We start from the raw sequence: 144,179 nt of genomic DNA on the forward strand, positions 1-144,179 counted from the left end.
TTCAGAGATGCTCTTTTGCAAACCTTGGTTATAATGAGTGGTTTGAAGCAGTCTGTCCATTCTTTTCTGATCACAAGGCTTTTTTGCCCAGAGAACTGACGATCACTTCTTTTCACCATTCTGCTTGGTTTGAGCTTCAGGAGGTCGTCTTGACCATGTCTACATGCCTAAATGCACTGAGTTGCTACTATGTGATTGGCAAAGTAAAAAGTAGAGTGTAGAGTAAATGGCATAGTAGTGCATTTCAAAGTCAAAGAGCTAACACTGAACTTCTCGATTAGTTTTTAGACTGCTTTGGATGAACTGTCCCACTTTGCCTAGCTGATTATGAATTTTGTTCATTCTGCAAAATGTGAAACAATCATTTAGTACATGAAGACACTACAAATGCATAATTGTTTGTTTTTTTCCCTTGGTGGCTGGTGACTTGGCATAGATTTGGAAATGGATACTCCATTTGAACAACCTCAAAGGATGTTTCATTGGATTAGCCACACTGCATCGAAGATGAAGTGTCTACACCTACGGAAGGAAACCCCGAGATGTCTGGCTCAGTGAATGGCTCAAATATAAGGGGGACCGTGGTGGTAAGCTTTAGGATGATGCAAAAGAGTGAAAAAAGCGCAGAGGAGTGGCAGTCAGAGACCAAAGCTGTCTCCCTCTTTCAGAGCAGATTAATGTCAGACTCCCCAAAGCTTCACATTCACCTCCCACTTTTTACTGAATGAATGTCACTTTTTATAGTCTGTGCTTTTCTCCCTGCTGTCTGTCACTATAAAGCACAAAGTGATGTGTATTAAATCAACACACTGACAGTTACTTGACTAAGGACAGTACATTATGAAAATTGTATTTTTCCACGAGGACAAATGACATGAAACAATCTTGCTTAAGGGAGGAAAACACAGACTACAGTCACACTGGTTCTCAGTTTATTATTGCTTTGACTGGTTATTTTCTTCTGTGTTTATTTAAAGTGATGGCATTATATCTACTGCAGTACTTGTAGAACATTTTAATCATGAGAATATGACTGTCTGCACTCATATAGCCCCTGACTTGTTATTTCTTCATGCCTCTTAAGATGCATGCCTACTGAAGCAGGGAACTGGGAGCCTGTTTGCTCTTCTCCCTGCAGTTTCCTCCACCTCAGCCAGCAACACTCTGCAGTTTGCTTTACTTTGACTGTGATACATGGTTTGATTGGTGGGTTGGCGGAATCCCAAACTTTGACAAGATAATTTGTGACTTCTGCTCTGACCAGCTTGTACAGGATGAGACAGACTTTGCATTAATCTGGATCGCTCTTTTTTCATCACTTCCCAGTCTTATAAGTTCACCGGAGGTTTCCTTAAAGTTAACCCCAACCTCAAAAATGTATACAGAGCCATGCTTTTCCTCCAGCAGTACTTGCAATGGTTAGTTGTCATGTGGTTTTAATTAAGATTGCAACAGAAAAAAACAAAACTATAATATTAAAATATTATGCCACTATTTTGTTTTTGTGGCGTCAGTCCATGAAAGGTCATCTGGTGAGCATGACTGAAACATCTCAACAGTTATTAGATTATTTTTTTGAGAATCCTTCTACTGTGCTGTTGTGGATGAATCACAGATGCACTTCTGGCCTGAACTTACTTAATAGAGCAGCACTTGTAAACACAAAGGTGCAATTTAGAAGCATTGGACACGAAATGGCCTTTAACCTGCCAGTTTCCTGGTCCATAATCTAACTAATGTCCGATCAGGCCAGTGTGAGAATATTGCAGTTAGTAGCCCCTTTGTTTTTCATCTGTCCTGCTTCCAACATGGTCTGCACAGAATATTTCCACCGGTCATCATGCATATCAATGAAACTACCTCTTGAAAATATTCAGAAGTGATCCTCTCCACTGTTTGGAAATCGTGTGTGGAAGCAGCTCTACTCTGCTCATTCCTTTTGTTGCACCATGAGGTAGACATTTAGGGTTTTGAATGGACATATCAGTAACAGATCAACTATTGCGATCTCTCAACTTTGTTATTCTGTACCGTCAGTATGTTTCTAACATGCTGTGTGGGCTACGTGTTGAGTTGTGATCAACTTTTGTGTCTTCCACCCAACCACCAAGCAGTGGGACAGATTTTTTTTTGTATTTTACTGATCCGTTTCCAGTCTACGTTGTATACCAGAAGGACAGATTATAAGGTGTGAAGAGGAAGGCAGCCATTTGAAAAGTTCCCTTTGTAGATCACAGAGAGGATTTGGCTTTACTCCCCAATTATTTGGAGGAAGTGATAAGAAGAGGCAAGAAATCAATATGAGCCTAAGCAACAGGGAAAAAAACATGAAATGAGATTCATGAGAGGGAACCTTATCTGCAATCCTTTCCCATGCCTTGATTAACAACCATTCCCTAGAAATGAGGCACGCTATAACCAATTTTGCTTCATTCATTTATTCACAGATTGGAAAACAAGCCTAAAATAACACTTTTTGAAAATTATTTGGTCCCTCAAGGCTCAATAGATTCAGATCATCAAAAGCAAAGTTGTTAAGAAAATTTATCTTTTCTTTTTTCCTTTGAGAAAATAAGCAGTTTACTAACAAGCAAGAAATACAGAAATACTTCTACTTTCAAAGAGATAAATTCCACAAAATCTCGTTGTTTACAGCATCCTAGAATGACTCTTAAATCCCATAAAATACAAAATCTCTAGTCACACCAGTGTTTTGACTTCTGCATTAAACAACTGAGCATTAAATATGGACTGGATCGGTACCATTAGTCTGAGAAAACATGAAGATTTGCACTAAAATTTGAACTCATGCAGACCAACACATTGCTATGCATCAACGCATTTGTCAGGCTACTGGTTAGTATACAAACACCATTTACCACAGTGTCCCCAGTTATATAATATCTGCCTAAACCTAATAAAGGATATTGATACAGTCTAGATATTGTGATATTGTGCTTGTATACACAGCAAACTGTAATATTTGTACAGATGCACTGATTTCAGTTCAATCCTTATGGCCGTTTTCTTTTGTGGCTGCTGTTGTCTCAAACTGACTCACGTTTGAGACATTTTGGCTTTTTGGGGGGCGTTTTGTGGAAAACATAGCGGTTTTCCTCTTTAAGATTAACTGTCAGGATGGGATGAATAATTATCAGCATGGAGGTGTCATTTCCATCCTAACTGAAAGGGGGATTTGTTGATATTTTCTTCCCTTCCTACTAACTAGCACCAACATAGGAAGAACAATAATTGATGGCACAAAATTGCTCCAGGGGATTGTGGTTTTAATTGTGACATAATTGTTCAGTGTGTGTGTGTGTGTGTGTGTGTGTGTGTGTGTGTGTGTAGGGTGGGTGGTTGGGTGGGGGGAAGACAAGAGCAATTAAAAAAGCACTAGGCTCCCTATTCTTTATTTGAGTTCATCTCCTTTATTCTCAGTCACTGTTCTTGTAATAGGAAACTAAGCCTGTGCCTCAGAGTCCACTTAGGAGACTCCTGTCACACAGAGGAGAAAGATCTAATTTGGGCAGACTGTAAAGGAGCATCATCATCATCATCCACCCAAACAAACAGAGGAGGATAATGTTGTCTGCTCGGATATTTCACTTCAGTCCTTTCAACTGCCTGCATGGCACCAACCTCAAAGAAGGGAGTAAAGGGAGACGGGGCACGCGAGGAGGACTCCCCGTTTCCTTGTACAATTAATATTCAACACCATCATCTACAGTGTTCCCTTTTATGCATATTCTGCATTGAATTCTCTGCCTAAAAAGCTTAATCTGATGATGTTTTTTTTTTGTTTAATTTAGACACAACTACAGCTTGTTTTTTATTGCAAAAAAAGCTAAATAAGAGAGAGAAAAAGTCGACTTAAACACAGACACTTTGTTCTGATAGTTTTATGACCTTTCAGGAAGCCATAAAGCCCCCGAGGGAGGAATCTGCTGCACTGTCAACTTTCTCAAGAAAATTAGAGGAGGGGGGGCAGAAATTAGAATGTCATATGTTGACAAATAAAGCTTGTTTTGTAAGCATGAGAGAACATGCCTGCCTGATTAATTCAGTTGTAGCTTGATATCTAATAGCTTTTATGTAATTTCTCTTATCATGGCTTTAAACACAACTCTGGCTCTGTTCTCATTCTTAGTGCAGTGATGCCCAAAGTAATAAAAGTCATAGCTGATGGATCTTTGACTGATGAAGAATCATTGCACCAGAGTGCTGGATCTTGTCTAGTCTGATAGTTCTTCCTGTTGGCAGGCAGGACGTCTCATTTTTAAACCTGCCGCACTGTCAGTTTTCGCTGTCATCTAAGCAAGCTAGACATACAAAAATATATTACTGCTCATTAAACAAAAAGTTACAAGTAAACAAGAAATGTGTCACAAAGCCGAGAAGCATTTTCAATCACACAGTTGGTGATAGAGGATGTCCTCAATTTGACCTTTTCTGTCATCCGGTCAACCAACAGGCTGGACACCACTGATCTAAACAACCACTCTGAATAACTCCATGTAGCGTAGCGTCTTCCTTATTTGGGTCAATCTTTTTAAAGGAACTAAGCCTACTAAACTAATTTAACTTTTTTAAAGGGTCTGTGTTGCCCTGCAATAGGCCACATCAAGATAATTTATGATTCATATAGTTCTAAGCAATCTTTGAATTCACAACTATGTTTTTACTACAGTATTTACTCTCACAGCACTGGTAGGTAACTGTTTTGTCCACTTCACTAGCCTTCTACTTGTCTAATAGCACCTGGTTTCACAGTGGATCAAGGAGTACAGAGGCCATAGCAGCTCTCAGCTTGATTTACTTTTACTGGAGAGCAGAGACAGAAAGACAGCAAAAGAGGCATAAAGAGAATACACACACAAAGAAACACTTAATGAGGAAGCAGTTATTTCTAAAATTGTATGATTTTTGATATGTTGATGTTAGTGAGCTGTAAAATGGGAAGACTCAACAGCTTTGTAATGCTGACACTTGCAGGGAGAGAGTGGATACATTTCTGGTGGATCAGCTGTATCTACGGTTATCTGGGAATTGGTGTTTAATTGAAACTGAAGCAAGACAAACCAAACAGAAAGAAATGAGTGTATTAGCAGACAGGAGGTTGATGAGGAGGACGATTGGAGCCCTGCTACACTGGGCTGTGGTCCGGAGAAGCGTGTGTGGCTGTCACGGTCACACACTCTGTAGCCGTGTCCTTGGTCCTGCGAAGGCCCGTGTACAACCTCTCATCCAGGTTAGCACTCAGTTTGTCTGTTAGCTCTGCTGTGATGGTTTGTGGACCGTATCCCGACGAGTCGAGCAGCTGACGTGAACGCTCATCTGGGGGTTCAGAGGGGTGGCTAGACTGTCTGCTGTCATCCTGAGGGTCAGGCAGCTCAGTCAGTCCTCCGTCTTTCTCTGAAATGGAGGGATGAAGAGGTGAAGGGGAAGAGGTTGTGTGGTCCTCAGTGTCTCTGACAGGGGCGCCCTGCACCTTTTCTCCATCCTCAGATGTTGTGAGCTCTACCTTTGGAGTTTCAGGTGTGCTGCTGGTCCCATCGCTCGTCTCCTCGTCAGGAGCACTGACGATGCGGGGCAGCGTACTGTGGTAGCTTGTGTCCAGGGGATAGTTTACACTGTCACCCCTCCGTAGAGGCGTCCGCTGTCTCTCAAAGGAGGACTGGAAGTGTCTGACACCAGGATCGCTCCACTGCTTGTGGCGCTGCCACTGCTTGCGTAGGTGGATTCGGGACCGGTGCTTTCTTAGTGGGGACTCCTGCTGATCAAACTGAGGGTCATGGCGGAGAAACTCATGGAAGAGCGCATCTGTCTTCTCATCTATGCTGTAGTCTCGGCGGTGCAGGGTTAAATGCTGAGGTGGAAGCTGCGCAGCTTCTCGAGGAGAGAGCACATGACCATATGGAAACCACCCCAGTGAACCAGCACCTGTTTCGGTGGAAACTCCTCCACTGGCACCCAACAACAACTCATCTTCAGGCTCCTCCTCGAAGAGATGAGATTCAAAACTCTCACCTATCGTGCCAGTTCGCCCTGCATTGGTGAAATGATGCCTTTTCTCGTGGGCTGTTCTGTCTTTGGGGCTGCTGGTGATGCTGCTGCTCCCAAACAGTCGCAGATCTTCCGGACCTCGAGACGGAGCCTCTATCGACGCGTAGCCGCTGTCCATCTGCAGTAATTTACGAGTCCCCGTTTCTCCATCATTGCTCCCTCGCTCTGAGTCTGTGCTTTTCTGTTTCTTCTTTTTTGACTCCTTCACCTCCATCTTCTCATCCATATAGACAAAGAAGTCCTTGTCATCCTCCCCACACTCTCCCTCATCCCCTAAATCCTGGGATGGGTAGCTGGGGAGACCTCTTTCTGTGTCTGTTCGTCCACCAAGTGAACACACACTGTCAGCATCACTGCAGACTGAGTTCCTGTCATTGTTGCTGCTCTGGTCAGAGGCTGCGTACTGTTCGAGAGTTGCACGTAATGTCCAGATGTCTCTGTAAAGTGACTGGGAATCCTGGGGATCAATGGGGTCGGATTGGTTTGCACTTTCCCTTCTAGCCAAGGACAGCGCTTCCTCTTGGGGATCAGGGGACAGGCCAATCACCCCTGGTCCTCCATGGCTGCAGCTGGGCTCCACCATCACCTCTACCTCTACCCTGCAGTATCCACACAGGGATGGAGAGATGAGATAAAATGAAAAGAAATAAAGAGACGAGGAAGAAGAGAAACAAAGAGACATGCAACACAAGTGTCAGTGAGCATTTACCTAAATAGGATGTTAATCTGAGACATGGTCGTGTTCACAGAGCACAGAATGATTATCATGACTTGCAATGGTTGCAGCTGCATGTCTCTAAAGTGATCTTAGCTGAACAGCTGAAACTGCTTAAACTCTGGAAAGGTGCTTTCATCTTAGGGCAGGGAATTTTAATAAACGTAATGCACGGAGCATAACATGACCTGAGGAAATGAGCATAAGAATCATTGCATTTCTTTGTTCACAGAAATGGATTTTATTTTCAGCAATAAAACAAATGTACACCAAAAACATTGATTTGTTTCATATTCAGTGTAAGAAAATAAATAGTTATGTAAGAAAATATGTATGAGCATTAGCAGTTTTTGTTGCGTAACATAAAACCCTAAAAAAAACCTGCACTGCTATAATTGCAAACTTATATTATAATCGTACTTTTGAAAACATCATTACATTATCAAGTCAGCAATGAAATGGTTTCGTGTGCCTGTTATAAACCCCACGTCCCAATTCTCCGCAAGGAATCCTCTCCATGTGGCTCAAACTGATGGCATTGTTTGAAAAGACAGATCAGACTTTGGTTACAGAGTGTTCACACTTAACTCTGCATTGTCTGATATCATCTAATTAAGGATCATAGAAAAACAATTAGTCTAAAAAAAGACAAGATGATAAGTTACAGTTTTATTTCGTTTAGGAACTTTTGTGTTAACGCACTGTGGTGGAGAATTAGGACTTTGAGTTGTAAATTACTACAAGTAGTTAGCACAGGTTTTCTTGCTGAAATAAAGAAATGAGTGCAAGGCAGCAAAGCAGTGGACGGGATGAATGGCAAGGGAATTAAAGATACCTGCCGAGGGAGGGGGGTGGTGTCGAAGGAGGCGAGAGGAGGCATGTGGTGGGCTGGCTAGGGCGATAGGTGACGTCATGGGTGCGGGCAATGTATTGGATGAGGTCTATATGATGTGCATCGTTGTCATCCTGGTCCATGCTCTCACTGGCGGCCCGCTGGCGCTGGAACTGTCTCCTCTTTGGAGAGCCTGGCTCGCATCACACATGAAGAAAGAGCTGTGAGTTATAGGTGTATGACAGCAGGAGTGAAGTAACATTTAATTCAGCAGAAAGCTTCTATTAACTGCGGAGAAGATTTTGTGATGTTTTGGGGGTTTTTGGGTACCTTGGTATGACAGAAGAGGCGCGTGCAGACAAGTGTGTATATAGAATAAGGAGGATCGGTGTGGAGGATTTACTCAGGGGCTCAAATTGATTTGGAACAACCAATCTTTGCGTCACTGAGCCATCTGTCTATTATGCTTGTGTGTACATCTCCACCTCAGTCAAAAGGCAGCTCACAGTTGGTTGCTAAAGCCTGCTGCTTAACCATTGTATGTTTACCAAGAGAGAAAGCTGGCACAAATACTTCACACACAAATAAACCAAAAAAATAAAAGTCCAGAACCAGGAAGAACTATTTGTACTTCCTTGCTGCACTGGTACTGATTTTTCTCAAAAAGAATATCACAGAGATACCATCCATTACCTCTGGTGTCCAGACTCGATGCTCTCTGGCTGCTGTCCAGCTTCCATTTCTTGATCTTGAAGTAGGGACTGGCCCCCTCTAGACTAGCATGGCGCCGCAGTTTAGTAAGGAACTGCAACACGGGCCTCTGGCCTGCACCGCCACCAGCAGGAGAGGCACCGCTCCCCAGCACTGCTGATTCTCCCACACTGACACTGCTGCCTCTGCCCCGAGGCCCCACTCCCATCATTTCAATCTGAGCAGAGAAAAACATAGTCAAAGAGAAAACCTGCCAAGAGTAGTAGTCTGTGTAAAATCCTATCCGACAGTGATGTTCCTTGTTTACCCATCAGCCATCATTCTTGCTGGTCCTCCCTCAGGCTACGTGACCCTCTAACGTCTGTGTGGATGACTCACTTGTTGACTGGCTTGTGGGTGTAAAGACTGACTGACTTAAGAAAATGTATCACTCTACAAATGACTAAATATTCATTCCACAAACTCCATGTTGACCTAGATTCTAAACTAATGCCTTGTTTACTTTTTTCATCGCACGACCTCTTACAAATCATTTATATGCATGCTCAGCATCTAGAAGGCCTTTGGATTTATGTATCTTTACTGTGTGGCTCCTCAGCAATAAAAATGTTGTGTGACACCATCCTTTGTACAAAAACATATTAACAAGGTGATGTAGAATAATATATTGATATATTTCACTCACAGAAGTGGAGCTTGGCTCTTTGGTGCTGTCCACCACAGAGTTGAGAGCATCTCCAGGGAGGGCACAGCTTGGACTGACACTTAGGCTGGTCAACGCTGTTTGTGGCAAGGGACACAGCATTGGCTGCAGGAAAGCACAAATAAAACTAGACTTTGTTATCTTATGCATAACTGCTGTGCATTTACATTCTTTTAGAAAAGTTTATTTTTTGTGTTAAAGTAACAAATATCAATTAATTTCAAGGACAGATTTCCTTCTAGGCTGTCATCCCAGCTTTACCTAAATGGAAAATTAATGCTGGGTCTGTTGAAATGATCCCTGAACCCTATGTTTGGACTCATTAGGTTGCCGGATTTTCTTGACCTGACCCAAATAAAAGATGTTTTAATTGGCCCTGGTGAATACTAATGACTATTGTTACATCAGTACGAATGGCAGGTCAAGGCTGTCACCTGGAAGATGGAAAGGGCTGACTTAGCAACAGGGCGCGTTGTCATCGTGATGGTGTTCTCTGCAGAGTCGCACTCGTGGATGGTGACTATCTTGAGGGCCGGAGGAGGTATGTGGAGGTTTGTGAGCCGGGCATTCTTCAGATGATGAAAGTCACCCTCCGTCAGAGTGTACCTGAGGTGGAGAACGCTGAGTTACTAAAAAACTATAAATTGCTGACATGAGTTGCATGAATTCTTCATGAGTGTTGAATCATGAAGCTTATCTTTGTATAAGAGGGAAACGACCAAGGGGAGATATTTGACTTCAAACCCATTAGAACTACCGTGATTTCTAGATTTAGGCTTAAAGAAAAATTAGTATTTTAGAGTCGGAGCTTTAAGGGAAAAGTAGGGCAGTGAAGTAATAACAAAGGGTGAGAGCTTTTTGTGTCCGAAGCATACATAATGCAGACTGATTTTATTCTGAACTCTAAAGTAACAAACGCATGTGGGACACAGTAAAAGGTTTAGATACTTTGAGCTCACAAAGAATTAAGCACTGGCGTGAACCTACATCAGTGAGTGGTGAATGCCGATTCAACAACACAGAGATTTGCAAATGTGGGCTGCTTTGTTTGTGTTGGCTTTCTAACCTGCGGCCTTTCTCCTGGGTTTTCTTGCCGTGGTCGAAGAGCGCAGCCTCATTGAAGGAGACGCGACGGCCTGTGGGGCCCGTGGAGAGGAAACGCTCTGTTTCTTGGTCATGAGAACTGGCCATGGACAGGCAGTCTGACTCATCCACCCTGATGGTGATTTCTGCCCAGAATGAAGGAAGAGGAGAACGATAATTACATAAATAGCAAGAGCACAAGGACAAAACAATAGAAGAATAGAAGTAAGTGTGTGAGCTCAGCTGTAATGCTGGTCTGTCAGTCAGTGAATAAACTGCACTAGTACAAAGTGAAATATGGAAATACCATTTATGGATCCCACTGACTTTGGTGTGTTTTACTCCAATCTGACTAACAGGATACAGCTTTAATTCATTCAATGAAAATTGCTCTCTACCTAAGATGGGCCGATGCCAAACTTTGTAAGAATCATGCTCCCCAGAGGAAGTTCCCACTTTCATCTCCTGTTTTTTAGACCTCTGTGAAATGTGTCAGTGTGGTTTTGTGTCTCAGCAGTTATTTTAATGGACTGCCTTCAAATTTTGCAAAAGCATTCATGTCCTCCCTGGGATGAATTACATAGACTCGTGTGCTGGGTTCATGTAACGAGCGGTGTTTAATATTACATCAGGATGAATACACAGCATATTACAGCGCTGAAGAAAACGTGTCTGATTCAAGTCCCCATGGGTACCTCTCTTCCTACTCGTTTCCTCTATTGCACTGTGTAATAAAACTATAAAATGCCCCCCAAATACTGGAAAACTAAATGCACTGCAAAAGTAGTGTGGTACAAAACACATGCTACCTCTAATATATCTTGTTCACTTGACACAGATAGCATTCACTGGTAACACAATGTCAAAATGTTTTCCTGGAATTGCACAGCCATTTCAGCTAATTGGGATGAGATCACAATATTTTAATGGAATAGACATTACACATTTGTGCTGACATGATAAAAATATCCATGCCATCATCCCATCTCTCCAGTTCACAGCTTCCCCATCTCCATTACTTCTCCCTCACTCACTTACTCGCCTCTTTCTCTCCTGTCTCCTTCTCTAGCCCTCCCTCACATTTCTCCTTCCTTTTTTTTTAGTTCTTTTTTCTCTTACCATGGGTGGGCTGAGACTCCTCCAAGTAGGTGTTGTTGGTTTTCTCAGGGTCATTGCTGGCCCTGGGGCACACAAAAACATTCAGATCAATGCAGTGACATGATTACCCCTGAAGTCTGTCTTTCATCTGATGTACCCCGCTGATGCAGGCAGGCACTCTGGACACCACAGAACAAGGCCTTATGATCAGTGTTACTATCTGACCTTCAGCTTAGTCAAAATAATGCACCTGGGGCCACATGCGTGGCAGTCTGTGGTGATACACTTAAAACTGTGTCTTTGCACGAAAGCAGAAATGTTGCATTTTTTTTGTCAGACTTATGAAACTGCACTTATGCGTGGCCTTCCTTTATACAAGTCCATCACCATAAATGGTCACGTGTGCACAAGCCTCGCTCCGTCCTTATCCATGGAAGGTTGTAAACACTCATGATGTAAAAGTGCTGTTTCCACTGCAGATTATTAGACGAAGGCTAATAAGACAACTGCAAAGAAGAAGCATATTTTCACCAAATGTAAAATTCAGAGAAAAGTCCCTGTGTTATATTAGGTGGTCCCAGTTCTGCTATCACAAATAGAACAAAATTCTGAAAGGAGAAAAGTAATGCAAGTTGTCAACTCAGTAAGTTCAAAAAAAAGGAAAAAAAAAGGAATTTTTCTGAGACTACAGAGATCCTTCATCCTTATGCTCAACAATTTTCTACAGAAGCAGCTATTTAAAATATGTACAGTTTATCCCTCCAATAAATAAATAAATAAGAACCTCACAGAATTTATTACATACTGCATTCTTCACATTAACATTTGTTAATGGTACATTTTAATTGTTGAAATAGAGGTATGTGTCTGAACAGGTGTAAATTAAAAATGCATGCTCTGTGTATGTTAAATGTAACATATTATGGCTTACCTCATTTTGTCACAATTATGCTGTTACAATGGCTGCTCATATTAAGCAATAAGCATCTGTTCATGTGCAAGTAAACCCTGTGCACCAAATTCTCAGGCTGCTCCATCCCCTCTGTTTCTGACAGTTTTCTCTTTCTTGGCTCTGTGTGATGTTGGTCAGAGTAGATATACTTAATATGGTCAACCAAAGCACATAGCTCTGGCCGTGACTACAGAAGTGAAACACTCTGTTTGTAAGGGTCATCCAATCAGAAACAAGGTAGCTCAAAGGGATGAGGAAGCTAAAGCAGCTGATTTCAGACAGATGATCAAGTAAGAAGCTGCTCCAAGACACATTATAAGACAAATGAGGACTATTGAGAACTACTCTAGAAGAGTCCAAGAATTTAAATGTTGAGTGGGAATTTAGCATAATAGGTTTTTTCTGCTTCCCTTATGGTAAATGGTAAATGGCCTGCATTTGTATAGCGCTTTACTCAGTCCCTAAGGATCCCAAAGCGCTTTACACTACATTCAGTCATTCACCCATTCACACACACATTCACACACTGGCAATGGCAAGCTACATTGTAGCCACAGCTGCCCTGGGGCGCACTGACAGAGTGCCCCTTTCATGGAAATATTACACATTTCCATGAAAGGATTGATACTGTTTCAAAAACATACATATGTACTTCTTTTATAAATAACAGTGCTGGAGTGGGAAGATGCGTACGCATGGTTTTGTGTGGAGGACAGAAAAACTGCGATTCCAGTCAAATCTGATGCAAGCTGCTTAAAATGGTGTTTTTTGGTCCCAAAATATGTTTTTTAACAATGTTTTTCTCCTTGGAAGTTATACTCCATCATCATTGCTGTTGCAAAGTTCTTTCAGTGTCACGCCTCTCACTTGAGTCACTGTTACATTTATACATTGAGTTCTTGTGCTTTATTAATACACTTGCATGTGAACAGCTTACAAATTCAGCGATCAAAGAACTATCAGAATAAGTTATTAGGACTGAAAGTCCACTGTGCTTTTTTTATAAATGGCCTGCTCGAGTGTGTAATCAATGAAGGCCTAAATCATTGCCAGTAACTTGATAACCTTCAGAGCCAGGGGACTTCTTGAACTGATAAAGCATGATGCTTTATTGGATTGTACACTTACACTCATCTTTAAGGACACAGAGGAGATGCACAATAAAGGTCATTTTGTTTAGCAGATAGAGTATCTATTACTCTATAAGCATATCTTTATGCAGCCCTTTTTTGTTTTAACAGCTTATAATTTTTGTTTTTAGTAGCTTATAATCCTCCACAGTGCTGCTTAAATCCCATACACAGGGTCTAGTTGATGAGGCAGAAAAAAGAAACTGAAAGCTGTTCCAGAGTGGTGCAGAGATACAAGTTGTATGTGTGCGTGTGTGTGTGTATGTTGGTGGGTGTATGTTGGTGTGCATTGTGTGGGTGTGAAGTGACTTAAGGGAATTTTCTTTCCACTCAGATCTGTGCTTCTCCTTGTCTTTCATTTCCTCTGTGGCTCCTCCTTTCCCGTTCAGGGTATGCCCGTGAGTTTGTGTGTACATATTCTCAGCGGTGCACACACAGCACTCGTTTGAAACGTAAGATTAATCACTGCCGATGGCGGCTATGAAATCTTATTACACTCATCATTTGTACTGGTCTGTCCGATTCTCCTTTTGCTCTCTCCCAGGCTTTTCACGCCTCAGCCTCTGAGCTCTTTGTTTATCTGCATCTAGGTGCTGTGCACTCATGTATTCAAGTATACGTGATAATGTGTGCTGCTGTAGAGATGGACAAAAAGTCTCGAGGGTCAGCCATCTTGCTGTACAATAAACACGCAAATAAATAAGCATGAATATTGAATGTCTTTCCACTAAGGTGTTCTCATAGCAGCCTCATGGGAGTCTCAACACTCAAATGGAAGACATCGTATAATGAGTTGTTCTGCTTTAACATGCTGAGATGTCACAGTAGGGCAACATTTATTTTCTTACCACCTACTGCAATATAGCTTTTTTGTGTTACAAAGATGCTTTCATTTGTTTGATGGCTCACTTTTTGCCTGTTAATGACGTCACAGTGAAGAACTGGATAATATTACAGGATGCTGTTAGCGTCATTTGCAATAAGCTTTATCTATTATGCATGTATACAGATTTGATAGAAGAACTGGTTTGTCTCGAAATAGCAGTTGCATGAAAGCATGAGAGCAGTCTCTGTGAACAAAATACTTTTATGCTGCTCGGTAAAACAACACCTGTGCACCTGAATCTTTTTTCTTTTCTTTTTTCTGTTGATTTCAAGTTTTTGGAAATTTTCAAGGATGTAGAGTTTGGTATTGTTGCTTGGTGCTAACAGTGACAACAGCAACAGCCTAAAATATTATAATAAAATTTAAACTCAAAATAACCACAGGTGAATCAAACGCACTGAGATACAGTGTGGGCATCACAAGCCTTATAAGGTTATTAGTTCTTAGATAGATAGATAGATAGATAGATAGATAGATAGATAGATAGATAGATAGATAGATAGATAGATAGATAGATAGATAGATAGATAGATAGATAGATAGATAGATAGATAGATAGATAGATAGATAGATAGATAGATAGATAGATAGATAGATTTTTTTATTTTATTTTACGAGAAAAGACATACATAATTTTTGTGTCCCACCTGGCACAGCATTTCCCTCCACGGCGGCAAGCGAAGAGGAAGACAGAGATGAATGTCAGTGTTCCTACCAAGAAGATGGAGAGGATCACCAGAAGGAGCACATAACCATCCTGCTGCTCCTCAACCTCGAGTGGGATCTCCTGAGTCTAAAAAGAGGGAGCAACATGTTGCAAATTAGAGAAGGGAAGTTTCCTGTGTTGCCAAAGTAGGCACTGAAACACTCACTGATGATTAATGCTGTGTCGTTCTGGGCTGATAGACAGAGGTACAAAGGGAAAAAAAAGTCACACCTCCACTCTTCTCACTATGATTTTTCACCTTTTATTTTTACTCTTTCTAAAATAAAGTCATACAGATCATGCCTGATGGCAGAAATTGCACCAAATATGCAACGCCATGCAGAAGTGTGCACCGTGCAGGTTTACTTTGAATGCTTTACAGTCTTTTGGTTTGAAACATTGAAACATGAAAAGCCTGACACCTCAGTAGTAGACTAGATTTGCAGGCGTTTTACGTTCGCAGTCGCACCGTGGAGTCCACGGGATTGATTTAGTCCTGCTGTTTGGTTGGTCTGCATAAAGTAAATCTATAAATACGACAGTGCAATGAATCAATACATGCCAGGGCTATTAACCTGTCTACAGTGTACCTTTAGCTATGGGAGAGCTCTCACAGCAAGGACTGCAGCTGAGTGAATTAAGCGTACATTAGGAGACACTTCACTGAAGTTAAATTTTACTTTTTTCCTTCTGTTTTAAAAGCAAAAATGTGTTCCCGTCGTAAGTTTGATTTGGCTCATGTCAGCTGCATAACGGTACTTTAAAGTATTTTAATAAAGTGATAGATGACAAAATGATACAAGGATAATAGACTTGATTTCAGAAACATGATGAATAGGTGGAGTATTGTTCTGAGCTCTGCGATGGAGAACACTCTGCAAGTGTTAATGAGCATTAGACTCTGACGTCACACTGTAATTTCTCTGCAAGGGGAAATCAAAGCTGAGATTAGATCAGAGATTTAATTATTTCAGGTCCAGGTCAGGATGTTCTCCATTAGCCGGTCATCCAGCCAGAAGAGAATATGGGGGGAAAGTATGGTTCTGGTGCTGGGCGTCTCACAGACACACACACACACACACACACACACACACACACATGCAGGACATACAGGAAGTTTGAGAATAAGCCATTGGTGAAAGGCAGACTTACTGTGGAGTTTTCTGGTAGGCTGTTCCAGACGGTAGACTCATTGCTCATGGTCCAGGCCAACTAGAGAGTCCCCCTGAGAGATAACACATGCACAAACACACACAAATACACAAAGGAAATGACTGTAACTGGAGATGTGCATCAAATCACAAAGTCAGCCTCCAAATGTGCTGCCTTCTATCTGTGTCAATAAATCCAGAAATACTGAGCATATAAGCCTAAAACAGCCATGTAGGCTGATGTGTAATAACATGGAAATTATTGTAATGTGTAATCTGTGTGACAGCCAGTGACAGCAAATAACAATCTTTTCAAAACAGTCATGAAAGACTGGAAGAAGAGGAAGAAACCAAATGGGTATGTTGTTCTTGTACGCATGCGTCGAGTCCGACAGAACATGTAAGCTTTAGCATCTTGGCTGTTAATCATCACCCATAATTCCATATCAGTCCAAAGACTCTATCTACCTCCCCCACACACAGACACACACGCACACACAGGGAACAGAGAGAAACAGCAACTCTTACTAAATACTGGCTCCCGCAGCTGAGTTCCACTACCGCTGCTGGCTCTTGCTCTTACAGATCACAGCCATTAATTCTGCTACTGCTGCACCAGACGCCCACGCATACGCACACACACTAACCCTGGATGGATCTACTCACCCAGCAAGGGAGAAGCAACATGCCAGCAGCAATCAGCACGCCTTGCTCGCCTGCCAGTCACTGCGGTGCTCAACTTCAGCACCACAACCTGTAAGCTATAGCCGAGCTCTTTTCTGCCAGCCCATCTAAAGCCCTGCGTCCACTGTCCAAGCATGAATAGTTTTACAGAAAGCACATCAGTCTGTGGTCAGAATGCTTTCCTTTGCAGTACTGTACCACATCCTGCTTCCTATCAGACAGTAATCTTACCCTGGTGGAGGGCAGTACGCAGCAGCAGCAGTAGCAGCTCTGAATGTGTGTGCCAGGCTGTAGCTCAGGAGTCTCCTCCTCAGCTCCCTTGCTGCATCCTCAGCCACCACAGCGCACCCAGCCAACTGAGCCTGAGCAGCGGTGTTCCCCCTCAGGGCCGACCCACTGGCCTCAGAGCAACAGGACGGTAGTGCTGCATGGCTGATAACAAACACACAGAATGATGCACATTGTTCAAGACACAAATAGTAGGGATTTCGTATTAATGAAACATCTTCTTGGGATGTTCCTAAAACATTAAGCATCATCAAAAATTAGTTACAATTTAAAATAAATGCAATGAAAACCTCTCCCAGCACGTCTTTGGTAACAGGAAGTAAACAACAGATATACTACTTTTATTGACCTGCACTCAAAAATTAAGAAATCCATGAAAGTAAGCTGAAAATCAGTGCATCCTCACACTTTACTGAGGACTGCTTACTTTTGCGTTGTTGCAAATCCCGATGATAGCAGTATTCCCATAGCAGATGGCAAGACACAGGTGTCCCAGCAATACCAGTCAGTATCCAGTCATGCTTAACAAAATTCAAGCATTACCAAGTGCAATACTGCTATCATACAGTGCATCGTTTTCACTTTAATATTTTTAATCTTTAAAAAATATTAACTCGTTTCCGTCCTCCATAGAACAAAGCATGGATATCGTTTTATTTAAATCATGTAATAAGTAGTTTATTAAAATAGATTGCCGCAGTAGAAAAAGCATAAAGAATGCTGTCTCTTGTAGCTACAAAGGGCAATATTTTTCCCTGGAACAAATTAATGGGGATTTTCTCTGGCAGATGTTTCCTACTGAAGGTTTGAGCGATAACAATCTCGCTCTCTTTTTTTTCTAAGTGTAATCACATTATCGAAGGAAATGAAGCCCACCCTTAAAAACTGGTTAGAAAACAACAAAGCCGTTTACATAGATCTTGGTGTACAGAGAGGAGAAAGGCAGCTCACGATTTTGAATTGGGTGCACGAGCACACACAAAAGTAGGCACGCGGCGACGGTAAGCACTCACCTACCCAACTATCCTGGTCCATGCGGGAGTGGAGGGGCGAAGTCAATAACGCGGAACTCTTCCGTGATCACTTTAATGTGGACTTTAAGGCTAAAAGTATTTATGAATGAAACCCCACCGCTTAACACACGCCCACCACCCAGTCAGAGGCGCATCACGTGACTAAAGGAGTGAGGTAAAGCCCAAGTGACGGATGTCAGAAATATCCTGAAGCACAGTTTAGTCTCCACAGCTGCGTTAGAGGAGTCAGGGAAGCCCGAGTGTCTCTGCTCTGTGCTAATATAAACCATGTCACACAGTCAAGGAAACGTGTCTCTTATGCTTACTTATTCTTTTTTTTTCTTTTTTGGCAAATGCACTCACTGAACCTCTAGAGTGAGAAAAATTATTGAAGCATAAGTAGGCTCATATGATCTCATTTACTCGCGCCCGCGTGTGTGTGTGTGTGTGCTTGCGTTTGTGGAACCCTGCGAGTGGAATACTACAACTAAACTTTATCCCTCGGCCAAGCTACCGGTGGGTTTCGGTGATTTACAGTATTTGCCAAATAATGACTCGTTGGCCTTTAATCGTCAAACATGTGGCTGAGACAGTCATATCTTTCATTTTGAGTCAGTAAGAACTGTCCTCTCACAAGGCAGAAGTTGCAATCAGTTTATAGCAAAGGGACTTTCATATATCCAGATAAAAGTCTCACTGACACTGCAAATATGTTTTTTCTAGAACTACCTGGTCAAGAGGGCAGCACAAATTCCAAAAAATATAACATAACAGTTCTATGAAGATATCATAGTGGCCAAAAAGGACTGGATATATTATAATCAAGGACACAGAGGTAAACTAATGCAGGATCATTAAGATACTTACAAAACGACCGACCCATTTTTATTTAATTTTATGTATAACCCTTCATAAATCATACTGACTACATTCTGTATATCAATATATGTAAATATGTTTGACATTAAAAACACACAGAGACACTGGCAGGCGTTTACTGGCGACACACCGGTTTGCAGGCTTTTTACAGGGGTTTGGCGCCATCTCCTGACGCAATGGGGATTACATTTATTTGTCAATAAATACTGATAGATGCATATATTTAACAATATTGAACGATAAATATATTTATTAATGAGTAAATATGGAAAACACTATTTTTCTCACATTAACCACTCTTCCCCAATCAATCTCGAAATGTTTCCCCGAGTAACTCCAGCAAGAATACCAGCTGAAAGGCTGAAATACACATTTAGCACATTCAAAACAACCTCAGTTTATCCCAGTTCTATACATGTTATGCTAAATATACACCATATTGACTGTGCTAAATCAACAGTAAACAAATATACTACAAAAAAATCAAATAAAACAAACCGAATAAATCTGTTTTACTGTGTGTTACTGCATAGTAAAAGACAGGGTACCTTACCCAACTAGAACTGAAAGCATACGGGACTAAGGAGGTGATTCAAAGTATTTTTAAACGATGGATAAACTGGGAGACCTTTATTTGTTAACGCAATTGGGTTTTTTTTTTGTTGTTGTTGTTTTTTTCCCCCCAAGACTACACTACCCTGCATCCTCTACGTCGCAGCAAAGCCTGATGGGTAGCCTCCCGACGTCCTTGTCCTACCAAGCGCACACTGACTGCCTTCACGCAAGGGCTTGGGGATCCCTGTCATTCACTCGTGCTTCACAAAAATAACATTTTCAAGGATGATGGCAGCAAGATTTCTCCGCCGTGCTCTGCCTGTGCTGAGGCAGACTCGCTGCTACGCCGAGGCCGCCTCCGGTGCCCCGCAGATGTCCTTCACGTTCGCCTCACCAACACAGGTACTAGGCTAACGATAACGGCTAGGCTTCTCAGGCCCAGCTAGCTTAATCGGCTCACTGAATGAATTTTTTTTTTTTTTAATTAAATGGCACCTTTGGGGTCGTGTAACAGATTGGTGCCGGTCCTTGGCCTCGCTGTGTCCCCGAGCAGTACATGCACGGTTGCATTTAAATTAGCGTTTGTGTTTGGAGGTTAAGCTGGTGTAGCCTAGCCTAGCCGTCATTCACCGTATTTGACAAGCAGTGTGTGGTCCTTTACAAAGCATTGCTCTCTTCACGGTTACTTAAGACTCCGGATCCATTTTTTAAAAACACATTTACATTTTTTAGGAGTGCAATAAGTTTCAGTGACACTATTAAGGAGCCCTTGTGTTTTAAATACTAAACTGTAACCTTGAAGTGCATGTCGGTGGGACGAGCTTGTCAGTGCAGTTCACTTCACATTCTGAATGTGAATAAACAATGTTTTTGATCCAACAGGTAAAGTCAAGCGCAAAGACAAATTTGTTATATCATGATGCGTTAATATGGATTAAAAAGACTTGTGGTTATTGTGATGCTCTGTTCGTTTCAAAAGTCTGGTTCTTAGTTTTGCATCTGGATATTTACTTAATTGTTGTCAGTTAATGTGGGTTGAAGCTCTCTGTTAAAGTGGTGGTGTAATGTTTCATTTTATTTATTTTTTTAATTTAAAAGTGTTATTATTGTGTGTTGCAGGTTTATTTCAAAGAGGCCAGTGTGAAACAGGTGGATGTCCCCACGCTTACCGGTGCATTCGGTATCCTCCCTGCCCACGTACCCACCCTGCAGGTGCTCCGGCCTGGTGTTGTCACAGTCTTTAATGATGATGGCTCTTCTGCCAAATACTTCGGTAAGATTTTCCTTTGGAAAAATGAGTGAATGACTGCAGACAGACCCACAAAGAAGGATCAAGATCCTACTTATCCAATCAAAGAGAGAGAGATTATAGTCATAGTAATAAATTATTTTGGTTTTAGTCTCATTTTTTGAAGCAGAAAAGAAAATTATCTCAAAAGTACAAAATTAAGAGAATTAACAGATGCCCAGATATAATGACCGTTGTTTAATCTTTAGTGGTTTTAAATAAACCGTTGCGGCAATAAAACAGTTTTATCTCCACTATTGCACCCAGTAACACTGAATCTCTCGGTGGAAGAACTACCATCTTATTGAATTAATATGATGTTATTAATGACTGCTACAGTGAAGGCTTTATTGTGATTACCCACTGGTCACAGATCACTTGTTTTGTACAGTGTGAGCATTTAACAAAACACTATCAGGCTGTCTACTATGAAGCGGTTTGTAGCCTGCGTCCAGCATAAAGGGAAAGCAACTTGTGCCGCACTACAGTCAACCATGTTCACTTTCTTTTTTTTGGGGGGGGGGGTAAAGATCTGCTTTCCTTTTTTCCTTTTTGGCCGTTGTTGATGCCAAAAACAACAACAAAGTGTTTTATCACATCTAAACAAAATACTATTAATGTGGGAGTGCACTTGGCTGACATTACACCTGAGGAGAACGTTACAATTATAGATAAACCAGCTAATTGTATGATGGGATTAAAAATTTGAGAATCTGGTGAGGTGATTAAAACTGGTTGAGAGAAAATTGTAAGAATCAGGGATGCTATGGGGCTCTTCTACACTGCATTGAGTATAATGGTACATATGTAGTTGAGGTGACTACAAATTCCATGTGGATACTTACACTGTGTGTGTGTGTGCGTGTATATATTCACAGTGAGCAGTGGGTCCGTAACGGTCAATGCGGATTCTTCTGTGCAACTGCTTGCCGAGGAAGCTTTTCCCCTCGATCAGCTGGACATTGCAGTAAGTATAATGTGAACTTTGAAATTAATGTGTGTGGAGCTGCTACACTGACCCCTCATTATTATCAAATGAGAGAAAACAGGAGGAGATTCCTGACTGGTGGTTTGAATTTGAGCATAATAGTCGTTAGTAGGGATGGGTATCGTTTAGGTTTTATCCGATACCGGTGCCAAACCGGTACTTTTGAAACGGTGCCGGTGCTTAAACGGTGCTCAAACCGGTGCTTAAAGAATGGAGAACACAAAATTGGTCCAAAAACCTCTCATGTTCAGCAGTTTTTTTTGTAAAAAGATAACAATGTTAGCCTTTTCTGCAGCTAGAGGGCATATATGGTATCACTCTTGGCTGGAAGCAGTGCTTAAACAATGGAAAAAACACAAACTTTGTCCAAAAACCTCTCATGTTTTCCACTTTTTCTTTGGTCATTTTAGCCTTTTTGGCCAGGGTGAAGGGAGTATCTGCCATCAAACAAGAAGACCGCAGCATGTAGCTATGATGATGTTTGCTAGTTCACCTTACATGCATTAATTTAATAACGTGGTTAGCCTACTCAACGTAAATTATACACGAACAACATTAAGCTACTCACGCAGAGAAGAACGGCTGCTGCTGCCATCATCATCCGTCATCATTTCTGCTACACTGGCAGGGCTAGGGGCCAGGACTGTACTCGTCCGGTTTTTGGGGGATGTTGCTAACTCCGGGTCCGATAACAGTTACCACACCCGCAGTAGATGTGCACGGTGTGAGGTCTCGCAGCAAGCTATCAAATACAGCGCATTTTTCGGCTTTTAAAAAAACCGCTATGCGTCGCCGGGTGTTTCATCGGATTCAAGGTGTTACCTCCTTTGACAGTATCACAGTATCAGCTTAAAGCACTTGTTGCAGGTTGCTGAGTTTGCATCTTTTGCTGTGAAGTACAGCCAGACTTTTGACCGCTTCGCCTTGGGCATTTTTAATCTGTAGCTCTGCTCTAAAAGAACGTACGTACCTGGACCCGCCTACTATCCTCGGAAACGTAAAATGATTGGCTAGAATCTAAAGTGTATCACAGCTCAGGAAAAAGAAGCACTGAAATAAAGCACCGAAATGTGCGCTGCTTTTCGGTCTGGTTACTACCGTTTATGTCAGAACCGATACCGGTACCCATCCCTAGTTGTTAGTCTCATCATCTTCAATTTTCCCCCTCTGGAAAAATTCTTTTGTGTGTCGGGAGGGGACGATGCAGCGTGAAGAGGTGCAGGTGAGGTGATTTTTATACATGGAAAAGAACTGGATGATGTAGAACTACAGGTCTAAGGTGAAAAAACGGCAAAGAACCAGTAAATGTTAAGATGTGATACTGTTGCAGCTGCTCAGCTTCAATAGTATTAAGTCCATGTATGTTATCTGTTTACTGTAATACTAAATAATTCATCACTCTATGTAAACTTGTTCTATATGTACGTGTGTTTATGCCACATGTGCATTATGGGTACGTTAACCTCCTCTGGCACCCTGGGTGATACCAAGACAATTGGAACATGGAGCAGATGGCCAAACGCTACTATGAACTGTCACTTTCGGGGTTCTTCACATATCTTTTATGAGGTTCAAGTATGAGCTTTGGTTGGGCTTCTCAGTCACTTGTCCTAAATCCACTCTTCTCTCAACTTTTTTGAGTAAGTTGCATCCTGATAGGTGAACCAGTTTCTGTTAGCTCTCTGTAAGGGCCTCTCTATATTTGACTACTTTAATATCGATCTGACTTGGTCTCACTTAGTGTTAGATTTTTATGCTGGACTAAAGCTGTGGGAGCCTTACATACACACAGTTTTGTCCAATCAACAGAAGGCTCATCCTGATTTTTTTTTAATTATATATAAATTTGAAAGGGGGAAAAAACCCTAGAATATTTTGGTATTCTACATTACTGAGTGCAGATTAATGAAGCCAGATTCAATTCTCCTTATATATAATATGCTATAATGCACTAGTTTTCCAAAACTGAACAAGTCTGAATACCGTTACCATTTTTATCCCCATCTCTCAAGCTCTAGCTGCACATCAATGAATGACTATTTTAGCACACAGTGTACACAAATGTACCCAAGAGTAATTTCTCTTGGGTACACAAATGTACCCAAGAGAAATTACACTTATGCAAGAATGCGTATGATAGAAAGCGTCATGTTAAATGTGACCTTCACTGTGACATTTCATTCACAGTGCAAAGAAAAAGCCTTGAAGGGTATGGTTTGTGCTATTCCACTGAGCTGAGTATCTGCCCTCCATTACTCTGTTTCAGCAGAGTGTTGTGGGAGTTTCCTGCTGTAGCACTGTAAGCTCTTCACTATGCTGTGTAAAGTGCCTCGAGGTGACTCGCATTGTGATTTGGTACTTGAAGAAGATAATGCAATAATTGACTTGAAATTCGATTGGGAAGCTGAGTGAGGATACTTCTGTGTGCACCAAGAAGTCTGCAGAATGAAACAGATAAAGGTAATGTGTTGTATCACGTAGGTGGTCTTTATAATGGGAAAACGTCAGTCAGTGGCTTAATGGGTAAATGTTGTGCTTTGAAATAATAAATGCCACAAAAGCAAGGGTCATTATGAAACTGTCACCACTGCAAACCAGCTCATATTGAGCTTCACAAGATTTCCCAAAGGTCAGTATTTAAAGAAGCTTCATTGATTGATTGTGTGACATTGCACAGGTGATCCTATAATTGCAATCCGCAGCTCTGTATTTACTTTAATGACCAATTATCCAATAGGTGCATTGCTTCCCTCATATCTCAGACTTTTAACAAGTTATAAATAAAAATGATCAATGTTTGTGGCATGTAATGAGTATAAAGTCAGCCTTTGTGTATAAGGACTGAGATTCAGTCCGACACAAATAATTGGTATTCATTAAATTGCCTTCCCATCAAGCTTTTTCACAATTAGGGCTGCCACAAACGATTATTTTGATAGTCGACTAGTCACCGATTATTTTTGCGATTAGTCGACTAATCAGATCATCATCCACTGGACGTAAAACTACAGTTTATATAACTATCATTAGCTTACAGCTTTAAGCTTTTAAGGTGCTAACTAAAAATAAAGACAAGATGATAGTTTATTCAATTTTAATGAAATTTGCAGATTGTTTCGGTAAAGTTTAATAAACTCCTTGCTATCTAAAATATAACAGGACACCGGAGTAAATTCTCCAGCATCTCACACTTCTGATAATCAGCTGTCTGCTTGATGTTTATTCAGCTGTGTAAAAACTATAACTTTAATCTCAGCCAAACCGATTTACTCAGGAACAAATAAAATACTAAAAAAAAAAAAAAAAAAAGCCAAACAACAACATTTTTAATTTATCTAAGTGACTCATATATATTTAACCTGAGTCGCGAAAGACGGCGGTGGGTTTGAAAACAATTTGCCGGGAGTCCGGTGTTCTCACGGCGCTAGTGACCTAGCCCCCGGCTAGTGGGTAACAGACGTCTCCGAAAACGTCGGAGCGCTTTTGAAAATATGTGGTGTCCTGATAAACTGAGCCGATATTTGAGGTTTACACAGCTACTTTCTCGCCTGAAAATATGTTAAACGTTTATTTTGTGACCCAGAAAGAATAATAAGAGTAATATTAAAACTAACTAGAAAGTGCATTTTCTGAAGAAACTGCAGTGTGAATGCTTGAATCTGAATGTATGCACTGAAATGAATTAATTACTGAATTTTGAGTTAAAAATATTGAATGAGATAAAAAAAACAAAAAAAAAAACGAATTTAACCTGAAAACAAAGGTGCTGAACTGCTAAAAGCTGAAGGTTACACAGAAGAAGGAGTTGGAAAAAAACTGAAAATGTTTTAAATGTAAATTAGAAAACCCTAAGAAATGAGAAAAGAACATTTAGAGTCAGAAAACATCTGAATGAATATTAAAAGGTCATATTCTTTGAATCACTGAATGACTCAAATGTGATCCCTCCACTTTGATCCACACAGTTTAAAAAGTTTAAATGCCTGAGCTTTGAAAGATACGGTGTTGGAAAGAGAACAATAATGGCGACAATTTGAGGGTAAAATGATGGCTGTAACACTGTGGACACAGCAGCAGTTGAAAGAGAAGTGCTTAAGATGAATCTTGGTACAGTGGCAGGCAGAGCTCGTTAAGCAGGCAGGTGTGAGCCTGGTTGCTATAGTGACCGCACCCAATGGCTCCATACACACGTACACAGACATGCGCCTCACTTTTGCTGCTTAAAATGAACAGAAAAGTCAGGCCGAAACAAATCGTTCCCAAATGAAAAGTAAAAGTCGTATTGACAAAATTCTTTCACCGTGAGTGACAGCAATGTCTAGTCTACTGAATTCTCAGTTTTCATGCCTGTGGAGTTTATTATATAGACGTGGTGACAGTGGAAAGACACCATGCTCTTCTGATTTTCAAACGAACCTTCTGAGCCATTTTAACATTAGAGTCTATGGAAGAGTTGGAGGGAGGAGGCTGTGCATTGGTGACATTTACGAAAGAACCATAACACCTAGGACAATAGTAAACACATTGGATGAAAGAGGACAGCGATGGCTACGTTTTGAGGGTAAAATCATACCTGTAGAGCAAACGCTGCGGACACAGCAGCAGTTTTAAAAAAGATTTTAAGATTAATTTTTTTGCTCCTCTCACTCTAGCAGTTGAGCTGTCTCACTCTAGCCCCAACATTCCGTCCCATACACACCCATTATAAACTTTGAAACGGGTGAAAAAACATCATGAAACTTAAACTGGAACTGAAGAAAAAGTATAATAGATATTGAAAAGATAAATACAAGTTGAATAGTTGAATGTCTTGTCTTCGTTTTAAAGTTTGAATGGTGGCTCTATGTGAACGTATGTTGAAGTAGTAAGAGTTTAAAAATGAGTAAGTTGAATGAGAATTTGAAGGGTCTCCCCATTGAAATACATGGGAAATTTTTGTTGAATAAAGTTGAATAAAATTAAAAATATAAATGTTAAAAATGAGAAAAATACAAGCAACCATGTCCAAAATAATAGGAATCTAATGGTGTTTGAATGGTTTTTCTAAGTTGAACGGTTTTGAAGGAGTAGGCTTTCAAAAAACGTACGGAATAGATAATAAAATATAAGAACTAGAAAGTGCATTTTCTGAAGAAACTGCAGTGTGAATGCTTGAATCTGAATGTATGGACTGAAATGAATTAATTGCTGAATTTTGAGTTAAAAATTTTGAATGAGATAAAAAAAAAACAACCTGAATTTAACCTGAAAACAAAAGTGCTGAACTGCTGAAGGTTACACAGAAGAAGAAGTTGGAAAAAAGCTGAAAATGTTTTAATTGTAAATTAGAAAAACCTAAGAAATGAGAAAAGAACATTTAGAGTCAGAAAACATCTGAAAGAATATTAAAAGGTCATATTCTTTGAATCACTGAATGACTAAAATGTGATCCCTCCACTTGGATCCACACAGTTTAAAAAGTTTACATCTCTGAGCTTTGAAAGACAAGATGTTGGAAAGAGAACAACGATGGCGACGTTTTGAGGATAAAATGATGGCTGTAACACTGTGGACACAGCAGCAGTTGAAAGAGAAGTGTTTAAGTTGAATCTTGGCAGAGTGAGAGAGAGAGCTCGTTAAGCAGGCAGGTGTGAGCCTGGTTGCTATAGTGACCGCACCCAATGGCTCCATACACACGTACACAGACATGCGCCTCACTTTTGCTGCTTAAAATGAACAGAAAAGTCAGGCCGAAACAAATCGTTCCCAAATGAAAAGTAAAAGTCGTATTGACAAAATTCTTTCACCGTGAGCGACAGCAGCTTCTAGTCTACTGAATTCTCAGTTTTCATGCCTGTGGAGTTTATTATATGGACGTGGTGACAGTGGAAAGACACCATGCTCTTCTGATTTTCAAACGAACCTTCTGAGCCAATTTAACATTAGAGTCTATGGAAGAGTTGGAGGGAGGAGGCTGTGCATTGGTGACATTTATGAAAGAACCATAACACCTAGGACAATAGTAAACACATTGGATGAAAGAGGACAGCCATGGCTACGTTTTGAGGGTAAAATCATACCTGTAGAGCAAACGCTGCGGACACAGCAGCAGTTTTAAAAAAGATTTTAAGATTAATTTTTTTGCTCCTCTCACTCTAGCAGTTGAGCTGCCTCACTCTAGCCCCAACATTCCGTCCCATACACACCCATTATAAACTCTGAAACGGCTGAAAAAACATCATGAAACTTAAACTGGAACTGAAGAAAAAGTATAATAGATATTGAAAAGATAAATACAAGTTGAATAGTTGAATGTCTTGTCTTCGTTTTAAAGTTTGAATGGTGGCTCTATGTCAATGTATGTGGAAGTAGTAAGAGTTTAAAAATGAGTAAGTTGAATGAGGATTTGAAGGGTCTCCCCATTGAAATACATTATAAATTTTTGTTGAATAAAGTTGAATAAAATTAAAAATATAAATGTTAAAAATATGAAAAATAGAAGCAGTGTTGTCCAAAAGAATAGGAATCTAACGGTGTTTGAATGGTTTTTCTAAGTTGAACGGTTTTGAAGGAGTAGGCTTACAAAAAACGTACGGAATACAGAATAAAATATAATAATAATAAAGATTAGAATAACAATACTGTGAATGCTTTTCAAGCATTCACACTAATAAAGATTAGAAGAACAATACTGTGAATGCTTTTCAAGCATTCACACTAACTAGCTACCGCCATTGTTGGAAACTATGCTGGGCTATGAATTCTGGGACACAGGTACTTCTTCTTCTTCGGGGTTTAACGGCAGCTGGAATCCTTGTACGTGCAGTGCTGCCATCTTCTGTTTCAGTCCGTTATTACACTCTTAAATCCTGCTATTATTCCTGCGTCTTTTGCGATCTTACAAAGCTTCAAACGACACGTCGACTATTAAATCAGTCGTCGACGATTTTGATAGTCGACGTAATCGTGACTAGTCGACAAATCGTGGCAGCCCTATTCACAATATAACCCCCCCCCCCCAATGTTTGAACTGTATGATCACTCTGTGCTCTGGTGTTAATTCACTCAGTATTTTTTGAAATTGGTTTCATTGAAGACAAATATGTGTGCCTGCTCTAACAGTTTATTTAGATGTTAGAACTTAAATAAGTTGTTTAAATGAACAGGTTGCTGTTTTTTCTATTTCTTTACACTCTGAATTGCTTTTGCACTCTTGAGTTTTGCTTCTGATTTTGTGCAGCAGCTATTTTTGTACCTGAATTGTCTTTGAGCATTGTAATCCTCACCAGCTCTTTTCTGTTTGACTTTGGATTTAGAGCAGGGCGATATGGCCAAAAATATTTATCACGATATATATTTGAAAATTTGCGATAACGATATAACCGATGATATAATTGATGCGAGACAAAATACAACTCCACAACATTACTAGCGCAAAAAGACAACCTTCCATTTATTTTCACTTAAACAAGAAGCTGGTTTTTATGTACATTAAAGCTTTATAAAAATGTAACAGTGCAAATGCAAATTCCTTGCTGAAAGTTTAACCAAAAGGCATTTCCAGTAGAAATGGGCTGACATATCCTGAGCATAACCATGTATAATATCCACTGAAGTGCTTTGCAACATTAAACTGCAGTGTGCAGTATGTATTTTTCGGACCATAAGGTGCACGGGATTATAAGGCACATTAAGCGAAACAAAGCAGTCAGATAAATCAAACTTTATTAAACTCATTCTTCTTGCTTCCTCCACTTCTGTACCATTGATTCATTAATGTTGAATTCTCTGGCAGCTGCTCTATTCCCATGTTGTTGCAGTCTATTAATGACTAACCTCATATTGTGGATGGATTATCTCAGTTGTTCTCCTGACTGAAGTTTGGTCCGTTTACAACATCCTGCCATGCGATTGCATTTGTCTCTAACCATGAAGAACCTTCATGTTAACTTTTATAAGTGGAAAAGTGTTAGTGTTTGTCCTCCAGCTTCACTGTTTATGTTATGCTAACATAGCTGTGTCGCTAGCGATCACGTAGCACATCATTATATACCAGCTAGCCCAACTTCAGTAACCCTACAAACGTCACTGCTGTTTAGTTTCCTGTCTTCATTTATGTTGGAAGTGATAGCAGAACTGTACGTTTGATTTTTTTCAGAAATCTCTCAGTCAGAACATGCTATATCATGCTTAGGTAACTAGCGAAACTAGCGAGCTAACTTCCGCTAGCTTCCTGCTAACGTCTAACTCCGTTAAATGTAATAACTTTAGTTTTCATGGATGCCTGGAAGTTAAACTTCATAGTTACACCTGGTAAAGCAGCAATGCTGATCGTTTTATTAAAGATGAAAGAATTTAGACAGTTTTTAACTCTAAGTGATGCTGCAGTGTTGTTTGACCTGACGCACACGGAGTTTAGGACCCAGATTACTCCCAGATTTAAGAGCATCTTAGTCCGAGAAATATGACAATAACAACGGCTGCTTGCATGTTCTGCAAAAAAATGTGCTTTGTCGTGTATCTGACGGACAAACACCAAACCAGTTCCACATGACTGAAGTTGCACCATTTTTACAAACCAATTCTGGTTCATCTGTTTCACTCAACAATCGGCCATGTGCGTATGAAAACAAAGGCACTGCACATGCGCGTTTTACTCCCATTCTATCGCGATATTTCATTTTCCTATCGTTGCCTAACATTATACCGGTATTACCGTGAACGGTATAATATGGCCCAGCCCTATTTGGATTTTTACTTTTTTTTTTTTTTTTTTATGGAGCTGGATAAATAAAAGATTGTTTTGTTTTTCTTCTCCTTTTGTGTATGAATAAAGTTTGCAGCTGCAAGTCAGGAGACCAGGTGTTACACTGTGAGCTCAAATGGTGGGAGCCAGTCGTTTGTTCTTAAAACGCTGTCAAAAGCTGTGCAAGTGAGAAAGCTTTGAAAGCCTTGTTTTAAAATAGGTTTCCTTTTCTTTTCACACTCTTTACTCTTTAACAGTGTCACCAGTATTGACACAGTGGTATTCATAAGTGGGTTGTCAGTTCTTTGTCTTTTTTATGCTTTAATGAGGTTTGTGTGATGGGTATCTATATATTCGATTTGTTCAGGCTTGTATCATTCCTAATTATCCACCCAGATCGTGCTCTTTGACAGCAGAGACCATCCTTTGATCCCACGCTACATTATTTTCTTCTGATTTGATCTGCTGGGTCATTCGGCACCTCCCAGCTGATGATTATCCATCAGATCGGCGTTTCAGTCGGACGTCAGTGTTGAGTCCTCTTTTAAATGTCAGTCTTGTTAATGCTAGGCTGCGTTATCATGCACTCGCCTCGAAGGTGTCGCGTCTTTGACCTTGGGCAGTGCCAGAGTCACTGTCAAGTTGACTTCATAGCAGTAAATGAGTTAATTTTTCCTCATCGCCTCCCACTCTGGAGTAACAATGCACATGGGTCTGGTCTGTTAATAAGGAGGGAAAGGTCAGTCACTGTTGAGTTAAAGCAGATGTGTCAAATCCCTGCTGGGAGACCTTTAACTTCCAGCTATGTTTGGCATTTCTCGTTTCTAATCGCGACTGTGACAAATGGCGCTTTCAGAGCAAAGAGGCAGTGGGGATTTTCCCTGCTTGTCTTTCTCCTCACTTAAGACTAGCTCTTTTTTTTCCCCATCTTGATATCCTGACATCCCAGTCATCCTCAAAGGGGTTTGTTGGATGATTTAGAGTTTTGCATACTCTATTATGTTTTTTTTCTTTTTTTTGAGGGTGATGACCTGTCTTGAAGTATTTTCATAGTCACAGATGATGAGGGTGTATTTGATATTGCACACTACTGTAATAATGTGGTATAAGATGGAAAAATAAATAATCTATAACTGTTTCTAAAAATATGCAGCTGGACTTTTGGTTGTTATCTTGGTGTTGCTTTTTTTTTTTTTTTTTTTTTTTTTTAAATAGTCACACGTTCTATTTTTCTATTTTCAGGCAGCCAGAGCCAACCTAGAGAAGGCCCAGGCTGATTTGGCTGGAACAACTGACGAGGCAGCGAGGGCAGAAGTTCAGATCGGCATAGAGGCCAATGAAGCCATTGTCAAGGCTCTGGAGTAGACTTGTGGTACGACCTTTCAACTCCTCTAACATGAGCTGTTTATTGTCCTGGAATTTGTTTGGTTTAACAGGATAATTATGCAGGACTGCATACAATTAATAATATCAAAAGTGGAAACGTTAACAGGTAATTACTGACCACTAACAGCATTAGGTTTTATTTTCATCAAGCTCTTGTTTATTTTCCCTCCTAGGTAATCTTTTCTGTTGTTTGGATGGAAATCGACAGCCCATCTGTGTTTCCAGCTCAGTCACGTCGGCGTCCAGAAGACTCCATGCTTACTTTGTACAGGGGATGAAATTAAAAATAAATTTATTTGGAATTACTTGCTGGAGGAGTTTGTGGTGGTTTCTCATGCTGCAAAAATGCACATGTGTAGTATTTTTGGTGCACAAAGACAAAGTTAGCAGTGTGTTGCAATTACATGCTATTATTAAATAGTTGTCATGTGTTGTGGAAAGTGCTTCACAAAAGAAGTAGTGTGGGGGTTTTCTAATTCATTTTTATAGTGACTGATGACTGTAATGAATGTATTCTGCCACTTGAGGGCAGCAGACATCATAGGTAGTTCAGTGTTTTGGATAATCAAATTTTTCCTCTACTTCCCAGCAAACCACAGTTTCAGGGAAGGAACTGTCATATTTTTCATATAAGGCTGGAGGAAATTGTTTACCGTAAAGCCTCAAAAGAAAGGGTCTCTTGAAATATTTGTGGTAGCTCCTGGATTTGAAAGTGTAGTCATTTTACTGTTGCATTGCCCATGTGTGGGTTTGAGTTATTTGGAAGCTTCTGTTGCTTCATTTAAATGTGTTGGCAGGGCTTTTTTGTTGTGAGTGATGACTTCAGGCTTACATGACTAAGCCAGGAAAAGTCTGTTTTTTGTTTTTTTTTTTTTGCTGTCCCTTCTTTGGAAAACTGGGCCTTTTTCTTGTTTCATAACCATACTCACTCCAGGAGGCGCTGACCTCACTCACGTGCCCACTTAAGGCTTTCAGAGCATATACCACAACCGGTTTATTTTGAATGTCAAAACTCTTGCAGGCTCTCAAGAAGTGTGAGTATGGTGCAAGTAAAAGTATTTACGCAGAAATGTTCGAATAATTACTAATGTGCATGGTGAAACTGCTGCGTAAGGTTCAAAAGCAGGAACAGGAAGTTTTATAAATCATTTCCAGTACAGAATAAAAATGAGGAAAGACAAATTACACAATTTTATTTCAAAACTGTCATATATTTGTTTTTAGCAGAGTTGACGTAGGCTGTGAAGACTTTACTTGGCTTGATTAATTATGATATTTTTTTTTTTAGAAAAGAAACAGTCAACAAAACCTCACACATCCTGCTCTTTGTTCTCCTTTCTAATCTGCTGTTTTCATCAAAACCTTCTCATCCCAGCTGCACACACACACACACACTCATGAACAATATACAAACTCATCAGTTAGCCTCAGGGCTTGGAGACATCTGAGTAACACTTCAGACAAACAAGATGAATTGGTTATGTCAAAACCACCACTTCTTAATTCCAGATTTATAATAGAGGATGTTGAAACCAAGAGCTGCACCATCATGTCTGTGTTCTGAGATTTTAAGGCTGCTCGTGCTGAAAAGTGAAGCAGAAAAAGACAGTGTGCTTTCCAAGCGAACTCGTTTCTCTTGACGTGTGCTGTCGTGCAGCTAAAACAGCTGGGTGTTCCGTCGTGTCTGGAGAGCTGTGCCCTATAAATGAGGAACCAGTTCTTTTGGTTCATAGTGCTTCCAGTTTTAGTTTTGCTTCAAACTTCTACTGTATGAGTTTGTAGTGAAATATTTTGAGTTTCACAACATTCACTTCTTCCTCAGCTACACACACTACTGAAGTATCTCACAAATGAACTGCCTGACCCAAGTGTTTAAGTGCTGCTTGGTGGTATAGAAACATTAAAGTGCAGCGCACTGACAAAGGACGACGAGTATCCAGTGAGAGCCCTTACTCAAGAGCCATTTGGTGGTGTTTCAGAGCAGATCAGGTTTGTGATAGTAAGTCAGTGCACATCTCCCATGGATCGCCACGTACTGTAGTTAAAAGATTGCACTGTCTGCACCCAGGAGCGAATAACATGATACACACTATGACAGTCCACGGTGTCATGTTTGAGTGGTACTCGAACACAAAGCAGCTGGAAGCTTTGGGAGAACTCACTGGGCTGCGTTTACTGAGTCAACCACAGTGGCAATAAAAGGGACCAGCCCATGTGAATCATTGTGTTTAGCAATGATGTAATTTCTAAAGTGCTTGCTCCAATGCAGTGGTGTTGTTTGGAAATACGGCATTGTCAGCTTGATTCATAAAGAATTACTGTGTAACAATCTGTTTAAATAATCAAGACCATTTATCAGGAAAGAATGGCTGCTGCTCTTCATGTGGCTTTTGAATGGAATTACTTCACTTTTGGTTGTTCAAAAAACTTGCACTGCAACTAACTATTGCCGTTGGGAAAATGTAATATCTACAAACCAAATGCAATTCCCATCACCCGGTAGCTCTGTTTACTTTTAATTTGCAAACGTTAGCAGGCTATCGTGCAGTCTGATTAGTTGGAGAACATTGTAAACTTTACCTGGAGCATGTTAGCTGAGCAAACCGCTCTCAGCAGTTAATGATACATGCAGCTTTGTAGAGCTGCTAACATGCTGTAGCTGCGAGTGATCTGGTGTCACACTTTATGTCAGACTGCACAGCATTTTTATCTCTTGCCCTCGTCTAATGAAGCGAGTGTCCCAGTTTTCTTTTTTTTTTTTGGCTCAGGCTCAAAAAAGTAAACATGTCTCACAAAGAATGTGTCGATGTAGCCCGTGGATGCATCCCTACTGAAATTTAAAGATCAGCTGAAGTAGCAGTTTTATAAATTAAAGTCATAGTCTCAGTATTAGTAACTTGTCCTTCATTGCCTACGATTTATCCAGGATCTGGTTATCATGTTCTCTTAGGTGGTGTCCACAAGTCACTAGCTTTGTTGAACTGAGTTATGGACTAAATTCACTATCAGAATGTTGCTTTGGACCTTTGGCTGTTTGATCACATGGATACTACAATTAAAAGAGCAGCTTTAAAGAAGCCCAGAACAAATATAAGATTGAATAACAATGACATAACATAATTACTTTTGAATGTGCCACCCCATAAAACAAGCATGGAATACTTATGCTTGTGTCCAAGCATGTGTCATTGTAGTAATGCGGCTAATAGGGTGAATCACAAAGCAAATGGAAAGAGTCGAAGCGCAAGATTTTCTTTATGTACTGGCACAGGCTCCAGCATGACACACACTGGCTGTGACACGGTGTGAGATTTTCCTTGATGACTTCTTGCAGGCTTAGTTCCCGGCTTTGTGGATTGGGACATGAGCGACTTTAACCTCATCAGACTTGAAACGGAGTTGAGAGACTCTCAAACCCAAACCCTCTTCATCTCTCTTTATATCGATGCTCTTATTAGCCTCATGAAATCACGGGACACACTTCACATGCGCCACCATTGACATTTCACTCATCGTGTTAATGATAATTCATGCAGCCGACAGCGCTGGGAGAAATATTAATTTATCAGGCTCGATAATGAAAAAATAAAACAATGTATCAGGTGAATAATAAGGGAGTTATGTGCGTAAGAGGGGGAGTGACAACTGAGACACTATGATAAAGTCCCACAAATGTTGCCTTTATACAAGAGGTATCACATCACAGCTTGAATTATTCATTTACAGGAAGTCATCTTCAGCAGAAGAAACAAACTGCAACAGGCTATTTATAAGTTGTTTTCATGTTGCCTGTGCTGTATAGTTACCAGAAGTCTTATATTAATTAGTACTTAAATTGCAATTTTGATAACTTGGAAAGTAGATCCTTCCCAGCAGCAGGTAGCAGAATACAGGATATTAAGAGCGCCTGATGTGTGGAGGCAAATGAGAGACCTGTGAAGGAACCGAGAGGAAATTAAAGGTCTGGAAAATTTAAACGCTTTGAGCAATGAGCCAGCTACGAGGATGTCAATTTTCCACACACCAAAGTGCACTAAAATTACACATATCATCTAGTGTGCATAATCATCGGCCCTGGAGCTAGCTTTAATATACAGTAGCTGTTAAATGGTACAGATACATAAACACATTCTTGTAAGCGAAACCTGAAAATTTCCACCTGTGAGATATGGTCAAGCATGGCTAAGTGTGTATCAAGGGGGCAGATTGAGGCTTCGCAGCACTAAGAGAGAAAGAGAAGCATCCAGAGAGTGGAGCTGATTGAAGTGCTGACCTTTTGGTGGGTCTGTGTAAAGAGGGGGCCTGCAGACTCTCAGTCAGCTGTCAGATACTGCATCCAGCCTGGTAGTGGGAGTAGGGCCCTGACACCAGCCTCCCACCACTTTGCCCTGTTTGTGTCATCCATTCCTCCATTCTTACAGCCTTCCATTCCACATAAACACCCACCCACCCACAAAACACACACGCAGGCAAGCGCTGCCGCAAACACTCACCCAGACGCAAACATCCACACAAACACAAATATATTTCTGCCTGTGCCAGCTAGGTAACATTTCTACAAATAGAAGTGTGGGCATTTGGGAGAAAAATTGCAAAGCTGCAAACACAGCCTGCTGTAGAGGTGAGATAATCAGCTTTGTGGTAACAGCAAATGGCCCCCTGAGTGGCAAGGCAGGTAATCATTGCACTGAGTATTTCTGTGGGAGAGGGAAAAAGTGCTTTTCTGTTCTCATGCATGTATCTATGCATATTCACACAGAAATGAGCAGCCAACTCAAAGACACGCAGGTATAAAAGTATCACATACACGCACCTAGAAGATTAATTAGTGCGTATACAAAAGGACGATACGGTCGCTGGTCTGCCACTTATGGTTTCTTTTTTCTTTTTAAAGAATTCAAAAAATAACTCAAAACAAGGATGTATTTGCGGAGCCGTGAAACATCCTGGGCCATACCAATGCAACAAGACACAAAAAAGTCTGTTGTGCTCAGAACTGCACTCACTTACTAAAAGCAGACCAGGTGGGGCACATTTACATGAGAGGCAAAAACATGCTGTAGATTTGCTTAAATTGAGCTTGGAGTTCTTCCATATCCCCAGTCTGTTTCGAGTTTAGCATCGCTTTGATGATCTTCACTGAATTACTCATTACTGAAAAGAGACATTTACTCTTTCCTTTTTGTCAATTCAAGGCTCTAATTAGCAGATTTGAGTGGTTTCATGCACATTTTACAGCAGTATGCATGAATAAAAACTAAAAGATGCAATAGCTGTCAACAAAAGGCAATGCAAATTTAATCTTCCCTTGAAGAATAAAGAAAAAAGTGAAGGCGGCACATCTGTGCGTGTCTGTACGAGAAAATGTGAAGCTCACTTTCGCTGGGAAAGATGTGTAAAATATCTGCCTTCCTGCTGACAGTGAGGACCGTGGCTGTTTGGCATTCTAACTCGAGGTGTCACATGCTACAAGGGAGTGCATCAGCTGGGTGGGACCCATCTTGTGTGTACAGTATATACAAACAGTACAGCCTGAACGTGTATACCTGTGCAGATGAAAACGAAAGATTTCAGAATCTCATAGTGAACGGTTGGACCAGGTTAAACCACACACGCACAGACATATATATATTGTTTCTATGATGCTAGTAGTCTGGCCTTTTGTGCCTCTGCTGAAAAAAGACAAATCTCAGCGGTTAGTCATGGGGCAAAAAAAAAGAGCTCCATTTTAGGTCCAGTCTGGCTTTACATTTTCTCGTGACTCAATCTAAATCACCGACAAAACCCAGACGTACACATGATGCATGTCTGACTGCTGTTTGAGGAAGTTTGTGGAAGAACCCCAGTAAGTGTACATATATTAGTCACCAAAATTGAAACAAAATTATTAACTTTTCTAGTCAAGCTGCTTCTTTCTCTTTCTGATTTTATGTATGACAAATGGACTCGTGAACGCTGAGTTTATGAGCTGCCAAACCAAAAACTTGAGCCTTTCATGAGGAAACAAATGGTTAGCGGTATCAGCAAGAAGGATGGAAATATTGCAAGGCCAGTGACTGAGCCAAGGAGTGGCCATGGACAGCACTAATGTGTGCCCACCATCTGACCACCCCACACAAATAATGTTGTTACAAAGTTAAAGAGAGTAATTCCTACTTCTCTTGGCTTTATTGTAATTTCTTTAAAACTGCTGTATCCACATGAACACCTCTTAATAGCAAGCCTTCTATTTAAAATTGATTAAACATAATCTTTTTTTTTTTAAATGTAGGACTGCATGAAAAGCTTACTGTTGTATACTCCATGGTGTACATGTCTGTCGTACCTGAATAAAAGATGAAAGTAGAAAAGAGTAAGTTTAAAAAAATGACTACTTGGTCAATCAGAGAGACATCAGTTTCTCTGCCACACCAATATAAATTATATTCTCAGTCTGCTAACCACATCAAAATTGTCTGGTTGTATCACTGATACTGAGACTTTAGCCGTTGACAGGACTCACCTCAGTTTTGGGCCACTGTATTATTTATTAAGCTAAAGCTTTATGTCAGTACATAATTTGTATTAGTCTATAGAGGTCTGCGTTATGGTATGCCTTAACTCATATATCTAATATTAGCATTCATCTAGCTAAACATTATCACTATTATAATTATTGCAAAGATTACCACATTACTACAACAAGAATTGTTGGATAATATTACTTTACATGTTCTGGAAGCCTAGTTATTGCACAGTAATTGCCATAGCAGACACACTGATCACCTTTACATTTCATGTAAGAGTAATGATACACCCTAAAACCCCCACAGGGCAGGAATAGCCATGAACAAGCTACCAGTTACACGCCGCAATCCTAGCCTAGACACTCAGTTCTTCCCAAACATGGGACCAAATACTGATCCCTGAGTGCAAATATCATCAGATCGCTCCACTGTCCTTTTCCATGGTTGGTCACTTCTTTGGTGACTGCAATTTTCCTTTTAGAGAGAATCACACACACTTTCCCTTCTCTTAAGATCACTTACTCCCATGTGGTGCGCCAGGCCCTGTCGTGTGCCTCCTGGGGATTTTTCAAGCACATTTTCCTGCAGACTCTCCTCAGCTGGTTTAAACTGCTCTGTTGCCTTTTTCCAAAACATCTAGTGGATGTGCCTGGGCACGTGAGGATGCATTCACACACTGGTGCACATGAGCACACACACACTCATCATGAAAGTGCAGCTAGTTATTTGTTGTCCTTTCAACTGCACAGTTATACTCTTGCGCATTATGTGTGTGTGTGTGTGTGTGCACGCATGTGTGTGCGTGCGAGGCTGCACAACATGCCAAAAGAGGAAATGAGGCAAAGTGTAAATAACACCAGAGGAGCACCTCCGGGTTGCCTTTCCTTCCTCTTGGGCTGTGTTGAAACCTTCATGTCATTGCATCTGCTCTGCCACCTGTGCTGTTGTGAAAGTTTCCATCTAACACTGTATTTCTTTAAACTACACTCATGATGTGACATTTCCTATATGCAGATTTAATGAAAAAAGCTGTGTCATTTTAGCAAGTGGTAACTTGCACTGGCAAGGAAGCTAGCATGTGCCATGTACATGTAAAGAAGGCTAATCCATTGAGTCATATGCAAGTTAGGCTGAAAAGGAAAAACAAACTTTAATTTTTTTTAAAGTTTAGCTAGTTTGTCTACATGCCCTGTGATCTGATGCCACACAGCGAGGATAGTCAAATGTGTTTGGAGTTAAATTCCCCACCATTTTTTTCCTAAAGAATGAACACTTCAGATATGGTGCTCTCTTATTACTTTGGAATGATAACATACTACTTTCCAATCTGTGTTGTCTTCACACATCATACATGTACTATTTTTACCTATCTGGATAAATCACAAGCTTCATGTCCTTGTAAGCTTTGCACAACAAAAGCAGGAATGCAACTGATAGAAATTCGATAACATCTCAAATGCTTTTTTAGATGACACGATGAGTGCGTCTTCCTCGAACCTGGACCAGATCAGCTAATCCATCAGTGCCGGTTGACACTCGCTTCTGTAGCCAATGTGACGGTCACAAGCATGTACACTGAGTCACTGTAGGAAGATATGCCAGCAGGCTAGTTTCCACCTTGAACAACCAGAGAAGCTAGAAATAATCCCCTAACATGCACAGACCAACTTTGGCCCTCAGCACGACCTGTGAGGTGAATGCAACTATAAAACCTCTTATGGTCAGTGAGTAATGACACCACAGACTACAAACAATGTATCTGAGATAGTACAACAGTGTCATGATTATAAAGTACAGTGCTTAAACAGTTTATATTTGAACAGTTTTTGCACAAGACGTGTCATTTTTGACGTATGACCCAACATATATTATACTGTTACTGTTACAAATCGAATGATGTCCATGTAAATTCCCTGTGACCCTCTGCTACTGTTCTCTTTCTGCTTTACCTTCCTGTACCCTTTCCCCACTTTAACTCTAGTATCGTTCCTTCTAAGTTTGCGTTTCCAGAGGCATTTGGATCAGCACAACAATGACTGAGAATGTAGACTGCAGAAATCCAAAAACACAACATCCTCTTTTCTAAATGTCACCAAAAACCAATTTATTGTAATCCTGCTTTTGATTTCTGTGTTGTACCTTGCAGCCTATGTAACTCTTACTGCATGAGCATGTTCCACAGGCATTCATCCCAGGTCAGGCATGCTCTCAATGTAGCTAGTGACTGATTCCACACGTGGAGGCTTGGGAGGTGTGGTTTTCCATGACTCCAAATAGGCAACGTGCTTTTTGAATCACTATGGAAAGGTCAGAGGGTTTACAGTGCAGAAGCACATACCACGTTTGATGAAAAAGCCTTGAATGATTTAACAAAACATCCCCTAATATTTGTCTGACGAAAAGAGAGAGATTTTTTACCCTGATATCACATATTTACCAGTATGTTAAATGAATAGCTGGACATTTGATAAAATACACTAATCCCCTTTTACAGGTCTTAGACCATGGGTAGCAACTGGTTAGCTTAGAGTGGAAACACTCTAAGCTCTCTGGTTTGGTGCGTGTATTAGTTCATTCATTGCTCATTTACAAACATGTCATATTTAATTTCTTTAATTTTGCAAAAACAGAAGTCATAAAAATGTTAATCTGATGTGTAAACTCCACATTTTTCTGCTTCTTTTCTGTTAATTTCAGTTTTTTGTCTAAGCTAAGCTAATTATCATCTGGTGATACCTTTTGGCAGTAATAAAAAATGCTGGCTGTTTTTTTGTTTCTTTGTTTTTACCACTCCCTTTGGCAGAATTGGCGGAGTTCATTTGAACTGGTTGGTTTCCTGGTATGGCGCTGGCTTTTATGCATAGTCCACAAATTTTCAATACAGTTAAGAGGTATGTTTGGAAAATTAAAGGTGAGGTTTTCAAACCTTACAACACTATACCAAGTGTTAAGCATGGTGGTGGTAGCATCATCCCCTGGGGTTGTTTTGCTGCTAGTGGTATTGGTACATTTCACAAAGTGCCAGGAAGCTAATTATTCTAATATCTGGCAAGCAGAGTGCTCAAATATCCCACTAAAATTACCCCAGAAGCTTACTGATGGCTACCAAAAGCATCTGGCTGAGGTTCAATTTGCTAACCAAGTAATATCGGGTGTGTATGTATACTCTGGATCTTGTGTGGATTAGAGAAAATCCAAAATAAATGTAAACTTGTCCAGCCAACACTTTTTAAAGTCATTAAAGATGTGTGGTGTACAATCATTCCACCTAGGAAAAACAACAGCTCAAGTCATTAAAGTTATTAAAAGGCCCAAATTACTACAACATTTATGCCTATCATAAGCAGATGTAAACTTTTGGTTACAGCTGCATGTACTTGAAATATTTAAGCACTTTCATCAACCTCTAGTTTACTGTTCATTCTGACATCTATGTTTAAATGCAACACCAGCTTGTTAGTTGTGAACACATACACCACTAAAATAAATTATTTTTTATTTTAACATCATATTAAAATATACACTTTACAACAGTCAAAAAACAAACTAGCATTCATTAGAAACTATGAGATAAGCTTATTTACAACAGACTTGTTTTACACTTATTTACTGTGCCTTACTGGAGACTTACAGCTAGAAATGGGAAATTGGTTCCGATATTTATTAATCTATGTGCAAACATGAATTTATAAGGCAAAAACAGAGTTTGTATGACTTCAAAGTAACTATTTGGTATGACCTTTAGTCTTCAATATAACCTGAATTCTTTTAGGCGAGCTTTCTTGTAATTTGTCCAGCAGTCTTCAGGAATAGTTCTTCTGGCTTCTTGAAGAACATTATAAAGCTTGTCTTTGGATAGTGACTGCCTTTTGTTCCACATTACTTCTTGACAGCCACCCTTTCACTTCAGACTTCAGTACACAGTAGATGGATCAACTGAAGGTCCAGATACATCTCTTGGGTCCTGTGTCAGTTGTTTGCTGCATTTTCTTTCCTATTTCTTAAACACACAATCTTCATTATCATCACTTGAGTTATTCTTGAATGATTCATAGTTCATTGTTAAGTGGCTTGAGAAACAACAACAACAAACTAACAATAAACCCCCCAAAACTCTGACTGGAAGAAAAATGTCTAAAAAAGAAAAACATTGAAAGACCTTCTAAATACATACATTACACAAGACAGTCTGGCTATTATTAATAATATATTATAAAGAAATGAGGGATGTGGCAAGACTGTACAATATGGTCAATGATTATGATATTCTTATAATTCAAAGATCAAAATCACTAATAATGTTAGAGTCAGGAAGCTGGAGCAAAGGAAGTTACTAAATGTGTTGTTGCTCTGTCAGTGACAGAGGTTAAACATTTATGAATAGTCATTAAGGTTATTTTCAAAGGGCTACTAATGATACTGATTATCTTTGTCACATCTAGATTTAGACAGTTTCCACTTATTTCTTTCTTTAAATAGCACACAGAGTAACTTGAGTGGAAACAGCTTACAATTTTGTTCATACTACTTGACAAATATTTCACAACCAACAGAACATTCAGAGGCTTGAACTAACTTGCTATCCTGATTATATTAAAAAAAAGAAGAAAAAAAAAATCTTCATAGGCATGTACTATGTACCAGTCAAGTCCTGCCTCCACCCCCATTTGTAGTCTGAAATTGCCCTTTAAAATGCCACTGAACTTGGCATATCACAGCCAACCCACTATGAAATGTGTCTGATTATATAATTTTTTCACAAACGCTCGTGGAAGCTCAATAAACACATCTTTAACAAGCAGTAGTCAACACTAGACACGTCAGCTGGTATAGTATAAATAGATACAACTGACTAATTAACTGTGAACTCATATTTGGCTGACTGGCTGTATCAAGTAGTATCAAAGAGAAAGAATAGACATGACTAAACACAGACAAGGATGAGGACTGGTGGAGCAAGTGAGGTGAGGCTAGTTGTCATTAGGTTTATCAGATATGCTGATGAAATAAGTTCAGGACTCTGGTGAGAGACAAGACTGCAATAGCAAACAGCGGGGCTCGTATATGACCTAATGAATTCTGTCTGCTCTGCTTATTCCTAGTCCTAAATGGCTATTTCTGACTGCTGCTGGTTGCTGTCATGGAACCAGCAGCAGTCAGTTAGTGCAATGGGCTGGACTAATGCTACTGCCAAGCATTGTCTAGCTGTGTCTTGACAGTGATTTATGATCCCTTGTTTTAGGCAACCAACAAGCTGTGGCTACTGAGCAGCAAATGTAAGAACATGTTCCACTCTTAAAACTCCCACAAACCCAATATAACAGCATTGCTGATGCATGTGATTTAAAATGATATCAGACTGAGGCAGATAGATTGGTTAATAGTGATCGCTTTGGGAAAATCGCATCTCCTCCCCTGTCAGAGTGAAGTGGAAATCGGTTAGTGTGGGAGCAATGTTCAAGTGAAGCTGGAAACTTTTTATAAGTAGTCAAGAGTTCAATGTGATATCAGTAATGTGGTACTGTGCAACATCTTGATTCACTCTTTAAAACATCTGCAAATATAAATATAAATACAGTATATGAGGTGAAAGGATGGCTTTTAAAGTCCGACAAGCTTGAAAGTATGATCTTCTTTATTGTTCGGTAGAGCCTGAACTCTCTTAGTCAGCTTTCTTATAATTTATTTAAGTAGTCTTCATGAATAGTTCTCCAGGCTTGTTGAAGGACATTCAAAGCTATTCTTTGGATGTTGGCTGCCTTTTGTACTCTTCTCCTTCGTACCCTGTCAAGATGATTCCACACTGTTTCAGCAATGTTGAGGTCTGGGCTCTGGGGAACCTGATTCATGACTGTTTTTCTATCCAGGTATGCTTTTACTGCATTGGCAAGTGTGTTTGGAATCATTTTTATGCAGAAAAATGAAGTACTTGCCAATCAGACTGTTTTGGAATAAGGTATCAAAATCTGATGGTATTTTTTTGGGTGCATAATTCTAATCTATCTATCTATCTATCTATCTATCTATCTATCTATCTATCTATCTATCTATCTATCTATCTATCTATCTATCTATCTATCTATCTATCTGTCTGTCTGTCTGTCTGTCTGTCTGTCTGTCTGTCTGTCTATATATATATATATATATATATATATATATATATATATATGTCGAATGACTGTTGAATAGAACTGCAGTTTTCACCTGCCTTTCAATTTCCTCTTCCTGTTATTGTACCTTGGATTGAAACTGTCAGTGGCCACAGACTGTCAAAGTTTGAAGAAAAAGAACCTTCCTGGTTCTGTAAATTCAGGATACACTGTATATGATAATGACAGTCTCAGGATAGCCAGTGCGTGGGTTGTGGAGCTGTCATGCCTGAACAAATGCTGCCACGGTCCTGTATAGGGTTAAACTGAAACCTCGCCTTTGATCATTAGTTATATACTGTGGATACAAAGGGTCAGAACAACCTTCCCTGTGTGACTCATTTCAGCTTCCAGCTTTCCACCCATACACAGTAAATATTTAACTACACGTCATTGGTGGCATTCTGCAGTCAGTGTCCAAATGCACCTCTTCTCCGAAATGATGCTGGCATTTCATTGATTTCAACAAAGTATGCTTGAATTTTTTCTGGTGGGAAAGTGGGAGGTCATGGTAGCGTCTATTTGCATGTTCATTTTATGATTTTTCAGTAGAAAGTCTGGATGGAGGTTCCCTTCATTGAGATTGTTTGGAACCTGTTTTAAAATTCTAGCCTTAAGTTTACAGAGACCAATCGGGACAAAGTACAGTGACCTTACTTTTATGGAATTAGTGCTGTTATCGTGAAATACAAAGAGAAAGAGAGCAAGAGAGAGAGCGCGAGACGGCCAAGAGGAGGAAGAAAACGGGGCAAGGTGGGGGGGTGGCAAAGCCTGGAAAACTGGGGCGTAGTTGTGGAAAAAAAGGGGGCGGGGGGGATAAAATTGCAGAAAGGGATGAGAGGGAAGGGGGCGGTAGAGCCAGAGGGAGACGGGAATACATGACGTTGTCAGTGGGGTTGGAGGGCTATTTTGAGAATGTAATAGGGAGAAAGCTGCTGCGCACATCTCTGGGCTGACGTCACAGATGAGATCAACTCTCTGTGCAGCCTGCCAGCCCGATCATGTGGCCCTTAATGACCTTCGCTATCAGTGCTTAAATTACTGCGTATCAACTGCAAAGCAAAACCAGCTTCAGGGGGCACTGTAGCTGCTGCGTAGAAAACAACAGGAGAAAGTAAAGAAAACTAAAGTAGAAAGAAGAAAAGACAAGAAAGAAGACAAAAGTCCTTTTTATGATAAAACAAGTCGGGTTGGGGGGCGTGGGGGTAAAAGCAGAAGAAGAGAGAGAAAAACTAATTAGCAAGAGTGTGAGTGGAAGGACCAAGGGTGGAGAACAGAAAGACAACGGGAGAGATATAAAACAATGCAGCGCCAGCCAAGATTGAATTAGCCTGCAGCTTTGGCTACCCCTAAGTCTAGGATGGAGGAGGATTAGTGGGCTGGGATTCTAGAGAGTGTGTGGGAGTGTGTGGAAGTTTTCAACCACGTGGGAGGAGAGCAGGGCGATTTGGCAAGTTCGGAACTTGCTTGCACCAACAAAGGAAATGCCTGCATCTGGTATTCATCACCAGTGTGTACTGTACACACACGCACACACACGCACGCACGCACACACACAAACACACACAGCTATTATCTCCTATCTGGGGTTTTTTCTGTGTGAAAGTGCTAGGAGTAGTAGTGCACATCATAACAGGTTGCTCTTAAACTGATTTTGTGTCCCCTCTACACACGCTGACCTCAAAGGGTGAAATTTTTACAACTGATACTACTCAGTGAATGGATAGAGCTCTTGCAAAAGTCATATCTTTGTTTTACCAGAAGTAATACGCAAGAAGTCCGTTCTGCATTGCCAAAACCACCTACCCAACCACCCACAATCCCTGCCCCGAGTCTCTCTCTCCTACACTCACTCTCACTCTTGTTTTTTTCCAGTCGCTCTCCCTCCTTTGTTCTGCTCTGTTCTATTTTCTGCACTCCACGCTAACACATAACCTTTGTCGGACCACCAGTCCCTCTAGCGCTACGCCATAGGCTGTCAAACAGACAAATAAACAAACAGATACAACTAACACCCTCCCAGCCTGGCCGAGTTTCACAACTATAAAGGTTCTTATCGTGCCCGGCTTGTGTCCTGTGGGTGGATTTCATTAGCTTATTTAGCACATTCAGCCCAGTTCCAGCCTGTCCTATTGTGGGCCTTTTTAGTGTGAGCAGACCAGCTCTGTAAAAAGCAGCAATTATCAAGTCTACTTTGCGGGGGTGTTGAAGTTACACCATTTGGATGAGGTTGTGCAGTAAGTGGTTGACAGGCCCAGATCTGGGCTTTGGAAGTACAGTACAGCACCACTAGTGTCCTGTGAGTCGTGCAGCATCTCGACACAGGACAGACTGTGAACAAGACTAATGTTTCACTGCACACAGACAGAATATGGAACGCGGTGTGAAGTGTCCTGTTACAAACTTGATAGGCTAAGCCATAACAGTACATCGTATTCTCTCACAGGATCCATGTGGAGGCTCAGATCGCAGCGATATATGATTCACAATAATATGCTACTACAAGGCAATGGTTTGAATTGTTGCATATTGCGTAATAATTGCAGATACAGAACACAGACAGTGCTCCCATATGAGTATTACCTCTTCCTGTTGAGATTTTCTAACTTTGAGGTTAAAAAGAATTTTATTTTTGAACCAAAGCCACCGAATTAACCGTACAAACAGACTCCACAGGAATGAGGAAGACAATTACACTTAACTATCACTTGTTTATTACATGAAATAGTCTGCCAAATCATGCTGATCAACCCACTGTAGTATCAAAGTGTCCCCGTGACAAGATTTAAGGAAGAGTATTCTGGTTACATTACTTTCTACACAAAATATGCCTCATCCGTTTTATGTTTCACTTGGGAATGCACTGACTCGTTATGGGGTGACCAATGTGCTCTTAATGATATACAGAAGCTAAGCACAAAGAGTTCAGAATGTTACTCATCACATATACATGCACTCCATCCTCTCTGTGATTAATGTGCTGTCTTTAGAGAATGAATACGGTGAGTTTGATTGTGAAATGTTTGGATTTTATCCAGTCAGTCTGCCTCTGGGCACTGTTCAGGCTATAGATGTTGCATTTAGTTGTTACTCACTTTCTCACTTACTCACTCACTCAGCAGTGCTATATATTTGATATTACACACCCAAGTTGATATTGTGGTTCTTTTCATCTGGTTTTTTTTCTTTCTGACTAAGATAGGAGAGAGTCTGCAAGTCAAACTATCAGCTTCCTGAAAAGTTTCAACAAAAAGTTTTTTGGACAAAAGTCGGGAATGTCGTGACTCTGGAAATGGATGTCTGGTTGTTTTGTCCTTGGCCTGGCTGTTCAGAAGTTACTGTAAGCTGTGAGTAAATCTGTCTGAAGTGACACTTTCTTTTCTTGTCCCTTGTCATTGCATGTTTTGCACAATTCTTTCTCTCACTCTCATTTTTTCTCCTCACACTCTCTCTGGCATGTTGTCTGCTTATGTGTGGAAAGCAGCAGAGCTCAAGATGTGTCATCAATCATCTGCGCTGTGAGCCGGGAGAGCGAGCGAGCAACACTTCAAACAGGGCTTCTTCTGCAGGTGTGGGATCAGAGACCCCGTCCACACCAAAACCCATCCCACTCAACTTCTAACCCCTCTGTTTTTTTTAACCCCACACTATATCTGAAGTACTTGTGTAACAAGAATCTCAATGCATTTAACCACTACTTTGAGTGATCTAGCTATTTTTGTAGCGTAATCCCAGAGGTACTAAAAAGTATCTGTAGCAAAGTCCAACTAGAAATGTGTATTTCAGTGTGTTTTCTGCAGATAAACTATCATTTTAATTACTGCAAAAAATTCCACCCCACAAATGTATCTTGACCTGAATCCATTTTTTTTCAATATAATGCATTTAGTTAAAAATAATACTGAAACTTGTGAACCCTAACATGTTATAAATTACCTCTCATATCAAAGTACTTGGCTTCTTTTTTTGTTGGTTTTTTTTATAGGTCTAACACGTCTTTTGACCCACAAAGGTCGTTATTTGTGCGTGCAATGCACTCACTGGGCCAGTGACAGAAACCGCTCAAACTTATGAGCTATTGTTACTAAGGTTACTAAGTTCCTATTGTGGCCCAGAGTATACAAATATTGTATTGATTGTAATTTCCAGTTAAAAGGAAACAATGAAGTGATATTACACTTCACGGCTTTCATGTGGATAAGTTCAGACTAACTTCCAGGCTTCCAGATGACGTGCAGCTGTGTTCTTGCTAATTCCCTCTTTGAGTCGAATATCGTCAACTAGAAGAGCTCAAAAATGCTTGTAAGTGATTATAAGCAGCTATTAAAAACAAATCCAGTTATTACAATTTTCTCCCACAAGAAGTCGTGTACATTTACGTCCTTGCACCCCCTACAAGTCCAGGGTCAGACTTATCCAGTTCAGGGTGAATGTATGAACTGTTAGTATTCGTTTGTACTATAAAACCTTGGTCAGATTCAAATGTTCACTTCTGACTGCACTGCACTGTAAAGAACAACTGCAGCCTACAAGTGAATGGATAAAAGAAAAAAGGAAAACACATTTTCTCGTCTTTACTTTCTACATCAGTTCAGTAAGTGACAAACAATTGTGCTTATGCAATTTTGCTCACTTCTATTCGACAAAAGATGCACCTCATCAAGAATAACATGTAAATACTTTAATTTTAATTTTTTCTCCCTGATCATATGTAATATTTGTGGCACTGGGGATCAAATAATTTGTACTAATCTGTTTTGTAATTTTTGTACTTCCGAGTGGATGAGTTAGGCATACATTTTTAAGCCATAAGTCATAGACACTCCTTATCGGTAACATTCTTCCCAGCACTATTTGAATCAGCATGTTTACATGCATCCTCGCTGAATGTGTCAGCTTCCGGTGCCACTGTTGCGAATGTAGCATGGGGGTGGGTGGCGGGGTGTGTCTTTCTAACTCACAGCCACTTAGGGTGAATCAGGAGGAAATGGTGGCAGGAGGAGAAGAGCAGCAGCAGGCCGAGTCCGTTGGGCATGGTTCATTTTTCTCCTAAGGCAGAGGGCGGCCCACGGGTGACTTTGATGGATAGGAATGCTGCTCACCCACACACACAGACACACACACGCCCACACATGTCCCACACGCTGACTCTCTCACACAACAACTTGCGCGTTTTGGCTTGCACATGACCCACACAGACTCATTGACTTCTACACATACAATCGCACACGGTCTGCTCTGTCCCACTAGATCTGATATTGGATGTGAAATATTTACGACCCACCCACACAGCCTTCCACCCTTGTCAATAAACTCTTCCCAGAAGTACGTGTGATGCATTATCACGGAGATGACCACATGTGGGGGTTGCTCCTGTATCCTTCATCACTGGCTTGTCCATGTGCATCGTAATGCAACATGCGGCATATAGTGTAACAGATTTGGCTTTTAGGCTGCACAATGATAAATTCGTGCATTAATGCATTTTTTTCACTTAATCACATTGTGATTTGTCACATTAGCAAAGATAGAATGAGGAAAGATACTACACTAGTTGATGCAGATCAAAATAAATGACATACTCAACGAATGATCTGCTCTAGATACTAAAGAAAAACAAAACATGCCCTTTAATTTTTTTAAGAACAAAAAACACCTCCCATTTTATAAAACAAAGCCAAGATCCAGATTGGAGAGAGAGCTGCACCTTTGTCACCAAACATGTCAGATTGTGAGCTCAACTGCCAGGGCTAATTTGGGCAAAGAGGTCAGAATGTTCTGCATCACCTGAGCTGTGTTGACAGCCAGACCTGCTGACGAGCACAGCCGAGCCATCTCATGCCTGAAAGAAGGACTTAAACTCCCAAGCGGCCACAGTGACAAACATCAGCGCACATTAGCTCCTTCTCACCAAAAGTCATGTACAAACAGATCCATTAATGTGCAGCTGCCATCAAGTCCAGCGTAAAAACAAGCTGAAAAGTGAAGCGTTTGACCCAAACAAAGGGTTGTGTTTCAAGTTAGTGAGGGAGTTTAACCAACTCCTTTCACTTTGCTCTACTGAGTCAGCATCTTCCAAAGAGAAAGAACAAGATGGAGACAGATAAGGAAGAAGAGGGAGCTGTTGGGGCCAAGCAAAGACAGGCCCCTTTGTCTGCTCATGTAGCCTCTCGGAGATAATACCAGTGTTTCTTTTGAACACAACAGCCTTTTCTATCTCTATCACACACACACACACACACACACACACACACACACACACACACACACACACACACACACACACGATGATGATTCAGGTCTCAGACGTTGTGATAATATGCTGGTGGGGCGCAGCCTCCCCTGCACAGTGGGAGTGTGTCTCTGTAATCAGACAGACAATCTGTGCTGGTCCTGAAGCAGAAAAGAAGGACAGTTCTAGATTGGTGCATTTAGGTATTTTCTGATGGCAGAGTCAGGCTTTTTCTTTTCACTTCTTTTCTTTTTTCCGTGTCAGTGAAACATTGCAAAACATGTCTTGTCCTTGAGGTGGACCACATTGTGATCATTATCACAGTTCTAACCATAGGGACGTAATCACTGCGCAGACATATTAAAGCAGACTGTCCTAATCTACCAATATCAACATCCACTAGTGGAAAGTAAATTTACACACGTACTTAAAAACTAATTTGTCTACTTCCTTCTTTTTCACTTCAAACAGACTTCAATTCCTTTATCTTAAAAGCCATAGCCAACCTAGACTTTAAATATGTTTTTTAAGTTACCTATGTAAAATTATATCAATAGATTTAGAGTTAGATCCAATAATTACAAGCAACAATAGCCTATAAAACCTAATAAGATACCATTATGAAAGAGGCAGTTATGAATAATGAGTTTCAATAGTTGTTAAAAAGCAACTAGATAAATGGATAGTTACCAATTTGAATACACTTAGTTTATTATTACACTTTAGCCGATTTTACGTCTTAGTGTCTCTGCTCCAAAGAGCAGCAGCCCGTAGAATAAACTTCCTACATTCTTGTATAAAACAGTCATTTTGTACATTGTGCGCTTCAAGAATCCGCATTAGGTTATCAGCAGGGCATTAATTCCTCAAACGGGACCAGTGGTGTTTGTTTATCGGCGTACGTGTGTCGTATCCAGGGAGCGTGTTTACCTGTTGCCCGGTGACATTTTCTCTATGTCGTCAAAGGTTGGCAACACCTCCAATATCGCCAAAGATTTAATTTCATTGACTCTTTTTTTAAGGTGGTAGGTCAGTGGCTGTCCGGGTTTCGTGTCTCTGTCGGTGTATGCTACCTTTAAAAGTCGTTCCTGCTGCTGGGAGCCGCTGTGCTTGACACAGTTGGATAGCTTTATCGGTTAAGAATTGCGTTATAGACGCATTCTTTCCCACAGACGACAGCAAGTTGGACTTGGTGGCAGCAGGGAAACGAGGCCACCTTAAATGACATGCTGACATAAGAAGAACATTACTCTCCACCCATATCCGAGAAGCGTCAGTTAAGAGGAGTCTCACCTTTCCGACTACGCTCTTATCACCAAGTAAGACACCGGTGATCTGACTATACACGAAAGCATCTCGGGACCTGACTGTTCCCATTATTGGCCAGGACTGACGAGCCCGGGTCTGCAGCGTAACGACGCGCACGGGGCCACCAGAGAATTTACTGAGACGTTATTGTGGATATTCAAGTGTCTGGATTTATCTCAGAGTTTTGTCGCTGTGTGGGTTTACTTTACATGCCAAAACTGGGGCAAGAGACGGGAACGCAGCAGACTTTTCCGCGAAGCTTTACAGTTTTCGCCACAGTTCTTGGTGAGTTCACTTTATTTTTTATTACGACTGATCTGTACGTTATGTTACGGGTGATGTGTTAGTAAAGTTTGACACGCGCTTTATGTGTTGGCGAGAAATTGATTAGAGACGAGTCAATTGCGGATCGATAGAAGCGTGTCAGCTGCTTGTATGAGACAATTGGGCGTAAATTCTGAGGGACAGCCTAATGTCGTGTTTATTGACGATAGCAGAATGTCATTGTTCCTGTAAATTATAATTAGTAGAAGACAGCAAGTCGTTGGTAATTATCTCAGATTAGAAGGAGAACGACAAATCTTATCAAACGTTGCTTTATGGTGACTGTCGTACTCAATACGAGTAAAAGCTGCCATACTTTAATGCATAAGGTTTTAAAAACTGCATGTTCCAAATGTAACCTATTTATACATATATTTATATATATATATATGCCAGGGGTAAACTATGAATCGTTTGCATGCTTTCATTGTGAAAACTGATTCCGTTGCCACTGGGTGGCGACCGAGTATTTTTAATGTTTTTTTTTTTTTATGGTAAAGTGCCTACTTAGGTTTGAAGAAACTGCAGAGGTAAGCTCGCTGTGTAGGCTTTATGGTCATTTAAATATTCTTAGTCAGTCTCTCTTTGTGAGTTGCTCTGGTTACTTCTCTCAGGGATATTGCTCTCAGGGCGCTTATTGGTCACCTCAGACTTGAGAACTCGTGCAGCAGCAGTCCGAAGTCTGTGTTACATGCATATACTGCAGCTTACCTGACGAGAATAACCTACTCGTGTCCAGCGTGGATTAGCGTAAGATTCGCGATCACTTGAAGGGTTCCTGCTTGCTTCTGAGGTCAAGGGGGAAAGAGGGTGGCGTCAGCACTATTAATGTCGTTACAGTACATCTGATAACTTGGAGCAGAGGGATCTGGTCTTTATGCCAAGGGTTTAAAAATAGCCACGTCCAAGTTGGTGTTGTTGGTTAAGTAACCCGGGAAATATAAGGGAAATAAAGCGAGTCCTGATCAAAAATCTACTCTCACGGTGTCAAAAGTTGATGATGAGCTACATATGCTTAAATTAAGCAATCAGTTATATATTCACACTGTGTGCTGCTGTCAAACATCTCTTCAAAAAAGGCGTTTTTGGGATTAATGATGATCGCTATTTTCAGCCTGTTGCACAGTTCCCACACGATGAGACCCTTTAAACAGGCGGTACTTCCAGAGATGATGCACTCATCATCATATTTGTCTCTAAATATTATCTATAATTGGTGTATCTCGTGAAACGAGAATTCAGGAATGATTCAGCCGTGATTAACTTAAAAAACAAGTCATTTTTACGGGGACTGTCTTTAAAGCTTCCAGTAAGCTGTAGAGGCACACGGCCCTCGGTGTAGCCCTTTATTTGAGTATACTGTGATACTGTTGCATATTTTGCACTGTGCTGTAATTTATTATGAATGGCCTAAACTCGCTTGGCCTCCACGTGGGTGTCGAGCTCATCTTCCTATTGGCTGAGGTCATCGGCGTCCTGAAGGAGCTCTCCTGTGATTGGTCGGACGGCCTCGGGGGCTGTGGGCGTACTTTATCGATGGTGGAAGTGGGATACTTTGTGACAATGTTCATTGTCGATATTTCAGTGGGGCTGCCGTGGGTATGAGTGCGCAGCGGAGAGCCTTTTACTACAGCCGCAAGAGGCTTTGCAGCTCCGGATCGCGTGTCCCATCATCCAAAGCCCGAAAAAGCTCATAAAACATCCGAGAGGAATTTGTTGTTATACATTTTTTTTCTTTCTCAGACATTTTTTTTGTTTGTTTGGTTGTTTGTTTTTTTTAAAGGTAACTGCCTGCGTAAATGAGCGTCCGTGCCATTTTTTGCTGACAACATACTTGCGTTTCTGTGTGGCATTTGCCCGTCTATGTAGCATTTCGAAAGACTTGCTTGCACGCTGGAAAGCGCAACAAAGACAAAGATCACACAAAGGGAAACGCGACGCTTGTGTAGTTAAATTTCCTCGGGGGATATTCTCATGATATTGACCGGAGAGACGACGGACTGGGTTTTATTCTGACTCTCGGAGAGCGAGAGAAAAAAAGGGGGCACCAAGAGGAAGGAAAAAAAAGAGAGAGAGAGAGCTCTGAATGCTGCCTTTGATTTGCAAGGAGATCAAGGGACTGTAGTGGAAGCGACGGATCTGCTTCACTATTCTTTTCACCCTTTTCACTCCCCGGCTCTGCTCGTCTTGTCTCCCCCCTTCTCTGAGCACAGGTTATCGGATGGACCAGCATCCCAGCGCCCGAAGCTGCACCAGTCGCGGGGCTTCGTCCTGCGAGGCCGTCCCGACGGAACCCTCCATGAATCTGTACATCCACTCCACCACCGGCACACGCTTCGAGCTCTCCTTGCCACTGGAGGAGACCGTGGAGGGACTGAAGAGGAGACTGTCGCAAAGACTCAAAGTCCCAAAAGAGAGACTCGCTCTGCTACACAAAGAAACGTGAGTAAACACGAAAGAAATGCATTGCAGTTGAACGTGTTTAGTAAACGTGGTGTTTTCGGATAGGGACAATAATTACGCATACTTATTTCTTAAAGAGCCAACCGGTACTTGAGACGCTGACATCATAAGCCGTAATGTCTAGGATAGTCCGCAGTTCAAAATGTGCACAAACCGACTTTAGGTGCGCCCACCCTCCTGGGTTGAGGTAATATTTTCCAAACTGCACTTTAACTGGTTAAGCTCACGGGAGGCAAAGGTATGCCCGCTTTGGTGATCAATACGTTCAAGGAAACTATTGACCATGGGGGTGGACAATATTGGAATTATGGGCTGGGACTCACCAGTCACTGGAACAGTATTGACATGCAATCTGCAGACTTGCATTGATTCGTCCCCCCTTCTTATAAAAACTGAAGCATGACTGAATTGCTAATGCTGTGTGAGTCAAACATGTTACACATTAATGAATAAAGTCACACAGAAGTGCTAACCTTGACTGTATTTATACTGCTACTGCACAGGTGTGCATTATTCATGCGTGACTTGGTACTGAACCGAAGGTGGATATGTCTTGTGGTTGGATGTGAATGTGAGCGTGCAGTTGCATGACAATAGCCAGCAGATTCAGGAGAATAACAGCAGTTTGTTTGTGTGAGGTATCAGACGGCCAGTTTCGCGAGGGCTTGAAAAACGCTGCTGTTTAAGCAGAGCTGCATGTGTGAGAGAATAGATAAACTCTTTATTATTCAAAACGAACCAGAACCTGAAGCATTATGAAGCTATGAAATGAATCAGGCACAGGTTAAACGAGCTCACAATAGTGCAGGTGGTGCTATGCAAAAAAGAAAGGGGGGGCTTTAGTACATGCGAACAGTCAGCATTGTTTTCAGCCCCCATCTCCTCCCACCCGTTGTAATCACCCAATAAATCACATCATCCTTTAAAACCTGAAAACCCCATTTTTAATCCCCTCCTGCGCCTTAAACTGTAGACCTACAGCAAGTCGGGGCTGACTGCCTTTGTTCAGCTGCGTGGCATAAGATTTGGGTCATGCCTCCAGACCAGACTGCCCTAAACATCCTTCACTAACATAAAGCAGGCAAACGGGCAGAAACGGGTGTGAATGCTTGCATAGCATTTGGCTCTGAGATGCAAGCATTCCTCTTCTGTACTGGACATCAAGCAGTAAAGCCCTGGAAATGTGATGTGTTCTGTATCACATGATTTAACTTTCATAATCACTGACAGAGCCGTAACAGTTTGGCTAAGAACGGCGTCCATGCAATTCTAGTACTTGCCATTCTTTTCATTTATAAATTTAATATGCTGTGGTTTTGGTTTCAGCATGAAGTTTTTCTTCCTCATTTGTGCAACTGATATTGTCAAGGAAAAAAAAAATTCTTACCTCCACTTAGGCAAGTGCCAGTGGTGCCAAATATCCACTGCAAGCACTTGTCAAGCTCCACTATACTCGAAATTGAAATATGACAGTGCAATCAATACTTCTCTTTCGTGGAGCTTTACACCCACAGCTCTTTTCCAAAATAGTTTTGATGTCCGTCTGCACCCCCTGGCTGAAGGGTGTTTGTATGTCTGAAGAGAGAATATATTGTCAGCACAGTCTAATTATCTTATTCTCCCCAATCCCTGCAGGCGACTAAGTTCAGGCAAACTCCAGGATCTAGGCATCTCGGATGGGAGCAAGTTAACACTTGTGCCAACAGTTGAAGCAGGATTAATGGTATGGATTCAGCTTGCTGTGAATTTATTTTAGTTTGGAGTTCAAATCTAAAGAATGAACTTAAAAAAAAATTACACATATTACATTTTTTATTTTATTTCTGTCATGCAGTCTCAAGCATCAAGACCAGAACAGTCAGTAATGCAAGCTTTGGAGAGCCTAACAGAAACTCAGGTAAGGATCTATGTGTGTCTGTGCATGTGTGTGTCCGATGAGCCTAAATCAAGGCTGATAAAGCAAAGTTGGAATCCTGCAACTTAAACTGAGCTCCAAATTTTTTGTGTGCATATTTGCATTACGGCTAAAGAAGGTGGAAGCTTCAGTTAAGCACAGAGCAACACCCAGATATGGCAGAGATGAGCCGGCTGCGCAAGCCTCTTTGCTTGTCTAATCTCAGCCTCTTAAACAAGCCAAGCCAAGCTAGACAACCAGTGTGAGCTGCTAGAACATAATAAGCAACAACACCCTCCTGTATCCTAGTAACATCTGTGATACTGTGTGTGTGTGTGTGTGTGTGTGTGTGTGTGCGCGTGCGTGCGTGCGTGCGTGCGTGTGCAAGCATGCACAGCCCTGTAGGAAGCTAGTGCGAACACCACTCAAGAAGAACTTATGTGCTGTTGAGAGGGCCAGCACTTACTTCCATCTTTCTGTTTACGCCTGTATCTATAATCTCTCTCCGCTCCTTCTGTATTTCACGGTCTTGACTGACAGGCACATATACACGAGCGCACACACGCAAAGGCGAGTTTCCAGGAAGTGTGCTGTGGCTGCATGGAGACTGATTGTAGTCTCACTCACTCATAAACAGAGTGCTGGATCATCAGATGACAGTCTTCTCACTCAGTATTAGCACATGGTTCCTGGAAGCCTAGTGTGCATGCACAGGCCAAGCGAGGCCTACACCCTGTGCTTGCAGTGAAACAGTTCTGTGGGCCTGCTTAAGTACAGTATGTATTTGAGTCAGAGCGGCATGACTCACCAAAATGATCAATAGTGAGTGTGAAGTTTAAAAAAGACTCCGTGCCGGCCACAGAGAGAAACCGAGCGAGAAGAGAGGCGATAAGGCTGAGCGCTCGCAGACAACAGTGTGACGTATGACACATTTTGCAGCTGACTGACTGACTCAGATCCACTTCCTTTTGTACAGTTGGGCAACACTGAGATGTACGTAAGTGTATCACTGATGCACTACTGTCTGATGTCAGAACGGTACAAGACGGTGAAACAATAACACTGATGTAAGGAGTTAACTGAACTCTTAACAGCGGTTACATCCTGAAGAATTTGCCCGACGCTGTTTAGTGGAATAATTATCCGATGATGTGGGCTGCTCAGTGATAGCAGAGTGTGGTTCAGTATGGCTTCTTGCCCTGCTGATAATTTTATGGTGGAAATCCTAGCCTTGGTGTGTGTGCGTGTGTGACAGAGAGAACTCAGCATGCATCTCGTAGCACTGACAGCAGATGACTGCATGTGTGTAGGTGTGTGTAAGTGGATGTGTGCGTGTCTGTTACTGGATGTGTGTGTGTATGTCACACTGTAAGTAGGCTGGAAGCAAGCTTTGCCCATCATGTGGTACGCCTTTGCTGGGTAGCCAAGAGTGACTGTCATTTTCACTAGAGGCAGATGATAATTCAACCGCCGACCCAGAGGAACCGATCTCTCACTCTGCCTGTCTTCCTGTGTATCTCCCTGTCCACGTAACCTTATTATACTTAGATTCGTTATGAGTCAAGTGCTTGCGTTTTTCTCATGAAATGCTTACCACACGTTACCACATACACCACTTTTGCATACATGTTTATTTCACTGTAAATGGTAATCTGACGCCGGGGTACGGAACGAATAATGGGTAACAGGAGATTGATGTCACAGTAAAACACAAAAAAGGCGTAAAGCTGCTTTAGTGTGTTTATATCCACAGAAATTGATTCTTCTTTATAATTCATGAAACGAAATGGAATGATATAGATTGCGGAGAGATTACAGATCTTTGTAAGATTAGAAAAATAGGAACACAAAAGCTTTGCCTCATTTCCTATCTCCTCTCTAACTCTGGGGCTATCAAAAATCAATCAATGCACTTAGCCCTTAAAAGTGTCTGACAGGATAACTGATATGCCCATGCAACCAAAAATAGCCTGAGGGAGGTATGGGTTAGTTCTTAGAAAAAGGCATACAAGAGTTGGTTGTTAACCCCTGGACCCCTAATAAGCCATCACCCCTTCAAATATTTTGGTCATGCAAGGTCTTATTTCCAGATTGGATTCCGAGCTGCACTGAGCAGATCACCGTATGTCTTCTCCTTTATCGGGATTATGAAGAAGTCTTCAGCTACCAGGTTGTTAGTCAACAAATCATGCAGCGCATGCCAGCTTCCAAGGGCTGTTTCAGTCTCTTGTGGCATGAGTTTGGGGTGGGGGGCATTTAATGGAAGTTCTTACCCAGCAATGATTAAAATGCTATTTTTTTCCAATCTCCTATGTTTCACCTCCCTCTCTTGTTTCTGCTTAGCAGCTCTCCTGGGGATCTATAATTTAAATGTGCTGTGGTTTGCAAGTCCGGCGAGCTGCCTCACTTTGACCGTGATGGCTGACTTCTTTAGCAAGGACAATCATAGCTGCCTTAATTCCTCCTCTGGCATCCTCCTAGACTTTTTTTTGCATGACATCTAAGCTGATTTAAGCCACTGCTTCCTGACAGCCCATCAAAATACAGTTGCCTGCACTACTCACTACTCTTTTCTTATTCTGTCTGCTAAATAGCGGCTGTGTGTACAGCTTATATTTGCAGTCATACATGGGAACACACACATACACACACCAAATTGAAAGGATATATTTAAGAGGATTTATGGTCATGATGAGAGAATGAGAAACTGTCTGAGCCTAGTTGTAAAATAAATGTATATTTCTATGACAAGTAGTGAAAGCAATATTTACCATTTCTAGTCACATTTAGGCAGTAACATCAGCTCTTGATCTATTTTAGAATTTGATTATGTGGCCATTTAACACACAGGGACTATTTGCTCATTGATGCACATTGACGGTAGAATAAAGCCAACCAGACGTCACCCTTACCATCCCTACCCCCACCCCCAATGCCCTTCCCCCCCCCTATGCAGCCACCTCTTTGTTCCCATCCTAAAGCATGAACACCACACCGGCTCAGCTGACAAACATAAGACAATGATTAGTCGCCTTTCCACTTCAAAAAGTCATGTTAGGCACAAGGTAGGACAATCGTTTACCCAAACCTTCTCCCTAATCAGTCCTTCCAGTGCCGTTTGGGCTCCATCGGACTCTTGGAAGTGACATAATAATTTTGTGTAAGCTTCAGAATGTCAATTCTGAGTGTTCCAAAACAATATAAGTTATGTAACTATGGATCAGTGACACCAAAACGGTGACCGCATTGGAGCAAGCCAAGGTAGTTGTTGCTGTTTGTTCTGTAAGGTGAATTTTTAGATTGCTGATGGTGATGTTTGAGAGATCAGCTTTTAAGTGGCTTGTTTTTGAATTTAGCCAAGTTTGCATTAAGCTCAGAAAATTTTCAGGACTGTGCCCACCTACTTTTCAACCCCTCTCAAAAATTGAAAGCTCTAAAGGAGCAGTTCCTGTGGGACAGACACATCCTAGGATGACTAGTTCCTTTAGTGGTAGTACTGAGGTGGGGGGGTAAAGAAGGGCCTAATAGGCTTCAAACTCCAAAATCCTGTTAAGTGCAGCTACAGTGGTGCATACTGGTTTTTAAAATCGATGCGCAACCCAGCTGGAGCGAGGCTCAGCAGGCTTCAGATTGACAAATTTTGCCTTGAACACTAACACAGACTGCTTCAGGAGGAGGCTGTGTTGCCATTCCACATGTCCCAGGAGAATACGCTGTTACATATCTGCTCTACTTTTCTCGCTCCCAGCGACAAGCACCTCCTGTCCTCATGCACTACCTCCTCCCCCTCACTTATTCCTCCTCTTCCTCTGGCCGGGATACGGCACGGTTTTGTCTTTGTGTCTACAAGCAGACAGACGCAAACTTAACAGGCTCTAACAATCTGTGGGGAGTCACCTCAGGGTCACCCTTTCCTTATTTCCTCTGCTATCCCTCCCTCAGGGGTTGCCACAGTGGGCCTGACAGGTGGAGGAGAAAAGAAAGGGGGAGCTTTGCACAAGTCAGTCAGTAATGTGTATTTGTGTTTGTGTAGTTAAGTGCTATTGGTTGGGGACAGTGGGCAGGAAGGCTAACATGGTTGAGAGATTACAGGGAAGATGAGATGATAGAAGAAAAATGGAGATAAGAGGAGAGGTGCTACTAGAAAAGGAGGATTTAAGAAGTAGTGCTTTTTTTTTTTTTTTTTTTTTTAAAGACAAACTTTGGACCTGTGTGTGTCTATGTACACAATTGTTTGTAAAACAGCTCAATGCAAATGGTCAATATGTTTCTCTTTGCAGTCCTGCGCCCTGCACATCACCTTATATTGATGTCAGTTAATCAGTAGGATTGATAATACTGGAAATCATTGGAGAGTAACTGTATTGAGGATTTGGGAGCGCAAGGAACTGAAGAATGACCAAGTCTGCCTGTTGGTCAATATGAAGGGTTTCCTCCCCTCTTACATCCCCCAGCGCTCTCTGTCCTTCTCACTACTATTGAGATTAAGGCTTTTTATATGCATGCAGCTTAAGAGACAGAATCTTTGCTCTTTAGAATGGAAATTTCCTTTATTGTAACCTAAAATGAAAGCTACAGAAATTAATTTTGTTGCTGAATGTGTAAATCAAATCGTGCATGGAATAAAAAAACAATGCTGATCTAAAGGCCTTTTCAGTCCCTGCTCATGTAAATCCTGGCCTTGAAAATTGCATTAATAGGCTGATCATGCAGTATTTTTGCACCTGTGTAATCCCCTTTGTGATGCTTAAAATGCATAGTGGGAGGGGAAGTGCTGGGATGGGTGGAGGGAATCAAGGTGTGTTGTGGGGCAGTCAAAAGGGAGCTGGATTTGCAGGGAATTTCATTGTCCTATTATGTATATTCATCTCGATGCATGTGTTTCTGTGGGTGTGCGCATGTGCCAACATCCATTTTTAATGTTTCTCTTTGTATGTTTCCTCACTGAGCGACCAGGGGAGACTTACTTCTCCATTTTGGAGTCGTGACCGTCATTGTTTTCCATTCCCTGGCGATACAGTGCTTTTGTGATTCAAGTAGCAGGCATCGTGACTAGTGGGGCTACTGTGTGGGAGGATGGAGGCCATGTATATCACATTCGATAGCCACTACCAAGACTAATGAAGCCAGTGCTACTAGGGATATGGTGCTGCTGGCAGAGGTGCAGGGTTCAAAAGAGCCAGGTCATTTCAGTCTTTCCTATAAAAACGTAATGAGGAAATGAGAAACGTCTTTAAAAAAAAAAAAAGGCATCATTTTTGCACGATCACCGTTGCAATTACTTACCGTCTTTCTGTTAACGTTCCTCCATCTGTCACAGAATTTCTATACCTATCTCTCAATTTCCCCACACCCACTTCATTTATCTCAGAAACATGTGATGCTGTTTCTTCTTTCATTTGCCGCTGCTTCGTATGATGTTGTTTTTCCCAACTATCCACAAATTTGTCTCACCGGGTACAGAAAATGCTGTGAAGTCATTCTCTGCCAGAACAGGATCCTGATTAAATTGTATTAATCAGCTGGTGTAAATGGCTTTCAAGAGAGTGAGAGGAAAGTGAACAGCGGGGGAAACGAGTAAGTGAAGATTGCTTTGGTGTTGCTTGCCTGATTTAAACCGGATCTTGATAGCTGGGGACTAAGAGGTGAATATGCTCAGTTTTTCTGGCTAGTTGTAAGGAGTGGCTTTTGCAGGAACCCGATCGTCTTGACTTTGCCATTTTGATCTCTCCTTTCATGGAGCCGATCATATTCTATGATGGCCAGCTGTTCCTTTTTTACTCCACTTACCCCCCTCTGTTTCTTATCAGGTACTGTTACAGATGCCTATCTTTCTAATGGTGCCTTTGAAGATTCAACCCCCTCTGCCTTTAGGATTTGGGGATGATGCAAGTCATTGATTTTTTTTCTTTCTCCTTCTCTCTTTTGAGAGCCTTTCATTGCATCTTTAGCTGGTGCGTGTCTACCCAAAGACTATCAATAGCGTCCTGGTGCGATCAAAACATTTAGGTCGATAGGAGGGTTAATAAGCAGTTTTTGAACCATACCTTTCCACCTCGCTGTCCGGCAGGTGAGCAGCTGCACTGGAACCAGAATATGGCTGGAGGAGTGACTTCCTCCTCTCGCAGCTTCTCCTTCTCCTCCCCCGCCCGTCCCGCCTTCCAATCCTCTATCCTCTATCCTCTTTTCCCCAGCACAAAGCTGCTCAGTTGTTCATGAATGTCAGCTCAGTGCTGGCAGCACTCTCTATCTTTCCCTCCCTCTCCCTCTTCACCCGTCCTTAGACTCTCAGCCTCTCTCTTCCTCCCTCACTCCTTATCTCCCTTCCTTAGTTCGCTTAGTGTGCAAAGGAAGAACGACTGCAAATGAGTTCCTTGAACCACAGGGACCCCAATAAATAAAACTGTCAGCCAGAGATGTCGAAAGGGAAAAAAAAAAAAAAAAAAAAGAAGGAAGGAGCCAGAGGCGCACTCTCACTGAATATTTCATCACCCACCACCACCACCACTACTACTCTGACACCTTACCCTCATTGCCAGCATCCCCATCCCCCCTTACCATCCTTGTTCCCTCCTTTTTTCATGCCATCCCCCCCTTCTCCTTCTCCTCCATCTTGTCTCCACCCCTCCTCGCCCAGCTGCCCCTTATCATATTCTCTCCCATTACTGCATAGCAACCAAAGTATCATACAAACCCCACCTCCTGGACACCCAACAACTAAAACAAAATGGCTGAGAGCACTGTTTCTGGGGTCACTTGTTAGAGAGGTGGGTCTGACGGCTACTAGATGGAAGAGCCATTTTTCAGTACCTGTATATTGCTAAATAAGCTTATCCGTGCAGTTTTTGGTGAGTATAATCAACTATGTTTGCGGTCAGGAAATGCACACCTTATTTGTTAGGCATGAACTCCTCATACTGCTCCTTCAATATAATGAAAACACTGGAGTGCTGGTTTCTTTCTGTCTGCCTTGACAAAACCCGGGGTCTCCATTCTCCTTGTCCTATGACTCTCCTTCATAAGTTGCTTTCATAAAGGACTGGAATTTGTACAGCGTCCTTCAAAGACCAAGGTGGAAATAGAATTGGAGGTCTGTTGCAGACTTAAAGACAAGCTATGAAGCGCTTTTTTGTTTTCCTGTGATGTTCCACAAAGCACTATCTGGTGTTTGTACTGACGTCAATGGTAGCCAGCCACGTTGGCTGTCTTGACTGTGCTCCTGAGAGCAGACAGGCATGTTTGGACTGGAGCTGAGCTTCTAGCCGAGACCTCTGGGATTGATTTGCTAGCCAGCTTTCTAGCAAATCAGTGCCCCTTTTCCTCTCCACCCCCCATCACACACACACACACACACACACACACACACACACACACACATATATATATATATATATATATATATATATATATATATATATATATATATATATATATATATATATATATATATATGCACTCTCTAACGCTCTCCCCTCCCCTTGTTTCTCTCATAGTCTCTGTCCGTCTGGAAAAGGCTTGTTGTTACATGATCACTCTCGCCAATCTAGCCTCTGGCAGGCAGGGCGCACTGTATCATCCTCCGCCTCCTCCCTTCCCTTAGGAAACGGGCCCTATTTCAGGTGTTCCACTCCACAGCTCCCGGCTCCCAGCTACACAAGCTGTTCGCCCTCCTTTTCGGGAATTGTCAGGGAGACGGCGTGTCAGATGAAAGTGATGTAGCTGTTTGGTTTGGACGAGTGGAATTCCACACCTGAACGTTTAATTTGGGTCTTTCTCAAAGCTAACCGCAAATATATGAGAGTGTCCAATGGAATTATAGTAGTTGAGATGTCCCCTGTCATTTTCCCTGCAAATGAGATGTCTGTGTTTGTGTGGGTTTGTGGCCTTTTAATTTCTTGCCTAAAAGAAGAGGTTCTGGTGGGTGGTGTATGCATGGAGACCCCATATGAGTCACATGGTCACACACATTTTTAGCTCTCATATACATGTGAAGGTTTGTGTGAGCAACTTCTAAATTGACTTTATGAGTCAACGACTGAGACTCTGAGACCTGGAGTGACAAAAATCAACTGGAGGCGGGAAAGAAGGAAAAAAGGTGTGAGGAAGCGAGCTTGCTTCTTTCGCAGGCTAATTTAAAACCTGCTATGTGGTGTTGGGAAGTAGGAGTACATGAATTCTGTCTTGTGGTTTTGAATAATCCACCCCAGTCATTATAAAGGTAATCAAGCCTCCTCTCTGTTTGTCTTGCTGTCATCACAGTTGGTCTTTTTCTCTCACTTTTTCTTGCATGTGCTTGTATACAAAGAAAAACAGTGATAAAGCAAAGATCCTGTTCATACTTGGCTCTTGGCGTCTTGGATGTTCCTTTCTTGGAAAGAAATAGAAGTACAGCTTTGCAGTCTCCTTTGGTTTCATGCAAATTTTGACCCTATGACATTCACTCTGACCAGCTGTGGAGGTACCCAGAAGTCATGGTGGTCGTTCCCTCCCCCTCCATGTCACAGCGTAAATTTGAGCAACATGTATCCGTTTAGCAGCAGTTGCATTTTCTCTGCAGATAAAATCAGATCTGTGCAGGGAGGTAAAAACTGATCTCACATGGTTCCTGGAAACAGGATTCTGACGCGAAGTGTGAAATGTAACCTGTTTGAACTGGACGTCGACTCAGCCCGAATATATTTGGATCTAGGATCAGAGGTCTATAACGGATACCCACAGGGGTGTCCCCCCCCCCCCCCCTCCCCCCCACCTTCTAAACATTGGGTTGACGATCTCCCTTGGGGCTTTCGATTTGTATGCATGCCGCTCTGCGTGTTGTGGGTTGACAAGCTGTCGACACTTACTCTTGACAGCTGTCAGTCACAGACACAGTCATTGTCTCCTCCCCCTCCTCTGGTCTTTTCTTCATCTCTGTCTCTCCCCCCACCCACCTTTTGGAGCAGGCCTCCCCATTAGGTCTCAAACACATGCACACCTCTTCTCCTGACCTTTTATGTACGGAGTTTCCTAGCGATGTCACATGTAGCCCCCTGCGCTGTTCTCCTCCTCACTTCACACCCCACCTTGCGCCTGCTGAGCGTATCGCCTCACCACGTTGGGGTAATCGTGGTGAGTGTGGATTGTCAATAAATCATTAGTGGCTGACTTTACATTCTGAGAAGTTTGAGTTTCTCTTTATCCAGCAGCGTATTTTATTCCGATTTTTGCTCTAGCCATCAGATCATCCCAACCCCTTAGTTCTTTCACCTGCCCCTCCTCTCCCTTCATCCTCTTTTTCCACATCATGTCAATACCAATGTCCAAAGGTCACCCTGGCAACAGAGAGGCAGCGGTCGATAGAGAAATAAATAAGCAGAAGAAAAGAGAGAGATGTGATGGAGGGCAGAGCCTGGTGATTCAGAGGGTTAACTACAGGCGAGCATCTTACAAGGACACTCCAAATATAAGCCCTTTGCTCAGAATTTTTTTTTCTTTTTATATATTATTTTCTGTGCTTTGTTATTTAGATACATCTATCCCTGTGCTCTGTTCTGCTTTTCTGTCCGTCCTCCCTCTCTCTCTGGGGACTAAAATCACACATGCGGTAGTGATTGTTGAAATCTTTTTGGACAGGAGCGCCACTTTGTATTTGCTAGTGCTGGCCATTTCTGCTTGTTTCCATTTAGGGAGAACCTGAGTCATTATTGCTGAGTCTTCAAGACCCACTGAAGCTTTGTGACTCCTGAATCACACTCACTTGGGGGGGGAAAAAAAGTAAATAAATACATGTCAGACTCTCGTTGCTTGGACTTCAGCAGCAAGTCACAATACACAGCATGAGAGCCACAGGCATACAGGAGGATGACAAGAGAGGTTTTGTTATTTAGCACGAATATTCCAGCCGAGTCGTGACAACTCTGTACTTGTTAGTGTGTGTGTGTGTGTGTGTGTGTGTGTGTCCATCCAGGCCTTGGGTGGGTCACTGAAGGCCCCCGACACTTGGCTCCAGTTAGCTGTTGCCAGTGCTCCAAACATGGGCATCCTTTCCTGATCTGCTGCAGATTCACAGACAATTGACTATTCTGTGTTTGAGATGCAGGCGGGGTGGATTTCCTAAACGTGGGACTGATTTTTCAGGCCATGGGCCAAACAGAAGGGTGGCCTTTGTCTTTGAGCTGAATAACCCTGCTGACTAAGAACGGACTGAGTGGCAATGGGAAGCAAGGAATAGTGGGTTCTATTTGTGTGTATGTGTGCGTTTTCCAGTAGGCCTCCCTATCCATTCCCCGCCAACAGAAGTAAATAGATGACTATTACAGACTAGTGTTTGACTGCACGATGAGCTTATGTGGTGTGTCTGTGTCTCTGTGAGAGGGGTAGCTCAAAGAGCTGTTGTGTGCACTGTAACTGGCATCCATGGCCCAGATTGTTCATTTACTAAGAAGGAAGTCTGTATGCATGGGGAGCCTTTCTAGTTCCATAGTTTTTTACAGTGAACAGTTGTAAATGCCAGAGTGTCATTAAATCTGGATATAGAGCATCATATATTAAGTTAGACTTTGTCATCTGGCTAAGCTGTGTTGATACCTTGCATAAAAGCAAAGACATTGAATCACTTAACCCTTTTTCCCCTTTCTTTATCAATAGGTCAGTGACTTCCTGTCTGGTCGCTCTCCCCTCACCTTGGCGCTGCGTGTAGGTGATCACATGATGTTTGTCCAGCTCCAGCTGGCAGCGCAGCAGTCCGGTGGTCCCCAACTCCAGCACAGGCACCTCATCACCCGGGGAAATTCGGAGGGACAGCCCCGGGTTCCCCACACTCACCCGCACTCTCATCAACACCCCCAGCATCCACATAATCACCCCAGCCCCCACTTGTCCCATCCTCACCCTATCCCCTCCTCCCCTTCTTCCCCAGGATCCCCTTCTTTTCCCCTGCCCTCCACACACCTCCAGTCCCTTCCTCCCATGTACCACCAGTCACCCTCCTCTGCTCACTGTAGCCCCCCTACTCCTCCACCACACTCCCCTCGCCCATCCCATGTCCCTGGGGGTCTTTTCCGCTCGCCCGCTCATCATCACCACCACCCCCACCACCACCATCATCACCACTACCACCAGCCTTCCTCAGGCCAACCCAGCCACGAGATCGGCCAGGTCAGCCCTGTAGCCCCAGTCCTCTGCCCTGAGGTAAGCCTCAAGAAAATATTCTTATAATTCTTCCAAGTAGTGTTTTTTTTTTTTTTTTTCTTTAATAATAGCCAATCACAGCATAGGATTGGTAAGATATTGTCTTATATTATTTTCTCAAATAAAAGGGTTCAGTGGTAAAAGTAGGTACATCTTTACAATACATAAGAAAGACACAGGCACTTGGGCTGCCATGAGAACGATAGAGTGGATGGGTTATGACCATTTGACCCAAGTGCCATCCTCACAACTAAATCATTCTCCATTAAATCAATTAGATTAATGGGACATCCTTGTAGCACGAGGGTGAACCCGTGGTTTAGTCAGCTCTGGAGAAGCGTTACACGTGATTTTGCGTGTGTGTGTGTCCAAACCACAGTACATTTGTTCATCACTGGAGTACACTGTGCTCCCCAAATGCATGCAAACAAGCCAGCACATGCGTACACCATGAGAACACAGCATTCATATGACCTCAGTCTTCCCAGGGTAAAGAGCAGTGGGCTAAAATTATAGGAGCAAAAGTGTTCTGGTGTTGTCATTTAACTTTCAGCGTTATGCTCATTTGTTTACCTTAGGATAACTTCATGAACAGCTGCACACACATGCAGAAACACACTTACTTCTGTTCTTCAACCCAATGTGCTGTTTATATTTTCTGTACCTCCTTGAATAGTGAATGGTAACCAAATATCAGCGAACTGTGTGGGAGAGATGGTTCACTACAGGAAAAACAAGGAGACAGGCCAGTTTAGTAGTGAGAAAACGGATATGGCTATTCCTCATCAGGCTTTCACATGCATGACAAAAAGACATGCATACGCACACAACGCGCTTTCTTGGGGTTTCAGTTTCGCTTTCAGATGTCAGTTGAGCAATCCATGTTAAGCCAAAGTGAAGTTGTGAGGTGACCATCTTTAGTTTGATCACAGTAAAGTAACCAAATACCTTAAGTCTTAAGCTATATGGCATGGCAGCAAGCTTAAATTTCATGTTGTCTGAGGTTTCTTATAACCATCAGCCTTAACTGCAGAGGTTAATTACACTGTGCAAATGGTAGTTACACCCAGAGGTAAAGGGTAAAGGTCACTGAGGGAGCTCCTGAAACAGTGATTTTGAGTTTTCACAGCTTTTACTGTAATAGATCATATGCCCTTGTATCCTCAAACATGCTTTGGTCTCACTTTATGCTCTTTTAATAACACTTTTCTTTTCCCCCCTTCAGGCTAACTGCAGTACCAACACCTCCAACAGTGGCACCAGTTCCTCGCCACGCTCCCGTAAACCCGGCGCCATCATTGAAAGCTTTGTCAACCATGCTCCCGGAGTCTTCTCAGGGACTTTTTCAGGTAAGAAAACAGAGCTGCAATTACTGACTTATGACTTATTGCTACTTTAAGCATCAACTGTGCACATAGTGAGATCCAGTTCTAAGATGCCTCTAAGTAGAACTTGACAAAATTTAACATTTTCTTCTCTGTTGGGCCTTTGTTTTAGACTTGTACGCATGCCAGTTTTAAATGTTTTAATTTTTTTAAAAAAATCAAATGATATACAAACATTATACAAAGAAATATAACACGCAAAAATTATAATATTATTTTGGTCTGTTTTGCTTCCTCTCACAGGCACTTTGCACCCAAACTGCCAGGACAGCAATGGGCGTCCCAGACGGGATATTGGGACCATCTTGCAAATCCTCAATGACCTCCTGAGCGCCACACGCCACTACCAGGGCATGCCCCCCTCCCTCACCCAGCTCCGCTACCAGACGCAGTGTGGTTCGCCCACTTCCCCATCCCCCTCGCCGCCTCCTTCCCCTCCAGTTGCTGGCATGACGGGCCTCTCTGCCAAAGCTACCTCTGTGCCCGCCAGCAGCCCTCCTCCAGCTCTGCATCCACTTGTGCAGTGCGAGAGCCAGATTCGCATGTGCAAACCCCCTGGTGAGTGACTCCACTCCACTCCCCTTCTGCACATGCAAACATGTCATGAGCACAAACAAAAACACCCCCTCACACATTAAGTCATTGTGCATCCCTTGAAGCCCTTATGAAGCAGATGTTCCTGCAGTTGCCACAGCTTTGGAGGAATGTGTGTGTGTGCATATGTGTGTAAAATTGCATGCAATTTAGAACCCTGTCAGTGAGTTCTGCATTTGCCTTGCAACCTACTGAAGAGTTCATTGTTATCTTTGTCTCTGTTTCTGTTCTCATATCACATCATGTTTAGCTCAGTTCTGTTGGGATGCTTTTACATCATTGTTTTCAAGTGCTTATTTTCATCTCTAAAATACTGACAAAGCGAGAACAGAAAAGTCAGATTAAAGAACAAAAACAGTCATGCATATGTGTCTCTGGAGGTTTTGAAGCAGATGAGAGAAGAGGAAGAAAGCGGAGGGGGAGGGGGGTCTTCTTAGTAATGCAATACTAGCTTCTCCAGACCTGTTCAGTCAGGCTTCACTTGTCAGGCAATGCAGTTGCCTTTTTGTCTTTGTGAGCTGAGGGGATAGGTTTTACCCCTTCAAGCCTGGGCTGGGCTGTGTTTATATTAGAACAGGTTTGGGGTGATGTAGCCTACCTCCTAAATACGGGCTGCAGCTTGGGCATGTATAGACCTCAACATACCCACGAGAGTTTGGTCGAGGCAGGTGTAGAGTTCAGATGATGCCATTTAAGGACTGGGCTGGGATGTTTTAAAACCTCCTTTCCTTACAGCGACACAGGATGTTGTGTGTCAAACAGATGTCCAGCGCTGATAACATCCAGTCAGCATTGTAAGCTTGGCGTGAGTGCACTGAGGAAAACATCATTGTCCTCTGCCTCCTTATCTCAAGCTAGTCTTCAATGAGCTGCTAAATTTGCACAAAATTTACCAGCGTAAGTAGAATTGTCTTGTGGGAAGGATTGTAGAAATTATTAATTAATGTTTAATGTTTTCTTCTGTTTGGAAAAAGCAAGAGCATACATACCTATTGTTGTAGGCTGGCTTTGTTCCTTGTTTTCTGACCTTTAGTTGTGAGCAGAATGAAGGATTTCAGTTGTCGCTTCTAAACACTGACTCGCTGGGAATGTCCAGTATTTCACTGCATCACCCTTAGTGCATTTACAAGTGTTCAGTGAACAGTTGGAATAACACAAGCTTATTTTCCTAACTCAGGAAAGACCATTCCTTTACTGCCCCCACCTATTGACTCACCCCCATCCTACCCCTCTTCTCCCTCTTCAGTCTTGTCATTTCTCGTCATCTCCGCTCAGCCCAATGCCACTGCCCCCACCCCGATTTGCTATCCAAAAACAGTCTGTAAAATCCATCTCTCTGTGTTCCTCCTAATCACCCCCTTCTTTTTCCATGTCTGTGTTGTGCATCAATACATTGTCTGTGTTCATTTGGCCTTTAAATAGATTTATTCCAAAATGCAGCTCTGAAAAGAATTTGCTTTGTGAACTTGAGGCCAGAGAGAGGAGGAGGGGGACAACACGGAAGATGGGGGTTGTTAAAACCACAACACTAAGCCTCCATTCATTCATCATATGGGTGTTTATATCCTGTCCGTCAGTCCACCAACTGTCCACTCATTAACCAAAGGCAAAGAGTGAAAGAATAGCCTGTCTACTGCCATTTTCCAATTTAACTGGCCTGAACCAACTTCCTGCTCACAATATGCACTTCCAGAAAGCCTTGAATGGTGACCTGTCCAACTAAGCCTGGTTAAGACAATGATTGTCCTGGTGTGTTGTGTGAACAGGGGCTATGTGCCTGTTTGTATCCTGCTCTAGTTGGTGTTCTAAATATGCCGATGACTAAGCGGTCTCAGTCGGTCTTATCAGCCGACACCTGATGCAAGACTTACTGGACTTAACACCGCAGCTTAACTCTGCTTCACAGAAACCTGCCTTCATTCAGCTACAGGAAAAAAGCCTGCGCTTCCCAGCTGCCTGAATATGTGTGCGCAATCAAACTTGGGTTGAGAGAGCCTCTTGAAAATGTCACAAAGCTTTTCTGTCTCCTGAGAGCCTTTACCTTTTGGTGAAGAAGAGGAACGTAAATAAAATAAAAAAATGCACACACACTCCATCACAAATTTCCTGGTTAAAGGCTGTGACGACTAGCTTGGTTTCATGGTTTTGCTATATAGTATTGCTGAGTTCTAGGGCTTTTTTTAGACCAGGACTTGTGTTGAATTTGAACAGGAGGGTTTTAGAATGGCCTGACAGGTTGATTGTTAGCTAAATTCCTTTGCTGAGTAGGCTGGACTTCCCCAGCATCCCCCCTACATCCCACTAGCCCCCTGCCCAGTCTAACCCTTTGTGTGGGGGCCAGGGACAGGGGCAGTATAGAGGGCACCAGCCTGAACCATTGTGGGACAAAAGAGGGGAGGGCTATGGGATTATAGGGTTGCCTTTTAGTCTCACTCCCACTGCAGCTGGCTTAGCTCAGGCACACAGAGAGGGGCAAAGCGGGGGCAAAGTTGGCTCTGGAAGCTTCTCCGAACCCCCTTCCTCTCTTGTGTCTCTTCCACATCCCTTCACCACCTCCTAACCCCTTTCGATTTGACATGTCAGGTCATGTTAGCTTTGTGCAGGCTGGGACTGCGCAAGCCAAAGGAAGAGGGAGGGTGGCAGAGAATGAGGGACACGCATAGAAGGAGTCTTTGCCCTTAACCCCACTGCGTCCTGTATTTAAACCCTGACCTGCTTAGCCGAGGCATGGCGCATTATCCACTGGCAGGCTTTAGCTCCTCTCGTCACAAACAGACATTTGCCGGGACACACGTGCACCAGTAACGCAACAAATGCCCCAGCGATGCAGCACAGCACAGAGATACCTAGCAAAGCCAGCCAAGCACATCAGGTGCCCTTTCATTGTCGACAAGGAGAGCAAGAGGGAGAGAGAGAGAATGCAAATGAAGTCTAAAAGTCATTGAAGAGCTTGCGTCCCTGCAGGGCTGTCAGTGCCCTTTCAGCAGCTGTCAAAGTGCTCATATTAGCTCCACTTTGATTGGTTGGTTAAGAATATGTCCGATTTGTTTAATTTTTGCTTTCTAGTAAGTAGAGCTGGGTGGGTTATTTCCAGATGGGTTGGGTTTTACGGCTGAACTTTGCTCTGCAGACTTTGAGCTACTGCTTGACTTTGTTAGGTCAGGGAGATGCGGAGCATTTAATCTGAATACATATGTTAGAAGCACTAATTTATACCCTCTCCAGGTAAAAGAGGAAGAAAAAGTGCAACATTAGTGATGTTCAATAGTGGCAGAGTGGCACTATTCAATAGAATAGAATTCAATCTTCCAGTTGAATTCTATTCTAGTTTATTAATATATTATTTCCACACAATAAAGGGGTTAAGGCAAATTTACTTTCTGATTCAGGATCGTTACAGTATTTTTGCATGTTAAATGTGCCACTATTATTCCCACTTGTAATGAAGACTGGCTTCAAACAAGCACAGAGGGATGCTAAAAGAAACCAAGAGTGATTTTGCTGCAATGTGATTTTCTTTCTCTTTGTCTCCCTCCTCTTTCTTTCTGTGTCCGTCCACCCCTCCTTCTCTACCCTGGTTCCCTGGATGCTGAGCAAACACAATGTTCTCTCTGCAAGATCACAAGACTTATCAAGACAAACAAACAAACAACAGCAATAAGACAACTGCAAATGAAGGCCAATCTTTATACAATCAATAAAAGGAGAAGCTCCTTTAATCTCCCTCTCCGTCCTGCACACTGCAGCCCCTCCTCTCTTTTTCTCTTTCTCCATCCTCTGCCTCTCCTCCTCCACCCACCTACTCCTCCCACCCTCCCTCCTGTTTGCTCCCTATCTCAGTCCTTGCTGTGTTGCTGGGCTGGGCTCAAAGGCAAGGAAAACTGACGCATCGATTATTCATAGATCACCCCTTCTTTCTCTATCTCTCTGTCTTTTTTTCTGCCTTTCTCTGCAGTGCCCACTCTATTTACTACAAGGCTTATGTCAAAGTCTTTGGAGATGAGTTTGGGGAGGGTGAAATGTGCTGCTTCAGGTTGAGTTTTAGTGTGAAAGGCAGGCAGGGGAGTGGTTAAAAACAGAGAGGAGGGGGGGGGAAAAGAGCCTGGTGTTTCCTTCCTCTGGGTGCCCTTGACCCATCTTCTGTTTGAAATCTTCCACTGTGTCTAAGAAAAGATCTGTAGTTGCTTCCTCATCCGTCTTTTCTGTGCCACGGTGGGTTGTGTACGAGAGTGGATTCTCTCTCTTGCTCTACAATTCATTCCCTATGTCTTTTAGTCACCTCTTTGGGTTCTCCAAGGTTATTGTGCTCACGTCAAGCTCTAGTCTTTGCAGTGAGGCTCCAGGCCAGCCTTTGTGTGTGTGTGTGTGTGTGTGTGTGTGTGTATAGTCTGTCCTTCTTAGCCAGCCCTAATAATAGCCCTAGTGTCATAAACATAGTCTGGAGATCCCTGCGGCCAGCTGTGTCCGGCCTAGCCGCCCAGGGCTCCGGTAGTGACGCTGATGAATGGCTACACACACACACTTAGTGTAGCTCCAAGCACATTCCCAGAGCTCTTGCCAAGCCAAAGGCCAAGACCTCCTGCCTCACCACCAAACTGCCCTTTATTCTCTGTGTGTGAGTGTGTGCGTGCACGCACGTGTTTTTGTTTTTTTTGTTTTTTCTTTCATATTGTTGAGCCGTTTTGGTAAATTACCCCTTTTAGAAAAAACAAAATCATGACTGAGGAACTACCTTGGTGAAATACAGGCAGGATTTAAACAGAGACACTCCAGACAAACAGATTTTCTATGTGGGCATGTGTTGGCTTTCTGCCATTTCATTGTTTATGGCCATATTTTGACAAAGCTGAAGGGCGGTTTCACTTTTGACTAGTCAGAGCAGGGGAAGAAGGTGTAGAAGGGGGACCAGAAAGGTAACAAAGCCTTGTGGCAGAATATATGGATGTCACATGGAGCTGAGGCAGCAGAACAATGGCTTTAATGTAGAAGACCACCCCCCATATCCCCCACCCACCCTGTGGTGTACCCCCCCCGTTCTCTGCTGATGACACATTGCCCTCACGCACAGCGTACAGAGCATCTGGATGCACACATACATTTATATCAGGACAGAACATATTGACAGGAAGTGGAAAAACCAAGTCTGCCTGTGTGGCTGTGTGAAGACGTTCATGTTTCTGTTAACTCTGAGCCGCTATTCACATCCTTTGTTTTCAAAAAGCACCATTGAGGCTGCTTAGTGGCAGTTTACTTTAGTATGCACTGGTAGACAGTGGTGAATATTTATTGCTGGAGAAAAGGCTCTGGGCTGCTCGATCCGATAAGCAAATGAGAGAAAGAGGTAAATTAAGCCCACACAGAGTCCGGAATTCATTCCGATGAAGGGGGTGGGGGGGGAAGCAGAGGAGGGCACAATCGATTTGGAAAACTGACACCTACGGCTGATCCTTTACCCTCCACCCTCTTCCTCTGCCCTTTTCTCTATCCCCCTTGCCCCTGGGGTAGGAATTCCTTAACCCACACCACCAACCCCCACCTCCACCGCCAGTCCCCTGCCTGTCCCCTCCTCCTTTTTCTTCTTCACACTGCCCCACCTAGCTGTCTCTAGGGAGATATGGGGCAAGAACTGGAAGAGGGAGGGGCAGAAAAGGGGCTTTCTGTGTGCTTGTGTGTAAAGGGTGAAGGGGTAGAATAGATGGAGTGGGGGGGTAAGGTCAATGAGTGGAGAGTAGGAAGCTAAAGCCATAATAAAGAAAAAATGGAAGGGGGGGGGGAGAAAAAAAAACAATCTTTGCTTTCCTCTCGTCTCTCTCCCTGCTTACAATTTCCATTCGCTTGCATTTTCTATTGAAAGCCAATAGCGTTGTCCTGGACCCGAGATGGATGGCTGCACTAGAGCTAAGGTTTAATCAATAGGTCTTTTTAATTTGCCATCGATCCACGTTAAAAGCTACTGCGGCTGTTGGGGTGTGTGTGTGTGTGTGTGTGTGTGTGTGTCTGTGCACCTGTGACTGTGTGCAGCTGTGTGTAGTTCAGTGCACGGGTGTGCACATTGTGTATGTATTTTTGTGTGAATACATGATGTACCCAAATACGGATGTGAACGTGTGTGTGTGTGTGTGTTGCGGTGCATGCAGCAGGCGCAGGGATGGCCACTGTGCTTCGGTTTATTGACATTCTAGCCCATTATTTAATTATTTAATTCCCAGACAGATACTAATGGAGCTAGCTAATAGATTGCGGTTGCTTTCCCCTCCTTCTGAGGCCCTGAATATACGTATAAATGGAATTAGACTCGACTTGGCTGGTGTAGGAAAGCATTCACGGTGCAATGCAAGGCCGCTCCCTTGAGACTAGACTCTCCTATAGGCACATCAACAGCTAGAAATGCACTTAGGAGCAAATCCAGTCACTGAAGCATGCCATGGGTAATTACGTTTGTAAATATCATAGGCAGCTATCAGAAAGTATCATGTCTGTCAGGGGTTTGCATCTTTTTTGACCCTAGTAGGTATTTCAGCCTTGAGAAGGTCTCCCCCATTCACTGATAAGGGGATGAAATAGCACTGTGGAGGCTAATTATACTCTGTGGGGGAGGTTAACCACCAGATTCCAATGTTACATTGTGTGAATGGTGGATGTGTGTTTGTGTGCATTTGTGAGCCAAGGTTAAGAGCCTAGCATGTTTTAGCATTATCATCAGCTACACAGGCACACATATTAACACCCCCCCCCCCCCCCCCCATTCCTCCAGAGCTGTTAAGAGAGAAGACAATTAAAAAAAAAAACAAAAAAACATTTGCTATGTAAAGAAAAATACCTGACTGTCTTTCTACTCTTCTCTCCTGTGTCCAGGTGATCGTATACGTCAGACAGAGAACCGCGCAACCAGGTGTAAGGTGGAACGTCTGCAGCTCTTGATGCAGCAGAAGCGTCTGCGCAGGAAGGCCAGGCGGGACCAACGGGCTCCTTATCAGTGGCTGCCCAACCGCAAGGCGGGACGCAGCAATAGCAACAGCAGCATGTCCAGCGAGGGCTCCCTGGACCTGGACTTTGACGATTCAGTGTGGAAGCCCGATGTAAAGGCTGACTTGAAGTCCGAGTTCGTCATGGCCTGAACCATCTGCTCCCACATACGCATTCAAAGATGTGCAAAGCATTGCTTGGGATTTCCTTAGAGATAATTTTGAGGGAGCGGATTTGCAGGAGATGACATGTAACTTCAGAGAGGAAATCACAGTTGTCCTTGCGACAGTCATCTGTCACATGAAAACAGGCTCCCTGCAGACTCTAATCTCATTCTGCCCTTTGTGGGTGACCTTGTGAAAAAAATAATAATACAGCAACATTAGCAAAAGAACTTTCTTGTGATGCTTGGATTTGGACAGGCAACTACTGGACTTAACAGTGTGCAAGACCTTTTTTTGGGGGTTTGATTACAGAGACCATACCTGTACTTGAGTATAGCAGAATTCAGTGGGTGGTGGTGGTGGTGGTATTTTCAGAATTTTTGTTTTTGTTTTTTTCTTTTTAAATGCACTCTGGGGAGAAATGAAGAGATCCACACTGGACATAACAGGACAGGAGCACCAGAGGCTTCAGTGTTTCCTAATCAGAAGAAGGGCAGAACTGCCGGACTATGGATTATTTCAGTGGGCATTCTAATTGATCTCAAAACTCATCAACAAGAGTCCAGTTTTTACCTGTTACGGGGTGGTTAAACCTTTTTCTTTTTCCACTTTTAAGCATATTATTATATTTTATAAACAAAAAAAATATGTAGCATTGTTCACAAAGCATTCAGGTTTTCATATAACAGTTCAAAGTAGTTTGCACATATTCTTGATTTATAACAGCTGGTCAAAATGTGCGAGGAGGAGGTGGGGCCTGAAATAGAATAAATAATAAATATGGAAGTATTGATATCAACCTCAGTGACATAGGGTATTGATAGGAATGATTAATGAATACACAAAATAAATGAATATTAACAGAAAGTGCTTTAGAGGATTTTAAAATCTTTAAAATGTATATGAAAAAAAATCTATTTTTATTTCTCTTCCTATCTGCTGTTTTCAAAAAACAGCAGCCCTTTGTGGCTTTAGTCAGATCGTTGACTACCAACAAATATGTGCATCCATTCAATCATTCATTAGCTCATTCATGCCTTTTTTTGTCTGGCCACAACAAAAGTTACAGAAAGATCATTTTTCATGCAGCCAACCTCATGTGTTACAAACCTGAAGAGACTGAGGGATTTCGAGTTTGTGTACATAAATGTGACAATTGGCAAATGCTTGTTAGGGCGTGTGTGTGTGTAAGTTTGTTGTAAATTGATTTTTAGAATATCCTATGTTTTTGTCCAGTTGTCTTCTCTCAAACGACCCCATACGTTCTCAAATTTGTGAAGTTCAGCTGCCGTGAGCACATGGCCCACTACTTTGCAACATGACTGTATGAAAAAGCAAATTGGCTCCCAGTTTGATGCCCAATTGATGTGTACCTGTTATCACAAGTTCTCATAATGATGCCTCCATTTTTTATTTTTTTTATTTTATTTTTTTTATTACTGGCCAAGAGGGAGGCGAAATGGGATCTTTATCCGGCATCATTATCTAGTGCCTCCACCAGTACATTCATTGACATATCAGGTTAGGCCTTTCACAGTTTTGCTGCTACACATGGGGACTTAAAATGTGGGGGAAAAAAACAAACACGGGAGGGAAAAGTGACTTTCCTTTGCATGCAGAAGTGTGTAATTATGCTGATCTTTTTTCTATTGATGGAAGAAAAAAACGAAACTGGTGCTGTGGAAATGAAGGTTAACAACATGCATGAATTTGTGAAGAAAATAAACAATGCTGCTTTTGTTGGCAAGGTTCTTTTGTAACGTTTAATTTGTTTCAATGTTAGAACAACCGTGTCCTGCTTAAGTATTACGACGCAAAACCAAAACGGATGAAGTTAAGTGTGGGCTAAGCTTTGTTGCTCGGCACTGAATATTTCAGTGAAGATGAGGATGTGATGATGAGCAAAGAGCAACTGACTCTCTCTCTCAACTCCTTAAAAGCTGGTTCTTATCCCCAATGACTTTCAAGGACCCAAACAGCCTGCAAACTGTTAAACCGCCTCCCCTCCTCCCAGCCTGAATGCCAACAGAGGCTCATGTGGATGCATTCTCACAGGGAACCAACAGACCTGAGGATTTGCAGTACTGTCTATCAAACCTACTCAAGAGAAGCGTCTGGTCTGTCTGTCTGATTGACCACCCAACCACGATTGCACTCCCAGAGATTGCAGTGAGAGATTACCTTTTTGGTGAACCTCATCTATTTTTTTTTTTTTTTTTTTTTTTTAAGTGGCCTTACCTTTCACTAAAAAAATGAGACACTTGGGGACAAATGGGGGTGGGAATGTTTCCTGTTTGTTTTTTAAACTTTCTGTGCATATCGATGTTGGACACCGTTTTTGTCACAGAGGACACTGGGCATCTGTCGTTTAGTGCTTTTAGCTGGTGGAGTCTCTATTATGTCAAGGCTTCTGTGCCTTAAAATGTTGCCCTTGCAGTGTCAGTGTCAGATTTGAGCTTGTTATTCATTTTTTTCCCCACTTTGTTGGTTGATACACATGACTGCAGTATTTTGCAGCAATGAGAGTCGTAGATTTTCTGGGTTAAAGCTTGTTTGAGTGAATCAAATACTTTTCAAAAGTAGGTTTTGTTCCTCAGATATGGTCTTTGTCCCATTTCATTGTGTTGCCATGCTTGTTGGTCTCTGTTATTCAAACCACACATCCCTCTTAACCCAGTCCCCAGCTGCCAACAAGCTGCAAAAAAGCTATAAATCTGTGTAACTTTTATCTGAGGAAGTTTACAGCACAGAACGTAGATGACAAGAAACAGCCCAGATTCAAAATAAAAGGTCCTATAAGGACTTCCAAGACTACATGCACTTCCTGTTTCCTTGGATCCATCATTTTTAAAGGACAATTAAACCCCTGCCCCTCCCAAATGTTCATTTTGGGTTGTTTTTATTTTTATTTTTTTTTTGGTTTTTTTGTATATGTATGAACTATACTCTGTGTGTGCCTCACTTCTGTGTAAAACTCAAAGATGAAACAAAACAAAAAAGATGACAAAAGCATTACAGAGAGGATTAAAAACAGTATGTTGGTGGAATTCTGATCACGTCATTTAAGTTGCCTGTTCTTTCTTGTAGCCAACTATTGAAAATAACAGGATTCAAGAATACAATTTACAATGTTCTAGCTCTAGACCGGTGTAGCACATGTGTGACTGTATTAATTTATAAAACCAAAATGGTAACTGTGAATTATGTATTTCTTTGTGCATTTTTAAAAACAAACAAACAAAAAAACGACAAAAAAACGACAAAAAAAAAATCAGTGGAAAAGGTTGTTGGGACGTGGAAGCAGCTGATGTTCATGTCCGAGAAAGGGAAACTTTTTTTTTTTCTGGTGGAGTATAATGGAAACAGAATGTGTTTCTGAAAAAGAAAAAAAATGGAAAAAGCAAAAAAAATATATGAATATATTTTTTTTTCTTAAGCAATACATTTCAGTGTGACTTGTGATAGAACATTTTCTTTTTTTAGGTAATAAATAAATAACAAAATGAGTACATCACATTGTCTCCATGAGTATTCATTACTTACTCTTTTAATATGACTCAGTGATTTTCATCTGAGATCTGTTTCATGATGTATTTTGATAATAATAATAATAATAATAATAATACTTTCAAAACACTCAAGGACACTGTACACAGCAGAATAATAAAAGCAACATTAAAGCAAGCAGTTTACACAATCGTAAAAGCACAAGACATAAAACAAATGTAAAATAGCAGAGTGGAGAGGTTATGTGGGATAAGCTATTTCGAACAAGTGAGTTTTGAGTTGGGACTTAAAGAGAGAGAAGGGAGTGATATTTCTTAAATCAGGAGGGTGGGAATTCCAGAGTCGAGGAGCAGAGCAGCTGAATGCCCTGCTCCCCATGGTGGCAAGACGGGGAGAGAGAGAGAAGATCTGAGACACCGAGATGGGATGGTGATCTGAACCCGATCAGAGAGATATGGAGGGGAGAGATGATGAATAGCCTTAAATGTATACAGGAGTATTTTGATGTGAGTGAAATATGAAAAACTTGAAATTTCATTGGTAAAATATTGCTACCGGTGTATCCAAATGCATTTCTACGTGTTTATCTGAGTTTTTAGTGGGGGAATTCCCCTTATAGTCTTAAACCACCTTGAGTGTGTAAGTAAAAGTAGAAAACCCTTATATAAATACTAGTCTATTTATTGTGTTGTATACATAACAAGCTGACTGGCTATGAAGTGGTAATACTGGAACTACTAGCTTCTATGTTCTAGGCTGCACTGCTTAATGCTATCATCAAAGTAAACAAAAGAAATCATGTGATGCTAGTGGAAGTTGTGTTATTCAAGCATCTCTTCCCCTTACAGCTCAAATTGATTTAGATATTTATATTTGATTTTTATTACCTGCTTCAATCGTCATGACCTTACTTTTTCCTCCTCTTTCTCTTGTTTCTTAGTTCTTTGTTAACTCCCAGAAGCAAGTTAACTTTCCATAGCAAGTTCAGCTCTCGATTGCTGCCTATACTACAAACTTTGCATATTGCCACTGCTGTAGTATAAAGTTTGTCAGTCCTCAGGGGCTCCCCACTGACCTGAGAGCTGACCATATGTAGATGAGAAATTGGAGTGCAACTAGTGCTATCTAGCAAGCTTGTTTAACTACATTAATGGACATTACGGGGGAAATCACACATCCTAAATAAGTGCTGCTGAAATTGGAACACCGACTTTTTAAACTTGCTGTTTAACCACAGTGGAAGCCATATTATTTATCAGGTAAATATATGCTCCAGAACCAACATGACAAACACCTCAAGAGGCCCCGTTCAGTGACTTAAATAAGCAAAGGTGAAGTCGAGCTGACCAGTCACAGGTATACACAATTGTCTTGCCATCCATCAAAGCAATAACATTATTTAAAAACAACTAATATTAAGTGTTAATTATGTTTAAATAAAAATAAAAATAAAAATGAACTCCTGTAGTTGCTATGCTTATCTATAGAGACCAAAACTCCTTTACATTTCAGGGTGTAGGTATGTTCATTTCTACTATAAGGCTATGCAAACTAACACGAGACAGTCTCAAGTAGCCAGTTAAGACATCATAGGTTTCTGGGCTTTGCATTGGCTTCATTTTTTCACTGTTCACTGTTAAAGGCAGTGGAACCAAGGGTCTGAATTTGTGGCTGGAAGGCAGCTGAAGTGGTGAGGAGGTTCAGTAAGGGAGCCTACAGAAATGTTCCCCACATCTGTGAGTATCGCCCAGCTCAAGATGAGACAGAATATGGAAGTGCAGTGACAGACTGGAGAAGGAGACTTGCCTCGTGTGAAGCCTTCTTCTTGACACATGTACTAACAACAAAAGGTGTTCTGAAGCAGCTTCCTGCTTATGTAAACAGTGAGGCTGAGAACCGAGCTTGACTTGGAGCATTAAGAAAAAGCTGAAAGAGGAAAGGAAGATGAAAGAACAAACCGATTGTCAGTCAAAGCCCCAATAACACGGCATACTGCTGTGAAATGTTGCAACATAGCATGGTGGCATCTTCTGTTGTTTCTTTTCAGATGCTATAACGAACTTAATGAGTCAGCATGACTGAAATGAAATTGGGGTAACTCATATTTGTACATTTATGCTTGCTGAGGCAAAATGGATCTTTGTGCGAAAGACTGATGCTTATCTCTGATCTCTAATACACAAAACCAGTAATTCCATTTTTTTCCAGTCAGAGAAAGGATGCTTTGTGTTGTTTACACCTTCATTCTAAAAGTGATAAGGACTAAAAATCTGTCCCTTGACCTTTTCTAATTCTCTGCCTCCCTTCCTCTTTCTGCAGATATGTTTCTCGTAACGAAAAAAAAACCCTCCTACTTAGTGTCCTTCCGAGTAAAAGCCAACACTTCTACGGCACGTCTATGGCTTGGGGTGAAATGCAGGGACAGCATAGTTTGATAAAATAAGACTTAAAAGTCGATCCAAGCATTGTCTTGAATCCACAAAGCTATTATAAAGCAAACTATTTTGTGAGCGTCACAGAAGTCTACATAGCTTTTTAACTTCAAAGTGACAAACCCGAACTCTCTCACTCAGCCTGTTTTGGGAAATAGAAACCACAATTATCTTTAAGCAGTGAATGCTTTTTCAGCACTGAGTCAACACAGTTAACACGAATCTGTCTGCAATTCTTAAGAAATATGTAACTAGCAAAGACACTGTAAGCTTTATTACAAACCTTTGTACAACAGTGTATTCATGCAATCAGCCAGTCGTGCTGCAGCAGTGCAGTATATAAGCTGGTTTCATACATGCAACCCTGAACTCTTCTAGGACTCACCCAACAGAGTAGTATGTGAGAATGCAAATATCTGAGTCAGCCTGGTCAGATAAAAGCCAGTCTTAAACCTGCCAGCTTCCTAGTACAAAGTCCGTGTGAGGCTGGATTGCTGTCACATGGTGGGAACAGACCACGTAATAGTCTGGTACACTTTTCACAGGTAAATCCATGCTACGTTTTGCTTCCTGCATATTATAATCAGGAAGCTCCCGTTCCTAAACTATAGACAGCATTTTCAGAAGCATGAATACTTCTTAACCTGAGAACCTCAATTCTACCAGTATTGGGGTTCACAGGGGAAACATCTGCTTTCACCGGCTATGCCGCCAGGTCTGCTATTTGAAAATAGACATCCATGGTATATCACAGAAACATCAGAATCTTAGCCAAAAGCCCACAGGACATTTCCACGACCACTAAACACAGCTAAAACAACAAACAATTAAAGAGCAGGTACACAGATTAAGCGAAAAGTTGTGAACACAAAGTACAGATTCCCACTTAATGGCGTGCACAAGGCAAAAAATAGTTTCTGCTGAAAACACAGATCTCACAGATTCTCAAACTGCAAGTTTCATCATAAGGAAAATGTGGACAGAATATCTAAATCCCATTTGTAAATCTGTGACTTTATAGCAGTAGCTTCACCCACTTGACATCAGGGGTTCCAAGTTTGGGGTGAGCAATTTGTGGCTAAAAACTTGAAGAAATTACTTATGCAGTCATGTTGCCATGGAGCTGAATGTCACTGTGTGGAATCCACAAAACAAAGGCATCCACCCTAACCATTGTTACTGCATGCTGAGGTGTGGGTAGGTTCACAAATATTCAGGGGTCAATCATTTTTTTTCAAAAGAAACGGACAGCTTTAAGTAGGTGTTACTTCACATATGAGTAAGCAACCCATTCGCTGGATACCATCTCCAGCACTGTGTTAATATATTTTCTGCCCTGCCTGGATTAGATCGCAGAGAGACAGCGGGGTGGTACACTATATGTGCCTTTGACTCATTTATGACGACAGTATAACCAGATGCTTTCGATAAAGGTGTCAGTTTCAAGTTTTAGTTTAATGATTGACAAATAATCTGTGAGTCAGGGCTATTTGTGTAACAAAAGTATACAAAAATAGCATTTAAAAAGTTCTATGAGCTTCTTAACCCATGTGTTACAATAAAGCTTCTGGGGTATTATTAAAGACAGCAACAGTTTTCATATTCATGGTAAAAGTAAGGAACAACAGTACAACAGTCAGTGTGGCTTATCTCAGATTTTGATGCTTTTATTGGGTTCTGGCATTGGGTTTGAGCTTTGCATAAAAGGGTCGATGTGTTATTTCCTCATAGCTGCTAAAAATAAAGCAAGATAGAAAGAACCAAACTTTATAATTGCCGAGTGCAACTTTGACGCGAAGGTTATCCTGCCATCTGTCAGTTAGGTGAGACAAACAAAACAAACCGCAAGTGAGAATGTTGACACAAATTTACAGAGAATATTGCAGGTGTAGCTAACAGACTCTTCATACTGATTCTGCTCTTTCTGACTGTTTACTGATTTACATCTTACTGGATATAACATGAGCAAGAAGTGTGGCAGCGCGCTGATAAATTCTCATGGCTTCCAGTCATACTGCAACTATCAGGAGCCTCTTCTGAGAAGTCACTGCCTTTTTCTGACTGCATCTGACTGTCAGTCTCAGCCTCCACACCTTTCTGCTGCTATGTGCAAGTTTGCTGTCTGTGGATGTCACTCTTTTTTGAGGTAGAAAAGAACAGAGAGAGAGAGAGAGAGGCAGAGGCAGACAGAAAGAGGAGAGGTAGGGCCTCAGCTGCCACCGCAAACTGAAACCTTGTGGCTCTGGGATTGAGAGGAGTTCCGCAGAGTTGGGGTTTCACACGTTTTTCTGTGATCTAAGATAAGACATGCTCAGCTGTATCCTCCCTTCACTTAAAAAAAGATATACACACTCACACATATGGACATAAAAAGAAACGTACACACACACGCAAACACACACACACTCACACACACACACACACACACACACAGAAGCATAACGGAAAATATTCCAGGATGTCGTGCTGTAAGAAAGCAAGTATCATATAGTCTGCAGTCATAATGAAAGTTCATACTATATGTGTGTTCTTATCTTCGCAAGTGTTGCAAGCATTCACTTCCATACGTACGACTTTAAGATCTTGTAGACATTTTGAATTTCATGATTAGAGCTTGATTAGATTAGAGCTTGATGAAGAGATTGTGAATTGGAAACGGGTATCTATCCTGTTCTGACATTGACTCAATCCACCGACCTGTAGCCCTAAACCTAACCTATGCCACATACATGCCACATCTAGTTTGAGTTATCCAGAAAGTGAAATGTAAAAACTCAGTTTTCTTTCTTTTTTTCTCTGTGCGATTAGTGTAAATCATATTAAGATGCCTGGACAAAACAACAGGATGAAAGCTGAACTGGAATAAATTTCAAAGCTAATTGTTCCCCCAATCTTCTCTTTCTACTCTCTCAGTTTAGTTTTCATGCATTTTGCTGTCTCGTTTAAGTGCATGCTTTTATCATTTCTACATAAGAAAAACAAACAACCTCTTTGCTCTGCTGAAAGCACCATCTGCACACGAGAGTAATGGAACAAACACACTGAAGATGCATTTTTCGTCAGGTCAGGGCACAAGCATCAGAGCTCGTCACTATGTCTCCTCCGCAGTAAGACCCAGAGCTGTTCACATGGTCAGCAGGGACCTTGTTGTCTTTTGTCTATTTTTGTTTGTTCCCTGCACAGTTGAAAGAGAAGAATGGCTTTCTGTTTGGAACATTACCTGATGGATATTTATGCAGCTGTGAGGCTGTGAAGAGGACCTTTGATATCTTGTTCAGCATTTGCGCGTGCACATACATACATACACACGCACACACTAAAACACAATGGATTCATCTGCATAGCAAACCATACTGACATATGTACATTTTAATGTCAGGACAACTTCAAAATTTACATGGAGACTTGTGCTATTTCCCGTAAGTTACGTCCCACAGTGCTACTGTGTAAACAAATTTACGTCCCCACAATATGAGTAATATCCACCCACACACACACACATACATGCACAATGATTACTCTGTGAAACTCCGAAGAAGCCGTAACTGCCTTGCACATGCAGACTTTACTCTAAAAAGCATTCAGCTGTTTTTCCTCATCGCTGTGGAGTCAGCCTAAGAGTTAGACCTCGTGACCCCGGGGGACTCCTGGCACAGAGGTCATGGTTGAAACAAACCCTGGAAACTGTGTAAACAGGATGTGTACACCCAGCCAGGCATATGGTACAACTTGTGCTCAATCCTTCGGGAACAGTCTAAGACCCCCCAGCATGGGACTGGCACTTGTTTGATTGGAACTGGGACCTTTGTCGCCATCAAAATATGTCTTGAGAAAATGTCATTTTGTTTATTTTTTGTCCACAAGTCTTCTTCTCCAAAAATTTCATGTTCTTAAAACTGTTTTGAAAAGCTATACATAACATTAGCCACTAGACACACTGCAGTAAAACTTACACATAAATGTGAAATTATTAAAATGTTAAAATAACAAACATTTTTCATAATAATGCATGATTTTTAAAATTTATCCAAAAATATGCAAACAACGGATTTACCAGTAACTTCAATAGAAAAAAAAATAAACTACTGCAAATTGTTGATCTATCTATTGTGGATCAAGCTGCTTAACTACAAAACCAGCTCCCTTAGCTCAGGGAGGACACTCTCTTATCAAATGTCTATGCAATTTATTCAAAGACTATCAGAGGACTTAGTGTAAGTGAGTGAATTAGGTATTAAATGCAGAGTGGAGTTCCTGTCACCAACCACAGATAATGAGATGGAAGAAATAGATCTGTTGATCACTTATCAGTGATATCCCTTGCATTTTTTTTCCATTCTCAATCCTGTTAAATTGTTTCTCTGCCAAGGGAAAACCCAAATCAAGCACTAAATATATTTAAATCAAAGCTCAAGACCAAGCAGGAGACATCTGCATTGGTCTGTAATTATTTAAATCAAGCACATTTTCTTTTCTTTCCCAGAGTTGAGCTGGGCAATCCCACATAAGCTCTGTTCACCTTGGACATTGCTATTACTCACAGATTTGGGGGGGGGGGGGGGGGGGGGGGGGTTCTGGCAGGTGTCATATGTCAAATGCTCCTTTTTGTTGGTGTCCTCCACCTCTCTTTCTTCTAAGATGACGATCACATACATTTCAGCAGTTGCTCTAGTGACCTTTAGCAGCTGTGGGGGTGAAATTGGCTCAACTTCTAGTTTTTTCTAGTTCTGCTTCTAGTTCTCACTTGTATCTGCATTGCAAATGACTGTAGCTTATACAGTAAAATACAACATATGTACCATAATGCATGCACATGTTCCTTCCTTAGCAAGTCTGTTCATGTGATGGTAAAAAACATTGCACAGCATATCCTAAAACATCTTAACAGGTATGACATTGGCTGTGTAATTGGCATGCAAAGCATTAATATGTACAAACTAGGTCTCCTCTGTGGCTCAGCATGCTTCTCCAGACCCTCACATGTTGTAGATGCCCGGGCTGGCTGCCTAATTAGACCTGTGTCTGAGTTAATTGTAAAAGGTATACTGTTGTTGCTCTGTGGCCATGCTTCCTGTACAAACATGGGGATTTCTCATGCTAAGCACTCAACGAAAAAGGGCAGGTCAGTGGTTTGGATGCCCTCCAACAGGTATTCACTGCAGCAGAGCAGGCTGGGCATTTTTGCATCTTTCTCTTTGCAATGCACCCTCGATTCCTCTTGCCCCATTTATTGAACCACCATCCCATCCATCCACCCTTGGCCCCCATTAGTGAATGTGGCCCTATGAGTTATGGGATGGCTTTACAGTGCGCTGAAACAGCTGAGGTCATGGATACAGCCAGAGTGCGTGCAGCCTCGTGCGTTGAATGTAAATGAGTTGGCCTTTCTCCAGCCAAAAGCTAAGCAGATCTTGTTTACCCTTTCCTTTGAGACAACAGCCAAGGCAGGGATCCTGCTAATCACTCTAAAGTATATGGGACAGCAGTGAACATGTAGAAAAGGACTCTTCCGAGGGATTCAAGCTTCTTCTTAAACCCAAATACTTTTTGACAGCCATCTCTCTAACCCCAATCATGTTTTGATACCTTGCAGAGCATGTAGTGAGGAAACACCGGTTGTATGCGTGGGTTCAAGACAGTTTCCACTGAGAAAAGGTGAACTGCAAACCTCCCCCAAAGAGCAACAAACTCAACTTCAGGAGCGACAATGAAACAGGGGAGGAGAAAAGCTGACATTATGGTTGTTTATTGGGTGCTAGTGGCAGAAAAATAGATTGCCCTGATGCAGTGTAGTGCCGGTTACAAAAAGCTCTGGATAATTAACATTAAGATCAAATAACAGACTCTAACCCAACCTAAACTGCTTTATGCTTTAGTTTTAGTTTCACAGTCCCTTGAAATACCATGTCAAGTAGGATACACATTTACATTCCATTTAGCTCTAAGTGGAGATAATTGTGCACAAATGGGTGCAGTTTTGAATGCCTGATAAGGAGCATGCAAAAGGCTATTAGTGTGTGTATGTGTGTGCACACCATTGAGCATGCATATGTGTTCTGAAGGTGTATTTGTGTGGATGCAGTTTATGGTGTTTATTTAGCTTTGGGGGAAGCCCTGTGCCCATTGTTCATAAAACCCCATATATGGTAATGTAAACACTGTGCTTCGTAATGCCTCTGGAGCATACACACAAAAATGAATGAACACAGGAAGACTCACTCTGGCAGGAAGTGGCAGCTGCTGCCATGGTAACAAACTGAAACCCGAATCAGAGAGGGAGATTCGCCTCTTTCACTGTCTTGACGTCATTTCTAGTACACTACGACTATAACGCTGCAGCTGCAAAGCAGACACAGTGCAAAAGAAAAATACAGAGAACTTTCGAATGCTCACAGAAAAAAAAAAGAACACAAGCACCCCCACCCCCAGCACCCTCAAAAAGGCAAAAAAAAAAAAAAAAAGTAAAAAAACCCCAAAAACGTTTGGCCTATGCCCTTTTAAGAAAGTCATTGCACTGGAAAATCCCCATATGTTCACCCCCTATCAAGGACAATGATTATAAAGCAGCACTGACATCACTGGCTGTAACAATGGCACATTATCAAAAGTGCGACCATATGGTTCACGTGCAAGTGGCAAAGTTATAGTTACAACTCCTTTGTAAACTCCAGCATCTCTCACTTTTACAGATTAGTGGTGTGTGAAGCAAACTGATTCTTTTTTCTTATTGTTTACAAAAGTAGTAGCTCAGTAAGCATTTGCTTCTCAGTTCATGCTGATGGTGCCAGCATGTCTTTATCACAATGAGAAGAGAGACTGTGAAAACAGTCAGATAAATATAAAAATAAAGAGAATAAAAACTAACAAGGGAAAAAGCAGTTTAACGATGATGCAAAGTAGGAAAATGTGGGTGTGCATGTACACTTTATGGACAAAGTTAAAAAAAAATGTCAGAAGCACACATGCTGCCAGTTTTCAGGTCATGACACAAATGCAGTATGTCATAGTCCTCAATGCCCTCCAGGCTTAAACATTTATCCTATTTTTTCAACCATCTCTGCTGGTGAGCAATTTTTAAATTATTTATAGCAGTAACTATCTTGTTACTCACTCTGCTGACCCATTTGGCTTCAGCAGTCATTGTTGTTCCTAAAATGAACCTCAGAAATAAAAACACTATAAAACCGGGAAAACTTCAAGGCAACAACAAAGGCCACCCACTGTCAAAGCAGGTGATTTGTTGCCAATCAAAGAATCCCGAGCCCTCATGGCCTCGTTCATTTTCCTCTCTTTGTCCCCCTCGCCACCTAATTAAAGACTCTGCATCCATACAGATTTCTAGAGCTCCATTCGTCTGTACAACTGAGCTGTGACCTTATCCTTTGTAATTAGCTGTTGCTTTTTAATGCTGCTGGCGTTTATTAGGTTGGAGGTTTAAAGAAAAGGTGGGGGTCTGATTTCACTTGGCCCTCAATGCTAAATCCACAGATGACTTTTAAGAAGGAAAAGGGGAGGGGACACAAGTGTGTGTCTGTGGGGGTGTTTATAGAAAATAAAGAGGCTTGAGAGAAGATATGTGTGAGTGCAAATACGGGTGGCTTGTATAATGGGAAGCTGAGCTCCAGTTACATATGCATTCACTCCTCCTGACAAACATCTGCCTATAATCATCCAAACCATTCACCCTCCTTCCTATAGTTCTCCAAAAGGTGACAGACAGGTGTTGGAGCCTTGTGCAGTATTATTATTCCATGTTTGTCAAAGGTTATGATTTATGATGGTAAATCTCTGAAAAGAGCCATACGTTGAAACATCTGTCTCTGTGGCAGTGTGTATAGGATCCAGGGATTCAACACTTGAGCTGCCAAATTGTCGTTTTATTTGACTGGCTTTACACAATCTGTCGGGTCAGCAGTAGTCAAAAGATACTTTTGGCTGAAACCTATTTTCAAATGTTAAAATAAAAAAAGGAAAGTCAAATTTAGAGTGAATACTAAGGACATATACACACATATTTTCGGTCAAGCAGTTTCTTGAAAGAAAATATTAAATGAAAGAAAAATTATAATGAATTTTATTTTCCTCAGCTTCTGCGTACATCTTAGAAACGTCATCCTGGAGATGATAAACTGAACAGCAACTTAGAATAAAAACAGAAGATATGAAATTTGCAGATTTACATTTCTGTGTAGGCAAGCATTAAAAGTGTGAAAGCCAGCTGAAAAACAGTGGAATTAGTGTGTCAGCCGATCATGATCATGTACATGTCCTTTGCCAATATATATTACTGCACAGATTATGTTTTTTCTCCTGTCCAAAAGGTTTGTTGTTTAGCAGTGCACAGGCCTGATAAGAAGATTGATAAAAAGGCGATTGTCATGGATGGCTGGGCAATTTTTAATCTTTTAATATCATAAATGCAAATATTGCAAAAGAAATGCACGATTTTTTTCTTGATTTGATTGTGCTTGCAGATTAAACCCAGCTGGTTTACGCATTTAGAAAGGTATGAACATTAAATGTGATGAAATTCTGTATTTCTTGTGTGAACATTTCACAGATTCTCTCTTTGGTTTGCTTTTTAATGCTTACCACTAAACAGATCCTACGCTTTATTTTGATTTTATGTTTTTGACTGTCAGATTTATACATTCGTGTAAAATAGAGACATTCTTATTTCTGTATGAGTGACACATCAGCAGCCTTCTAGCAGATACCACTGAGTGTGATCCAATTGTCCATGGTGGGATCAGTGGATCATCCGGGACCCTCCTGCTATGCTGCCCGCCCTCCCCCGCCTCCAGAACAGTGTGGGGCCTCGGGTACAACAGGGGGGCCATGATCAATAGGGATTTTGTGTGTTTGATTGTCTGTGTGCGTATGTGTGTCTGGTTCGGTTTCTGTTTCCTAGTATGTGTGTGTGTACCTGTTTCCATCTGTGTGTTAAGTGATGCAGGGAGGGGGTGAGGGTTTGGAGGGTGAGCGGTGTCTTTTAGTTCAGTGCTGTGGTTGTGACTGATAGGGTGGCGGGCCCCAGCATGTGGAGGCCCAGGGGCTCTGTATTGGCAGACTCTGTAGAGAGGCTTTCTGTTCCCCCATCGATCCCAACATGTCAATTAGACAGACTCAAATAAATGTGCCCTCAACCTTAGCAAGCCCGCCGTATGCAGAGCCTCCCATGTAAACGACACTCACACATCAACCCTCGTGTCACCGGAGCCGGGGCAATACCAAAAAGGCTTTCTGGGTTAAAACTGAACTCGAGCTTTTCCGCTGCACAGATTGTTTTTCACTTTGACCCCAGCCTTTGCTAACGAGCAGTCAGACAGTGTTTGATGCTGTGCAGGTAAATTACCTTTTATGGTTCTCACTTCCCCTTTGGTTTCTGTGAAAAACAAGTGACATTTACAAAACTGAAAGCAGGCTAGGTTGTTTTTGTTTTTAGAATTTAAAAAAAGGTAATTTGTAGAATAACAGAGTGAAACTGAAGTTGTTTGCTCCAGTGAGAAATAAAAAAAGTTGTTTTTACTGAAAATTCTCAGAGGTAAATTTAACCATTAAAATTCCAAATATTGAAATTGAGAAAAGCCTGTTACTATAACAGTTTTTCATACTTCGTTGTGGGATGTCGTACTTGGCACATGTTGACTAAACAGAGACGGTTCAGACTGATTCAAATTCACGTCACCATCAACTTACCATGATGCAACCAAACTATGGTTGAAGGCTGATGACTCTTATCGCATCATAATGTTGCCCAGCAACCACCTAAAATGAGCATTTTTGCTCAAATTGAGCTATAACACCTCAAAAAGCCATTTTATTTTCAATTTTTCAACAACAACATCTAATTTACACACCCAAAATTTAAATTATGGTTGAATTAGCCATGATATATCATGATGCCATTATGTTGCCTGGCACATTACCATTACGTTGCCTGGTAACCATCTAGCAATTGGATAAAATTTATTATTTTTAGCCTTTGAAAGCATAAGCAACACCTTATGAAAGCATCCTATTTTTTAACATCTCATTTGTACCCACGAAAGTTAAATATGCATACCTAGCAACCACTTGTCAATATACTAAAAACACTATTTTTTTTAGCATTTAAACACTAATCTTTTTTTTTTTTTTTTTTTCACAACATAATTAAGTATGGGTTTCTGAATAGGCTGTTTAGCTTCAGTTAAACTAAATAGCAGCTGACTGTAGGCTTCTGTTTAATGGACAGACATAAGTGTGGTATCAGGGTATTTATCTAACACTTTTACCCAAACCCTGACTGACTATTTGAAATACAAGATTAATGCCTATTTCTAACTAAGCACACATGAAAAGACTCAACGCAACACACAGACACAAACAGACGTTTGAACAGCCGGATGAGACTATAAAACTCCAAACAAGCCCACCATTATACAGACAGATTGAGGTTGGAGCCTCTTGGAGATAATGACAGGGAGAAGTGAGTGACCCCCATGACTGGAGGTGATAAACCGATACTACCTCTGTCTCTGCCCCTCACTACATCACCCTTCATGCCCCATATTCACTGCTCTCCATCACCCCTCTAAACCCAACTCTTTATGCCTCTTTCCCTTGAGCAGACACCCCTGTGAGCTGCCGCCCCACCCTTATTCCACCCACTCCTCTCCACCTCCCTGCACTGATCAGTAGGATTTACTGTGCACTCATCCACAGTTCTCAGCCGGTCACACATGCCCTCTGGGTCGATCTCGGTCGAATTCAATTTGTAAGATATTATGTATTGATCCCTGTGCTCTGTCCTGTCCCCCTTCCAACCCTCTGTGAATCCCTGGCAGGCGCTCATTGACCCACATGCATGATTCCTCAGATCATCATCATGTAAGAACGGCAATCTGAGCCAGTATTACTATATGTTTGGAGTATGTTTGGAAGCGATTAATAATGGCGATTATTTTTTAAACATCTGCTGCCCAAGATGTACTTGATAACACAGAAGAGTGTAAGAAGCTTGACATGAAAGACATATTCCCTAAAAATCTTTTGTGACAGGTTCGTCAGTGCTTAAGTGATCTTATTTCTTTGGTAAATTAGTACAGTGTTTGGCCTTTGTTAACAGTACATTTTGAGAAACGACTTAAATGGAAAAACAGATGTGTTTTCCTCTATCCTGCAGATTTATTCAGCACATTCTTTATTGAGAATGGATAACAGACCTCCTTCTACTAACCATCTTGTGCTTCCATTTAGCTTAGCCAAGAGGCTTTAAACCTTTGAGATCAATAATTGCTCCCCTGTTTCTCTATAAAACCCACAGGTAAATAATTCAGATGAGATTGTGAAATCCTTTACAATATAAATTCTACTGGGAAAAAAATATTTTAATTTCAATGTGTGATTTACAGCTATATATATTCACTATCACGGGCCCATCTACACATTTGCAGGTTAAATCAATGACTATTTTGACTGGATACATTGAGATATGTAAAACATTTATAACTAACCTCTTACATCATTACCAAATATGAGGGAGGCTCAGTATCACCTCCCTGCAAATTGCAGTGTTACAATGTTGTTAAAATAAAAAGCCAATTATGTATAACCCAGAAAAAACCTTAGCCCCAGACTCTACCTAACACATTATGGTGCACCATGAGCAACTGACACATAAACAGATGAGCAGAGGGCTTGCATGGCTGCGACAGATAAGAGAAATAAGGTCACATGCTAACAGGGGAGAGAAAGCTCTCCACGAAGGTGGACAATGGCTATGACATTTCACAAACCTGGCTAATTCCCCGGAAAATTTAGAAAGGGCATGTTGCGTATAATTGCATCATGAGGTGATCATGTTCAAAGCATATCGCTGTAGCTCTCCTTTTTTTCCTTGTGCCCACTAATGGTCACAACAAACTCTTATTTAAATTACCACGCTTTATGATGTGCATTTCAAAATAAATCTCAAGCAAATACACTGAAGTAACATAGTGGAACAAAGCAAAAAATCTTAAAACAACAAATGAGATTTAAATTCTTATCTCAGCCTGACGGTGTACAACAATCCTTCGTCTCAAACTGAGGGTATGAGGGACGGTGCATGCACATGTGTACTTAAGATGTTAGTGATGCATCCATGTGCAAGTGTGTAAATGTGTGTGTGTGTGTGTGTTTAGGGGAGAAACTGACAAAAAAAAAAAAGAAAAACAGGAGGTAGACACAAGATTCCCTGTGGGGTGAGTAAAGGACGGCACTGTGGAGTTTCCACGTCAGTGTTTGGGATTCCCTCTGTTTACCCCTCAACTTCCTGTCCCAGTAAGGAAGCATGAAACACTCTCTGACTCCCCTGGCAGGAAACATGAGCCTGCTCTGCTTTGTGACTCACCCTGACCTCCAGCCAAACCTTCATCACATGACAGTTTTAGCTGTACTGTGGGGAAAATTTAAATGAGCTGAGAATACAAATGTTCAAGTTGACAGTATACTTATATCTCTCTTACTGTGTACAACATATATATTTTTGCCAAGGCCTTTAACAATATAAACACCTAAAAGAGTACAATAGTGTGCAAAAGTCTTGAGCCATCCCTTATTTCTACATATTTTGCTTTGAAGGAGTTTTTAATTTTGGGGGGAAAAATGGCCCTGAGCAAAATTTTGTCAGGCTTTTCAAACTTTTCAGAGGATTTTTTGTTTGTTTGTTAAGCCAGTTAACACTGACCTATGAATCAGGCAATCAAGCATAAAAAGGGTATCTAATTTGAGATTATTGTGACTACACATAACAGACAACTTAGCAAAGAACCAATTTTAAATGGTGTCTTTGCTACTTGGAGTCTGCAACAAAACGCAAGTCTATGAAAAACACCAACAATAACAGTTTGACAAGCATAAAATTATATTTTTGCACCAATAAGGTGATTTCCATAAAGGTATAAAAACAGACAACCGTATTTCTTCATACATTTACTTTAACTTTGCCAGCATTTAATTAAAAATGAAAATTAAAAACTGAGTCTGTGACACTCTTGTAAAGCTTTTGCTCAATACAATATGTGTTGTTAACCTCGATGACACCATGCAGCTGCAACTTTTCTTTTATGCCATTAGTTTTGTGCCCCTTGTTCTACAGAGATAATTTAAAAGTTTGTTCGCCCTCACCTCTGAGCTTATTAGCATGGAGAAATATTTTGTTCCAGCTGTAAGGATATTGACAAATTTCAACTTTACAATTAAAACTCATGAACTAGTTTTTTGGCATCACTCTGAGACAGGATGTTTCTAATTTTAGGGATGTTGCGCAAATGCAAGAAAGCAGCTCTACATATTTGTTTAATATGCACATTGAAGGACATATCCTGGTTCTATCCATATCCAACTGCGAAAATATAGCTAGAACCTGTGTATTTTAAATGTCTCTAGCACACTAAAATAAACATATTTTATTATTTGTCTAATCTTGAGTGCCTGAATGTGGACTTCTTATTTTAGCAATAACCTTTTCAGTTAGTTTATTCTACCATTATTAATTTCCACTGGTGTTTAAGGAACAAGCAATCCTTCTCTTATTTAATTTTTTTCTCCAAGTACATGTGCCTTTTAAAAATATATATTTTTAGGAAAATACTTTTTCTTTCATTTTTTTATATTACTGTCATAGCTGTAGGTTAAATATGGAGCTACAGCCAGCAGCTGGTTAGGTTAGCGTTGCACAAAGCCCAAAGGACAAACAAACAAGGCCATATGCCTATCAGCATCTCTAAAGCTCACCAAGTAATGCTGTAGACATTAACTGTTTCTTACACACAAAGATTTTAGGATTTATAATGCATCTTAATATTGCTTTCTATGTACTTTTGGAGATGTGTTATCTGGTTCTTCCATTTCTAGTCTCAGTGAAGACTATTTACCAAAGAATCCATCTGGTGTCCATCTTTTCACTAAGCTAGCAAATTTTCTGAAACTACAAGTAATATGTGTTCTCATTACTGCTTCAGCTAAAGTCCTTTTTATGTGCCCAGTTTTATTATTTTTTTAGTAAACAAACAAAAACAAACAAACACAAGAGACATTGTGTGAGGAATGAGCTGTCATGGCTCTAACATTTGGATTTAACTGGAATTTTTTTTTAAAAATATCAGTAAACCTGGAAGCCTGACATTAATCTTCTTTTAGCAAGTAAAACATTTCCACAAACACTAAATTTCAGAAAATTGTGGGGAAAGTTCACTGGAGCCACAATGAATAAAATACACAGAGCAAGAGCAGTTACTTACTTCTAAAGGTTAGTGCTACAGGCAACTCACACGTATGCGGCTCATTAAGGACCTAATAAAAAACTTGGTCTCCGTCCAATAACAGCATATGTAGATTCTCAAGCCGCTGGCAAACATTAAAACATAATTTCTTAATAATTTCTTATTTGTTTAAAAAATACATTATTAGTCCTAGGGAGGAGCAATTTCTTATGCTTCGTGTAATGATGCTTTTCTTTAAATTTAGTCCAAATTGTGCAAATTTAAAGCTGATTTACCCATCTTTTGAAAATTTTTTAATTCAGGTAAATTTATACAATATAACACTCGTGTCAAGGTGCTTAATACTGTAAGATAAAAACCTTACAGTGTTAAGGAGATAACCCTAACAATCAAACGACCTGCTACAAGTAAGCACTGGTAGGCTCACTTAATCCTTCCCTAACTATAAGCTTTATAGTAAAAGGCAAGCTTTGAGTCTAATCTTAAAAGAGCGCATCTGTGTCTGTCTTCCGAATCCAAACTGGAAGCTGGTTCCAGAAAGAGTGACCTAGAAGCTGAAGTCTCTAAAGCCGATTCTATTTTTAGAAAAAATTATTTTTAAAATTTAATTTTAATTGCTGTGCAATTCAACCACAGAGATGACCCGACTTTCAGGGGCCATAAGATCACTTGTAATTTTCACTAGTCCTGTTTTTGTTATATGAATTCTGAAACCTGATTGAAGCTCATCAAATAAACTATTTCTATACAGATGATCAGTTAGCTGTTTTACAACTGCTCTTTCAAGATTATTTTTATATAAGAGGAAGGCTGAAAAATGGGCTATACTCAGCTTAGACATCTGGGTCAAGTGATGGCATTTAAAGTATAATTGTTTAATTTCTGCCATCTTAAAGGCCTGTGTTATGTATCAATTTAATAGAGACAAATTACTAGTATTTAAAATTGTAGTATTTATTAATGGTAACGTTTTTTGAACAGTCTTGTGGGAATGGGCTCTAATAGACACGGTGATAATTTAGAGGAAGAAATTATTCAAGTTTGAAATTAGAAAAACTGATATTTATTTAAGAGTCTTAATAAATATCAGTAGTTATTAAAATTGTACTTAATATCTGACTGAATATTTTTTCCCTAAAGGTTAAAATTTTGTTTGTGAATAAGCCATAACATCACTATTACCGTAGTTAAAGTTGCAGTAATACTTGGCTCAACAGAAATGACTCTTTGTCAACTTGGTTACAGTGCTGAAAAGAAACCTGGACTTGTTCCTGTTTTCCTCTATCAGTGAGGAGGCCTGTTTTTATAAACTAATTTCCCAGGCCAAACAAAGACCTTTTAAATGAGTGCAATGTCATTTTCTCTTTTTAATAATCTGCTTTAAGGTGCATATTTGTGAGTTAGATCAGGGAGTAAAAACAGTGTGATTTGATTTCTTTTACAGAGGTGCCACAGTATCCAGTCATGCAGAGTGAGAATGTCATACTATTAACAAGATAGTTTTTGGGAGTAATTTTATTTAGTTGCTCTGCATTGTGTTTGTGCATGACATTGAAGATGAATGTTAAAAATCACGCACTGTAATGATATAATCTGAACTGAGCACTAAATCACATTACAGGTCTAAGAAATCAGAAACTTTTAGTAAGGGCTGGCCTACTTTTACTTGTACTTAATAACAAATAAACCTGTTTTTTGTGTTTTCTAATTGGGGTGTGCAATACTAAGAGTTAGTTTTAATTCATATGAAAGCCTATCTCTTGGTCTTTGCTTGATTGATTAGTCAGAGTGAAAGATTGCAGCCATTCCTCCTCCTCGGCCTGTGCTTCAGTATGATTCACGGGTGTTTATTAATGTAAACGTATATATCCTTTGGAAACCAGGTTTCTCTAAGGCATTATAAAAAATATTTAGCTCAATTATTACATTTTATACTAGCAAGGAATCAGATGAGAGTAATCTAATGCTTAACAGTCCACATTTAAATGTTTTGCTCTTTGGTGCAGTTATATTTGCCATCCTTTGACTTTTTTATAATTATAACATTTTAATTGTATTTTGTTTGTATTTGCATTTTGGTTATTATTAAGTAGTCTGGGCGCAGAGGAAGTCTCTGGGTTTTTAGGGTTAAGATGGTCATTCTGTTGGAATAAATAAAGTCTCTAGTAAGTAAGCAGCAATTAGACTGGAAGGGCCAACCTGAGTAGAGCTCAGTCAGCAGTACTCGTGGTCATTGGGTGGTACACGTGAGCAGCGAGAGAAAGGTGAAAGCTGCAAATGGTGTAAGCGAAAATATGTATTTGCCAACAACGTGCAAGAACCACTTCAGTCTAGTGTCTACTTGTGCATACCTCAAACTTTTCTCCCTGTTCCCCTTCCTTAATAATGGTCAGCATTCCACTGATACCATTTCTGATGACACTTCAGCAAACAATGCATGGATCAATTGAGGATGGACCACATTCATCTCTCAGAGCTTGTGTCAAGTCTTTGCTGGAGCTTTTCCTGTTCTTCTCAGTTACTGTTTTTTTATAGTAGATTTTTTTTAGGCCTTTCACTTCTTTTGTTCTTCACATGTCTGCTTTCAAGAGTAACATGTCCTTAAAAATCTCAAAATCTAAGGACACACTGCACACCATGCAGAACGATGACAGGTTTTTGGATAATGGGTCTTTGGGAATCACCTTGTTGGTACAAAAATACAACTTTATGTCTCTCAAACTGTTGTCTTTGAGATTTCTGGAGACTAAATAAATTATTCACTAAGTAAATTCAGTGATTCATAAGTCAGTGTTGAGTTGCTTAATAAAACAAAAACGTTCCTCTGAAAATCATCAGTTAGAAAGAATGAATGGAAAATGAGTAAAAAAGCAGCAATGTCCAAAGAAGAACTATGAAAGACCTCCAGAAAACCTGGAGAACTCTAAACTTTTTTTTAGAAAGTCTGTCTTCTTGGTAGCAAAACATAAATAAAATAGGGGTGGCTTAAGACTTTTGACGTGTACTGTAAGTCAATAAGAATATTCATCTGCAGCACATGGGTTTACCAAATTAAATGGTAATCCATCAGAAAGCTCCACACTTGAACAAACTGTTAGACTGACATTGATGTCATCCCTACTGCTAGTGTGGCTAAAAAGGAAGATTTTACACGTTAATTCTTCTTTTCTTTTTTTGGAATCCATCGAAAACAAAACAGCGAAAACCTTGGACTATGCCACAATGTATAAGCACTGACTGAGTGATGACTGGCTGTTGTTTTTCGAACTGTGTTGACTGTCTTGGAAGTGTGCTTCCTTCCTTCCTCCCCTCCAGATTTCAACTCTGTCTGAGTTTGGTGTCGTAGGCCAACAGTCAGAGACGAGGCCGGCAGTGAGCCTGGACTACATCAAACGTGCACCAGACACTGCAGCCGGAAGACAGGCAGGAACCATGAAGCTCTACTCAACTCTGTCACTGTCTATCATCAAAAAACTGACCTAGAACAAGCAGTGCTGCAGAAATAGGGGTGTCCGGCAGGTGGGAAAGGATGTAATCCAACATACAGACATACAGTTTTTCTGTCAGCATTTTCTTTTGCTGAGTATTGTCTGAGGAGAAATGAAACTGGAGAGAAATTGAGAATATCAGAGTTCATGATAAGTGGCAAAGGTATCCTCGTTTATCTGCAGTATTTTCTCTTTGTACAAAGCAATCGCAAACTCCAGTACATGCCAATTTTCTGAAGGAAAAGGTTATTTTCAGAGGATGAAGATAGACTTTCCACTTGACCTGTGTATAATCAAAGAGCATAACAATGAAACCAGGTTCTGTCTGCGGCTCCCCCCTGCAGCTTTTTGACATTTAGCAGAGCTGTCTTTTGACTTAATGACTTGTGAATGAAGAGAGAGACAAGGGAGTGTTGTGTGATTATTGTTGCATTCATTCAATTCGTACAGCTATCTGTCATTTTGTAGTTGATTTCTATGTTTACAACAAACTGTAGAACCAATTAAAATGGTTTGTCCAAAAACAAGACATGAATTTGAAAAAAGGGAGAAAAGCACATCAAAGGTGTACGTAAATTAGAATACCTTCTTTCAAATTGGCAGCTCTTTCTGAAATATTGATCAATGACTTGGCACTTGTTCAGCAACAACAATGTGTCAGACGTGAACGAGACCAGGCAGGACTTAAACCAAACCAAGATAAACAAAGTCGATACACAGCAAGAGAAAACTAGCACAGACTGGACCGGATCAGACCTGTCAGATGTCTGTCAGTCTGCACAGATCTTCTCAGTCAGTCTGGGAGGAATTGATCGCTCGGATTGATCTCAGTCCATCTGCCTGATCCAGACCTTAATGCCATAGAGCACACAAGAGGAAGAGATGGGGAGGGTGGAAAAGCATAGCAAAGCAGAGATAAACAGATATCAGTGCAGATAGGTTGGTACATCAGGAACTGTAGGATGGGACGGAGTCTAGTCAGTCTAGTCTGGACAGCTGGTGTTGATAGCCAATCTGCCCAATCCTGGCGCATTTTGTAAAACATGAAACCCAGCAACCTGATAGCATGAATTAATAAATGAACAATTTCTCTTACAACAGGGCCCCCTGCTCCATCTGGGCTTTCTTTACACAGCCACAATAGACACTTTAGAGGGGCCCATAGGGGTGTTCATTCCCTCAAGTACTAACTACACAGACCACTGGATGACTGAGAACCACTTGATCGCATAATGACACGAAGAGTTGATATCGCCGCTCAAGCAGCCATCAGAGTTATACATAGTGTGGAGTCTGTGAATAGCTGCTGCTTCTCTGTTTCTTTTTTGGTTATTTAGAGCGGGCCTAATAAGCAGTGTGGGTGGTGAATGAGGAACCATTAGCTCAATAGCTGAATGAAACCAGTACAGCCTCCTCTTACTTCTTTGCTTTTCACCCGCAGCAATAGGAACACCTGCACCGAGAGACAGGCGTAGTAGGAGCACAGGGACAGGGGGTAAAGAGTGCCAGGGTTAAGAGGTGGAAATGGATAACAGGATGAGGCAAAGAAAAGAAAGAAAGACATTCTTGCCAAGAGAAAGATGGGAAGATCAATATCACTCTTATGTTTGTCCTTCAAATATAAGGCCAAGGCAGCTGGTTAGCTTACCTTAGCATAGAAAATGTAAATGGGCGATTGCTGGCCCGATACTGGTTACCTGGCAGCAATAACTAGTCTAACATGTAAGGTCTTCAAACGGTTTCAATAAACAACATATAGCAACCTAGGTGGAAACGGCAACCCTTTAAGTGCTAATAATATGTTTTGCAGGGAAAGCAAGCAAGCTTCCCCGTATTTCCTCCTTTGTTCGGTGAAGCTCAGCTCACAGCTACTGAACTCAGTTAGATGTATAAAAAATAGCTGCAATAGTCTTTTATCTAACTATTTGCACACAAAAAACAAGTGTAATTCAAAATGTTGAACTATTTGTTTAAATTCTTATCATTAGTTTGTTTGCACTTCCTAGAAACAGAGATTTTCCTACATGTCTGTTTTGCAATTGACAGCTGCAATTGATGAAACTGGTGACGAAAGGTGAAAAGAATGAAACCAAAGCATTGTGGGTGTTGAGTGAGCCTGTCAGGCTACTGATGTATGGCAGGGCAGATGTAGCGCGGGGGAGCTGGAGGGCAGAGGGTGGGGGTAGTTATGGGATTGGTTGAGGTAAGCTGGCAGAATAGAAGAGAAAGAACAGCGAGAGACCGAAGAGGAGCAGGCATGCAAGCTATGTGATGACTATCAGAAAAACACAGGGGCTGTCTGTTCTTTCAGCCTGCCTCGGCTGGGAGGCACAGGGCTGGGTCCCTAAGCAGGTGTGCGGGGTGGGGAAACACAGGAGGAGGGGGGCAGAAAGACAAGCGAGGGAAATGGAAAGTCAAGTAGGAACAGAAAAGAGGAGAAAAGTACAAACAGTGGTGAGTATTGATAAAAAGGCTGAAAGACAGACCAACGCCACTGAGATGAAAAAAGAGGTCAAAGCAGGTGGAGGAGAACGGCACGCAAGGCTTGCTGGAAGCTATCCTGGTCATTAGTATCTCTCGAATGGCTCAATAAAATGCTCAGACACTGGAAGACAGTATGCCTTCCAGCATTTGTCTGTATGTTTAGATGTCAATATAGTAAAAGTAATGTATCAGAGGAATCAGATGGATCAATAGAGGAGAGGTGAGTATAACTGAACCACTGTGACCCTTAGCTGACCTTTCATCATCAAGACACAAGTCTCTCTCACCTATCCCACAGATGTACACATACATGCACACAGACAACTGAACTCTCACCTTATTAGTTTATTACTTCACCGATTCCAAATAGCTTTTTCTTTCTTTTGTCTTTCTTTCAAAATTGATGCATTGCAAATATGTGTAGAAGGAGAAAATGCATGCTCGTACACACAACTGTAATTGATGTGCTACTTTTTCTGGTTTCCTAAACCCAACCAGTAGTGTCAGGCTAGATTCATCCATCTCAGACTGTATGATATCCAATGTTTATATCCGTATCCAGTCACATTTGTCCAGTAAAACGTTTTATTTATTATTATTTTTTCGGACAGGATGGTTATTTCCTTAGTGCTGACACAGAGAAATGCTGTTTCTCAAACTTCCTACTTACACAATTGCACTTGCTATTTTGAGCCCATTAACAACTTCATGCTGCCAATTAAAACATTTAATATATAATATATATATCTGATATAGAGGTAAAAAAAAACTGAGTGTGGATTGCTCTACACTACATTAAGGACACACTCTTGGCTAAATAGCAGAGCAACTGCTTCTCTTTACATTTGCATTGCAACATTACCAACTAGTTTCACTGTAACACCATTTCTTTATATGGTCATCAAATATGTATAAAGATTATTATTATCAGTGCAACATTTCAGAATGTAAGGTACTTTGAAAGTTGTTTTAAAATGTTGTTACTGCAGGTCCCAGTCTTGCATTTTTCTAAATTAGTAAATGTTAAGCAGACAGAAAAGAGCAATATGGGAATTTACTACTGCCCTGAGCAAACCAAGCAATTGTTAGCCAGTAGGAGGAGATAACTTCACAAGCACTGATGTGTATGTAGATACTAGGAATAATTTTTCATATTTTAGATTCTTTATTTGGGTATCATATTTGCCAAAACAGTTTATTTATTTGGCTAATGTAACTCACCCTTTTGTGTTTCCCCTTAGGGCCAAGTAGGTCAATGTACAAGAAACAGGAAATGGAAGAATCTAACAGTGATGTGTTAGGAGGGGGACATGGCATGAAGCTTCAAAGCTTCAAAGCTTTTTGTTTGTTCCTGAAAATATGATAGAAACCATCTATGCTTGTACTTATATGGTTTGTCATTTAGCTTTTTAACGTGTTAATCCCACATAAACATTCATGTAAGGTAGTAATTTTACATGTTCATGTGTGGCAAATTATCCTCTTTGTTGTAGAAGAATTAATATTATATGTGCAGAAGGCATCAGCAAACAGTCACAGTCAAATGTTTGATTCAAGAGAGCACTTTGCTGGAAAAATGCATACATAAATAAATAGCTTACCAATTATACAACATGAAGATGTAGTAGCAAAATAAGACACACTGAAAGGCAGTTACTTTATGCATTTTGACAGTATTTCTTTTTAGTCTTAAACAGTCAATAATCCCCATTAGGGAGGTGAAGGACGTTAGCATGAACCAATCATGTATGGTTTGTTCTTTAGGGTCCCTGCTGTTCTAGCATTAGTGGCAAACATAATATTTTGGTTAGGCTAGCATAAAACCTTATGACATTATTCTATTCTATTCGATAATCCACATTTAACAAAGTGGGTTCTTGTGAAGCAGGAAGGGCATGTGGGATGTCTGCTACACCTGTCTCATACAGGCTGAAGAAATATATTTGTACAAATTGCTATGGTTCACACACAGCACCATGTTTCAATAGCACTTGTGAACAAGTTAACTCTTTAGGTCAGTAGTACCACTGATAAAATGGCTACCCAGCATTTGTCTAAACAAAGCTGATAAATATAACTGGCAGCAGGAAGCCTTGTTTTTCCTCTTAAGCATGTTTTCCCATAATGATCTGATGTCATACCCAGCTATCTACTTTTAGTATGTTTAGTCACATTTTTGGCTTTATGTTTTGTGGTTGTAATGAAAACATACTAAACCTTATATTCATACTGAACCTTGAATTTTGGTGCGCCATTTCACGTCTTCCAAAAATATAACTCTTTTCTATTTCTGAGTGTGCGCTAAAGCTTTGAAAGGGCAAATAATTGGCTTGTGACTCCTCACTGCAACATAATTAAGCGCAGATAAATCTGCAGAGACCAGCGTAGGCCCTGTTTATGAATACACACACAGACACAACACACACACAGTCACAGCCACTGTTGCTTTGTCAGCTGCTGCTGTTTCTGGTAAAGAGCGCAGGCTGTGGGAGTGCAGGGACATTTCTCGCTAAGGGAAGTGGTGGGGTTTTGCGGTCTTGTTTTAGCCCTTCTTGTTGAGAAATGGCCAAATGCTGCTTTCATTTTGAGCCGAGAGGCTAGCAATTACACTCGGCTGGTCACATGACCGAGATGCATGGCTTTTTACTGCACCACTGAGACCCTCCAAGGCTGATATGCCAAGAATGAAAAATAAAGAGATGACCCCTCCCCCATCACCTCCTCCACCACCACGACTCTTTCCTTGCACGCACACAAATAAACAGGCACACACAAATTCATACAGTCTGTCGCTTGCCCTCTGAATAGCATCCAGCCAAATGTGTACATGCAGCTCATCTTTGCATTAATCCATCTCATAGTATAAAGAATACCTTGCTCTAGAATTAATGAATTTGCCAATAATGTTCCAAATGTTCTGGGGCTAACGTGGCTCTAGCCCGTAATGCTCTTATGGTTCTCTGCTGTATTTGCTTCATTGAAATATAATCAATATCCAGAGACAATAGATGACCAACAGCATCAGATGAAAAAAAGCACTCATTTAATTGCTGGAGAGTCATCATTAATCTACTCCAGTGTGTGAGTTTCTTTAGGATTGAGTGTGCTTCCTATTGTTTGTACGTTCACTTACTTTGTTTCAAAGTGGATTTTTTTTCTTCCCCTCCCAACGACAGGGCAACGCATCTTTTTCTGCTTGAGGAGGACGTTGATGAATTACTAAGAGGCCAGCCGGAGAGGCACAATTAAGATTCCATCAGGATAACAGAAAAGGTAAATTATTTACATTAACAAGAAGGCTCAGATCACCCAAACATTCCACCACAAATGGACAAAAAAATGCCCTCTCCTCTGGAAACTGGTGGAACTGGCTTCCTTAAATTGTTTGTGCTGATAATTAATGAGCCAAGCAAATGTTTGCATGTGTGTCTGTGTGGTAGGTACGTTAAAGTGGGGTGGAGAGAACATAGGGGAGGTAAAGAGGAGTGATGTGGTGGGTGGTAGAGGAATGGGTTTGCTCATTAAAATGGCCAATGAGGCACACAATATCTTGTCTTTTTGATTTTTTGACTTGTACGTGAGCTTGTACTCTTTAGCATATGAAGATTTGTCTTTGGATCCAAAGCTAATTATACTGTACGTACACTTGCTGAAACAAAAGATTCAGCTGCTACTTTTGTAACCAAGAAACAGATTTTCATGTTAATAAAAGTTAAATTATTTTAAGAAGGATTTGATGTGTAATTGAATTGTGTAGACTCTGTTTATATATGACTATTTGATCACTAAAAATTAATTGGCATTTTTTTTTAAAAACATACATGAACCTAAACAGAGGTGTGCATATGTAAATTACGGATTCTGGTATCCAAAGCTTTCAGTTTAGGGATTTCCACTGGTGAGGGCGTGAGTGTTCAAGTAATCCTAGAAGCTATGCTATCAGTGACAATTTGACCATTGGAGGGCCTTTAACACAAATTGCTGCTGGATGAAGAACCACAGTATAAAAGGAATTTCAAGAAAACATGTTAATTTGCCTGGGATAGAGATACCAGAGCCCAACCCTGGAGCTAGGTTTGGGGGAGGGGCTCATCTGCAAATGCTTGGTGGTTGGGACTTTATCCACGGGATGACAGGATTTTGGCGTGTTACTGATCAGGCAGCAGTTGATGGCGGGGACCTTGGCTCCCCAAGCACCAGCTGCTGAAACTGGCTTTGAGGACATGGAATTGGAGTAGTTCAAATGCCTCAGTGTCTTGTTTAAAAGTGGTTTAAAAATGGAGCAGAACAATGGCAGGTGGAACAGTAAAGCATCTGGAGTGATCCCCAATGGTGAGAAATTAGCTTTTTCTAAAGAGTTCCCGGACTGGACAATGTAGGGAGTAACTAGAATTCCTCTTGGATGTGTCCCCAGTAAAAGCATGTCTAACCAGAAATGGATTATAGGAAGATGTAGGACATGCAAGAAATATTATATTCCCAGAAAAAAAGAAAAAAAAAAGAAATATTTATATATGTATATGTATATGTATATATATATATATATATATATATATATATATATATGTATGTTGTTTTTTCCAGTGGTAGGGAAAAGAGAAGGTTTGGACAGCTGTTATAGTTTCTATCTTCACAAATAAGTAGGGTCCACTTTTCATCAGACTTTGATACCTGCACCCTTAGGGAGACTTCAAGCAGACTTGAAAAATGTATAATGGAAATATATGCAGCCAAGTGTAATCCCATTCCCAAAGTGCAGATGAGCAGGATAAAATAGATGGATGGTAAACATGTTACTGGTGTTGGTCACTTAGAGGATCAATAAACACTGACGTCAACACTGACAGTTGCATTTAGCAGGTAAAGAACAACATTAGCATTCATTTGGAGAAATTTCCAATATGTGTTGTGTGTTAAAGTCAAACATTCACTCCATTAAGGAAATATGTAGACCAAGATGTGCCATTAGATTCAATAGTTGGTTATTATGCCATTTGCTGGTAGGCAAATTTTAAAACTTTAAAAAGAATAAAGAGCAAAAAAAAACAAAACAAAACACATTAAACTATCAGCAAGCAGTTTCACATACTATAAAATAGAAAACAAAGAATACTGGTTTGTAGTGAGTTTTACTGGCACCAAGATTCTTGAGAATGTGTCGCCACAAAATAATAAAAATCTCTACACTTAAGATAAATAGAGACACGAGAGAGAAACTAATATGGAAGGAATCAGAAACATAAACACATCTGCGTAAGAAAAAGTCAGAGTGGAAAGCTATCTGATTTTTAAAGATGAATTTGGGACTGGCTTCTTTTGACAAATTCCAAAACAAACCTTTCCCTTGTGTGACATTTAGGGAACAATTTTAAACTGACAACCCCATGTCACCATTACATTTATTTGGAATGTATACATGCAAATATTTATGCACTTTCTCAGATTTCTAGTTCTGGGCTGTCTACTTTTGTTTGCATTAGTGAACACTAGAGTGTTTTTGGCAGTATTCAGGCTCCTGCTCCTCTTTCTTGAAGCTTACAGAGACTAAGCGAGGTGCATGCATCAAGAAATCCTGACTGATAGCATGCGACAGCTCAGTCATTTCAGAAAATGTGTATAGTTACTCTCACACTGCATAGCCTTTGCCTAGTTTTGTTGAAAAAAAAAAATCAAGTGAATGTTTGACCAAATTTCAAAGATGACCGCATGCGCTGCATATCGTAACACAGTAAAAGAAATTCCTTTAGTCAAATTTACATCGGTCATGTTTATTCTCTTAAGGTTCTTTTAAAAGATAACTTTCAAGTATATTTTAGTTGTAATATAGTGATGTTGCATAAAGCAAATGCAAAAACAGTATATCTTATAATAAATAATAACTATGAACATTTCATCCAACATTGCTGCACACTCTTCTGTAGCAGGTGCAATGTGAGCATTTTATAATTCATAATTCCTTCTATTTAGACTTAATATAATTAGTTTAATTGACGTTTATTTATACAAGGACACCTCAAATTAGTAAGGAAGCACCAATCATAAGAGAACCTCCTATAAACAAGCAGTTGGTGACAGTGGGAAGGAAAAACTCCCTTTTAAAAGGAAAAGACCTCAGGCAGAACCAGAACCATTTCATGTTAGAATCACATTATAATAATGATTCACAATAGTCCCGCCTATAAGTAACAACAACGTTTAAATGCAGAGCCTACCAGAGTTTTGTTGCTGGCCATATCTTTTGGATGTTTAGCCATCTTTTACGTTAATGTGGCATATCACAAACAAAACCACACACTGTACTCAAATGGCCTCCACAGTCAGCGAATCTCAATCCAATAGAGCATTTTTGGGATGTGGTGGAACGGGAGACTCACATCATGCATGTACAGCTGACAAACATGCAGCAACTATGTGATGCTGTCATGCTAATATGGATCCAAATCTCTGAGGAATGTTTCATTCACTTTGTGCTGCTTGCTACAAGGAAGTAAAGTAATTCTGAAGACAACCCAGTACTAGCCAGGTGTACTTACTAAAGTGGCCAGTGTATTTGTGTGTATGTGTGCGCGAAAGTGTGTGTTTGCATATTTGCACAGCTGTGTGTGTTTATACCAACCAATGCATGTATGTGCCTACGCATGCTCAACATGAAAGTTTGTGCTCGTGTGTGTGAGAGAGAGCCAGAAAGAGAGAGTGTGGGTGGGATACGTTTTGACAAAGTTCCCCATTTTTCAGAAATAATCACTTGTTCCCGTTACAGCGACAGAGTCGTATCACTCCGGGCTGCTGAGAAGGCAAAGCCAGAAAAAAACTGCTTCTCTCTTTCTTTCTTTCTGCCTGTCTCTCTCTGTCTCTTTCTCCCGGTGCATCCGACCCTTGTCCTTGTGGCTGCTAACGAGGGGGTGTGGTTGTCACTGGAGGCGTTGAGGCTAAATTACCATATTAATTAGCTCATCTTTTGACCGACAAACACAGAACTGAAATGTCACCACACTCATAGGGGCCATAGGAAACACAATTAGGGAAGTCATTATTGTTTTAGTAATACCCCTGTTTCTCAGTTCATTTCCTACATTCTTTATTCCTCCAATTCTTCGTTTCCTGGTCATATTCTCCCACTCCTATCTTTGTAGTTTGACCCTTACAGCCCTTTCTACTTCTATGAATTGCAAAGCTCATATAGGAAGCATGTAGGATGGAGTTAGTCATCAAGTGTTTATGTCTGTTGCAAACCTGCTACTCGGGCCATCACACCGAGCTAACAAGGCTCAGGAACAGCAGCAAGGTTTCACTTCTGCATATTAATGACAACAGCTACACATGCACGCATATAGTGATTTCACTTTTGACAAGCACAGTGTGTTGCCACTGAACCATGACCTATTTTTGACCATCCTTGCATCAAGACAACATTATTCTGCAGGTATGCACTCACAGCCCATAACGCTTTTGACCATAGCACTAATTACACTTTAATATAATTCCCATTTCACTGCATTTCATTTTAGGCCAGAAAGATAATAATTATATACAATTTCCTGTCTTTACATTTGAAAAAAAAGTAATATTGTGGACAACCTTTGATAGTTGATCATAAAACCAGTTAATCATAAACCTTTGATTGATTTGTGACAACTACCAGTTTGTCCTTAAACTGTGTCATATATACTGTAAATTCAAACATTTTGACATGAACCAACATGAATTTTCACCTCTTGTCAGTTGTACACTGTGTGACTGCTTGTCTTTATTTAACTTAAACAACCATAATATGTAATAGTGCATGCATACGTGGAAGACATGTAACATTGCACACTGTAAAATATCTTGTAGAAAAAATCAAACAAAATCAAAAACAAACAAAAAGAAAACAGTTTTAGGGAGCCCAGCTTCCAGTCTTTTAGCAAATACAAATATTGTATCTTTGATATATGCAAGTATTTAGAAATGCTCTTTTCTACCTCTGACTTGTGTGGCTGCTACTTTTACTTGTGACTCTGGCATGCGTGCTGAAATACCACTGATCCTTCACCTTGATATTCATATTTGGTTAAAGTCACAGGAAGTCAAATCTGGAGAATGGGGTACGTGGTGAACCAAGATTCACCACGTACCGTGGCGATCGTGGCTCAAGAGTTGGGAGTTCGCCTTGTAATCGGAAGGTTGCCATGTTCGAGCGCTGGCTTGGACAGTCTCGGTCGTTGTGTCCTTGGGCAAGACACTTCACCTGTTGCCTACTGGTGGTGGTCAGAGGGCCCGGTGGCGCCAGTGTCCGGCAGCCTCGCCTCTGTCAGTGCGCCCCAGGGTGGCTGTGGCTACAATGTAGCTTGCCATCACCAGTGTGTGAATGCGTGTGTGGATGACTGGCTATGTAAAGCGCTTTGGGGTCCTTAGGGACTAGTAAAGTGCTATATAAATACAGGCCATTTACCAACATTGCATTAGTGTGCCCAAAAATCTCCTTGTGTTTTCAATGCACTGTGTGCTGGCACATGACAGCATTCTGGCACACAACGTTAGTTCAGACTGTTTCTGCTGAATAATCTCCCTCCGATACCTCAGGATGTTAGAGAAGACATAGCCTACAGCCTTATCATGCACAGCCCATGAATGCTGTACCAAAAAAATCATGCATAGTTCCAGCTCCCATCTCCATCAATGGTTCTTCATATTAAATTCAGGTCAGTGGATGTTTGCTCTCTTCACAGGCTTGAGGACCCTGGTGACATATAAGACACAGTGTGTGTAAGAGTGTAAGTGGTCAGAGCATAGCAATCAAAAAATATCAGCCACACTGCAGTTCATTTGGACATGCTAGAAAGGATGAACCTGGTTTATATGCTTTATTGAATCCATATTAAAAGCTTTTGGGTTTCCCCATTGAAACCATCTGACGAGTCAGTTAAACCTGCCTGTTAGGCCCGGAGATCTTCCTGTGTAGATCTGACTCTGGCCCACTGCCTTTCCATTCTTCTGTGCTATCACAACACACTTATCATGTTGAGACCAAATGTGTTATCCAGATATCAGCACCCTCACATGTTTTGAAGTTAAAGCTAACCTTGGTGCTTCCTATGCATGCCTCTACAATCTTGTGTGCATGCATGTATGACGGCACCTTTTTGGTATTTGTATAGGAGAAGGAGATCCAGTAGATGTCGGGCAGGAAATAGTTTGTCTCCTGCTCTAATCTTACGCAGCCAGACCTCTGAGTCATTAAGCTAATGGAGTAATTTAGACACAGAGGTTGGTTTGTAAAAGGGTGGAGGCACAATCAAACTATACAACAGAGAGTTTGCTCAACAAGAGGATGTTTTTCTGCTAGCAAGCTAAGCAATCAGATTTGATTGTTCTGATTTCTACTTATTAGTTAGATTAAATGAGCTCTTTTAATTTACCCACTTTCTTTTTCTTTAATCAGAATAGTGGCTTTCTTACAGTTGAAATGTGTGAGCTTGTATGCTTATAGGAGTATGTATATCAAACCTGTAAGGTACAGCTTTTTTCAGGATTTGTGATGTGGGTCACTTTAAATGTCACACTTCAGCTATGAAATTATTAGGCATTCAACACTGTGTATGATCCTGTATATCCACTCATGTATAATGTCATCTGTTTATGGCAGAGTGTGCTCTGGTTCTCCTCGGGGGGCCTTCACTTAAGCTCACCACAAGAAGAAGTGGGTCAGTCCCTCTGTGGTGAGGCGTAAGAGTCAAGCGGTTACAGGTCTATGCAAAACAGGGACCGGGAGGAGCAGAAGCCTCAGTAAATCAAAGGCGGTACGGCATGTAACATTTAAGGCATCCGTTAGAAACATACAGCGTGTGTGCAGCATATATGCTGTGTGGTGTCTATGTGGGTGGATTGAGCAGCGAGCTAATCAGATGTGTTATGTGTATCGGGTGAAAGCGTGGATGCTCACGGAATATGTGAGAAATCTGTCTTTGACCTCGAGTCACACTTTCATACTGCAGCATTTGATGACTTGTCACGTGGCTCGCTTTAGACATGTTGTGAAGGACAAGCCAAGGGGCTGGGAGAGAATGAACCTTTTAGAGGATCAAACCGTGATGTGTCAAACTGAGAAAATGTGCATGAAGCAAAAACAAGATCATTGTTGTTGCTTTGTTAATTTATAGTGGATTATTTATATTTCTAAATACATCCACACTTAAAGGTGCTCAACAGAACTTCCGGGAAACCAGTAATATTAATGAGACATGTAGCTGTTGAGTTAACTACAGTCAGCTTTCTTTTGGTTGCATTTGCATGTAGCATGGTGATGCAGATGCTATAGTAATGCACTGTTATGTATGTCATGTATTTTGCTCATTCCCTGACATATGATGACAAAGTTGACTTACATGCAGCAAAGCTACTAATGTTGGCTGCAAGAAAAAATGTTCATTCTGCAACCAGTTGGGGACTTGCTGGAGATTATCTAGACATTTAGCTGCACTAAAGGTTAGTTTCACTACAGCTCAGAGAGTAAAATGGCAGGCGTTTGCAAACAAGTGAGGATCTGTCATGCAAACTACAGGTGACTAAGACAATCCGACCAAAGCAATTACAAGGAGGTTTTAGAGTTCAGGGGTCACTTAGTTGGCTAATCCCTACCCTTGCTATTGTTATTAATTAATTAGCTCTTAAAATAATTTTACAAAATAGCCAACTAGCACTTCTACTTGGCAAGGATTTTGCGAATTATAATGTTAGCATGACAGACAGCTCTGCTAAACTGCATGAATCTCATGATAATTCCCATTACGGACCAGATCAATCTAAAGATTTGGGATTAGTCTATTATTTGCTACATAAGATTGCTTGCAAATTGTTTTGTTAGTTGACAACCTAGTATTAGCTAATGGTGGTCAGGAGAGAGGCAGCTCAGGGTCAGTTTTGATTCCCAAAAGCAAACAAAGAATCAAATGCCCTGCTGAGATTCTTCAACAACCTTAGCAAACACTATTCTGTTGAGTTTGCAGTCTCACATGCAAGTTTGAAATCTAATTAAATACGACATGATGTTAATTTTGTAAATTATGGCCTCCTAACGGGGCTACATTGGTCACTTGCTATGTCACTCTGTTTCCTAGTCAATGTCAATGTCAGGTTTTAGATGGTTCAGTCAGGCACTCAGTTTTACAGTGTACATCATCAACAGGCATCCATCTTTTACATACAGTCTATTGTTACAAAAATTTCACACAACGGTAATAAAAAGGTGCTTAATACCTGATGAATCATGCAATAAGAATTTTGAAATATAGAATAGCATAATAGTCCATATACTGCCTTTGCTTATTGTCTACGTGCATACTTTTTCTTCCAGTTTTTTTATGGTTACTGGATTGAGAATGAGTTTCACATGCACTAAATACTAAGCAAATCTGATACCCCAGTTCTGTTAAGTTCTGAGTTATGGCTCTCACTTTGATTTTGTTTGTATAGAGGGGGTGTTCCTCTTTTCTTTTCTTCTTTCCTCTCCAAACCTAATAGAAGATGCTGTTAGAAGTCCTCTCTCATGGGAAGAATGCGACAGATCCCACATTGTTCATTGTTGTTTGCCTCTTTTTTGAAAGAAATGCAGAAAAAAACGTCACAATGGTGTGGGCAGGGATGGGGAAAAATGGAATTACAAAGATCACATTTTCATCTACTTTGATCTTGTGTGTTAAGAGAAGGTTTTGGTGAGTTGGTGTATGCATGTGAGGGGGGGGGGGGTGACAATGTTTGTATGAGTGTGTCATGACAGAGAGTGGGGGGTGGAGGAGAGGGGATAAAAGCAAAGTATAAGAGAGAAAGGGACAGTGAAAGGAAGAAATTTATGGAGGAGGGGGTATAGGGATGTGTAGGCCTAGCTGTCCTTGAGGGTTTGAAATGCATGAAGAGAGGAGTTGCTCCATGCAGCGAGAGTGGGCTGTTTATTTACTGCAAAGAAGCTGTCTCCCTCCAGGGCTTTCCAGAGGAGCATGTCCCCATCACTACCTCAGCTCAGCTCCTGTACCTACCCTCCAGCTAAACATCCCAGTTAAGCTCCACCTAGCCAAAAAAGACAGCATAAAGAGAAAAAGAGAGAAAAACAGAGAGTCACTCTCCTCCCATAGCCCTTGGCCATGTTCTTTTCTACCCCCGTCTGGAGCTGAAAATGGGGGAAACCACGCAGCGCCTCTGCCTCGGCACCGAGGAAAACAAGCAGACTCCTAATGCCAAAGAAGTGCTTATTAAATCCCAGGCAGCCTTGCAATTGTGCTGTGCAGCCAGTCAAAATAAGAAATTGTTTGTTGTTGGTTTATTCACCCTGCCTCCCTCTTATTCCACATGCTTTCTTAACCTCCTCCGAATAAGCCCGGACTTTCTGTTTTCTCTATTTCGTCCTCCCCCTCCCTACTTTCATCTTTCTGTTTGTGAGAAATGATGTGTGGCTGAGGCAAAAACATGGGACATGACAGCCAAGCAGTGAAAACATGCAGATGTGACAGTATGAGAGGGCCACTGGAGGGCAGAAAGAAGGAGAGAGTATTAGAGAGAAAATGACAAGCACAAACATAAAATCAGAACTGAGATGAGACATTGCAAACAAAAAAATGCAGGAGGGAAAGGGAGAGAGTCAGAGGGATGAAATATTTGAACTAGTGAAGGAGATTGTTAGTGTGGAGAGAAGGAAAGGGAAAGGGTTGGGGTACACTGTGAACAGCAGATTGTGGGGGCGCATGTTGTCGAGGTGGCCCAGGTCCCTGGTGCCCTCCTGTTTCATGGCTCTCACAGGCTGTCAGTGAAAACAGCCCAGCCATGTAGACAGCTGTGCTCAGGAGGCTGCGGGGGCGAGAGGAGAGGACCTTTGTTTTCCATTTCGCTCCTCATCTCCATCAGTGTCCTCATTTCTCTCCCGGCTCACTGTATATCCATTCCATCCAAATTTCTGAGCTCTCTCATGTTTGTTCTCCTCATCTACAAAAGTACCACAAAGGAAACAAAAGCCTTGGTTTTGCATTCAACAGCCTTGACAATATTTACACGTCTGTTTGCTCAAGTGTGTGTTGTTTTGGTTTTTCTTACTGTTGTGACTCAAGTCAAACAGTGTAGACTGAAATGCCCCCTTTTTTGGTTTGGGACACATATTAACCCATTTCCTTGAGGCTCTATTATGTATGTGTGTGTGTGTGTGTGTGTGTGTGTGTCTGTTGGCATATTAACACAGGAGACATCTGAATTGGAACCATCCCGCTAAGCAATAGATGTGCAGAACTATGAGGCTGTCATTTCCAGTTGCTTGAAATCAATCACGGGTTTGTTTGAGCAATTTTTATTGGCCCTAAAAAGTCCTAGCCACAGGCTAGGGGATAGATTCATCTTCACTCCGCAAAACAATTCATCTCCCAACGTAGAAACTTAAAAGAATATGACAGCTTGTCATCCAGAGTGTCTCTGTGCGTTAGTACCTTTTTGTGTTCATGTCTTCAACATCAGAGGGATCATAGAGATCAATGCTCTCTCCTGTTTCCTTTGAAGGGACAAATGCTATCCCTGTGGTGGCCCCCCTCCTCTATATACTGACCTCTCTGTGCCTCACGAAGGCCTTCGCTTTGCCGCCTCATCTCCCTCCACCTCCGCCCCCGTTCCCCCCGCATTTCCTGCCATCTTGGCTTTGTTTATGAGCCTCTCCCCTGGAAGGACAGGTTAATAGAAGACCTGGCTCAGCTCAGGTCCGCCTGGTTCCCATTCCCTCCTAATAAGATGTTTCATCTAGTGCCTTACTGCCTGCATGCCGGTGGCAAAGTTTTCCCCATAAGCACTGAGTCCAATATGCTTGTGTATGTGTCCTTCCTTGCTATTTTGGCCTTGAAGTACAAAAAACAACCAAATGGAGTAAACTGTACAAAACTGAAGAAACAGCTCCATAACAGATATCCGAAGACCTTTGAATTGCACAGGTTTTTACAGGTTTTTAATTAAAAAAAATACGTGTGTGTAACGATTTTATTGGAGAAATGGCCCCACTTCCCTACAAGGATCACCAGGGTTTTTCCCACAATATTCTCTTAGTTTTAACTGTAAATGTAAAAAATAATAATAAAGTGCAGGTTTGTGTTTTCTTCTGAATACTCCATGATGTGATTTAAGGAACTTTTAGCTACACCTTCACAAGCTGATTTAGCAGGAAAAAATTATTACCCAGTTAGGGAATGGGATCACAATTCCAGATCACATGAGTCAAACAGGATATCTGATACTTTGAGTTTGTGTGAACAGGGGTTTACAGTACCTTGTACTGGGTGTGTTACACAGCTGCCGGAGAATGTTACAATGCCACAAAAGAACATTTGCCTCATTTGTTTGAATGCTATACATGAATTTGCAATAAATAAATAAATTTAATCGGCCGGCTCCAATTAGACTTGACCACATTACTCAGTAAATAAATGAATATCTGGGGGAAGTATTTGGAACAAATAATTTATTGTGATTGTCTGTTAGGGGCATAGACAAAACAAAAACTGGTCTCGGTCAAATAAGAATATCAATATCAATTCTGCAAGCTGAGATGTTGTCGTACATTGCCCTCTACAATATCTGGCAAATAAGTTAAGAGGAAAAAAACAAGTGATAAATGCCTGCTGCAAGTAGGGTTAGTTGACACAGTAGGATTTGTTTTTGGATCGACTTTTAGTTGACCATGTTTAATTGTTAGTGCGTTGACTAGATGACAACAGGGATGGACTGGCCACACTGGGCTAATTTTTGGCTTGTGATAAACATTCAGTTTGATCAGCAAACAGTTTACAGACCTCACAGAATCCACGCTTTAGGCATGACCCTCTCCACCACAGACTGCTCGCTCTCTCTGCAGTCTCCACAGCGCAGGTGCGAACACCAAAAATGCATATAATAGCATCTGCGTAGCCTCTTTCTTTCTCTCTTTCTCATTCTTGCTCTCTCTCTGTCTCTTTCTGAGCCTGGCAGATAATGTGAACCAGGTAATGTTAGACACACTGATCAGATACAAAGAAAAGATAGAGGTGAGAGGGAAAAAATGAAAAGTGATGCAGTTAAATGATGAAAAATATGCAAGAATCAGGGAGCAGGTCAGTTTAAAACACTAATAAAAACAGTTAGAATCTATTTTAAACGTGACCAGTTCCAGTGAGTTTATATGTGAAGTTTTTTATGCTGTTCCATGATGTTTTAATATAAAACACTGGGAAATTTAATCTGACTGTATCTAACTCTTTGTTTAAACCATTTAGGCTAATTATTTTGCATGGCTTTGTACATTTGTATGTGTGGTTATTGATGTAGTCCTAGGAAATTTTCACTGCGGTGGGTGATCTCCGAAAGCACTGTGCTTTTTCTGTATAGCTTTATATAGTAATGATTACAGATGGTCTTTTTACACTTATAGTTTCAGTGTAATTAATTTGCCAATTTAATAAAAATGACTATTTTTTAAAAATCTGTATAAATATCATAATAATGAAATTAAATTACATTTTTTAGGTGAGGATAACTTGTTCATGCATAATGAAATCAGATATTATCATAAGCCTAAACAGCATGTAAGTTTAGCTGCAAAAATAGCACTCAGGTAGTTCACATGAATACAACTACTTCATTCTCCATTAAAAGGAGTTTTCACAAATGCTCTGCACACCTGATTTTTTTCTTTAGAAATTATAAGCTAAATCATAAGCTAGAAATGCATATGAGAAGCTCAACTAATAGTCAGGTCATTGAACTCTTTTAGTGTTTTGCCATCACGTGTGCTGCCTCATGCACAACTGCATATGCATACCTAATCTCCAGAATTTATCCACAGTTCCTGTGTGAAAATGGATAAAGTCACAGCTCTGTATCCATATTCACTACTCTTCCCCATAAATATATAGGGTTATCTGCCATTTTTCCTTTTTTAAGGTTGAATTGTGTTTTCGCATCTCAGGACCACAATTAAAGACAGAAGAACAAACCACTGAAGGTCCCCCTCTCTAGCACAGTTACCCTGTAAATGAGCTCCCAAGGACACAGTAACAGCTTTCTGAAAACACAGAAACACAAGAACTGTGGTCTTTTTACAGGAGAACAAATGAAAGACAGGAACTGGAGGAATGGGGAGTCAGGCCTTGTCCGTAGTGTCTGGACTTTAGGTGGTTTAAATCAACTTTACTAGCTGTGCTCTAAAAGTGAACCAGTTCCCTCTGGTCCAGAGGGAGACAAAAACGCCCTGGCGCCTAGTAAGCAATGTCCGCCTCACCCTCTGAAACCCAGGGAGGAAAAGGAAATGGCATGTTCTTCAGGCTTCAACTTTGACCCCCCTCTCTGATGAAATATGGGGCCTGCCCCGTGGTGCAGACTTGTTTGAACTTGAGTCTCTGCTGGGCGAGGGTGTGCATGTGTTTTTTATTTTGTGTTTGTGTGTTTTTGCACATTACATAGTACAGTTATGTGATTAATGGTTAATAACTTGGAACTGTGACTTTGTGACGTATTAGCAATCACACAACACGACTGATGAGAAAAAGGCAGGACTTTATTTGCATGTGTGTGTGTTTATTGCAGTTGTGTATCTTTGATAAATAATGACTTTCTAAATCATTTTGTGAATGGAAATAAATTGTTAACATCCGATTATACTGATATAATAGATATAACAGGACAAAAGAAATATAATTATGTTTAATAGATTTTCTGTTACTTTTGTTCTGCGGTGTGTTAATTATGAATCTATGCAATTATGAGTCTACGAGAAGAGTATTATTGTGTTTTTATTAGAATGAATGACTCGTGGTTGAGAGGTGTTATGAGAATGTTTGCACAGGACTCTCTGGCACTTTGATAAATGTACTCAGAAATGACCTGTGTGTAAAACCAGTTACACTGTTCATTCATATTCGATATTACACTTGGCACATGATCCATGAGCAAAGCACAATGACCTTTACCATACCGATGAACAGTTTTTCACTCTATGTTGCAGATAAGGCAGAATGTATGCCTGCTGAAGCAGTTGCGTATGGACTTGAACTGTGACATTTTGTAAGAATTCACTCGGCTCTTTTCCTCACAAAAGCCACATGTGCAAATAAGTCCTCATATCACCTCATTTAATCTATTTCTGTGAGTACATTCCCTGAGGTACTGCAAACTAGTTTGGCAGTTTCTGGCAATATGATGACATGGCAGAAGATGGATATATTGCTTTCATGTATTTGCTTCAGGAAAAAATGAAAACGCTTTTGCAAATATACAATTGTAATAAGGTATTCTAAATTGTATTCATATGATATATTTGATGCTGGCTCAGTGATGGATGGCATTTCAAAATAGACATTGATATTTGCTTTTTAAACATACACGGGAACACAGAAGTGAGATTTGAAATTTTCCACTTCCCTTCAAATCCTCCTGCTGTGGCTGTTAGTTGAGGTAATTAAGAGTTGTCTCTGTTTCCATGGCACATCAGAACTACAAGCCGGCTTTGTACAAACTGATCTGACGGATGTCCCTCGTACTGTGCCTGGTGTTTCCCTAATTGGCAATGCGCACGTTTCCATCTCTGCTCTTTTAAATTTCAAATTATGGATGAAAACGAAGGCTGCCTGTAGCCGACGAGAAAAGCAGCCTCAGACTATGGATGGTGGCTGCAAGTGTCGTAACCTAGCAACCAGAAAGTCGCTGTGTGAGTGTGCACCGAGGGAGCGAGGAGAGAGCGAAAGAGAGGGGCTTCCTCTTGAGAAAAAATAAATAAAAAAATAAAGCCCCTTACGCTCATTCCACTTTATTCATGCCTTTGTTTGACCAGTTATTTTAGGACCTTTCTCTCTCACCCAAAGATTCATTTATTTTTAGCGTCATCTCATGCTTCCTGTCTCTTTCTTCCTGGGTGAACACTGCTTAACCCTTTTCTATTTTTGCTGTGCCGCCTGCATCTGTTCCACAGAACCGCATGGGAGAACCGAAAAGGGAGGATGGTGGCAATGTGTGCGTGTTTGTGTGAGAGGACTTAGAGGAGGGGAGGAGAGACAGGAGGGAAGAGAATGAGGGAGGAGAAGGGACAGAGGGAGTGCTTTCCATCTGTTTTTTGGCTGAATGTAGTCTTTTTGTTTGAGGCCATCATGCCGAGCAACATGTTCTGTTTTTGAATATGGTTGTTTCACCATCTGGGCTTTCACCTATTACAGAACATTGTTTTTGTCTTTGTTTATAGTACATTTGTGTTAGCCGTGTGCAAACACTCATGTTAGACTTAACGGCACTCTTATATATGTAGTCTTCTGTTGTTTATGCAGAAACACAGACTGGTCTTCCTGCAGCCATTTTGATGACAATTAAAATGTCACTTTTACAGTTTTAAAGGGTGCGAATGCAGATAATGCAGTTTTGTTGGTGTAAACCCTCCAGTATGATGATCAGTCTGCAAGACTGAAATTCTAACTTTAATTATGTACCACTCTACTTGTGCCATGTGTATGCTTTCCATCGTCACAACCCATTTATACCCTCATCTGTAGCTGTATATCCCAGATTCTGTAAAGTTATTTATTTCATATTCTGTATAGTTTTTCATATTTATATCCTGTTCATATCCTGTACATAGCTTGTACTCACTACAGCCTGTACATACTTATAGTTATAGAATATTCACAACATACTTCATACCGTGTACATTATAACATACCATAATAGACCCATTTCTGTAATATACTCACATATCTATATTATTGCTAATATATATTGTAATATATTTATATCACTAAAGCACTTCTGGATGGATGCAAACTGCATTTCGTTGCCCTGTACCTGTGCATGTGCAATGACAATAAAGTTGAATTCTATTCTATTCTATTCTATCTTACTTTAAGTAACGGATCATTTCATTATGAGTCTGGGTGTAGAAATATCAGGTCTTGCATTCTGCCATTGCTTTCTTCCTCTGAAATTTGTTCTACAAAAAAACAACCCTCTGCCTACTGTTTATACCAGCACTTGTGACTGGTGATATCCTATGCAGACATATTACAGACAAGTAGCTATATAATTAAGTTTAAAAAAAAAGCTAATTCAGCCTATCAATAGCACAGTTTATGCGGGACTGACGTAAACGAAACTACAGGGTTCATGTTACATGGTAGACACATTCATCCAGTGCAGCAATGTGAATTTTTGATTTTCTTGGCGTTTTTGTTCACTTGTTAATGCGACTTGTATTCAGGCTTTTAGTCTTTGAGTGTTATTTACTGATAATATGAACTATACAAATCATCAAAATGATCTTTTAAACGTTTTCCGTGTATCCCTATTCAACAATTAGGAAGACTACATTAACCTTGTGAGGAAAACTTGATCCTTCCATTACAAGAAGTTCCAATTACCACTCAGATTTTTGTCTAATGCAATTTATACATTTACTTGTGTTTATATTGCTAACTTTCATGGGTCTCTTTGGTGTATAAACAAACAGAAGACATCTTCTTTTAATCTCTCCCATATTGCAACTGCTTCTTATTCTTTCTACCGCTGAATTTGCATTGTCAAAGCAGGGATCATTTACATGAAGGAACTGGTACAATTCATTTTAGTCTGAAACCACTCCCTCCCCTGAATAAGGCACTGCAGTCCCAGTCTGCGTGTCTGTGGGGAATGACGTGGAAAAATAAATGAGTGAATCATATAGGGATGCTAAGAAGCTGATGTGTAGCTCTCCAGTGGCAATGTGATTTTACTGTCATTGGCTGGAGAAAGGTCAAAACTAAGGCACATTGAAATGGAGAATAAATAGGCAAGCATGCTGCAGTGCATGGGGAGAATGGGCCTGCCAATGAAGTCCCAATCTATTCCCCTCACGCTCCCTGTTCACTCCCATTACAGACCTCATCAGCATCAAATCCCCACTAGCAGCAGCAGCAGCAGCACCCTCCCCCCACATACAGTATCCTCCCTCTGCCTCATGGATGCAAACACACACATGTTCGCCTGCCTTCAGAAAGGCCAGCCATTTGTTTAAATCTTCTGCATGCTGTATGTTTGTGTTTATGTGAGGTTATAACCTTTGAATGCATTTCTTTGGGCATTCATGGGGTCACCAGTTATAATCTCATACCAAAATTCTGTATAAGAGACTGCTTTCTGAAATTTTTTGGACTTTATGTGTGATTTATTTTTTTTACATTGATTCCATTTAAATTAATTATTCTTTACTTGCTTTGTGGTAATAACCAGCTGGAGGTCACAACCCTGCACCTCTGTTCTGCTCATCTCCTCTCTCCTCCTCCTTCGACACTTCCACGTTCCTCTCCCTGAGACAGTGGACCCAGATACCTTTGCTACATCAACACAGGTACACCGCAATCTCCACCTCAACCACCTTGCAGTCTTACACCCCTTAGTGTCCACCTTAGCTGACTTCAGCCCAGCTATCATGACAGGACGGGCAAATGATGATAAATGCTGAGGAGGAAAAGCAATTACTGGATCAGTTAGGTGTAGTAGGGAGCGCTCAGGGCACTCATTACCAACAGACTGTAGAGTTTGTAATGCATACACACACACACACACACACGAATTTAACTAACCATCAGCAATCCTTACATATGAGTGTTGTTCTGTTTCTTTGTTTAATTCTTTCATTTATTATATCTTAGCTATTATTAATTTGGTGCTGTGCATGCAAACACCTAAAACTGTAATGAGGATAAACAAAAAAATAAATAAGACGATGAGATCAAAAGTGGCAAGCGAATGACAACAACACTGTTACAGATGGAGAACATGAATAGGTTAATAGCAGTGTAGTGGTCATGTGCCATGCATTTGTCATTGTGAGCTATATAGTTGTGTGACGTGCCATCTGCACACCTGTCAAAACTGAGGATGCTGCATGTATAGAATATAAGCCAGTGAGGATAAGGCAGCCTTGGTGATTGACAGTAGCACTGAGGTTGTCATAGGGACAGCTGCAGTCCTCACTGTCCCCTGAGGAGGATGTAGAAGCACTAATAATAAAGGGAGAGACACATTCACACAGAGGGAAAGAGGGATATTTAGGTGGAAAAAAAAGAAAACGATGATTTGTATTTACCCGGAAAATGCACACGCACACACACAGATACGTGAACACACACATCAGCATTCTTACTTGCAGGCAAAAACAGAGGGAGTTGCCTGAGCTGTGTGTGCATGCGAGTGGTGGGTGGTGAGATCGCAGGTCAGGCCCACGCAGTCCCCATTCAGCTGTACAGTATGCAGCACGCACCGGCAACACCGAGGCCAGAATGGCAGACGGAACAAACAGGAGCTCATGCATGCACACACACTCACAAAAGAAGAAAGTACACACACATATTTAGACATGAAGGCACACACAACAAGCTTTCCGTGTCTGCATCTTCTCTGTGTTGCTGCCCACTAACTCTATCAGAGACATGATGATTATTGCAACATCAAGAGAGTGTCTACATTAACCCGATTAAAGCCCATAAAAACAGAAAGCATAAGACTGCACATGAAAAAAAAGGTTAACAGAAAACATTTACTTTAGTTTTCCCAAATGTTGCCTGAAGATATTACGTTTGCATGAAGGTAAGCAAAAAAATTAAAGAAATAAACAAGAAATAAGGAAAAAAAAGTATGTTATAATGTTTTAAGACATGATCCCTTGTTCCCTTAAAAAAACTTCCAGTTTTCTCTCTCTGACCAAATGTCCAGCCACAATTACATAAGAGTCCACAGGTCTTAATTGTGGGTTTCCTTTACCACTACACACAGTAAACATGTGATTACAATAGCAGCTTGATTATGTTGGACATCTAATCACTGGTTGCACTGCGGTTTACCGTGATATCACTTTCCTTAATCTTAACTGTCAGAGGAGGTGTGTGTTTGACTTTTATAATGTGTGTGTTTAGTTATTTATCTTGCATGGGCATTTTGTCACACATCTGACCATATTTAGACTGGACAGGATGTTCTAAACAAGTTCATGCTTGAGCACCGCTGGGAGAGGATGATGTAGTGCCACTGTAGGTGGCAGAGATACACAAAGTCTTAAAGAGTGTTTACGTGCAGTGTGTGTGTGCGTGTGTGTTTGCGTGTGCGTCAGAGCTGGAGTGAATGTTTGTGTATATGGGCGAGTGGGGGTGGCAGGGCTATAATCTGCTCCAAACTGCTTGCGGGCAGAGGCGAGGTGGGCGAGACAGTGATACAGAAAGAGAGCAAGGGAAGGAGAGAGCGAGGAGGGATGGAGAGGAGGGGGGTTGAGGACAAGCAAGGAAGAAATGAGTTGGCAAGAGGGAAGAAATATGGAAAGAAAGGAAAACAAGAGGGGGGAGGGAGATACAGAGGTGAGTTGAGAGCAGACTGAATTCATACAGCTTACTGATGCGCTACAGGTACTGTACTCACTGTCCTCTCTCCTCTCCCACCCATTGTCATGCCGGGCTCCGTGGGCGCCAGCAAGGCAGCTAATTCCTCTGACATTTACGCTGCTTTCTCAGTCCTGGAGTGATGCAAGCCTGGCCGCAGTCTCTGTCAGCACCCACAATGGTCTCAGGTGAACGAGAGGTGGTGAATGGTACATAGCTGACGTTGAACTCCTCAACCCTAGCTAAGGCCTAGCCAGCAAGGAGGCCCTTAAAAAACACTCTCTGAGCCAAGGTCCTGCATATTGTGTGATATTATATGGTATGTCATGAATAAAATAGGATTAGTGTGGGAGTGTGGGTGGAAGAATAAGAGAAGACAACGGTGCAGAGGAGACTGAAAGAAACTGACAGAGAGAAGAGGGACTGAAAGAAATTGGAAATTGATAGTGTGAGGAATTTGCAAAATTTTCACTCTTCCCTGCCAAATAATGCACTTGGGTTTTTATGAATGCACTTAAAAGCTAAAGAAAAAGACTTCAGGACTTTGGCCCGTACTTCACTACAAATGCGCATCCAGTAATCCCTTGCTACTGTGTAACCTTTACATATCTTGTACAACTCGTACAAGCAACCTTCATTAAAAGAAAAGTATTAAAAAGATCTTTGTTTTTTTATGCGTGAGTACAAAAAACTTTTCAAACTTTTCAACTATTTTAACTACTCAGACCATACAAAATCTGAGAAATTTCTAAAATACATACACTCTCTGTGGGATTATTGCCAGATACAGTTAGGTCCATAAATATTTGGACAGAGACAACTTTTTCTTTTTTTTTCTAAAATTTGGTTCTGTACATTACTGCAATGAATTAAAAACGAGACAACTCAGATGGCTTCATTTCTGGGGCTCAAAAGTAATTGGACAAATTAAATAAGTGAAAATAAAATGTTCATTTCTAATACTTGGTTGAAAACCTTTAGCTGGCAATGGCAGCCTGAAGTCTTTCAAGCTGTTCATGCCAGTGTAACAAACACATATAAATGCCCCTTTAGAGCAACAATGGGAACTGTTAATTTAAGCTGCTTCACAAGCAGGGGCCACACCTCCATTCTGATGAAACAATGTTTATCGAACGAGAATCTAGGCCTGGAGTTTGGGCCGCAAGAAGGATCGATGACAGCTCAGGGCCAATCAGATCCCCTGGGCACCGACTAGAGGAGGAAGGGTGGGGCACAGGGACGAGAATAAACCAGCATGTTGGGAAGGACGGTGTACAACTATAAGGGGAGTGTGTGAAGTATGGTCCCTCTCATGAAATTCACACAAACTATCTCAAATAGTTTGTGAGTTTGGTCCTGTATGAAGCTGTAGTTAGAAGTATAGGCTAAATTGAAGGGAAACATATAAAAATATTAAAAAAAATACCTTTAATGTACACACATCTATTTTTGTGTATTTATGCTATAATAAAATAACCACCTGAGCAAGCATAGGTCATATATTCAGCAGTAGTGATGTGTCGGTCGCGAACGAAATGGCTCTTAGAGCCGGATCTTTGACGTGAACGATGCGAGCCGGCTCCTTATCGCGAGCCGTGGGTTTTTTTTCTTCTTTCTCTCACCCTCTCTCTCGCACTTTTTTCCGATTCACTCCACAAGCGAGCCTTGTGCTTGCGCTGGGAAAAGGGGGGAGGGGCGGTAGTTACAGTCGCAGTAGCACAGGAACAGAGCGAGAGGGCGAGACAGAGAAAGAGAGCCAGGGACAACAACGTCACATTAGAAAGGTATAGTAATCATCCACAACTATTTTCAGTTGCGGATGATAAAGGATACAGAAAGTTTATTCATGCAGGTCCATATGACAGAGAATGTGCATCTTCTTTTTGTTTTCATATTTTAATTTATATTTAATTGTGTTGTGGTTTGCAGTGTTTTGTGTTGTTTCACTTTAAATTAGTTTAAAAGGAAAAAGCTGAAAATTTAAATAGTTAAAAGTTGAAATGTGAATAGTTGGTTTTTGCATTATATGATTTATTTATTACATTTTATGTGGAGTGAATAAATAAAAGTATATTTACGGTGGCCCCTAGAGACAAAGCACATACAAACTCCAAAGCACGTAAAACACTCAGACGCACGTAAAAACTCCAAAACACGTACAAAAGACAACAGAAGTGCTCCAGGATGCTGGGCGCAGTGTTGAGCTTTTGTTACCTAGTGACTACACAAGCCAGCAAGTACCAACGACCGGATTTGGTGTGTGGTAGTAACAGGTAAATGAATATTTGTTTGAATTATTTGAATATATATGAGTGCATGTGTATAAATACACAAACAATACACATATGCTTTCAATTGTGTAATTTAAGTGATCTAGGTAGCTCTGTTTTGGAAGTTCAGTTAATGCTAGAAATGTGTTTTGGAGTTTGTACGTGCTTTGTCTCTAGGGGCCACCGCATATATTTATATATAAACATATATAAATAAAACGACTTTTTTTTACATTAGTAATTCATTTTGTGCATAATTTTATATTATTGTTAATAATAAATTAATTAAAGCAACAGAACAACCTAAAGAGCCGGTTCGGAGTCGGCTCTTTTTAGTGAGCGGAGCCGAAAGAGCCAGTTCTCTAAAAAGAGCCAGAAATCCCATCACTATTCAGCAGTAATTTGACTGAAACATCTTTATTTGTTATTGTGCAAACAGGTTTGCAGGTTTAAAGTTCATCTTCCTCTCAAAGATAGGAGACTTCATATCGTATGGCGGATACATGATTTGACTATGTTTCTGTTTGCTCTCTGTACACTCTGTAGAGTGGTGTAACATGCAGATTCCTGTCTGTCTGTAGGGTTCCTATGGTTCACTCTTTCAGCAGTATCTTATCTTCACCTCCATTTGCTTTTCTTCCTCTCTGCTTCTTGTCTGATCTATTTCCCCTCCTTCTACTCTGCAGGCCTCACTGCTAGATATAATTGTCCAGACACTCACAGAGCCTGAGGGAACAAACAAATGCACACAGACATTCACTACTACCTTACATAACCCCCTTTAACATGGACTTTAAGGTACTAACATCGGAAACTTGTGAATCAACCAGTCCAATGACGAGGCGGCTTTAGACAAACTTTTTTGACAATGAACAGCAGCCATCTTATTAAAGCAAAGTCACTCTTGTCATTCCTGAATTGCCTTTGCAAATGACTGTAAAGAAAATGCAAATCTCTCTTTGTGGGTTTTAACGCTTCAAGCTGAGACATGCAAATGATAGATAGAATCCATTCTCCTGCCGAGTATAGCTTTGTTGTCTGTTGTAGTCAGTCTCCGCACCGACTCTTCTCTTTCTTTTTCCAGATGTCTCAGAGACCCAGCGCCTGTGACTTTGCATTTTAAGAGTGAGAGTATGAACTGTTTTCTCCATCTTCTGTTGATGGTTGCTTCACTAAAATCACCTTTCATGGCTTTGAATTTAAAAAACAAGAAAAACAAGCGCTACTGCTGTCCTGGTCATTGACCGCTCTTCTTTTTATTCCTTTCTGATGTCATATCTTTGTTTCTGCAAAGGCGTGGGTTCAAATAGAGTTCACAGTTGGAATGGAAAAGATCTGGAGGGATGTTATCATGGGTGGGATGATAGGAGTGGCACTGACCATGCAGTGATGAAATGGTAAGATGAGGAGTTTATGACTGATTTGATTGTTCCTTTGTCATGAGTAAATGATGACAACCGATAAGAAACAATGGATTGATTTACTGTCCAAAACTCCTATTAAATTAAACACATTTTTGAGTCTGTCTCCCTGCCCACCCATATATAGACATGTACATAAACACATGCATGCAGATTGGATACAGACATGGCATTGGCATCCGGGGCAAGACAGCATCATTATGACCGAGCTCCAACTGCGACTCCCTCCCCGCAGCCCTCAGTGCTCGCCCGGATAGATCTAAATGATATTGACAGTTGAATAAATTTTCTGCATGAAATCATGTCAGCTCTAGCATACCATCTCTCTGCCCCCCTTCCCAACACCTCTAAGACCCACTGAAGTGCTAAATAATTATATTAGTTTCCAGAGGCTAATTTGACTGAGAGTAATAATTCTGGTCCCATTTCACCATAGCTGTTTTCATGCATTTAAAATTGGTATTGGTACATGAAAATGAACCACAGGGTACCACAGGGTGATAATCAAGATTTTGGATTGTGGAGTACCTGCAGGGTTATTGACCCTATGGGCGCTCTCTGACATCATCAGATATCAGGTATGTACTATTTGTCACTTCAGCAGACTTCTAACACATTTATTTACCATGATCGTTTTGCAAAACACAGTTACATATGAGACTTGTTTGCCTTTTATATCAATTTAATGACATATATGAGCCTCTAATAGATAATGCTTAGTGCTTAAGACCTGCTACTCAAACAGCTACAGTAACATTGTAATTTATGGCTTCTTTAGATCTCCTGTGTCTCACTACTAACATTGCAATTACCAAAATAACACAGTATTAACATGGTGTACAATAGTGTTCATTTATTGCTGACAAAGGCTTTGACCTTTACACCTTTCCTGGCTCAAGTACAATGAGACTGTTTGGTTGCAATTTCGTAAGACAGGTTTATGTGTTTTGGTTGCAGATGCTTTGCTGTCTGGAAATGATGTTATGTAAGTGTGCTGGGTTTGACTGGTCTTTCCACTGCTGGAGTTTCTGCCCCCTGGTACTTGGAGCTGCAAACGTCTGACTCCTGTGACTGCATGACTGCATTCTATTTATTGTGTGTGTGTGTGTGTGTGTGTGTGTGTGTGTGTGTGTGTGTGTGTGTGTGTGTGTGTGTGTGTGTGTGTGTGTGTGTGTGTGATTGGAGGGGGGTGATCTAACAGCATAATAAAGAGCAGTTACATCATCTAAGAAAAAAGGCAGAATTCTCCCTCTTTGCTTACAGCCTTTCAGTCAAAACAAGGACTACTCTGTCTGTGTTTCAGCTTTCATGTGAGACTCAATGTGTTTTCCATTAAAAGAGTGGTCTCAGTGTCTTTTCACTGATAGGTCACTGTCGCACAAAAACTGAAAATCTATTCCAAGGTTATTTTTATGGTAAATAGTCATATCTTCTGGGAAGAGTTGTTCTATGTGAGAGCGGAAGTTCGGGAATCAGAGAACAGACAAAGGTCGGTGGCTGCAGGGTTAAGGCAATATGGGTTAAGTAGCGTTAAGGCTTCCTCTCTGTGAAAAGCCCTTTAATCCTGATGAGGACAAACAGCTCACTGACATACACACAGACACAGACACACACACTCATATACACACACAGAGTTTGCTGATGAGAGAGCCAGGGGTCACCCTGAAGAATAGCTGCTGATAATGATAAAAACATTCCTTCCTCAATACAGCACTACAGCTCCGTTGACATATGATCTCTCTTTTTATTTGTTTTTTAATTCTTCTTGTTATAAACTTTCTAACTCAGCACATTAATTCCAATTGTTCTAGTTTTAGGAACCAAAATAATGTTCTGAGACTCAAATGTATTTCCCAGTCTGGAAATAAACACGCGTTCACTTCCCCTTACTGCTCAAAGTAGTTTTACAAAAATTTCTGTCTCCATAATCTCCGCTCTCATGCCATGTGTCAACACCCAGAGGCCTGTAGTCTTAAACAAACCTTCCCCACCGCCACTGTACACCAAGCCACTCCCTGGCGCAACATCAGGAAGGCAGCGCCGACAACTCTATAAATGTTGGCGGTCCGTCCCAGAACAACATTGATTTTGTTCCAATCAATCCAGAGTGATTGCAGTGCATGGTAAATGACACAGTCTGTGTGCAATAGCATACATTTCAGCATTAACTGTTGCTGGGCAGACTTGGGCGTCCAAATGGTGGGTTGGTCCCATGAGTGTTACGACATCGAGAAACATCAGTGTTCATTCTGTTCACCAGAGCTCTGTGGGAGGCCCAGCTGTCACCCATATCTCAACTCCAATTGGACAAACTTGATCTCCGTTCAGATTCTTACTTAATTTAAGTTACTGGCAGCAGGGAAAAATATACTCTCACCCAACCAAACAAGAGACCATAACTAATCAGAACATATTTTCCTATTATGAAATAGATAAGAAAATTGACACCACTCTGTGTCAAAGTTATAGATGGTAAATGCCAAGAAGCTCAGAGAGATTATTAGTTCTGTTAAAAAGCAAACAACTGGGCTAACTCTGACCAAAATTAGCAAAATAACTGGTATTTTATGTTGTTCAATTAATACATAAGGCTAAAAAGAAGAATAAAATTCACTGAACTAGGGATGCTAAGGTGGAATTTGTTGCCAAAATAACAGTCTCTTTGCTGAAGCATCTTTATATTCAGTGACTTGATAAGAAAGTTGTGTCTTTTGATCAAGGCAGAAAAAAGATTTTCTCTCAAAGGCAAAGTCCAGCTCCTTTAATCACTGTTTTTGGCCTTTTTTCAGGAAACACCGTTTCCTTCACCTATGAGCTTTTGATTGCTAACGTAAATTGATATTGCAGGCTTTTGCCCACAGAGTGTATGAACGGTCAAGGAACCGCTGTGGATGTTATTCTAGCTGTCAGGCTTTGTTTACCTTTCATTTGAACATTTTCCTGTCTCTCATTCCTAACTTTTGTATGTTTTCTCTTCACCCCGCCTGCTGTTTTGTGTCATAACAAAATGAGTTTTACTCCCTCCTCCAATAGTTTTCTCATCCTCTCTTCTTATGGTTGATTTTGCTGTTTATGTTTCCACTCATTCTTCCCGACTCACATGGAGCAAAGACGGGACAAAGCCTGCTCTTTCACTCTCTGTGATGTGGGCTTGGATATGTGTGTTTGTGTGCGTGGTGGTTTGGCTTTTGGTTTTGAAGTACATCAAGAGAGGTGTATGTGATAGCTGTGTGACGTTAGTTACATGGTGATGCAGGTCTGTGAGACAAGCTGCATCATGTTGTATTTCATCTGTATTTGCCTTTATATGCACAGAATGAAAGGGGAGGGAAGTCCTGTGTTGACAGCCAGCCCTGCTGCCTCTTGACTGTAGAAAAATATTAATGTACCAGTGAGCAGGAACACTGCCAGCACTCCTCTCTCTGTGTCAGTCCATGTCTGGTTGCTGGAAAAGACTTCTAGAGTTGTATGAGTTTTGCTGCCGGACCTGCCGCGGGCTTGGCTTAAGGCCCTGACAGGGATCAGAGTGGCATAGCAGCTCTCACGCCAGGGCACACACAAACACCAGTGTATACTGTACACATACAAACACTCTCACACACTTGAGTAAACGCGCCTGGTAAGAAATGTCAATCACATGCTTGTCCTCTCGTTTCCTCATTGGGAAATCTCAGCGATTGAGGTGGTGATTTGTAGTGCCATGGCTACACAGGAGCATACTGGTCCCAGCCTGTACACAAACACACATAACCACATTTAGACAGAGCAGGAACAACCTGCAGACAACTTGAACAGCCTTAGGCCATTACACTTGTGAATACGCCACACATGAGTGGCTGCCTGTCAAGGCAAAGGGCACTGAGATCAGATGTGACGTACTGCTAAGAATTCAGTGCGTAATCACATACGGCAGAAGAATAATGATAAAGATAAACATTTTCTCTTCAGGACATTTATTGCACGTTGTGCTGAATTTAGGATTGGTGACAACCACACTGTGTATCATTCAGTCCGACCAACCCATGGCTCTGGGCCATTTCCTGTTAACTTTGACCTTTTTCTCCTGCACTGTCTCTTTCTCTGTTTCTTTAACTCTCTCAAGGCAGGCGTTGCAGATTTGCAACAGTTAAAAGCTAACAACCTGATTACCCCACATGCATATTTTATGAGTTTTTCTTACTCAGAATTACCACTGCAGGCATTCTTTTGTGCATTAGCAACAAAAACTTAATTTGAGCCTGAGAGGGTTAATAGATATCATCTACAGTGCTCTTTATGCTGACATATAGCTAGAGAAAAGGAGGAGGGAGCAAGACTTTATTAAACACTGACAAATGAGTGCACACAAATGAATAGAAAGCCTAATGAGTAAAAACAGAAAGGGACAAGAAGACCTGTACAATGCTCTTTTGAAGTTGATGGTTGTGTTGTAAAAGCAGCAGAGCAGAAAGCGAAGAGAGGTACTGTCCCCGTTGGTAAAGAGCGCTCACTGCCCTTTGTGTTTGGTTTAGAAGAGGAGGAGTAACTGCTGACCACATCAACCACAGGCCTTTAACTTACGGTGCAAGCACTTTCTGCATGACCTTCACATTAGAGCAACATTAAACTGTTGTCTGGATTTCAGTTGTTTTTTTTTTTAAAGGAAAAAGATGGACTAGAATGGTACCTTTCAGAGTATAAAAGCTTGACGCTGGGCAGAACCCCATTAAAGTACAGTTCAGTGCCCTTTCTTGCAAAGCTATTTTTCCCTACCTCTTCAATTTGTTATTTTAAAGAGACACGATGTGAAAGTTGAGTGAAAGTGAAACTGTGCCTTTAAACAATGGCATAATCAATAAGCTATATTGAGCTCTGAGGAGGGTCAAAATTATTTTTTTCTTAAATGGATTAAAATGCTCTACTGCTCAAAAACATGTATTGAGCATCTATTACAATAGTTGTTAAAAGTTAACTTTATTTGTGCATTAAATCTTATGTCCTGTGTTAAAATACAAACTACAAACTTAAGGTAAGGTAACAAAGTTGATAAATCAATTAGCCATTGATCAGTCAACCTAATGCAATAAAACTTTATGGCTTAGATGCTTTTACTATCAGTTTCTGTCAACAGGATTTGTGTTGAGGCTCGTGTTCGCATGGAGCCATGACACAGGCTCTGGGTGTGAATTCAGCAGAAATCTATCTTTAACGATCCCCAGAGAGAAAGCCGGTCATTAAAGACGAAATCAACTGGTAGAAAATGACAATGTAAATTAGTCTTGCCCTGGATGCACTAGTTCACAGTAAAATATTTCAGGCTGCTCTGTGTCTTTCTGACGAGTTTAATCATGCCACTGGTTTCACAGAGCTGCTTCCTCTCACCTCTGACTGTGTGCATTTACTAAACACTGGCCTGGGAATGATTACCTCCCTCCTTCTGCTCTGACTGTCTCTGTATATGTCTGCTGATGTTGTTTAGAGGAGTACAGACCACTTCAAATCGTCCTCAGTGTGGAAGGGAAACGGCGGCAATCAGGGGGAGTGCTGCAGCACATTCTTATATGTCACTTTTTAGCAAAACACACAAGCCGAGCTCTTGTTCTCTGTCTCCGCATGGAGTTTGCAGTGTGGGCAGAGGGTGATGAATACAATGGAGAGAAAATAGAGGAGAGGAGAGAGGGGGAGTGGGGATGGAGGAGAGTGCGTGGGTGAGCAGATAGGACTGGAGATGAGGGGGAGGGGGCAGGTTAAGTTGGTGCCTACACAGGGCTCTATCCCACAGGCTCTCTCCTGTCTCCCACGCCTGGCCCCTCTAACCTGGCCTAGCTTCTGTTTAATGTCTGGCTCTGTCACACCTCAGCCCACTCCCTAGAGATCTGCGCGTCTGTGGAGTAAAGTACATTTCAAACTATTTCTCCAAAGGAAAAAAAAACACTAGCGAAGACTTCAGTGTAGATTTTTTGGGCCTTTCATCTCTCGAGCAATTTTGGCTTGGCTGCATCTCTGGCTCTGTTTCTCTTGGCTCTTAAACTCTTTTTACCTCTACTTTTGAAGGACTTGACGCTTCTAATAATTTATTTGACTACACTTTTAAATTATCCATATACTTATTGCACATTCAAACAAACTATACCACAACGTCATTTTCGAAATTTGACTTTTGACAGAAGAAAATTAATATAAAGTTGTTTATTATTAGCTTGATAGACATTTGTGATGGTGGTAAGAAAAAGGTTTCATGCATCTTTGGTATCGGTACGAATTTCTGAGATCTTTTACAGATTTCATTTGCTGCCTGTGCTCTCAACAACTCGTAGGATAAAACACAAGCAGTTACTCATTTCAAGGTGTGAAATTCTGTGGTTCCCTTGGTATTGCAGAGATATGCACAGGGTGTACTTTGGCATTGTTTTCTTAATGAACCGGCCGATACTGGATAACGAAAGATAATGGTCCAAGATTTGAAGGTTGGGGGATTGGCAGTGGAGCAAAAGTTAAACATGTGTCTGCAAAATTCAATTTGTTTTGCAGACACATGTTTTGTATCAGGTGAGGGAAAAGAAAGCTTGCAGAAAAAAATCACTTGCCTAGGACTAAGAACAGAAATAACTTGATTGAGGTTTGGGTTAAAACGTGCCTCTTCCCTACATAATGAAAAATTATGTATATTCACTTTGTTAAAATGCAACACCAAAAAATTAATCCTTTCTTAGTTGGAGCAACAGGAATATTTGAAACTATGTATAAAGGTGTGCATCATGCACATACTGTGTGTTCCTATCTAACTGATGTTTTGTATGATCTTAATTTATTGATCTGTTGATATATAATGTTTTGCATTGATCCATCATCTGCTGTATTGAGTAAAACTATATCAAATTAAAACATAAAGAATAAATATATTTTATATATTTTATATATAAATATATTTAAAAAATAATAAATATATGCAATACACTTTGTTCCTACCCTGCTACCTTATCATTGCTGCAAGTGCCAACTCTACTAATAAAGTCATCATGTTAAGATGTTTGCACTTTTAGTAATCAGTGACTCCTCTGGTTGAGATAATGGTTATATACAAGTGTTTTTGGCAGGTGGGGGAATGCTAAACGAAGCCCTGTCATTCAGCATGCATACTGAAACGTGTCTGGGCACTCATCTGGGGAACTATTTTGAAACATTATCTAAATTAACTTTAATGTCAGTGGGACATAAAAACTGCATGTACAGAATATCCAGTGAAATCTGTTAACAATAGCTTGAAATTCTTCTGGCTTTTCCCACAAATGCTGTGTTAATAAGCTTTTATCCCCCGGATGATTTTTCTTCCCAACCGTCTTTGCTGTTGCTAAAATATCTCATAAATTTGAATTCAGAATGCTTGCCATGTCTCTCTATTATGTCTGCTGCTTCCCAGAACCTAGCAGTGTCCATGGATACTGCAGCCTTCCCTGCACCGGAACAACATACTCCATCACTGTAACCTGTAACTGCAATTTAATAACTAATAAAAAACTAGAATCGTGCAGTTTGTTGACAGAGACATTACTCTACATGAAATAAACATATAACATCAGCAACGCGTCGTGTACAGATCCACTATTGGTTTAAATATTTAGCATGAATTGGAAAACACATGCAAGCTTTAAATTTTCAGTTTGTCAGATGTCATTTGCTAAGAAGTCTTTATCTTTAAAAATGATCCCTCAGCTTCCTCAGCTGCACCTAAGTCTTTCTTGATGTCTAAGAGAGTTATCGCATTAACGTTTATTTCTCCTGAGAATTGCAACAACGGTACCTTTCGCTAGCAACACACATTGTGTGTCAAACAGCACAGAAACAGTATGTGTTTTGGGTGATATTTGTTGAGTGGTTTGAATCACTACATTTGAATACCTACATTTTAAATAACAAGTTATGTGCTTGCACCTCTCAGGTTTAGCAAGCCAGACCCTGACTTACCACCACTTTATTGACATCCACATGGCTAAACACATGACACAGGTGAGAAGAAAAAAAGAATGCATGCACCATATGCTGACTTAACTGTCTCCTGGCATTAGCTGAAGGGCTTGAAAATGAATTTACTTTATAGCGTTTTGTATGAAATGATATTATATTATTTTGTATTATGTGATATGTAATCATGCTCAAAGTCTAGAACACTTCCTCATGGAGTCTGCCAATGAAGGATTTGCTGTCTGAGTGATGCTTTCCCTCATCTCTGTGCATCATTTGCTTGTGTTGGCCTGGAAACAGGTAACGCTTTACCAAATGTTGGTTAACTGTACATAATCGCTGAGATATTCAGATCCACATGAGGGCTGGATGAGCAGATTAATAGTATTGACAAATCCTAATTAGCGTCATGCTGAATCAAATGATTAATGTGAACAGTTGTTAAGGAGGCAGTGTGTGTCTAAATAGACCCAGAGGCTAGATAATACAGTAATAGCCTATGACTCACACTAGCACTGTTTTAATGAGAAACAGACAGAAAAAGACAGAGAGAAAAAGAAAGAATGTCAGACAAACTGAAAGTAAGAGAAGGAGGGAAAGGAAAACAGGATGAAATGACAGTGTTTTGCATTGCTATCCTTTTGAGTGCCTATCTTCCTGCCTGGCTCCCCCAGTGTTTTTACACCTCGAGTTTTAAGCAGCGATGGGATTAGTTTGTAGGATTGTTGGCTTGCATTGTGTGCTGAGAGGATAGGCAGTGAAATCCCTTTTTCAGCCACCACTACTTATCCTTGTCCCTGTGTTGTCTCTTTCATACAGAAGCGCCTCGCTCTACATGCATGTAATCTAGGTGACAAGAAAGAATGAAAAGAGAATTGAATGTGTATGAAGGGATTGAAAATGGGATGGCTGACAGGGAGAAGAATGTGGCGAGGTTAGTGGAATAGTCTTTGGAGGAAAGAGGGTGTGAGTGTGTCTTGAATGTGAGCTGACTTTGTGGTTCACAGGTAGTTTCCTCGGCTCATTTAAAATTGGTGTGTAGGCCCATAACATGAGCACTGTGCATTTATGTCTGGTATCAGCATGTAAATAATTCATTCTCAACTTCATGCCTGAATTATTGATGTCTTAAAGATTACAGAAACAGGCAGCAGAAAACAGCAGTCTAGAGGGAGGGAGCGTGATGCAAGATGGAGAAAAGAATTATGATTTCATCATTATTTACAGTTTTGTTCCAAAATGAGTTTTTCGCCAAATGAAAAATGTGACATTTAATCAGATAAAAAATGATTGCTAGCATGAAAATAAACTTGTGGTTTAATTTATTTTGTTATTAGCCTTTTGTAATTTATAAAACAATAACATTTCAAAGAATATAATTGAGCAAAACAAAACTCGAGAAACACGGAAATATGGAAAAGGTTGTCTGGGAAGGCCAAGCACAAAGGTGCTATTGTGCCCTATATACTCTATAGAAGTAGAGCTTTTAATAATTGCATTGTGATTCTGTGGGCAGCAGTGTTGAGCTGTTTACCAACCATCCAAGTGGGGATAAACCCAGCTGTTGTTGTTTTTTTATCCCTGGCTTCTCCTCTTCTACCACCATGAAGTATTATCATCAAACTCGTTGAGTAGCTTCCTGTAGCAGAGTTGGGTAATTTAGTAAGTAAATATAAATGAAATCTGTTACATATAGTGAGAAAAACTTACTAACTAAATACTTAATTGGAGATTATGTATAGGAATTTCAGGAGCAGGACCACGCCTCCAAACACGCTCCTTCTGGCTGTCATCTATGTAGGTTCCCTCAGTTCCACAAGCTGTTCATTCTCCTTTACGTGCCCCACCCGCCCTCCCTCCTTGTTTTACATTCTTTAACTTCTTCACTTCTGTTTAGTACATGGGGATCTGCCAGGCCCGGGAGCCATCACCAGTCCCCTTCGAGGCCTTCCCCAAACTGCAGCTCAATTCATGTCAAAGCATTCACTTTTACCTGCTAAAACGCTATTAAACCTAAAATGAGGACATGGGCACAGCTAGTGAAATGTAGAATATAACACTTGCTTGGTGGTTCTGCATTATTTTTGTATTGCAGATGTGGGAGCCAAGTTAAGATAGTTCATATGTTTTAGTATTTATATTTCGCTGTTGTTAAGCTTGTTTGTGTAATTAATAATTTAGGAAGTAAATGCATGTTTATGGTGAAACTAAAATTATTTTATTGCTGTGTTGGTTTGGTTACGTAGTACCATGAATATATGTGCCTTAAAGACTCGTGTTTATAGTCAAATCCGGGCATCACGGATATATGCAAATTAGCGCATGCGGTGCGGGAGGGGGGAGAGAGAAAAAGAGTTAACATGGCATAAGCTATACGCGGCAGCAGGGTAGAACAGAGCCACACGGTTTTCCTACCGTAGTAGGTTATTTTGTTGAGGATAAGTTAAACCTGACCACTCCTGTAAGATGCAAACTGTGGGATAAATTTTTTTGTTACATCTTTTCACATCGGAGTCCCGTGGAGGTCTTTTTCCTCTTCAAACGGACGTATGCGAGTGAAGCACGGGAAAACTGGTCTCACGGCTTATACAGCAGAAAAGCCTTCTTTTGACATATGTCCTGACAAAACTGTAGCAAAATGTGAGTGCAACAGCATCAAGACAAAGGGTAGTCTTCAAGGAGCATTATATGTGTTTTTATAGGTGTCAGCCATTTGACAGTATGCACTAAAACTTTGAGCATTGTTTTTGATTAGTTGAAAATACACTGCCCCCTCAAGCCAAATTAATGCAAATTAGTCACTTGAGTTTCCCATGCATATGACCAGCTTAATGTACCAAGGAGACTGGCCACATCTTTAGGAAAGAACTGGCTATTCAGTCAGTATGTAAATGACTGAGCCCCCAAAACTCTATATTTCCTAGTTTAAAAAACTATGTGAAACTGTGAACATCTTCATTCTAAATTTTCAACATGCAGTGCTAGACCACTACTCACATCACAGATCTTGCAGGATCATGAGCATTGAGGAACTACAGAATCCAACAGGGTTCATACAGAGGTGAAGGATCAATGGTAGCAAAAGTCAGATTCAAGACCTTTTACCCAAAAGACTAGGGTATGTAGCTGCCTGTTGGTTAGATTTAGATAACTTCTCAGTAAGGTTTAGGAAAGATTCTTGCTTTTCTTAGAATACCCCCCCGTCACAAAGTAACCACATAGTAGAAAGCAAATGTTTCCATTTGCAGCTACCATCGCCACCGTTTTCTTGGTTAACAGGTTGATGAGTCACACTGTGGTCTCACGACATCTATTATGGTGCAGTGCTAAATGATGTTAGAGGCTGCTGCCCTTATATCATTTTTAAAAAGGACTGTCTAACTGTATGCACATAAATGCACAAACTATACTCTAACACAAATGCTTGCCAAAATGTCAAGTTGGTTCTGAAAACCCCTTTTCAGATTTTTTAGAGATCAAATGTCATTGAGCACATGCGGGGCACTTCTGAAATAGGTTTGTGGTTTGTTTTCTCATTTGGTCGATCGCAATATAACTCAATTTTTCAACTGCAAACTCAAACATAACTGTGATCTGTCATGTATGTTACCTTTTTCTGAGAAGTTTCCACAATGAATAAACTGCACTAAAAACATGATTAGAATGATTATGTAGCAAAGAACTGGAGCACAACAACAAAAGACAGTTATGTCCATGGATGGATGGAAGGAACATGCAGAAAAAGATTCTTATCAAAGAATGGAGGAGAGACCTCACATTTCTCTGTATCTTTTGTTTACTTTGTTATCCCCTTTCTGCAGCATCCAGAATGAGACTTGTGTGCTTACGACATCTTTTTGTGGGTGTAACTGTGTGTTTGTGGTGGCTGTGCTGCCTGCTCAGGGAGGCACGGGGCCCAGACACTTGGAATCATTTAGTGAGAATTTTGAGTGTGGGAGGAGAGGAATGTGCGCCCAGATAAAAGAAAGAAACGTGAAAGAAAAACAGAGCAAAGAGAGGGGGTGGAGAGTGCGACAGATAGACACAGATATAGACAGAGAGAGGGCAGGCATGGAGAGTGTGGCAGGTGAAGTAGAGGTGGAGGGAAGATAGGGGGATGTGCCACCTGAGAGAGAAACACTTGGAGTGGAGGAAGACAAGCTAAAGTCAAAGACGGGGGTGAAAAGCAGGGCATAGCGAGGGAAACAAAACAGAGAAAGGGAGGGGAGAGCCCAAAAGACATAGATGTAGAGCAAATGACAGACAGTGGGAGCAGCGCAGAAAGAATAGGAGAAAAAAGCTCAGAAAAAAAGTACAAGCTGCCCACTCCTTACCTACTGTTCTCCATTAAGCTGATTTTTTCAAATGGCTCTTGCAGGTCTCGCTTAGGGGGAACATCTATTCCTATCACAATGCTGCCTACACACACCTCGCAGTGACAGGCAGAGCGGGAGAGAGAGAAAAGAGGGGGGCCCAAAGTATAAATGAACGAAGATTTATAAGAGAGAATAGTGGAAAAGGAAAGGAGGGGGGCGACCAGAGCATATTGTGTAACTGAAAGTATAAACCAAAAGTACAACATGTTATACCGTTTATTATTAAATCAAAGAAAATGTAAACAATGTATGCATTTTTATTACTTCAGTGACTCAGTGCTGAAATAAAAAAATGCTTTAAAACCTGTGGTAAACCACTTTGTACCAAATGTGCACAGATGTTCAGACCTCTTTTCTCTTTTGTATACATTTATATTTTTGTTGTCGACACATGTACTATACCCTCCCACATCCTTATCTCATGCGTCTGGTCTCTCTCGCCATCTCTGAAATGTGCTAACACTAACAACCTTATGCGAGCATCCCTCAGTACCAACTGACTGTGGCTGACTGTAAGTGCATCCGTTTGGGTGTGTACACAGGTGTGTCTGCAGGACAGCCAGAACATGCAAAAACTCTGTGACTATCTGAAGAATAGATGCCAAAATGTAGGTCTGAATCAACAGCTGATCGGCGTGATTCAAAGCAATCACTAAGGCATCCAAAATCATATTTCTTAATTTTTACTCATCCTAATCGGTGACGGCAGATGGCTGCCCCCCCGAGCCTGCTTCTTCTGGAGATTTTTTCCTGTTAAAAGATTATTTTATCCTTAAGTGTTCGCTCGCTTGCTCATCAGGGATTCTTTGTTGTCACAAATATATACCTTTATACCTTCCAATATAAAGTACCTTGACATAACTGTGTCTGTCATAGAACTGAATTTACGTAATTAATTAAGGTAAACTATTTTCCTACTGAGAGATGAGAAAAAAGTTATTGCACAAGAAGCTTTTCTTTATGTTCTCACACAAGTTAAAATGACAAAGCATTCAATGCAGCATCTATCCATGCAAATATGCATTTCTTTCTGCCCTTATACAAGCTGAAAAGCCAAATCATATGATGAAAAGTGTCTATCCATGCAAATCTGCAATTGACCTCCTGACTCAGCTGATGAGCTATGTAGTTCAGCTGGACAGATTATACACTAAAACAACAAATCAGCAGCAATTGTTCTCTATTGACAAAAATCAGTCCCTTGCTAGACGCCTTGTGTGCAGGTCAAGATGATTTCCATCCAAAATCAATCTCAGGGAGTATTGCGTGCATCTCTATGGCCATTCCTCTATCTTCAAGGGAATAATATGCAATGGGCACCCGTTTAAAAAATTTAATGAGGAATCAGAGTTCAGTTGATGGACGTGAGGCACTATTGACCAGCTGGGGTCACGCAATGAACTGGGCCAGGCTGACCTTCATGGCTGCTGGCAACAAGGCGGGCACATTCAATCTCACTTGACCCACTCAGCTTTGACCCTTGACCTGTGGCAATGCCGCCCTTGTGTGAACTATCACCTCGAGGGATCAATAGCTCTTGACCATCGCCACAGGCTTTTGGCCTGAGCGCTCATGGCGATGGAGGGACCACAGAGATGCTGGAATTGGGGTGCAGGCTGGCAGAAGCAGCTGACCTCACAAGGGTCGGTCACTGACTAATGATGATGCGGAAGATTTATGCTGAAAACGAATCCGATAAGGGGAGAGGGTCGCCGGAATATGTGCGGGTATGTAAATTTCAAATAGATCAAAGCAAATAATCTTTATCCGTCTTTAATTCCAACTCTGAATATTTGAGCTACAAATGTCAAATTTAGCCTACAGACTTCAAAACCTCCGGGTGGAAATTTGAACTCAGTGAGAGGAATCCTTTCAAGTTCTCCCAATCTGTTTATGTCATACATGGATACCTCTCTCTGTACTTCAAACTAGGTTTTCGCATTTTGATCCTTAGTTATTGTGGTTTTGTTGTGTAGTTTAACAAGTCAGATCGCTAATCCTCTTATGCTAGAATGGTGTAGCAGCGGCATCATAAAGTTGAGCTGCCCTGCATTCTAATCAGGAAGGTAAAGTTCTTTGATCTCGAGTTGGAAAAGCTTCCTCAGTTTCTGCTTTAGAGCTGATACTGTGAATAGTAGCGGCTTTATGGTCTAAAACCTTTCCAGCATTTGCTTTGCTGTTGCTACAGACTCTGGTATTATACTACTTACAAAAACAGCCATTTCAATCCTTATTCCCACATGACAATTTCCAGCTTTATTTTAACATTAGACTGGAACCTCAAGATTTCAATACACGCATTGGCAAATGGCAAAACGCACACACAAACACACGTAGTGGGTCTCGGTGGGTGTCGGAGAGATATGCTGAGGGTGTTTTAACAGCAGTGAATCATCAGCAATATAACACGATGGGAATACTGAATGCACTCTTCTCTCTGAGATTATACACACACTGGAAAATATGAAAATGGGACCCTAAATTCATGACACCAAAGAGTCAGAGTGGTGGGTTGCTAGAAAAAATTACTTTAATTTTTGAATAAAGAAAAACCACTTTAGAAAATAACTAAGAAAATTAGAACAAAGAACAAAGACACAAGGAGAGAAAGAGGATGATGAAGACAAAAATATTGGGGAGCAGAATGCATGTCCAAAAGA

General features: G+C 41.0%; 3 protein-coding genes and 3 long non-coding RNA genes across 14 annotated transcripts; 4 read left to right on the forward strand and 2 right to left on the reverse strand.

The window, feature by feature from the left end:
• Positions 1-2,422: 2,422 nt before the first annotated feature.
• On the reverse strand, positions 2,423-18,300 carry cbarpb (CACN subunit beta associated regulatory protein b). Of its 9 annotated transcripts, none has more exons than XM_080296876.1 (11): positions 18,023-18,300; positions 16,949-17,149; positions 16,035-16,107; positions 14,806-14,969; positions 11,230-11,291; positions 10,094-10,256; positions 9,462-9,633; positions 9,010-9,132; positions 8,307-8,541; positions 7,617-7,806; positions 2,423-6,665 (listed from the first exon to the last, which is right to left on the reverse strand). In XM_080296876.1, exons 3-11 carry the CDS (start codon positions 16,080-16,082, stop codon positions 5,147-5,149), a joined length of 2,676 nt encoding a protein of 891 aa, XP_080153002.1. In that variant the 5' UTR covers positions 16,083-16,107; positions 16,949-17,149; positions 18,023-18,300; the 3' UTR covers positions 2,423-5,146. The 9 variants fall into 9 exon arrangements, with proteins under 9 accessions (XP_080153002.1, XP_080153001.1, XP_026015296.1 ...); XM_080296875.1 differs by having other exon boundaries at positions 18,019-18,300; XM_026159511.2 differs by having other exon boundaries at positions 14,824-14,969; positions 18,023-18,299.
• A 1,286-nt stretch (positions 18,301-19,586) lies between these two features.
• On the forward strand, positions 19,587-32,144 carry atp5f1d (ATP synthase F1 subunit delta). The gene is made up of 5 exons (XM_026158764.2): positions 19,587-19,854; positions 20,572-20,725; positions 21,619-21,707; positions 31,696-31,825; positions 32,013-32,144. The coding sequence occupies exons 1-4, from the start codon at positions 19,738-19,740 to the stop codon at positions 31,816-31,818; spliced, it is 483 nt and encodes a 160-aa protein (XP_026014549.1). The 5' UTR covers positions 19,587-19,737; the 3' UTR covers positions 31,819-31,825; positions 32,013-32,144.
• Positions 29,137-39,069, reverse strand: LOC145424076 (uncharacterized). Its single transcript, XR_013905031.1, has 3 exons — positions 38,868-39,069; positions 38,130-38,164; positions 29,137-35,772 (listed from the first exon to the last, which is right to left on the reverse strand). It is a non-coding gene; the product is annotated as an uncharacterized LOC145424076 (long non-coding RNA).
• A 7,498-nt stretch (positions 39,070-46,567) lies between these two features.
• LOC145424435 (uncharacterized) lies at positions 46,568-48,446 on the forward strand. Its single transcript, XR_013905519.1, has 2 exons — positions 46,568-47,841; positions 47,979-48,446. It is a non-coding gene; the product is annotated as an uncharacterized LOC145424435 (long non-coding RNA).
• A 3,450-nt stretch (positions 48,447-51,896) lies between these two features.
• midn (midnolin) lies at positions 51,897-77,779 on the forward strand. Its single transcript, XM_026157682.2, has 8 exons — positions 51,897-52,319; positions 54,572-54,800; positions 56,457-56,544; positions 56,656-56,718; positions 67,342-67,884; positions 69,110-69,233; positions 69,513-69,827; positions 76,719-77,779. The coding sequence occupies exons 1-8, from the start codon at positions 52,244-52,246 to the stop codon at positions 76,979-76,981; spliced, it is 1,701 nt and encodes a 566-aa protein (XP_026013467.1). The 5' UTR covers positions 51,897-52,243; the 3' UTR covers positions 76,982-77,779.
• A 25,255-nt stretch (positions 77,780-103,034) lies between these two features.
• LOC145424078 (uncharacterized) lies at positions 103,035-123,587 on the forward strand. Its single transcript, XR_013905032.1, has 3 exons — positions 103,035-103,123; positions 106,330-106,426; positions 123,371-123,587. It is a non-coding gene; the product is annotated as an uncharacterized LOC145424078 (long non-coding RNA).
• Positions 123,588-144,179: the final 20,592 nt, after the last annotated feature.

The sequence above is a fragment of the Astatotilapia calliptera genome, chromosome 23, assembly GCF_964374335.1.
Source record: "Astatotilapia calliptera chromosome 23, fAstCal68.1, whole genome shotgun sequence".
NCBI lineage: Eukaryota > Metazoa > Chordata > Actinopteri > Cichliformes > Cichlidae > Astatotilapia > Astatotilapia calliptera.

Excerpts from the sequence above, each read along its gene's own strand:
- cbarpb (XM_080296879.1), bottom strand. The coding sequence starts at position 16,082 with ATGAGCAATGAGTCTACCGTCTGGAACAGCCTACCAGAAAACTCCACA. Across the intron at positions 9,634-10,093 it reads ACCCAGGAGAAAGGCCGCAG|GTACACTCTGACGGAGGGTG; the intron begins GTTAGAAAGCCA and ends TCTCCACCTCAG. Across the intron at positions 7,807-8,306 it reads ATCGAGTCTGGACACCAGAG|GCTCTCCAAAGAGGAGACAG; the intron begins GTAATGGATGGT and ends GATGCGAGCCAG.
- atp5f1d (XM_026158764.2), top strand. The coding sequence starts at position 19,738 with ATGATGGCAGCAAGATTTCTCCGCCGTGCTCTGCCTGTGCTGAGGCAG. Across the intron at positions 20,726-21,618 it reads CTCTTCTGCCAAATACTTCG|TGAGCAGTGGGTCCGTAACG; the intron begins GTAAGATTTTCC and ends ATATATTCACAG. Across the intron at positions 21,708-31,695 it reads TCGATCAGCTGGACATTGCA|GCAGCCAGAGCCAACCTAGA; the intron begins GTAAGTATAATG and ends TTCTATTTTCAG.
- midn (XM_026157682.2), top strand. The coding sequence starts at position 52,244 with ATGCCAAAACTGGGGCAAGAGACGGGAACGCAGCAGACTTTTCCGCGA. Across the intron at positions 67,885-69,109 it reads CCCCAGTCCTCTGCCCTGAG|GCTAACTGCAGTACCAACAC; the intron begins GTAAGCCTCAAG and ends TCCCCCCTTCAG. Across the intron at positions 69,234-69,512 it reads CTTCTCAGGGACTTTTTCAG|GCACTTTGCACCCAAACTGC; the intron begins GTAAGAAAACAG and ends TTCCTCTCACAG.